Below are 144,179 nucleotides of genomic sequence, written 5' to 3' on the forward strand. Positions count from 1 at the left end.
TAAACTATAACTATAACTACATATTCTTCAACTCCACAAAGATTCCAGAAGGATAAAATATTACCTAAGTTAACAGAAAGTGCTTTGTCAGCAACTTCCAAAACTCTAGAAATGACAGAGACGTCTCATTACCGGGACAATCACCCAAAGTTCTTCTGTAGTGTTGGGGCATTAAGTCCTCAGCCCAAAGGTGCATACTGTCCAGCAGACTAGTTCATGAAGCAGGAAATTTGAAGATCTGTTCTTCCTTACAAAAGTGAAGTGCATCAGTTGCTTTCTTCTGTGTCCTGCAAAATGTCTTACAGACCCTTTCATGGAGCAAGAACCCCAAAGGATCATCTCACCTTTAGGCAAGTTCAGCAGTCATTTCTCTGTGGGTCCTGCATGTCCAGTTCATCAAGCAGTCCAGGCAAGAACAATTTCTTGTTCAAATAGCTAACAGTGTCCTTAAAATTTTTCTTCAATGCCCATCTTACTCCTGAAGTAATTGGTGTTGCCAGGAGCAGATGTGTCTCTTTAAAGACTATACCTTTTAAACGATTTATTTCTTTTTATAACTGTCTATACTATTTTTCTTCTCTCTCCCAAGCCTATGTACATTTTTAAATACATTGTTTCTCATTTAGAGGTCTTTTATGTCTGAATCTGTCCTTATTGCATATCTGTAATACTTTTCTGAGCAGAACAACTTCTGAAAATGTTAAGCACTTCTTAAGAAGGTAAGTGGCAGTTTTTCTAGGAGAAATACAGCCCTGTCTGCTTGCTGTGCCCAGTTATACATGGCAGGGTGAGATCTGTATAGTGTGAGCCATGTTCACAGCCCTATTTTCAGACACATAGTAGTTCTATGTTGCCATTAAGCAAGTTGTAGCACTCTGCCCACAAAACCCATTTAAATGTTCCACAGCCAGACCTCCAGAGTTTGCACTGGCAGCATGGACCAGAAAGGTACAGTTTCAAAACAGTTTGGCTTTTTTTTTTTCTGCTACCACTGAATCAGGAAAAGCTATCCTAAAGGAGCCATGCCTCTGCTTGCTTCTAGCAAACAGAGTTCACTCAAGAAAATGCTGCTACCAAACCAAGCTTAACTCAGTTCTTTTGTGTCTAGGATTCCTTTATTAAGCTTTCTTGGGTTTTACTTGGATTTAGTTGACCGTTTTGGAGCACTAATTTGTAGTAGGAAGCCACTTTTTTGTTTTCCTGGCTGCCCTGACTCCCGAAATAATCACACAGAAACTATATTATTTAAATCACTGCTTGACCAATAACTTAAGTGTATTTCTATCTAGCTCTTACAGCTAGTATTAACCCATTTCCATTATTTTATATTTTACCACAAGGTTCATGGCCTACTGGCAAGGTTCTAGCATATCTGTCACTGGCAACGGCTCCATGGTTTCTCCCTGACTCTTGCCTTCTTCCTCCCAGCATTCAGTTCAGTTGTCTCTTCCTTGCTAAGTGCTGCTCTGCTGTAGATCCAAAGCAGTTTCTTTAACATTATAAGCCAAAAGAACCTAATAGTGATACCGAACATTTCACCCAAACATATAGAAACACCTCCTCTTTGCACCTCCTGGAATTTCTCCAAAATTTTTTATATCCTTGGTAATAACAAAAGAGAATCATAAGGACATACTCTAAGAAAACTGTACTCCACCAAACTGTAAAATCTAAAAGAAAAGAATAGTTTTCTCAATAGATATAACTCACTTAAGTTAAATCATAACTAGATAAACAATATGAATAGACTTATAGCCCTTAGTGATTTAGAAGCAATAATTAAAAGGTTCCCAACAAAGAAAAGCCTAGGGCCATGAAGCTTTCGCATAGAATTCTCCCAGACTTTCATAGAAGAGTTAATGCCAGTTATCCTCAATCATTCCATAAAATAGAAACAGAGGGAATATTGCCCAATTCATTTTAGGTAGTCACAGTTAATCTGATGATCAAACCATGTGAAGACTCAATAAAGAAAGAGAATTACAGACCAATTTTTCTAAGTAATGTAAATGCAAAAATATTCAATAAAATATTTGTAACCAGTTCCAAAAAACACATCAAGTAGATCATCCACCAAGTTTAATTAGACTTCATTCCACAGGTACAGTGATGGCTCAATAAATGAAAATTTGTAAATGTAATCCACCATATAAATAACCTGAAAGAAAAACACACCCATATGATTTTCTTATTAGATACAGAAAAAAAAACATTTGAAAAAAAAGCTTGTTTCTCTTCATGACTTAAGTTCTGAAGAGATTAGGGATACAAGATACATACCTACACATAATAAAGGCAAATTATTGCAAGTCTATAGCCAATATCAAATTAAATGGAGAGAAACTCAAGGCACTTCTACTAAAATTAGGAATATGACAAGGCTTTCTGCCTCTCCATATCAATTCAATATACTATTTGAAAATTTAGCTAGAGCAATAAGTGAACAAGATCAAAGGGATACAAGTTAAAAAGGAGAAGTAAAGGTACTGTTATTTGTAGATGATAATATGGTATATATAAGTGACACTAAAAATAGAACCACCAAACTGCTTCAGCTGATGAACACTTCCAGTGAAATGACTTGATATGAGATCAACTCATAGAAGAAAAAAAAAGAAATCAGTAGCCCTTTTACATACAAGTGACAATGATAAATGAACTGAGAAAGAAATCTGGGATCTAACACTTTTCACAATAGCCGTAATTAATATAAAATATCAAGGGAGTAATCCTAACCAAAGAAGTAAAATGCTTGTATGAAAAACTTTCACATCTTTGGTCATAATCAAGAAGAATCCAGAAGGCAGAAATATCTCCCATGCCCATGAATCACTAGGATTAACATAAATGGTCAGTCTATCAAAATTAATCACCTGATTCAATGCAGCTCCCACTAAAATTTCAACACAAATATTTTATTTATTTATTTTACATATCAACCACAGTTTCCCTTCCATTCTCTCCTCTTGTTCCATTCCCACATCTTCCTTCTACCCCCTTCCACCCTTCCTCCATCTCTATACTGAAAGGGTAAGTCTTCCCAACAAAGCATGGCATATACATTTGAAGCAGGACCAAGCTCCCCCTTTCCCTCTGGCAACAAGGCTGAGCAAAATATCCCTGATCAAATGATCATAAAAAGTCTGAAGTGGAGTTTTCCATCAGGTCCCTGACGTTGTAGCTCAGTGAATCCGCAGGAAAAGGGGGCAAGAAGGTTGTAGGAATCAGAGAGGATGAAGGCCACCAGGAGAACACAGTCCACTAAACTGACTAAGCACCATGCAAATGGGCTCACAGATCATGAAGCACAAGCATGGGACTTACAGAGATCTGCATTATGTGCCCAGTGTACATGTTGTGGTGAGTTGCTTAGTTCTTTTGTGAACTCCTAACTGTGGGAGTGTCTTTGGTTCCTTTGCCTGCTCTTAGAACTCTTTTTCTCCTGTTGTTCCATGTCTATTCTTGACATGAGGGTTTCTGTCTTGTCTTTACTGTACCTTGTCTTGTTGTGTTTGAATATTGTCCATTTCAGGTATACTCTTTTATAAAAGGAGATGGAGGGGGTAGTGGATCTGGGAGAGAGAGAAGGTTGGGGGTCTGGGAAAGATAGATGGAGGGGAAACTGTGCTTGGGATGCATAGTGAGAGAGAAAAATTCATTTTTAATGAAAAGTTATATTCACGTCTTTATACCTTACATATTGGGATTGAAAACACAATGTTTCTATATATAAAACTCTATCACTAAATTAGATTTTGATGTACACTATAAAAATTACATTTTAATAAGAAAAGTTCGATGAAATTATTATATAGTCTACGTTTCTTGGTTATTTCTTATCAACTCAGCTAAAAATTACTTATTCCACAGAAGTTTTTTTCTTAGATTATAAATTTATTTTTTAAAATACTATTTTTCCCATTTTACATATCAATCCTAGTTCCTACTCCTTTCCCACCTCCCATTCCCTACACCTTCCCCCCACTCCACATCTCATCCACTCCTCAGAGCAGGTAAGGCTTCCCATGGGGAACCAGCAAAGTCTAGCACACTGCTTTGAAGTAGGACCAGGGCCCTCCCCACTATGTCTAGACTGAGCAATGTATTCCTCCAAAGAAAATGGGTTACAAAAAGCCAGTACAAATTGGAGGGATACATTCTGGTCTCACTATCAGTGGTCCCACAGACTAACCCAGCCATACACTTCTCACCCACATTCAGAAGGCCTAGTTTGGTCCTATGCTGGTTCCTTCCCTGTCAGGCCTGGGTTGGTGAGCTCCCATTAGCTCAGTTAAGCTGTTTCGGTGGGTGTCTCCATCATGATCTTGACCTTTTTGCTTATATTCTCACTCCTCCCACTCCTTGACTGGACTTGGGGAGCTCAGGCTATTGCTTTACTGTGGAACTTTGCTTCTTAAAAAAAAATCATTATTTTTGAATCAATATTGAAGCCACAAAGAAATGTTCATTTTGGAAAAATTTAAAAACTGATCAGCAATCCAAAAAGTAAACACATTTTCTTTACTTCTACCTTTATCACACATGTAAAACTATGTTGTCTATATATGGTGTTTTCGTGTCTTGAATGCTCTATACAGTTTAGCTTGTGAACAGTGACTATCCCAGGAAAAAAGCATAAGAATTATAATGTTCATGTTTTTTACATTTTGTACAGTTCAATACATCTCACATATTCAAAAAAGAAAAGTGGAAGCTTTCCAAGAAGCTGTGCTTGAAAATGGACCCTTGCAACTTGACTAATAGCAGAATGTATTTTGATGCTTCCTTTGCAGTCAAGCTTCCAAAGAAGACAGACAGGAAAACAAAGCAATGGCTTTCATCAGCATCCACATCAGTACCAAACAAGAGAAATCTTAAGTATTTTAAAGTTTTCAAAGAAATGAAATGTGGTTTTAATCAGGTCAAGACTTTCTTTGTAAAAAACACTTAGGAAAAAGCTACTAAAACACATGCAATTATGTTACACAGCCAAACTTGAAAAGATTTTTACAAGAAATAACAATATATATTTAATGATTTAACCATTAATTCAAAGATCACTCTAAATAATATTCTAAGGTACATTTAATGATAATCAGATAAAAATAATAGTTTGTACAATGTTGGAACATGCAGCCATCCAACAAAAAAAGATAAGACAAAGTAGGATTAAAAAATGCTTACTTAAAGAAAGAAAATTAAAATTAATTTTTAAACAAAGTCTAAAAATTCATCAGTAGTAGATAAATAGGAAATGGAGAAATCAGTGTTTACTGCACAGAAGCAAAGTTAGAAATTAAAAATATTTGGCATTTTTATGTTTACTTATTTAGTTTGTTTTGAAACAGAGTCTCTTTCTGTAGCTGAGTTGCCTTTGAATTAGCCTCAGCCTGCTAGCTGCTGGGATTACAAGTATAAGGTAATATGCCTCACTGATAATAACAAAAATTAAGGAACATTCCAGCTTGGCGATGAGATGGCATAGGTATTCAGTAGATGAGTCATAAAGTGCTCACAAACTCAACAAACACCAAGGAAATGGTAAAGTCAACACATAAGATGACCACAGGGGACCATATATCAGTCATTATTTATGGAGATCATCTTGAGGTCACTGACAGTTTTTGTATGGATCCTATTTTGTACAAAAATGGAAAAAAGCTAATTACATAAAACAATCAAGCTTCACTTTAAGCAGTAATTAATACACATCACGCTAGGAGCATCATGATGACAACAGTATTGAAGTGGCAAAGTGAAACAAAACACAGTATCCTTACAAAGTAATTAAAATAAGACCCTGAGTTGGATGGAATAGACATATGAAGTTCAATGGCAGGTGATCAAATAAGACTGAATGGATTAAAGGAATTAGTAAGAAAATGACAGACAGGGAGACACAGATTATGTATGAAGGATCATTAGTGTATCCAAGTAAGAAACTTAGTGGCTAAAAAGTCTATATTATGCAAATGTGGTCTAGGATGAAATGTTTAAAAGAATGGGCTGATTTAATCTATTAACCTATTTGTCAATAAATGACAAAATACACACCAAAATGAATTGACTACCTGGAGTATTTGAAATGGAATGATGACTTGTGTCATATTTTTATTAAGGAAATTCATATGGAGAATGAAGAGAATGACGTCATGTCTATGTGGAATGTAGATGCTGATAATGAAGAAACAGAGAGTACGATTGTAGAGAGTATGACCAGAAGCTTGAGTGAGTAGGTGGGGGAAGGCAAACTGATGAAAAGAGGTTGTTCAACACACACTGGAATATATTTGCGAGTAGAATCCCACTGGATGTTGTATAAAAGGGAGAGTATAGATGATAGCATATGGTATATTTCAAAACAAAAGAAAGGATTTGCTGTGCATTCATTGTAAATAAATGACGATCCTGTCAAGAAATAAATGTGTTTATCCCGATTGGAACATTAAACATCCTATAAATGTGCAATACTCTCATATGATATGTTTTCAATAGTAATGTTCTATGCCAATGAACATTAAAAATGACAAGCATTTTTAAGTAAATGAAACACAAAAGAAGGTGAGAATTATTCTCATGCACACACAAAAAAATCAGACTAGGCAGGTCTTTTATTTCATCATAGTAGCAATCAATGCCAAAAGACAATGCTGCTACAGCTATCATATTGTAAAATAAAAATGTAATTACAGAGCTCTTATGTAGTCAAATATTTTAAAGAAACTCATTTTAAAGAAACTGGAAATATTTTTACTATTTTATGTTTTAGAAAGATGTTGTGATTTGGCAAGATACAGTGTTCTTAAACTGTTCTTCTTAACACTTCTTATGTAGATTGGATCTATGTAAGGCTTAGTGTCCTTGTTGTTGTCTAAGTTCTCTGGGATTGTGGTTTGTAGGCTGGTTTTCTTTACTTTATGTTTAAAAACCACCTATGTGTGAGTACATGTGATAATTGTCTTTTTGAGTCTAGGTTGCCTCACTCAAAATAATATTTTCTCGCTCCTTCCATTTTCCTGCATAATTCAAGCTATTGTCAGGTTCTGTTTTTAAACTGAGTTTTGAAAACTCACATTGGAATTATTTCAGTAGGAAATAATCCCTGTGATAGAAATGTTGTCTATTGTTACACTTTAGAAGTTTCTTTGGAGTGTGTTAACAAGTGCCTTAACAGATTGTTTAAAAGAAATTGATCATCTTATTTGAATATTTGCCATTGTTTTAATGGTTTATTTAATGTTGTACTGACTGGATAATATCATAAATAATCAATATGCTCTTCTTATGTGTAAAATAAATAAATATTGAAGATCAGTTAATAATTCTAATGCAGAATTTTGTATTATTTTATCTCAATAGCACATTAAAATATGAATGTATAAGTAAATATTAATAATATTCAATATATAATAGCTCTAGAATTTTTTCACATACAGTATAATTGATTAGAATTACTATTTAATTTTTCAGTTCAGTATACTTTAGTTTAAAAAGCTTGCTAATATTCAATAAAACTATATATGATATGACTAAGGAAAATTTCAAATTAGAGAAGATAAGATTTTGAATTATTTTCTGCACTTGCAAATGAATTATATTAGCCAACAGAACATTAAATAAGAAAAGTTATTCAAGTAGTCATTCTCCCAATATCAAGACCTAGAATTGGACTACATTAACCAAGAAATTGTAAAATTCATAGACATATTGGCTTTGGAGTAGAGTAAACAGCTTACAAATCAATCCACAGAAACGAAGTCAGTGATATTGATAATCCTACACAAAAGAGGTACACTTCTCATCTAAATAATAATCCTGGAAAACTAACTATTAATGTGTAAAATGGCTAGTCACTTCTTATAATATTGAAATGTTGCTTCCAAATTTCTTCTACGTGAGGAAAGAGAGTGAGAAACATAATTCTTAGGTAAACATACAGGTGATGATCTGATGAGTGGCACTTCACAGTAAGTTTTCAGATACAAAAAAAGTACAATCTCTGAAGAAAATGACAAGCCCAATTCTATCAAAATTATAAATACTACCTCTCAAATATATATTGCTAACAAAACAAAAGGGAGACACAGAGTGGTATAATATGTTTTCAATGGATATTTATAAAAGATTTATATTTAAAACATATACAAAATTTCTTCATCTTGAACAATTGAAAACATATTATCCAATTTAGCTGGTCAAGCACCTGCAAGACACTTTCTCAAAGAATATTACAAATAAGCACTGCAAAGAAGGTCTAGTGTAATGTGTTACTTAAGTAAATATTAATGAAACAAGAAAGGTGGCTCAGTGGTTATTAGGCTCAGTGAGTCCTAGGCTATATTGCACTTTTAAAGGACCTGGGTTTGATTCCCAGCATCCACCTAGTGGGCTCATAGTTACCTGTAATGCTAGATTTAGGAGGATTTACTGTCTCTGCTGAGCAGACACTCACATATACATACACAAACACAGTTTTAAAAAGTGTAAAAAGTAAGTAAATAAGCATAAAAACACTCTGTATTAGTGAAGATTGGTGGACTAGTCACAAATTATGAGAAAGTATGTGACTTTAGGACATTCTGGTAAAAAGCACAAGGTAAATTCTTAAGGTATCCTTAGGTTAGCTAGCCGAAGGCAATGGGATAGTTTACATTTGCTTTTTGTATAACAGTGCATGTGAGTTCACGGCAGTGCAGATTTCCATTACTATGTGTTCAATCCAATTAATTTAAAGAAAAGGAGCAAGACAGTTTTCTTCATTTTTATAATGAATGAAACTTCAAAAGACACTGTTCAATACGTATATGTAAAGAGGATGCCTGTTTTATACAGTTATGCAGTCTCTGAGTTTTAAACTTTGCCTAAGGAACAATAGACACAGCTTTATGTGCATTTTCAATTTTATGGTCTTTAAGATAGAAAATAAGCTGTGTCTAAAGAGGTCCAAGTGGGATGTTCTGAGGCACTTCTCATCACAGGAGAACCATTCTGTGTGAAATGATAGCAATATATTTTTTACTTAACTTTACAAACTTGCAAGTTTTATTATTATAGATGACAAAATATTGAATCACACAGACTTGTGCTGGGATAATTTTGCATTGGGTAGTGTCAAAGCAATCATTTTGTGGTGTATAATTCATTTCTTTGTAACATAATCAGAATGTTGTATTCATGTCTGAATTGTTTTTGAGAATTTGACTTCAGCTGTAATCATCATTTTTCTCACTCAGACAATATGACCCTTCACATGAGGAAGAACAGATCGTGATTATCTAAATGTTGATTCACATCCTTGATTTGATAATTGATTGTTATTTCATGTCTTCTAAATTATTCTTTTTGCTACCTTAAATAAGGAAAGGATACATCATCCTGTGAAAAGAATGATATAATCAAAAAATCAGTTTTGTCCTATGAATTCCATGTAGACCAGTAACTACGTACATGTCATCTTAGCTGGTTAGATTTTGTCAACATGCACAAAACAGCATTGTCTCGGGAGAGGGAATTTTAGTTGAGAGAATATCTCCACTTGATAAGCATTTAGGCATATCTGTGAAGCTTTTTTTTTTTTTGATTAATCACGGTGTGTGAGGGCTCGGTCCACCATTACCATTGATATTACTGGGCAATGACCTGAGCTATGGGGATCAAGTCAGTGAACAGATTTTTACATATTTTCTACTTCGGTTTCAAAGTCTAGTTTCCTGCTGTGAGTTCCTGCTTTGACGTTCCCCAATTATTACTGTGATCCGGCCATGTAAGCCAAATCATCTCTTTCTTCCCCTACTTGATTTTAGTGATTGTCTTTATCACGGGACAGTGGCAAATTAAGAAAATATCAGAATAAAGTGTAAACAGGGCATCGAATCTCTCTGTCCTGACCAGGCTTTTAAAGAATTATTTAAAATAAGAAAAAATGTGAAACACTTTAAGGAGGGAAGGTCAAGACATTTTGCAGAAAGAAAGTGGTACACAGAATGAAGGGAAAGAAGTCTGATGAATATATTGCAGGAAACTGAGGAATTGCCTCAGAGTGTACAGCTAAATTACTAAATTTGAGAAATGGCAAAAAAAATGAAGAAAATTCAGTATGAAGAATAGCAGAAACTGAAGTGACAGGTTATTGTATAGATTTCTTCAGTGGGTATGGATGATGTATTCATGGTATTGAGCAGGAGAGTGCTATTGAATCAAAATTAAAAACAAAATACCCTACTCACATACCAGGTATGACAGTTTGGTTTGATATACTTTATCTTCAAGGACACAAGGACTAGAAGCTCAGTTGCCAGTAGAGGTGTATTGAGTTGGGAAGTCTTTAAGGAAGAGGGGCCCATTTGGATGTTTCTCTAGCAGAATGAACTGAATCTTGTAGGAGTGAATTGGTACCAAAAAGGGGTTTTATGAGTCAAGTCAACTTAAGTCACAATCTATTTCACATGTGGCTGTTTTTCTTTCCTTCCTCTTCTCTACCATGCTGTTGGAATCAAACCTTCAATTGAATATGAGTTTCCTTTCATGAATACTGTGAGAAAAAAATAAAATGAAACAAATCTCTTTACTTACAAGATCTTCAGTCATTCATTATTATAGTTCAGATACCATGGGAGAAAGGTAGATGCAGAAAGTCCAGTTACTCTCAGTCAGAGGAAGGATTTAGATCTATATCTATGCAATATCCCTAATAGAATAGAGAGAATATAGCAGAAATAGAGAAGCAGAAAGTGTCTCTGAGGGCTGACTAGATGGGGAGTTTGAGTCTTGGGCTTATTATTACCCACTATTTTCTTTGGGATATTTTTCTACCTTTCTTTCCTTTTTAATTTACTAATGTGTCTCAGCTTTTTTGTGTCTTGTCTCTTTACAATTAGGTCTATTTTACTTCTTTCACACCATGATTCCATCATTTCCTTTTCAACTGAATTAGCTGTCTTAACATCAGTTTGAATAATTAATTACATATCAACCTGACAGACTTGATCACCTTGAAAATGACATTATACTGTATAGACAAATTCCAGTGATGGATTCTTTTAAATGACTGCTAAGTAATCAGTCTCCAGAAATTTGTCATCATACATACTAAAATACATTTTTAAACAATTTTTAAAATTTTTATTTCACAAATTTCAATATTGTAATAATTCTCAAAATATATGGTGTAACATGAGGGCCGGGCTCATTGGGGTTTCTGTCCCGCACAGTCCCCCAGGCATTTAGTCCCAAAGAAAATCACACAGAGATCTCCATAAGTTATAAAACTGATTGGCCCATTAGCTCAGGCTACTTATTAGCTCTTGTAGCTTATATTAACCCATTATTCATATCTATGTTAGCCACATGGCTTGGTACCTTTCTTAGCTGAGCAGATTACACCTTGTTTTTCCGTGGTCTGGCAGTACTTGGAGGAATGGGCTTCCTCCTTCCCAGAATACTCCTGTTCTCATCTCCCGTCCCCTACTTCCTGTCTGGTTGACCTGCCTATGCTTCCTGCATGGCCAATAAGTGTTTATTTAAAACATGATTGACAGAATACAGACAATTCTCCCGCACCAACATGTTACAGTTTTAATGAAAGTGTATAAATTTATTATGCATATTCAGGTAACATAATAGCAAAAATAAAAAATTTACTGATGGTTTGAGAAATTATTAGCAAAATTTAAGTGATTTAGTAAATATTTAGCAATTGTTTTAGTAAATTAAAAATTAGTAATAAAATTATTATGAATTTCAGTAATTCTTGATGTTAGTAATTTATTAGGCATACACTTTGCAAATATTTGCTTTCTTATATGGACTGTCTTGCTATGCATTGAGTGTACCCTTTGATGCATTAAAACTTTGGCTGTTAAAATAAGATATTTATCAACTGTTTCTTCTTTTTTGTTCTGTCTTTATAACCAAGATAAAATTTCCAAATCCAATGTCATGAAACTTTAAAATTATATTTTGTTCTAATAGTCTTGCAGCTTACATCTAATTTTAGGTTTTGATCTAGTCATATTAATTCTTCTTATTGTTATTTAAGTGTCATCCCTTAGAGTCTCTGAGATGTGGCAGCAAACAGATCTCATTGTTTATATATTACTCAGGCTAGAAAAACAATTTATCTTCAATTAAGAGTTTTTTACATAAATGATTGATGACTTAACACTAAAAGTCTTGTTAATTAAAAAAGCAATTTATTGTTGCTGACGCTATTCTAAATACTTTAGAAGTATTTAACTGATAACATCTGCAAATGGAAAAACCTCTAATACTGAAGAAATACAAGATGTGACTGATATTACATAAATACTGTCTTTAAAAGTTTAAAATTAATGAGAATAATATATTAAATGATAGAGCAATAAGATTTTATAAATAATAAATTAAATTGAATCATCTGAATATTAGTGGTGGTTCTCATCATTGTCTACCATCAGAATTTCTTAAAAGATCTAACAAAACAGGTTCTTGAAGTACACCTCAGACTTACTGAGGTGTGTCAGACTTCCATGTTTAAGTCATCTTTGTTGACTATTGAGCAGTTGCCTAGTATCTGCCTGAGCACAGCTGCCTAGGAATCACTGAACACTACCAGAACACAGAAATATTTGGGTGGATATGGGAAATGAGCAGTAACACTAGAAATGTGTTCTTGTTGCTGTTGTTATCTATTCAAATTGTCAGTTGCCAATGAACGTTGTTAGCAGTTGTCTAGGGAAGCATCCTTTCGGGATTTGTAAGGCTCAGTTTTCTGAAAATGAAATACATGTCATTATTGTTGTTAGAAGAAAAATGATGTTGAAATAATGTAATCATAAAATTGTGTACTAAGACTTTAGGTAGATGACGGCTTAAAGCAATCTGTGGATATCATAAAGAAAAGGCAACTGAAGGAGTGAAGGAAGACACTTTCCTCCAAGTCACTCCCTTACAGACGGACACATTATGAGTGGAATTTCACTTGTTACTAGTCAAGTGAAGAGATTAATTAAGTCAGCAATTTAAGAATAAATAAATCAGCCCCGCATGTTTGTGCAATGTCACTGAAAAGGGTGACAGTAAATTCTATCAAGTATTATTTTGTTCTATCAAACTTAGCAAAGCTTCTCAAAATTGTAGAAAGGAGAACTTTCTGCTTTCTGTTTCACAAAGATGTGAGATTTACAGCTAAATGCAGTCCTCACCCCCTGTCAAAGAAACTTTTCTGCATCATATGGAAACCATTACAGAAAAAGACCTAATCCAAATGCAGAGTTGTGGAGCTTAGTCCCAGGTGATACATCTACAATACATTTCTAGCATTTGAGGGTTAGAGATCATTTTGGAAGAAAGGGCAGAAATATTGCAAGAGCCAGAGAATCAGGGAGTTTGTTTTCAGACTTTTTTCCTAGGTCTTGTCATTAAGTGTCCCCAAGAAGTCTCACCAACTGGGTTGTCTAAATAGGAGTTGAAGAACAATAGACTGCTAAAGTGAACTAGGAAATCCCATATGAAATGTCAACCCTACCCAAAGAACAAAAAGGAACTAAAGAATGAGAGTGAGAGAAATATTTTTCCCCAGGAAAAAGCACAGCTATCAGTGATTCAATACCAAATAGCCCAGAAAATATGCATATTATTAATATTATACACATTGGCATGTTTTAGTTATGCTTTTAGCAATATATATGTATTTCAAGCAATTAAAAAAACAGGGAGATCAAGATTTTGAAGAGAGCAAGGGGGGATATATGGAAGGGTTTGAATGGAGGAAATAGAAGAGAGAAATTACTTAATTATATTATAACCTCAAGAAATTGAGAGAAAATTGGAAGAAATCTACTTTTATTTCCGTGCTGTTCCTCAGATCCAAGGAGTGGACTCTAGGATGAGAACTTGTGATATGAGATGGGATAAAACTGTATTTCTGAAACAAGTAAAGCCTGGACAATCACAAAAAAAAGTGTTGGAGACAGTAGATCTTAGAATAGGAAGTCAGACTTGTGCACCAAGAGTAGTTTCAGAGACCTCATTTGTGATACATACAATACTTTTCCAATTTCCTTCATTGTGGGAAAAGCTTTCATGTGAGTTTCTTCATTTCTTGCCTCATGGGTTGTGACATATTTTCATCCATCTGTATGTCTTGTATAAATGCAGAACATATTTTAGTGAACAATGCCCAAGTCATGCCAGAAACTTTAGTCACAAATAAGGTAAAACATGTAAAGGTATGTTCTTATTTTTAATCACAGTACACATGTAAACAACGCTCTGAATTAGATGTCACTGCATTTTACACAGAATTCCAATATTTATAGCATTAGTATTAATATACATACTAGAATAAATGTAGTTTATTTTCTATCAATGAATTAATCTTATAAAATATTATTGGTATGTTAAAGACAAGGACAGTGAATATGAAGAACTTCCTTAGTCCTTCATTGTGTTCTTTTTCACTATGAAAGAACAGAATGTTTGTACCCCTCAAAATAAACCTAATGACCTAAAATAGAGCCATTTATATTCCTGTATCTCTTAAAATTCACCTTTAAGTTTCACAAGTTTGGTCAATCTCTTTGGATAATAAAGATGCAAACTCTGCCTTTGAAACAGGCTTGATGAGGGAACAATTCACCAAACTGATTTGCTTTGACATATTTCATCTTTCTTGGAGCCTGATATGCATCTGTTGTCATTTCCATGAAAATGCATCTGATTACTAATCAACTCTTTTTATTAATAACAATTTAAAAGCTCTCCTAATGATTTAACATTTTAATAAAAATGCTAGCTGCATGAATTTGTGTGCTTTCTGCCGGTAGCAAGATTGCTCAGATGAATTGCTGAAATGGTAAAACTAAAGACATAGTGTTACTTCTGATGCTTACTTAAGGAAAGTAATAGTTCTTAATCTTTAACAAATCCTGCATTTTTTAAAGGTACAGTTGACATTACTGCATTGTCAAATAGCTTTACCACAAGTAGGAAGAAACATTTTTAATTGTGTGTTAAGTCAATGAGCCTGGGACCATTCACAGATCTTCATTTAGAATTGCTGCCTCTACTTGACTTCTTATTACCTTGATATTTTTAGAAACTATTTCGGTCTAGTTCTTTACACATTGATTATCCAATTGATACTAGTGCTCTGCATAGAAAGAACTATATAAAGGGACTTTATATCAAAACAACAACAACAAAAACATCGAAAAATAACATGTGGAGCTGTTTAGGAACTAGAGGTGATGGCTTCACCTTGAAAACACAGTGGTACATTTTATCAAGTATAACTTAGATGTTGATCTGGGGAGTATGAAAAATTCCTGTTGTCAATCTCTTTGAGTGAAACAGGGGTATCACTGCCTTTTCTGCCTTTAGGGCTGGGTGGTGCAAAGAACTGGCAAATAAGAAGTAGTAAAAATCTTTCCTGATGTGGTAGGTTGCATCCTGATATCTTATATTACTGGATGAAGCCTAGGAAACTTAAAGCGATAATTCTTTAAATAGACAGGATGCCATTCCAGTGTTTGGGACCTCATTCATGAAATGGTCTAGCATTTTGTCAGTTTAATTTTCAGAAATTCTCTGTAATTAGGAGGTAATTTATTAGACATTGCTTTTCCTGACAAATAAACAAACAAAATAAATTCTTTAGAAAGCTTGTTTGAGAGCTATAGTTTAATGTCCTTTCTAGTCCCCTTTTCGACAGAATACTCATTTCAAAGCTATCTTTTACTATCCGGTGATATACCATTAACAGCCAAAATTATTTTCTCGGACAAAACCATTTTTTTGAGTGCTAACTCACATTGACGATGTTTCTTTTTGAATATCTCAAAAGTGAATCCTTTAACTCAACAGGTCCAAATATGATGTCATCACATTCATCCTATCCTTTTATACCCCTAATATCATTATTTCCCAGTGTTTCATGTACCCGAGAATGGAATGACCAAACTTTTATCTGAACCAGATACAAACCAAATTTAGAAATCTTAGCCATCCTTTCCATTATCTCTGCCACAGCACCTGAAACCATGGATTCCTACATTGATATCTCTTGAATTCGAGCATTACTACTGTCCCCATCCTTGACAAATCCTTGGAAATAGTTTATCTACCTACCTTCACCTACTACTTTTCTTTCCTGCTCAGTTATTGCAGCTTTACCCAAAATAATCCACCATTTTAGATTAGAAACTTGCCTTATCATTCAGCAGTAGTTACAGTTTTCTGTCCATCTTGATGCACTAAAAAGTTTTCAATCATTATCCTATTGTTCTTTGAATTAAGAAACCAACCGCCTCATATACACCACTAGTTTACATTGAGACCTTATATATGTGCCTCACATCTCTTCAGAGAGCCCATATTTATCTTACATGGAAAGTCCTTACCTGGCAGATGAATTCTGGCTTGTTGGTTGTCTATAACATCCTAGGAGTCCAGATAGAACAGAGTGTGGCTGTATTTCTGCATAAATCGAGTTGTTTTTCTTTGGGACATATACCTTCATACATAGTTACCTCTTTTGTCTTCCATTTTCTTTCTGTGGGAAGTCATTCTTAAAAAGAGTTCTATTAACTTACACTTAATTTAATCTTTTATATCATAGATATTGCAGATGACAGCATTAACTGCTTGTGCACTTTCTGATAATGGCACATGAAACACTGGAAAATAATGAAGCTATTGGTAGGAGTGGAAGGGATGCATACTATGACAATAGTTTAAACCTATTGAGATAATGGGTTCATTTCTGATGTATTTAAATTGAAGCAAAATACAGTGATCACTCGAAGAGTGTTCTATACAAACTTCAAAACTAGATAGAGTAATTTTATTAACACCTTTACTTTAAAAAGTCAATTACTATATGACTATTAGTCTAAGCATTAAACATGACTACAAACAAAGTGATATTGCATGTGACAACAATGGCCGTTAATTGGATTTAAACAGTGTTTTCTGAATATTTATAGAAACCAGATTTTGCAACTATTTCCAGTGGCCAGAAATTGAAAATACACTATAACAATTGTGTCACAACACAATTCATTAATTTCCTCCAGGACTACTTTGCTTTGCTACCAACATGTACATACTCACAAACATAAACATGCCCTACTTGAAATGCATTATCTTTCTGATCTTCAAATTAGATCAGTTCTAGAAAAGAGAAGAAATTTCTAGTATCTATCCTTATAATGTGAATAATCAAATGTAATTGTTCTGTCTTACCAAGAAATAAATTCGTTAAAAATATTTTTCCTAGGCATGTCTACTCATTATTCATACTTAAGAATTAATTCCTAGCTCATGAGACACTTATGATTTAAGACGGTAAGATTTTTGAATAATACTAATAAGTCAAGTCACTTCAAAATGCCTAGTAGTCTTTGTATTGCAACTTTGAGGTTAAAATAATATTTTATCTTGCAGTTTCTTTCAAGATACTCTAAGTTCTGAATTCTGAGAAAATTTTATCTTCGATTTATAGAGGCATACTATAGACGAAATAACTCCAGGGTTTCTTATCATATGGTTATCAAATACCCAGAAAATGGATTATGACTAAACATTTCACAGATGCAAAGACAGCTCAGTTGGTAAAATGCTTGGGAAGAAATAATAAGAATATTAATTTGGATTTCTGGAACTCATACAAAGGAATAACATAACAAGTGCTTCACAGTCATGAAGGCCTTAGTTAGATCTCCCCAGTCCATGAAAAATCAGAAAATAATTGTAACACCAGGCCTAGAGGATGGATGATTATCAATGTCAGGGGTTAGGGCGATAGCCAGTCTAACTGAATCAATAATCTCCATTGTTCAGTTAAAGAACCTTTCTAAAAACAAACAAGTAGAGAGTGACTGAGGAAGATGTCAGGATTGACCTCTACCTATCCATAAATATCTGTGTGTACTGGCATACACATATATATAAACCCATATGAAGGCATATCACACACACACACACACACACACACTCACACACACACTCACACCAAAATCAATAATAGAAATAAAACTCAGTTAACACAGGTACAAACATACTTTTATAAGATTACTATATCCTGCAGTAAAACATGAAATAAAATAACAATAGAGTATCTCCAAATTTTCATACAAAGTAGTAAAATTCAATCAAATCAATAATACATTTTAACTTTAGAAAATACAAGCACAAATTCTGAAATCCCAATTTAAAGCGTATAAAATTGCTAAAATGGGGTTGAAGCAATGGATATTTTAAGAACACTTGTAGCTCTTACAGACGACCCAGTTTCAAGTCCCAGTGGTCTTATGGCAGGTAACAACTGTCTGCAACTCCAGTTCTGTTGTCTGAGGTTTCTTTCCTTCCCAGGCCTGTAGTCTGAACGTACCGGACAATGAGGGCTGACCGAGAAGCCAAGGACAGTGGCACTGGGTTTTGATCCTACTGCATATACTGGCTATGTGGGAGTCTAGTCTGTTTGGTTGGTTGCGCACCTTTCTGGACCTGGGTGGAGGGGGTAGGACCTTGGACTTCCCACAGGACAGGGAACCCTGACTGCTCTTTGGACTGGAGAGGGAGGGGGAGGAGAGTGGAGGAGGGGAGTGGGGGAGGGGGAGGGAAATGGGAGGTAGGGAGGAGGAGAAATTTTTTTAATAATAAAAAAGTAAAAATTAAAAAAAATTATCACAACAACAACAACAAAAACACACAAGTGACAGGATAAAAGACCATTGTTCCACAACACAGTTCCTGGATTCTGACACCCCTTCTGGCCTCCACAGGCACCAGGAATGCATATAGTACACAGACAAACCTGCAGACAAAACACCCATACACATTAATTAAACAGATAAATAACATTAAAGCTTTTTTGTTGTTGTTATTTTTGTTTTTGTTTGTTTTTCAAGACAGGGTTTCTCTGTGGGTTTGGAGTTTGTCCTGGAGCTAGCTCTTGTAGACAAGGCTGGCCTCGAACTCACAGAGATACACCTGCCTCTGCTTGGGCAAGAAGAAATCAAATTTCCTACGAAGAAAACAAAGAAATAATCAATCTCATTCACTGACAAAATTTTAAGAAAAGAACTGATTGCTTTTATTTTCCTTCTTGACAATGTCATGATTTTATTTTTCTTAAATGAAAAATAAAGATTTCACATTTATATCACATATAGATTCTATATGTGTAAGGGCATAGAAAATTTTAAAACACTTTGCTTGATCAAGAGCTGGTTAAGACACTGGGTTCAAGAAACTTTGCAACATAAAGAGATAGTTGAAAACAGGAACCTTTGCAAAAATATTCCTAACAGCTAGCCACCTGTCAACACCCAGCTTTGTGGTCTAGACAGAAGCAGGAGTAACTGCTGGGGGCAGGTAGGGCACGGGGCAGGCACAGAAGCAGAAGTAGCCGCTTAAAGAAGGAAAGGCGGATGCAGAAGGAACCCACACCCTTCGTTTAACAATTCCAAGCCCCCTTGACCAAAAATAAACCTGGCTTGTGGTTTTTGCCTATACATGTCAACCCCAAATGAGAAATGGGAGCTCTTCCTACTGCACTGTATTATATGTAGTGGGCAGCTCCCAGCTAGCTGTAAAGAATAAACCTTGCTTTTGCATTCTGGACTTGACTGGATTCCGGAGGTGTCTCTCTGGGGACCTCTACGTGGGCACAACATATGTAAGCCTTGCACATGCTTATGGGTATCAGTTATGTTTGTGTTTGTATATACAGGACTGGAGAGTAGAGGAACATGAGAGGAGGAGGGCTATTCAGAGCTGGAGAAGGAGAAAATCAGAGAGAGTAAGAGAATCTTTATGACATGAAAGCAGCAAGGGAAATTACTAGGAGGGAAGGAGGTGATCAGCTTGTGAACAGCAGAAGCGAAAGGGGAGGACAGTAAGGGGAGGGAAATAAATTGATTAAAGTATAAATTGATTAAAGTATAATTACGTGTATGCATGAAAACGCCACGAGGAAACCTATTACTTTTTATGTTAATTTGAAAAAAATATTTTTCAGGCTTTTTTTTTAAGTTTAAAGACAGAAAAAAAACCTAACATCCTGGTTTCCCTGCTTGATACTCAACCCTGAGAGGTGTGGAGGCTGCTCTCCATCTTCCACCTGTTCCCCGTTCCTCATTTGAGTATGTACACTAGAAAACTCAGTACTCGCTTTAGTACTAACTGAGGGTTCAAACCAGTCAGCTGTTCCCACTTCAGGAACTACTAACACAGTATAGTTCTCAGCTACCATAAAGACCCCGAGAAAGTCCTTCTCCCTGACTCTGGCAGCTTTTCTCAAACTGCTAAGAAACTGTTTTATTCTCCTTACAAGTATCCATGAATTTAATCTTCTTGTGTGACAGATGTGACTTATCTTCACACATGATCCAGATTCTTTTTTTTAATCTTGCAGTTTTATTGATAAATTAGTTCCACATGCAAATTACTAAGATAGGGGAAAAGTTTACAACTTCCATCCTTTACACCAGGAAAATAAATTGTAGTAATAGCTACTTAGATCTGCCTCCTGGCATCGGAGAGATTAGGTGCATCGTATACATATTTTCAATTTGTTTTTAATCTTTACAGAGAAAGTCAAATGTTGTTTTTGCTTCAAACTCTTAGTGAGTTGGTATGGTATATCTTGAGCTCATGTGGTAACTACAAAACACAAGAAAATGTTAACCATTGAAAATGCTCTTATGTTCCACACCTTTTTTAACCATTCTTCTATTGAGGGGCACCTAGGCTGTTTCCAGGTTCTGGCTATTACAAATAGTGCTGCTATGAACATAGTTGAACAAATGCTTTTGTAGTATGATAGGGCATCTCTTGGGTATATTCCCAAGAGTGGAATTGCTGGGTCCTGAGGGACGTTGACTCCCAGTTTCCTGAAGAAGCATGGTTAAAAAAGGTGTGGAACATATACACATTAGAGTTTTACTCAGCGGTAAAAAATAATGACATCTTGAATTTTGCATGCAAATGGATGGACATAGAAAACGCTTTACTGAGTGAGGTAAGCCAGACCCAAAAAGAGGAACACGGTACGTATTCACTCATAAGTGGATTCTAACCATAATTAAAGGTCTTTGAGCCTATTATTCGTGATCCTAGAGAAGCTAAATAAGAAGACGAACCTGATGAAGATTATTTACCTATCCGCCAGGAGGTAGGAAATAGTCAAGAGTCCCAGGTAACCTTGGGTGCATGGGGGGGGGGTGGGAGGGTTGTTGGAAGGGGAGAGGGTTAGAGAGAAGGGAGTAGGGGAGGAATGGAGAAAGCTCGGTTGACCGGGATGGGGGGAAGGGAGGAAGGATGAATGTGGGATCAGGGAAGAATATATTTCAACTAAGGGAGTCATATTAGAGTTTACAGGAAACTTGATTATATATGGGATCCCAGGTCCAAGGAGAGATCCCCAGATTGTTCTCTGGACAGAGGAGGGGGTGCCTGAACCGGCCTTGGCCCGTGACCATACTGATGAATATTTTGCTTATCACCATAGATCCCTCATCTGGCGTTGGATGACGATACAGATGGAGGCCCGCGTTGGAGCACGGAACTGAGCCCCCCAAGATCCAAACGAGGAGCAAAAGGAGGAAGAAAATGACGAAGGACTGCGAGGGATACTATCACCCACTGATACAAGGGGTCGGATCTAATGAGAGTTTATCAATGCCAGATGGACCGTGACTGAACGAGCATGTGATCCAACCTGATTCTCTGAATGTGGCTGGATTTTCTGAATGTGGCTGGCCTGGAGTCTTTCCGAGAAGCCATTGACAATGACACTGGGACTGGTTTCCTCTGCATATACTGGATTTTTGGGATCCAGTCTGTTTGGATGCTCACCTTCCTGGACCTGGATTGAGGGGGGAGGAACTTGGACTTCCCACAGGGCAGGAGACCCTGACTTCCCTTGGGGACAAAGAGGGAGGAGAAGAGGGAGGGGGGGAGTGGGAGGGCGTTGGGAGGAGGGGCGTAAATGGAAACTTTTTATAATTTAATAAAATTACTAAAAAAAAAAAAGAAAATGCTCTTATGAATCTGCCATTCTGATTTACATGGCAGTGTTTCTACCTTCAATTTTTGACCTCATAGGCTCAAAAATAGTCCAGTCCTCTCTGACATAATGTATCCTATTGTCTGCTTTTTGTCTTCATTGTTCCTTTTTCATAACCTGTGTACTTAGTAGTGGGGATTTTTGTTCTTCTGTTTTATTACCCAAGTTGCTCGTATAAACAGAACCCACAACACCTTCTCTTCCAACAGGGAAGAAAGAGGCTCTGTTTCTGACAAGAGAGATTTTCTCCCAGTATCATCATTTCTTTCAGGTTCTCCAGGTTATTCTTCACATTTATATTTCTCTATGTGTGTTTATAAAGTATGTTAAAGATTTTTTCTAGTATCTGAGAGATCTGTAGTGAACTAAAGATACAAAAATTTATGACCTAAAGAAAATGATAAACTTAATTAATTTAAGGAATTTAAATTTAGTGGGATAACTACATAATACCAAAATAAGCCAATGATTTTATAAAGTTTTATGAAATAAGTATTTTAAATGTATAACGGTATGGATGAAAATAGATAATGAGATTGGGTTAGTCAAAGAGGTCTGAGAGCTTCCTTCAACTAAAGAATGGATAAAGAAAATGTAATACATTTGCTCAACGGAGTATTACTCAGCTGTATAAAACAATAACATTATGAAATTTGCAGTCAAATGGATGGAACAAAAAAAACCGCAGACTCAGAAAGACAACTACAGTTATGTACTCACTCTTAACTCAATATTAGATGTAAAGCAAAGGATAACCAGACTATAATACACAGTTTCAGAGAAGCTAAGTAATAAGAAAGATCCTTAGAGGGACACATGGATCGTCCAGTGAAGGGGAATTAGATGAGATCTTCTGGGCAAACTGGAAACAGTGAGGAAATAAAGGGGAGGAGATAGGGATAAGAACATGACGGAACAGGATGGTGGGGAGGAGAGGGATGGAGTGGGAGAGCAATGAAAGTGATACCTTGATAAAGAGAGCCACAATGGGGTTAGGTTAGGAATAAACCAGGTGCTAGGGAAATTCTCAAGAAACTGCATGGATGACCCCCAGATAAAACTCTGAGCTATAGTGGAGAGGAATCCCCAACTAGTCTTGCCTTTAATCAGATTGTTGACTACCCAAACTATCATCATAAAGCCTTTATCCAATAACTAATGGAACCAGATGAAGATCCGCAACTGAACACCAGCCCAGACCCTGGAAATTCAATCGAAAAGAGAGAGGAGATACTATATGAGAGAGAAGTCGAGAACATGATGGAGAAATCTACAGAGAAAGCTGAACCAAACTCTTATAAAATCATGAACTCTAGACTCACAGTTGTGGATTCTCCATGATAACATGGGACCGTATGAAGCCATCCATATGCAGGAGACAGTGGTGAAGCTTAGATTATTTGTGAGGCTCCTGACAGTAGGAGTAGGAAATATCTGTGGTGCATGAGCTAGCTTATTGGAGCCCTTTCCCTATGGTGGGATGCCATGCCCAGAATAATGCAGAGGAGAGGGGTTTGGTCCTGTACCAACTTAATGTGCCTGACTTTGACTTCCCATGGGAGACCTCACCTGTTGTGAGAATTAGATGGGAGTGTTCGGAGGGGGAGGGGATGGTAGGGGCCTGAGGAGGAGTGAGGCAGAGAACTGTGGATGAAATGTATTATAAGCTGAAAAGTAAATAAATTAAGGCCAGGCTGTGGTGATGCCCTCTTTTAATCTTAGTACTCAGGAGGCAGAGGTAGATGAATCTCTGTGAGTCAAGGTCAGATGGGTCTATAAGAGCTAGTTCTAGGACTACTAGAGCTGTTACACAGTAAAAACCCTGTCTCGAAAAAACAAAACAAACAAACAAATAAATAAATAAATAAATGATAGATACACACATTGAATAAATTTATTAACTAAAATAAAATAGAAACAATTACAAAGACTACATGTTCTGTACTAATCTTTGAAAAAAGAAACTAGCAATTAATTATCAGTCAATTAGTGACGAGCTAAAGCTCTTACTATATTAAGTACCCAAGTAAGATCTGGAGCTGTCACTCAGTATTAGGACATGTACATGTCACATAAAAGGCTCTGGGTTTTATCCTCTGCAACATAAGCACAATATAAAAGCTGATTAAGGAGGGGGAGAGGGAAAAGCTATCTAATTCCAGAAAAGAGAGCAAAAGCAGTCAGTCAACATGGAACATTTAGAATTAGCCTCTAAATACAGAATTCCCAATCAAAGCAGCCTAGCAACTTGAATAACTGATTTCAAGCCTTTGTTAATTTTAATACATTAAAAACAAAACAAATAGCAATAAGGTCACTAGATTTAAAGTTCTTTCAATAATTACTATTAGTTAATGTCGAACATTTTTCTTTCTATTCCCCTTTTCTCCCTCAACAGTTTCTGTCTATGGAACCCAGGATGGTCTTGAGTTTGTCTCATCCTTTAGCCCAATAAGTACAGAAATTATACGTTTGTGGCATCATATCTGATATAGCAAGAGAATTTTTTTTCTTGAAACTGAGATTATTATAGCTGAGGGTACAACTCAAGCAAGATGAGTATCTCTGGACTTTACTTCTGAATATTCTGCTACTGATTATATCAAAATGATTTTTATTTTAGAAATGTTTGGCTCATAGTTCCACTTGGTAACTACTAGTTAAAATATAGTTCTAAATCCATGATTGAAAACTAATCAGCATAATGACTTTTAGATGTGTGAGTGGCTATAGCATTTATATTAATGACTGTCATAGGAAGTCTCAAGACAGACATCAGCTGTGTTGCTCCGCTTAGGTTATCTTCACTGCTACAGGATTAATATTGCAAGCGCTTCCTGTTCTCCAAAGAATTATCTCTTCAAAGGCATTCATCACTACCATTCACATTACTTATGTATATTTTATTACTAATGGAAAAGGAAATTTAATATCCCAAATGAAATTTCTATCATTTTAAGGATTTAAGTCTTCAAACAAGGGCATTCAGAGCAAGAACTGCGTTTATAGTCGAAAGGTCCTGATCTGCATATCTGTGGTCCAGAATTTCAATCATAAAATGTTCAATATTTTAGGTGACTTTAGTTTCCTGTCATTCAACACCACAATTCACTATATGTAAAGGGAAGGGGCATTAGTCTTAATATATATAAAATTTTAATTAATAGTTTCACAGTTTAAAGATGATACATTTGGATATGATAGTTATTTGAAGAAAGATGCTAATGTTCATTTTGAATATCTGTACAATTAAATCCCCTTGATTTTGAAAGATAATAAAAGAATACAGAAAATTCCAACAACAATTTGAGCACTATTAAGGGAAGATTTCCACGCTGGCGTCGCATATTCCTCTATATTCTTCAAATAACATGGCAGTTATAAACTCTGAATTTTTTTGAACTTTGTCTTTAGGTGCCTTCACTGACTATCTCAAACTGCAGCTCCTCTTGAGTCTTGTACAGCCATGACTTCTCACCTTTACTTTGGAACTGTGAACTCAAGGAACATAGGGATTTTTCACTAAATTTTATTCTTTGTTATAATTTTATACTCCAAATTAGAAAGAAATACGAATATGGGTGTCTCAGTGATAGCAGATGATGTTATTATTATTATTATTATTAGAAAGTTGATTGTTGAATACCGGTGCTGTTGGTGTGAAAGGAAGCATAGTGTCTTAAGTGACCTACCTGAAATATTCATGCATAGTGTATTTGTTGAATCTTTCTTTATCCTAGTCAAACTTTTGATAGTAAATCCAAAGTGAAGTGACTGCCCAGCCATGGTGTTTACTAACACAAGATATTTGTTTCTCTATTTGGAAGTCAAGCATTTACTTTAGCTCAGTTTCTGATTATGAATATTTAATTGTTTAATCCAAAGTTTATGAATGAAATTCAAAAGGTCTTTCATACAAATAGAAAATCTAGAGAAATAAAAGTCATCACCAGATCCTTTTCCCATTATCATGCTCATTATCAAAGGTTGGTTTTTGTTCTTATTTGGAAATATGGAATTATTCTAGTCTCATTTCTACATCTTTTCTCCTGACTCCTTAAATTTATGGTTAATAAATAATTACCATAATAATAAATAAAGGTCAGTTAGAGTTAGTTACATCCCAAGAGGGCATCATGGTCTATAAGTGTAGCTCAACTAACAGAATTTGCCTAGCATATATGGAGCTCCAGGGGTTTAGTTTCCACTACCATATAAACCAGGCATACTGGTGCATTTCTGCAACCCCAGAACCTGCGAGGTAGGTGTCGGGAGATCAGCAACTCCCCATTATCTGTGGATAAATAGTAAGGTAAGACCAGCATAAGCTACCCACAGATATTGCCAAACAACAACAACAACGACAAAATCCTCAGGCATTGAGAAACACTGATGATACCAATTAAACAAGTTTGTGCCATTGAGTTTCTCAACTTGTAGAATTCCTGACTTATGGACAAGGGGACAGAGCAGACTCTGAATGAGGAAATCAAGGCTCTTATGTTCGTTTTATTGAAATAACTGTATTACAATCTTAATAAATATTTTTCACTGAGTTTGATATTTCATTAGTCAAAAGTATACTATTCTAAAAGCAAATTCTATACAGATTCAGAATATGATCTCTTTTTTCATGCCTACATACAAAGTTCATTAGAAAATTATGAATGATTGTGATCGGGACAGTAAAATTAGCCATGTTAATATAAAATATGATATTTTACTACCTACAACTTCCCATTAAGTTTTATGATTGGTAAATGTTTATCTCTGAAGAAATAATAAAACAGTAATTTTCCATCTATAGCTCTTATTATTGTTTATAATACAGATATAAATTTATCAATCACTTTTATTATATCTGTATATCTTAAAAATATTAACATTTATAGAATTATTACAATGTATGGAACATTAACAAATGTGGCATAGTATTAAAATATCAATATACTGGATTTTTTATTTTTCTGCATTAGGTACTATATATAGGTATGTGGTACCACATGATATGTATATATACCATCTGGCATTCTGGTTGATGAGGTACCATGAAAAACACTCAAATGGCACTCAAGTGCATGGGATTTGACTCAAACCATTTCTGAAGGTCATCTCATCACTGTCCGTTGGCCAAAATACCAGTTGAATGCTAGCATGTAAATGACCTCAATATAGAAAAAAGAGTGGTGGTCATGATGAAAATTATATATGTAAAGAATTATGAGTAAACAAAATATCATTGCTTTATGATACTAAATTTAGAGTAGTCTTTAATGCTAATGAAAGTTGACTAGTTCATAATATACAAAATACTTTGGTCTAATTTCATTAGTTTTGATGATTGATATGCATGTGCTCTATTTAGCAAAAACAGCGTATTCAAATTTTATAACACTATCATTTTTTAGCTCTGAGATGAAATGTATTGAAATAAAAATGTTTTTATTGGTACAATTCCTTTCATTGAAACAAAATAAATTTTGAGATATCAAGTCTATTAAAATTTTGATACTTTATCCAAAAAAGACTAAAATGGCTGAAAATATAGAATTCTATTCTATTCTGTGTTCAAAATAACTTCTTAATTGAATATATGCAAATAAATTAACAGTGATTCTGCTCATGGTTTCTTTTCTAAAGAAAGTTTATTGTGATTTGTTATTCTAAAATACTATATTAAACCAAATAAAGTATGTTGATATTGGAATATTAACTACTGGATCATATCAATTTTTAAAAAGGAAAACAGAAGTTACTGTCACAACACACGAGGTATGTGAAAATTCCTATAAAATTCTATCTTTTCTCAAACCAGCTTTTTGGTACCAATACTGATTTCAATACCTACTAATGGAATGTAAAGATTATAGCCACAATTGTAGGGGTATTTTGTTCACATTTAAAATCATAGTTAACTGCTGCTGCCTACTTAGTGAGCTACACTGATTAAAGAGTCTAACAGGATTGAATTGACCATTTTAGTGTTTATATCAGATTACTTGTATTGAATTCTCTTAATGGTCTATAGCCACAGTCTTCTAGTGTTCTCCTTATTTGCTTCTAAAACTCCTTAGACTAAGAAACAAATGTATTTTTAATTCAAATTCATTCAGCTACCTTCAAAACAGGCCATTGATAACTTAATCAAGTTTCTAAAAATCAATTATATTCTACTCTATTAAGTTCTAACCTCATATTATCGTTAAAGACACAGAAAATGAAATCTGTTCACTTCCCCAGGTCATTTGCCATGAACACCCCATGAAAACTCTCCAGAAAGCTCTGTCAGCAGGCCACACACCACACCAAATGTACTTACCAGTGTTTTATGACATGCACTCTCAGTCATTACAGTTATCATTATGTGTCCTGGGTTATGAGTTTGTCCTATTGAAGAAAATGAAGTATTATCAAATATTGAACCTCTCGAATCTCTTGATAACACTCTGAGGAACTAGTCAGTCCTTATTCATCATTCTTCTATTTTAAAATTCTGTACATTTTCTACAAAGTGTTATCTAGGGTTCTGTAGAGCAGAATCTTAATGTTTCAGATATTTAGTGTGAATGTCAAAGTCTATGATTTTCTTTATAATAAATTTCAATTGACTGGTGTCATTTACTGGAAAGGTTACATGTGATTGAATTTATGACCATTTGCTGCTGAACTCAGCTTATAAATTGTTAATGATTCTGGCAGATGATTCAGTTTCTTATGCCAATGAACTGTTTGAGGTTAATTAAATAGCCTCAATAACCTCTTTTCACTAAAATGCCAATGAACTGCTGAGAAGTTAAATAAATGTACTACTTGGTATCTAGTGGTGCCAAATAAACTCCCTTAAGTATGTGCTTCCCTTGGCCCATTACAATGCTTTTCTGAAGCAGAACATAGGCTGTCAGATCTCTAAAAGTAGAAAATCACTTGATATATAAATGATGTTTTCTAGCACCATTAGTTTAAAATTATCATATCAAGATAAGAACACGATAAATTTAATGATACAGTTAGCAGAAAAATCAGTTTTAAATACTCAGTACTAAAAAATTGGCTTTTTCTTTGATCAAGGGTGTATTTCCACTATCTGAAAAAGCATTCTAATTCTCCTATGATATATTGTTTTATAATAAAAATTTCTCAAGTGTATTTTTCTTTAAAATTGTTTCCTTCTGAATATGAGATAATTATTTTCTTATTCCCCTCTTAATTCCAATTTTCTGCTTTGTATTTTTATTTAAATGAAAAATTCTAGTAAATATTACATTTAGAAATATTTTTCCATCAAAACATTTGCAAGATGTAATAACTTGTGAGAAAGGTTTTCTGATCAGTACTCTAAGACTTATCTGAGACTTAATTGTTTCTACTGTACTTTCTGTCATTTTTATCTTTTATAAACTCTATAACCCTCAATCAGCAGAGAAGATCAAGTAAAAGATGGTGCATAGGAGGGCCCCAAACTCATGATCCCCCTGTTTCATCTTCCTCGGTGTGTCCCTAGCTTTAAGTGTCAACACAGAGACACTTGTACATCATGTTCATTGTTGCTCTACAAAAACAAAACAAAAAGATTGGGGGCTGGAATCAGCGTATATGTCTATCAGCAGATATATAAGTAAGAAAAATGTGCTCAAATAGAGATAATGGACTCTACTCAACAGTGGTGTCAAATAGAATGTACTGGAAAAGGGGTCAGTCTGGAACACTGTCAATGAAATGATCTTGTCATACTCTAGTCTCATAAAGAAAACAACTTTTTGCTGTTTCTCATGTGCATTCTAGTTTATGCATATTTATGTTGGAATGAGAGGGAGAAGAGGCCATGAAACTGTAATATCAGATAAGACCTTTTGCAAAAGAGGAGAGTCAGAGAAATGATCAAACACACATGACACACAAGAGGAAAGGCAAATACTGGGGCAGAAATGTCCAAGGTTGGGGTGGGGAGATGGGGGATAAGAGTAGAGTAGGAGGTTCAAATAAAGCATGCATAAAATTACTATAAAATGTGTTATTCTCTGTGTACTAATTTAAAAGACACATATTTAATAATAACAAATATGTGATGCAATTGAATAGCAACAAAATTATTGCAGCTTGATGGAAAGTCCTTAACCTCATAAACATTGTTGAAAAAAAGGCATAGTAAGGAAAGACAGTAAGTAAATCACAAAATAGACAGTCATCAAGAAGAGTATATAAGAATGCTAAAAGCTTTGTTCTCTTTAAAAATGTGCATGATGAGGATCCCTCTCTGCTGTTGATAGCATCATTGTTTAAGAAAGGTTTTTAATTTTGCCTTGTAAAATGTTAGCATTGTACAGTAAGGAATATGTCATCTTTAAATTTTGTGATATTTTCAGTAAAATGTACTTGACTATACTCTACAATAAACAAAACCAAAGCATGCATATATATATATATATATATATATATATATATATATATATATATATATATAATAGTGATGTACTTAATTGGCAGTTTTACTTTGAATCATTTAACTGATGGGAAAAAGCAAAGGAGTGTGGGAAAATATTTTTTTTCTCTAACAGAAATAAAAGTAAATATGACAAAATTTAATTTAAAAAGAGAAACAGTTGTTATTGTGTTACTGTATTATATGCTATTGGATGGTCATTTTTTTTCTTTCTTCCCATGGAATAACTAGATGTTTATTTAACAATAGGACTAATTTCATTCTCTGCTTAATCCTTTATCAAATGACTAATTCTACTTTCTTGGAAAAAGAAAAAGGTGAAGCTAACTCTCTAAGAAGATTGATTTATCAGATTAAAAATAGCAAAACTCTAAACCATGTCTTCATAGCATTGTATGCTTTTAAGACACTGGTTTTCAACTTGTGGGGTGAGGCTCCTATAGGATGTCAAATGACCCTTTCACAGCGATCTGAAAGGACATGTAAGGGTAAAAAGAAAGTAGGAAAAATATGAAAATAAATTTAAAATTAGCAATAGAAAATAAGATTTGAAAAGGAAAATACACGAGATGACATGATGAGAAAACGGAGCCTTAAAAGATGCCTTTGAGTTGAGTTTGTTTCCAGTATGTTATCTAGGTCTGAGCACGTAGCCTGCTATTAAGAATAATTTATTTTCCCTGTAAAGCTCTCTTGGAGAAAACAAACATTTCAATTGCAAGAAGTGGTTATTAATTGGAAATTTCTTCTCTTTTAGGCAGTTTTTATCCCTCATTATCCTCATTCTTTCTGCTATCTCTCCGATTAAAATTCTGTTTCTCAGAAAGCACCATGCTACTCTGATGCACTCATTTTCATTTTACCCAGTGAGTTTATTTCTAATTCCTTGCATGAGCATGGGTAAGGGTTTGGCTCCTGTCGTTTGACCGACATTGCACAGTCCCTGAGTTAAGGGTTTGAACTCAAGAGTCCCTCACGTTTTTGTAATGAAATAGTGACAGATCTTATATTTTGCTGCTACTCAAAACTGTAGTGAGTTTTTTTTTTAGACCCTGGTCTTTGGAATGGATGATGTAGATGGTTCATACTGGACTGTGTACTCTATAGTTACTTATTATTGGAGTCTGGTAGACAATTAAGAATATTATAATTCTTAGTGTTATAATAGTCTATAATATTTTAGGGGCCTCCTCTGGGGCTTCCCTGACTACTGGCTTATATGGAGGCAACCCATCCCAATTAGTGAAATTTTTGTTTAATAGCATTTCCCTTCTTGAAAGAGAGTTATCCACCTATGTAGTATGTCATTCAAACCTTAACTTTAATTATGTTTATAATAGATTTAAAATAGGAAGCCTGCATATAAGTATTTCATATATTTATTTTTATTGGTTAATGAAAAAAGAACAATTAAATATATGTGGAAAACTGTTATATTTTGAATCATGTTTTATATTGTGTGTTATTTGAGTCAGGTTAAACATATTAACGTATTCAAATATCTCTTATATACTGGAAGCCATCACGATTCTTACTTTTAATGTCTATAGATGTTTTAGTGGCACAAACCTCCTAAATATTCTAAATTCATAATATATTGCTGAAACTGAGGAACCATCTTATGAAAGATCACATTAGAGTGTCTTGCTTTAAGTGTAGCCAAGTAACCATTGCCCAACATTTGCCCATTCTTTCCCTACTCTCACCAAGCTCATAATAACTACTATTCTTAGAATTGTTTTTATAACGGTATCTATTCATTATGTAGCTTTAGTAAACACTGTTATTTGAACATTAAAACAATGCCATTAATCTGTAGTACATTAATGAAATGTCAAGAAATAAACAAAGTGTCAAAGGTTACTAACAGCTCCAGGACCATGCATTTCTATGAGAAAAATGATGGATCTATTTATGCAGCTTATTAACGAGACCAGGAAATTAACTCAGAAAATGATTATGAATGTATTTTATTTTGTATATAGTGAATAACAAACAGTGATATTTTAATAAGTCCCAGTCAGTTTTTTAGCATCATTTATTAAATGTACAAAGAATCCAGAAGTACATTAAAATAAAGTCTGAGTATTATCTGTATTTAAAAATCTTTCAATTAATATTTGGAAATGCTAACACATTTGACATGTTAATAATCCTTGTATAATAATTTTTGAAAATCAACATTCATTCAATATTGCTATCTCTTCCTGAGTCAATAGTGACAGAAAGCAATTTTTTATAACATGATGAAGAGATTTATCTTGCTCAGCCAACCATCGAAAAGTTAGCAAGCGTAAGAATGGGCACTATCCTCACTCTTAACTCTGGAGCTGTGTGCTGCAGTCCAATATGGAAAGAAACAGCAGTAAAACAGGAAAGTAACGAGTCACATTAATCATTTTGCAAACACTGTGACTTTCCTCATAACTGGAAAACACAGTTAAATTAACTGAATAGTACTCCATCTACTAAAGGAAATGGGACTGTTATAGCAACAATTAATGGTGTTAGAAGAAAATGTCTGTATTTCCCATTATAGTATAAACACATAAGTAATTTGACTTATTTTTGTAATGAGCAGCATGTTTTGACTACAAATAAAACACTAGAATACATTGTTTAAGGATAATCATGATGGTTATCTTATCTAAAAAAAAATCGCTATTTACTTGCTTATGATGTTCAGTAAACATTTGTGTGCATATGTATGAAACCAAAATTTATCGACTAAATTCATGGTTCATTTAATGTCTTTCTGATTTTTACAATTTCTTCATGGGTACTCTTCTCTTATAACTCAACTTTCCTCAACTGGTACTGAAAGATAATCACTGTTCACAATTCCTATTTCTTTTTTAATATATTCTGTTTTCATTAGTTCCAAAGTATAGTACAGTATAGTATAGTATAATATGATATAGTTGACAGGCAGGCAGACAGAAAAACAGATAGATAGATAGATAGATAGATAGATAGATAGATAGATAGATAGATAGATAGATAGATAACCCTATCATTTAAGGCCACAAAACCATGAATATGTGAGATCTTAACTATATCATATGAGATGTTCAGTTAACATTTGCTGAACTGAAAATAACAATCAAATTAAATTGCTCTGTACAATTTCTTTCCTTACTTACTGAGTACATCAATGAGTTCCTTCCACATTAGCCAGAAAGGCTTCTCCTTTGTGGAGTGGCTTACATTTATTAAGAAAACCGTGATACAATTTATTTCAAATTTTTTGAATATGAGTATTCTCTATGGTTATAGTGTTTTCATTTTACTATATTGAAAATACCTCTATACTTAAATATTTACATGTTCTATTTTTAGCTTTGACTTGCAATTTAATCCAACACAATCATAGGGATGTGTTTTTAAGAACACAACCCATAATCTTCAAAGTCATAATCTCAAATCCTAAACACAAAACCAAAAAAAAGTCTGTATTTAGGCACTGTCTTTCCTCTTCCAATTCTGATAACAAGAAGAAAGTCAGTCTTCTGCTTAAGACAAGTATTTTCCACAGTGATACTAATCTTGTCCCTTTTCACACTCATTGAAATATGCATTTTATACTTACACTTTTCCAAAAACATCTAATATATTCAGTCTCTCTTAATTTCACATGATTGTTCTGATCATTTTTTAAGCATGTGTTGGTCTTCTGTCATGATGAAAAATGAAGGAAGAAGATGATTCCTCTTGACCCTGTTGCATCTTGAATTATTCTCTGCTCTCCTTTTGGCTGACCTGCCCATCTGATATCCACCAAAAGAATTCAGCCTGAAATTGTTTGTGTCTAGGCTGGGCCTGCTTGTGTCTAGCCGGGGACTGTTTGTGCCTAGCCTGAGCCTGTTTGTGTGGATGGCAGATAGAGTCTATTAGAAGGTTAAACTGTAGTACTCTTAATAAGTGAAACTGAACAATGTCCAAATGGACCATTGTGATCAAAATGAGAAATGGTTAGAGAAATGATTGTATGGATCTATGTATTAAGTAAATCCTTACTATTTATTTATTTATTTTTGGTTTTTTGAGACAAGGTTTCTATGTGTAACAGCCCAAGCTGTCCTGGAACTATCACCTGTAGACAAGGCTGGCCTTGAACTCACAGAGATCCGCCTGCCTCTGTCTCCCAAGTGATGGAATTAAAGGTGTGCACTACTACCGCCTGGCTTAAATCTTTATATTGTTTTTGAGGATGATGGCACCAAGAGCTTTCCAAGCAAATATTATTTTAATTATATTCAAGACTTTCCTCATTGCTGCAAAAATGTCTGACCCACGCAATTTAAGGAAAGGAGTTTGCTTTTGGATGACAGTTTGAAGGGAAGGGCAACATGTTAAGGAAGACAAGGGAGCAGATGTAAAGCTGCTGGTCACATGATATCTTCTACCAGAAGACAGAGTGAGCACTTTTTTTATTCAGTCAAGGATGCTGGTCCATGAAGTAGTATCCCAACAGCCAACTATCTGTGTTGTTACTATCCGTATTAACCAAGTAGTACGTCTTAGGAAAAGGATCCAGCACAGCCCTCAATTTTCAGCTTTTAGTTTTACAGGCTGCTGACTTTGAGGGAAAGGCCCATCTTCAATGACCTGCAATCCTGATAATATCTAACAACCTAAAATCCCATTATTTTTGAGCTTCCAACTCTTATGTCTCCTATCTCTCGCCACAGCCTATATGGACTGTCATCTTTCAATTGATGATATAGGAGCTCAAAAGAGGGAAGGAGGGTAATAATTTGCCATAATAATATTTTAGTCTAGTAATTTAAATGTTAAATTCATCCGGAGATGCAAAAACACAATTGTAACACCCGATTCTGTGTTACCTCCTCGGTACAGGTCCGGCGCCACTGTACCATACGCAAGTCGGGCAAGGGCTTGGAGATTGAAAGAACACACAAGAGACCTGGGTCATTCGAAAGGAGATCAGCCAAATGCTGTTTATTCAACTCTGGGGAAATCCTTATATACCTAGCTGCTGCACAAGGATTTCCACCCAGGCAGGTGGGAAATTACCATACCAAAGATGAAACAATGCCCTACCCCTAATCACCAGGTGAGGCAGAAGGAGCACAGGAACAAACAGGATGTTTTAGCTGGCTGATCAGAAACTGTTCTCAAGATGCACCCCAGGAGCAGGGGCAGACCCGGGCCCTACACACAATCAGAATAATATTTAAGGACAGTCCTCCCACGAGTCCAAGGCATTCGTCTTGCCTGACAGATCTGAGCTTGGATATTGGTTTTCAGCCCTTGGACAGCCACTGAAACATCTGAAACATTTGGACTGCAGTTCACACTTCTGGACCCATGTCTTCACACGTGAACTGCATTGCAAAGGATCTCTAGCTCTCCAGCTGAAGATTTTCTACTGTCATAAATGCATAATTCAATTTGTTGGTAGTCATGCACAGGTACACTAACACATGCCTCTGCATGAATATGGATACTTTAATGAGTTTGTATTTAGAGACACCCTGAGAAATGCCTCTGACCACACTTTTTATTTTATTACTTAAATACTCCTTATTTATATGAAGAGAAACCCGGAAACTTGAATAGAACATTGGTACATTGGTACTTAACTTCATCAATAATAGGATCAAACAAATGTCATTTTATTTTTCATTGTTTCATTGTTTTTATTTTTGTCAAAAATTCATAGGTGCAATAAAATCATGAAATAAGGAATTGGGTAATTCCACTGCATTATAAATTTGCTAAAAATAAGTATTATGAAAGACAAAGGAATTCAATCTATATATAACTAACAATAAATTATGTAAAATATGATTTACAATTCGGTGTTTATTTTTTGAGCTATAGTTTGTGGTGATGGTTACAATAGTCATTGTTACAGTAATTAGTAAAATATGGATAAATGTGAAAATAGATAATTCAGCTATATCAGTGTCAATTTTCCCATAGCTACTTAAGAACATATATCAAAAATTAACCTTATAAACTTAAAAATTAATAATGTGTGTATATATGTATGGCAGCGTTTATGTGAGCATACATACATATATGAATGAAAGTGAGAGAAAAATTAACCATGTCCAGTCAGCTATTGTAACTCTTAACACATCTTGTAATTTATTATAAAAGCTGTTTTTTCCATAATTCATCATTTCTTATAGCTCCTGTTGGTGAGTTGCAAACCTTGGCCCCATAAATGGACTTGGGCTTTAACATGATCATTATATCATTCTGCTGTTAAGTTCTTTGTAAGTTTTTAGTTGCCCGTAATCATTCCTATTTTACTGTCGCTCAAGCTAGAAGTTAATACTTAATACCTTTTCTAGCTGATTCCTCTTAGGTTTGCATCTGTTTCTCTTCTTCTCGGCTCCCATTCTATTTCTCTAATCACTCACTAATTCAGAATATGTTTAAAGGAAGCCACTTATGAGTTCACAGGACTGCTGTCTGCTGTGAAGAAATAGTGTTTTGATGTTTTTTGTTTGTTTATTTTGCATTTAAAAGACAGTCTCTTTAAGATAAATTTTTACATTCAGTGTTAAGAGGCATAATCAAATATACATTAGTGAATAAATATCTATTTTTTATAAAGAACAAAAAGCGATGAAGGACTCTAAATTCAGATTTGTGTATAAAATGAAATTGAGTGGTATGAGAAAAACAGGTAACTCACATGAAGTTTAAGTAGTACTGCCTGGAGAAAGATAACAGGAAAAGATCTTAGACCCAATAAGAAACAAAGGTACACCCTGAAATCTGGAGCAGTGGCAATCTAGCCAACATGAGACAAAGAGAGATGATAACAGTCAGAGAAGTAAGTAGACCTAAGGTCCACTTTATGTCTTACCACCAGAGTTCCATTTTTCATTCTTTGGAAAACTGTACATATTAGGAAGATCTCCATGACTGAATATACAAGACCCTAGTAAGAACTGTTACTCTGTTAGCCCCATGCCTTCCCTTCCTTTCCAATAGACTTGATTCATATGTTTCCCTGTTCTGAGAAGTACTCTGCACAACATACTCACACAGCCTTTCGCTGGAACTTTTAGATCTCTGCTTTCACAATGAATTACTACCCTTTCCTACTCATACAAAATCCAGTTCTCTACACATCATAGATTGTACGTATCATTGTGATAACTTGTTTTCACTGGCTTGTAAAGTCCAAGGTTCCTGAGACCAGTAAACCTGCTTGCTCACTTGTTACTCACAGCAGTACCAATAGCATATGACTGCACAAATTGATACTGACTTAGTGAAATAAATCCAATATTTTAATACTTGCACGTGGAAACAGTCACTATAAATTAGCAAATAAAAATAGTTTAATTATTAAACCACGGTAGGCAGTTTTATAGGCTAAAATTATATGCTTAATAGCTATAGGCTTTTAGAATAACAATTTGCTTTCTAAAAATGTTCATATCCTTTAACTGATGAGATCTGTTTTAAGCTTTATAACTCAATAAATTAGCATCTATTGACTTGTAATAAATGTTGAGTCATTGTAATAGAAAATAACAGTCTGATGAAATAAAGTCATATGCTTACTTCAAAGTGATAGAATGAATATATATATTTATTGAAATTAAAGGAGAAATTTTCTAAGTGAAAAGATAGACTATAAAGCATTACTGGCATTTATAAATATGTAATACACAAATGCTTTCAGGTAGAATGGTATGCACTAAATTGTTACTAATTTTTTATTTGGGAATTGTGCAAAATTTTTATAATTTTTGGTATCTGAATTTTCTAAAAGTGAAAACATACTTCAGATGAGAAACATGATAGGCAAAGCATCCCTTTTCTTCTTCTCATGAGTGTATTAGTCAAGGCTCCCCACAGGAAAAGAACTGATACAATGACTACATATTACAAAGACATATATTAGAGAGAATTTTGTCATATAACCTGAGTGGTCCAGACCCTCAGCATGATGAGGAGGTTCTCTCGGCAAGTTAACCTTAAGGATCAACATTTGAATATTGCCTTATCTTACCGCCTGTGTATCAAAGTTTTCATTTAACTGTGAAAATAATGAATTTTTTTTATTGAGCTCTACATTTTTCTCGCCTCCCCTTCCTGTCTCTCTGTTTCCCTCTTCAACCTTCCCCCCAAGTCCCCAAGCTCCCAATTTACTCAGTAAGTCTTGTCTTATTTTACTTTCCATGTATATTAGATCTTGTATATTAGATCTATGTAAGTCTCTATTAGTGTCCTCATTATTGTCTAAGTTCTCTGAGATTGTGGTGTATAGGCTGATTTTCTTTGCTTTATGTTTAAAAACCACCTATGATGAGTACATGTGATAACTGTCTTATTGTGTCTGGGTTACCTCACTCAAAATAATGTTTTCTAGCTCCATCAATTGTTTTGCTAAATTCAAGATGTTATTTTTTTCTGCTGTGTAGTACTTCATTGTGTAAATGTACCACATTTTCCTTATCCATTCTTTGGTTGAGGGATATTTAGGTTGTTTCCAGGTTCTAGTTATGACAAACAATGCTGCTATGACCATAGTTGAGCACATGTTCTTGTGGCATGATTGAGCATCCTTTGGATATATACCCAAAAGTGGCATTGCTGGATCTTGAAGAAGGTTGTTTCCTAATTTTCTGAGAAATCACCACACTGATATTCAAAGGGATTGTACCAGCTTGCATTCACACCAGCAGTGCAGAAGTGTTCCCTTTTCCTCACAATCTCCCCAGCATAAGTTGTCATCAGTGTTTTTGATCTTTGCCATTCTTACAGGTGTAAGATGAAATCTCAGAGTTGTTTTGATTTGCATTTGTCTGATGACTAAGGATGTTGAACATTTCCTTAAGTGTCTTTCAGTCATTTTAAATTCCTCTGTTGAGAGTTCTCTGTTTAGGTCTGTACTCCATTTTTTTAAATTGGATTATTTGTTCTTTTGATGACCAATTTCTTGAGTTCTTTGTATATTTTGGAGGTCAGATCTCTTACTGTTGCAGTGTTGGTGAAGATCTTTTCCCTTTCTATAGGTTGCTATTTTTGTCTTGTTGACCATGTCCTTTGCTTTACAGAACATTTTCAGTCTCAGGGGGTCCCATTTATTAATTGTCTCTCTCAGTGTCTGTGTTGCTGGGGTTCTATTTAGAAAGTGGTTCCCTGTGCCAATGCATTCAAGTGTACTTCCCACTTTCTCTTCTATAAGAGACTAGCTTCTGTTGAAGTCTTTGATCCATTTGGATTTGAGTTTTGTGCATGGTGATAAATTTAGGTCTATTTTCATTCTTCTACATGTTGACATTCAGTTATGCCAGCACCATGTGTTAAATATGCTTTCTTTTTTTCCATTTGGTACTTTTTGCTTCTTTGTCAAAAACAGGTGTTCAAAAATGTGTGAATTCTAAAAATCATGTCATATTAGATGTCTAATCAATGAGATTTATATTTAAGTTTTTTCAAATAATACCAAGGGAATCTCTGCTTTCCTTTCCCCCCATCATTTTAAAAAAAGATCCATAATGACAGATCCTGTCTTGTTCATGCATACTCAGGAAATACATAGCATGGAAGTGGTATACAATATATGTTTTACAACAAATTAGTAAATGTACAAAAATTGATTATAAAAAATCCTTAGTCAAAACAAATGTGAACAATGAGCTTAAATGTTTGTTTTATGGAGGCATGGAAACATTAGTTGAAATATTCAGGGAGGTATTGGAAGAAGAGTGAGGAGTGGGGGCTGGAGAGATGGCTCAGAGGTTAAGAACATTGCCTACTCTTCCAAAGGTCCTGAGTTCAATTCCCAGCAACCATATGGTGGCTCACAACCATCTGTAATGGGGTCTGGTGCCATCTTCTGGCCTGCGGGCATACACACAAACAGAATATTATATACATAATAAATAAATAAATATTTAAAAAAAGAGTGAGGAGTGAAGAGTGAGATATGAATATGATCAAGATACAGTGTATGAAAATTCCTAACAATAAAATATACTAATCAAAATTGCTAAAGAACTTGCTTCAGTAGCTATCATTGCTTGCCATATTAAGATTAGTCTAATATAGTCTTCTATTAACAAATTAAAGATTTAAAAAGAGAAACAAAATAGCCAAAGATATAAGAACTAAGGCTCAAGTGACAAATTAATGGCAAAGTCTTACAATCAGTGATTAATTTTGAGTTTTAACTATGCTACATTGGAATTCTATAGTAAGATTTATTTAGTTCTTTCTAAGAGACAAATGACCCTAAAAACATCTATACCAAATTCCATAGTGACATTCCATTACCTGAGAATTTTGATCCCACCCATAATGGGCAATCACCTAGTATCAGTATTTTTCAATGATTGAGTGAGATTCTGGTTGTTTGCATGAACATGAGTGCTAGGGCCCACAAATGTGAGTCCTGTTCCACCTTGACTGTAGATCAGAAAATGTGAGTTTATTTTTTCTCTCTCAAAATTGTTGGCATCAAGTGAGGCTACAGAAAAGAGATCATGACCTCGTTAATTAGTACTTTGAGTATAGAAATGGATCCATTTCACCCTGTTAAAAAGTCATTGACAATGGCGCTGGGTCTTGTTTCGTCTGCATGTGCTGGTTTTCTGGGATCCTGGTCTGTTTGGATGCTCACCTTCCTGGACCTGGAAGGAGGGGGAAGGAACTTGGACTTCCAGCGGGGTAGGAGGCCCTGACTGCTCTTGGGACTGGAGAGGGAGGAGGGGAGGGAGTAGGGGGAGTAGGAGGGTATTGGGAGGAGGGGAGGAAGTGAAAATTTTTTATAAATAAATAAATAAATAATAAAAAAGTCCGATAATTAATGTTTATTCCTGCTCCTTCAAAGGAGATTGGCAGAGGGTTTTTAGAGAATTGCTGCATGCAGGATACTTCATCTATTCCTTGTATTATTAATGAACTCTCTTGCCTCCCTTCCTCTTTGGAGTGGAGTATATAAGCATGTGGAAAATAATCACAGGCAATTTCAGTATTCACTGAATTTTCCTCTCAGTGCTGTTCTGTGTTTGTGTCTTTTATTTCTCTTATTTCTCTGTTCCTTTTGTTTAATAATTCTAATGCTCATGTTTCTACCCTAAAATGGGCAAATTCTGTCAAGGCTGGACTCTGCCATATCGGTGTAGGGTTTCTTGCAGGTTCCTGGGCTACATTACTGAAACAAAATGACCCCTCCCCCAGCAGCCACTGACTACCAATAGATACTCAGCTAGCAAGGAGGCCTTGTGATCCTCTTCTTAGCCTGAGTTAGAAGATTGAATATTTCAGTCTTGAGCTGGGAACCAAAGCGTCTGAGAATCATGGTTATACATCAGTCTAATAGCTGGTCAAATTATTAGGCATTAGTCAACTTAAGCTTACATTTTAAAGGTCTAACTCCACAGTAAAAGCATAAAATCTTTCTTTTGCTGAATCTTTGTCTGGTCAAAAATGGATTTACTGTCCAAGAAAAACAACCTACTTAAAATTGTCATTCAAATGGGATTTGAATATTTCTAGCAGTGGAAGTTTAAAAAAGGGTTCCTTTTCTCAGTGGAGAGTTCTCAGAACCTAGTGGAGTGGTTACACATAGTGAAGAAATTGTAAAAATTTTCTGAATGAAAAACTGAACTCAGCATAATTTGAAGCAATTCTTCAATTCTTTTATTTTTAAATAATATACAATATCTGTTAAAAGTATGATATGGTGAAAAAATATAAGATGTAATATCACAGATATCCTTTCCTGTCAATATGTATAGAGCATATGCATCATGCTTAATAGATGCAAGGTGTTTATTTCAAGGATCACACTATAATTTGTCTTAGTTATCTTTTGATGGATGTATTTGTCATGTCATGGTTTGTTGTTAATAATAATCTGATAAATATCCTTGTTCTTACAATGTTTCTTGTCTATATGATTAGCAAAGGACTTAATATAAATTGTTAAGTTGCCCTCTAAAAGTTCATTTTAGTTTAAATTTCTGCTAAAAGATGCATTTGAATACAAATAGTAAACATTATTAGCATTTCAACATTTACAAACTGATATGCAAAAATAGATCAGATTAAGTGTAACAGCTTGGATGGAAACCTGAAACACAGTTAAATAATTTTGTCAAGTATCTTCCTTCTGTTTATTTTATTCTTACCAGAATACTTTAAGTAAATTTACTCTCAGAAATAACAACGTTATATTATCTATTTTATTTCCCATTATACATTTATGCATAATATATATTAAAATATATTTTATGCAGTATATAAAAATAAAATATTGCAACATATTTCCATTTCTTTTCTTTATCTTGTGTTCTAGTTTGGATAAGAAGTGTTCATAAACAAGGGTGGTGTGACCAGTCACTGAGAAATGCATAGAGCAAATCATGGGCCTCTGATTCAAAAAGTAAATCCTCTCTTCCTGATTTCTCTTACATTTTGTCAAAGGAATGAAAAACTGACTAATGAAATTTTACTGTTGTTCCAGGTAGGTAGAAACAAAAGATCTGTGGGATGAGAACTTAAGACATCTGAAGATCAGAGAAGCAGAACATCCAGCCATTAGTTCTTACCTGTATGAAATCCTCAGTCTGAATGCCTTCTCTAGGAAACCTCAGACTCCATCTCTATTTCTATCTTCTCTAGCCTTATATTTCTCTCTCTTCCCAGCCATATCACTCTCTGTCTTCACCTCGCTAGTGCTAGAATTTAAGATGTGAGCTATTACCACTTGGTTTTGTTTCTCTTTTAGACTGATCCAATCTTTTGAACTCACAAATTTTCATCTGCCCTTGTTTTCCAAGTGCTGGGATTAAAGTTGCATCAAAGCCTGGTCTCTATGTCTAACTAGTGGCTAGCTCTGCACTGTGTTCGTCTGTTCATCAGACAAGTTTATTTGTTAAAGCACAAACAAAATATCACCACACACATTACTTCTCTTTCTTTCTTCTTTCCTTTCTTTCTTTCTTTCTTTCTTCCTTTCTTTTTTTTCTTTCATTCATTCACTATTTACTGCGGCTGAAAGTTAAAGGTCAATTTATTAGCAGGTGCACTTGTTCCCACTGACTGTTTTCCAGAGAGGTAGCGATCCACTTGTTTCCTGTATTATTAGGTCATTCTCTCACTCAAAATATCTGCAGTGTATCTTCCCTTTACAGGTTGTAATTAGAGCTATCTTACTTCTCCAAAGGCTGTGCTTTCTAGTGAAGTCTCACCAATGAAAGCCTTATACACTTACAGTTTAAGCACATAAACTATGGAGGAGCAAGAGACCGTCTAGAGCCTATTCCCTTTATATTGCTTCTTCTTTAAGGCTATTTTATTTAAATACTTTAAAGAAAGCTAAACACATGTAAATAAGAGTTCTCAAATCTTCTGTGTAGTTCAAAGAATAATTAGAAAGAAAAAATAAATAGATTTTTATGAGAAATGCTAAAGGCAGGAAATGGAATATGACAGTCACAATAGAAGTTCATTTTTACATCCTTGCTTCTCTTCCTAAATAGAATGCTGCTCCCAAATTAAATAAACTAATTATTGCAACATGCACTTCTCTCATCTTGGATTCCTATTTGTGAAAACTTTAGCTTAATTTATTTATACTATGTTATCCATTACATGGACTAGGATGATTTCGAGGTTTTTAGTCTTTCTAAGCCATTCCTGCAATGCTTGAATTGTTTGCAGAGTATTGAGTTCATGAACTTACCAGTGCTATTGCATGTAATTATGCATTTACATAATTTTACATGCATTTACAGTCATGTAATGAGAATTACATGACTCATTCATGATCATTACGGTTTTTCTCAGCATTTCTTCTCAAATTAAAATCTTCTTCATCAATGTCAGAGTCATTAAACTAATGAGACCAGCAAAATTTATTTTTAACAGACTCATAAAGGTACAAGATGTATACTGGTCACACTGAACACTATCAAACAGTAAAGAACCCCTGGGTGGAGCTGCCTGCAAGGTGGTTAGTGAGCTCTAGCATGCAGCTTTTGTGAAACTGCACCCCAATGTGTACTGACCTTTTCAATTGATGCAACAGCCTTTGATTTGCTAAACTTTTGTAAGTAACATCTCATCTATTCATACACAAATAGCTGCAGTAAACTCATTGGTTTCTATTCTGAACTATTTGCAATAATGCTACTTTAATAGTTCTTATCCATGTACACTTTTTCTTTGTATTACATATGATGTGGGAGAATTGTCTGTATTCTGTCAATCATATTTTAATAAAACGCTGATTAGCCAGGCAGGCAGTATAGGCGGGAAAACCAGACAGGAAGTAGAGGTGATGCAATGAGAACAGGAGAATTCTGGGAAGCAGGGAGGTTCCTCTGCCATTCCTGCGCAAGCCACCCAAGAGGCAACATGTAAGCTGTCACACTGAGAAAGGTACTGAGCCCATGTGGCTAACATAGATAAGGATAATGGGGTAATATATGTTATAAGAGTTAACAAGAAGCCTGACCTAATGGGCCAATCAGTTTATAACCTTATGGAGTCCTATGTGTGATTTTTCTTTGGGGTTTGCCGGTTGTGGGGTACCGGGCGGAACAGAAACCTCAACAAGCCGGCCTTCATATTACATACATACTGTTTTGGATATGTTCTACATATCACTATTGGATCTACCTCAGAAGGATTACTATGACAAAATTATATATCCAATCAAAATCCTAGGATAACAGCTGTATCACAAAGTAGTTGCACAAATTTAAAACTTTATTTACAAAGTGCAAGAATTCTAATGGGCTCTATTCTGTAATAGTATTATCCGTTGGTTTGTTTTTTTGTTTTTGTTTTGTTTTTGTCTTTTGGCTTGGACTGTGCCATTAATGAGAAGTGGCATTTAAGTTTTTAACTTTAAGTACTCAGTATTAATAATGGCTTTAATTTTTATAACTTTGGCCATTTATAAAATAAGTAAGTTTTAAATTTTGACGCACTTACCTACTCTTACTTATGATTCTTAAGCCTACAATCCTAACTGGAATATTCTCCCACTTTAAGATTAGCATTTTAAAATTTTACATGGAATTAACTAGCATCTGAATGATTTAATATTTTATTTTGAAATATTTAAGTGATTTTTATTCATTCTCATGGAACTTTGCAGATAGTAATCAGATATTCATCACCTCAGGCACATTTTATTAGGGTATGTAACTTCACTTACATTGATTTTATTGTTTTATTTCATCCACAGGTGAGATCAGACTTCTCATTTATGTTGATTCCTCTGTGTATAAAACATTTTCAGAAAGCTCTTATGCCATATATGTTTTTATTTAATATTTGAAGATAATTTTCTTGATAAGTCTGCAATGGTAATTTTAAATATTATTTGAACTCTTGTGGTAAAACACAATTCTGAGTATTTCTCTCATAGTTTCTCTGGTAAAAATTTTCACATCAAACATTTTATTTGATGAGGTTGAATGGCCTCAAGTGGCAGTAGCTGGTTCTCAATTGATGGACCATTCTGAGAGAACACAAGAAAGAGCAAGAACTTCTGTTTCAGTTCCTAAATTGAACCCAAGTCTTCAGGCCATTGAACTCTTACTCTGACTCAGCCCATTGACTTCAGTGATCTCCATGTTTGCTGGATTAAACTTGAGTTACACTGCCAGCCCTCAACCTGTCGTGTATAAGAAAACATCTTAAGCTCCATAATATCTATCCCTCTTGATCCAATTGATCACAATAAATCTACTAGTATAACATTCTGTATCCCACAGGTTCTGTGTGCCTAGAGAACCATCATTGATATACTACTATATGTACTGTCATTGTTTTATCATTGTAATCATGAACTAGTCTGATAAAATTCAATATTTCAGTTTGATTCCTCCCTTTACATTTACATTTGGATTATGTCAGATGTCCAGATGCTGTTGCTACAATTTTGCAGAAATCTTTAATATTATTGTTCAGTACCATATATCATTTCTAGTCCCATACTAATATTTGTCTAAACTGTATTTTTCAAAATATAATAATAGGATATAAGTTTCCCTATCTTATACATGGTATTATAAATATATCTAACATTTAGATACCATTCTCTCTCTCTCTCTCTCTCTCTCTCTCTCTCTATTTCCCCCTCTCCCTCTCTATAAATTCTTCTTTTTCTTTCTTTTTTTTTGAGGCAGAATTTCTCTGTTCAACAGCCGTGGCTGTTGTGGAACTCACTTGCAGATGAGGCTGACTTTGAGTTTTTAGAGATTCACCTGCTTCTGCCTCCTGAGTACTGGAATAAAAACTATGTGTTACCATCACCCTGTGAGATACCATTCTCTTAATGAAAGAATATAATATTTATCTAACATTTACCTAGCAAAAATAAAATACCTTTAATTCATTTATTCATTATATTGTATACTGGAAGTCATTATATTTTGAAATCATAGTGGCTAACACATATTAGGCTTGAATACTTTTTGAGTTTAAAATGTTCACATGGAAAATATGCTCATAATATTTATTGAGAAAACCAGTACTCTATTTCATAAATATTCATGTGTTTGGTGTTTATAGGAACTTGAACCTTGAAGAAATTAAAAGGATTAGTGCCAAAATACATAGATGGAGCCAGAGCTGCAATTAGGATGCTTTTGGAACAGAGTCAACATTTTATACATAACACTCAAATAGAACAGCTAGCTAACAATGTGAAAATCAAGAGAAAAAAATCAATGTTATAAAAATTGCATTTATGGATACTTCACCAGAACCCCTTTGACACTAACTCCCATGAGTAACTTGTCAAGGACAAAGTAGTATTCTCAGTTAGGTAAGATTTCTTATTCATAGGAGTCTTTCTCTTTATGCTCTTCTCTATTCATATTGGATCTTGCCATTCCTTTTTTTCTCTCACATTGTCTGCCTTTACTAGCAAAGTTGCTAAATTTGAAATAAGTATAAATTCTTATATAGGTTCTCAACAGGAGTTTGTGATGGGTTATTTTGAATTTTAATGTCTAATTTCTTGAGTCATTTATATATTTTGAAGTTCAGTCCTTTTTCTTATGTGTAGTTATGAAGATCTTTTACCAGTAGGCTACCCTTTTGTCTTATTGACCATGTCCTTTGCTTTACAGAAGTTTCTGCTTCAAGAGGTCCCATTTTTTTTTATTGCTGCACTCAGTGCCTATGCTACTGGGGTTATATTTATGAAGTAGTCCCCCATGCCCATGCACTGAAGACTACTTCCCACTTTCTCTTCTTTCAGGTTTACTGTGGTCAGATTTATATTAAGGCCTTTAATTCATTGGGACTTGAGTTTTGTGCATGGTGATAGGCATAGATCTATTTTAATTCTTCTATATGTTGACATTCAGATATGCCAACACCATTTGTTAAAGATATTTTCTTTTTTCAATTCATTAAAATTCTAAATAACCCATTAAAAATGGGATACAGAATTAAACAGAGAATTCTCAACAGAAGACTTTCAAATGTTCAAAAGATACTTAAGGAAATGTTCAATATTCTTAGCCACCAGAAAAATGCAAATCCAAACAACTCTGAGATATGATCTTACATCTGTCAGAATGGCTAAGATCAAAAACACCAATTATAGGTTATGCAGGAGAGGATGTGGAGTAAGTGGAACACTCATCCATTGCTGGTGGGAATGCAAACTTGTGCAACCACTTTGTAAATCAATATGGCTGTTTCTCACAAAATTGAGAATCAACCTACCTCATGTTCTAGCAATTCCAATCTTGGGCATATACCCAAAAGATGCAAAATAATACTACAAAAGCATTTGTTCAACTATGTTCATAGAGCATTATTTGTTAAAGCCAGAACCTGGAAACAACCTAGATTCACCTCAACTGAAGAATGGATAACGAAAATGTGGCACATTTACACATTAGAGGACTACTCAGTAATAAAAAACAATGACATCATGAATTGCAAATGGATGGAATTTGGGTAACCCAGACCCTAAAAAGATGAATATTGTATGTACTCACATATATGTGGATACTAGCTATAAGCAAAGTTCATTGAGCTTTTAGTTCTTGGTCCTAAAGAAGCTAAGTAATAAGGTGAACCCAAAGAAAAACATATATAGATCCACCTGGACCTGGAAGCAGACAAGATCTCCTTACAAAATTGGAAGGGCTTTTTTGTCTCCTGGGTCCTGGGAAGACCAGCTAGCCCTGTTGCAGTGCTGAGCAGCTCTTCCCAGAGAGGTGAGGGGGTGCTCGCCTGGGCAGCCTGCCTGTCCAGGAAGAGAGCACAGACCCTCCCCCCTCAGCTTCTGCAGCAGGGTCTTTGGTGTTCCATGGGACCCCTCCCTCCCCCCACTGCTGCTGGCCCTTTGTCTCCTGGGTCCTGGGAAGACCAGCTAGCCCGGTTGCACTGCTGAGGAGCTCTTCCCAGAGAGTGCTGAGGAGCTCTATCCAGAGAGTGCTGAGAAATCCTACCCAGAGAGTGTAGAGGAGTTCTATCCAGAAAGTGATGAGGAGTTTCATCCAGAGTGGAGGAGATGGATAGGCGCCAATGCAAGAATTCCTCCAACAACCTGAAAGGTAACATGACATCTCCAGAATCCAGGGAGCTCGAAAATAGAAGAATTGAACACCCTACTCCAGAAGAAATAGAAGAAATCGACTCTAAGCAGATCTTTATGAAAATAATAGAGGAACTTAAACAGGAGGTGAAAACCTGCCGTAAAGAAATGGAAGATAAGTATAACAAAAAGATTGAGGAAATGAGTAAAGAAATGGAAGAGAAATATACCAAAAAGTTTGAAGAAATGAGTAAATCCGTAAATGAAATTCTGGGAAACCAAGAAAAAACAATCAAACAGGTAATAGAAACAGTTCAAGATTTGAAAACTGAAATGGAGTCAATGAAGAAATCACAAACCGTGGACTGGCTGGCTATGGAAAATCTAGGTAAACGAACAGAGACGTCAGAAACAAGCTTAACCAACAGAATACAAGAGATAGAAGAAAGAATCTCAGACTCTGAGAACACCATAGAAAAATTAAACACTCTGACCAAAGAAAACAGCAAATCCAACAAATTCTCATCACAAAACATTCAGGAACTGTGGGACACAATAAAAAAAACCAAATCTAAGAATAATAGGAGTAGAAGAAGGAGAAGAATTGCAGATCAAAGGTCCAGAAAATATACTCAAACAAAATCATAGAAGAAAACTTTCCCATCCTAATGAACGACATTCCTATGAAGGTTCAAGAAGCATACAGAACACCGAATAGACTGGATAAGAAAAAAACATCCCCTCGTCATATAATAATCAAAACACAAAACATTCAGACTAAAGAAAGGATATTGAGAGCTGCAAACGTAAAAGGTCAAGAAACTTATAAAGGTAAACCTATCAGAATTACACCAGACTTTTCAATGGAAACCATGAAAGCAAGAAGGTCCTGGATAGAGATACTGCAGAAACTAAGAGACCATGGATGCAAGCCCAGACTACTATGCCCAGCCAAGCTATTGTTCACTATCAACGGAGAAAACAAAATATCCCAGGATAAAAACAAATTTAAACAATACGTAGCTACTAATCCAACCTTACAGAGAATATTAGACGGAAAATCACAACCCAAGGAATCCAACATTCCCAACACTGCCTACAATAACTCAGACATCTAGCAACCCTTCACAAGCACAATTCAAAGAAGGAAAACGCATACACTCTACTACTCAAAAAAATGGCCAGAGTCATCAATCATTGGTCATTAATATCACTTAATATCAATGGACTCAACTCACCTATAAAGAGGCACAGACTTAGAGATTGGATATGAAAAGAGGATCCAACATTCTGCTGTTTACAAGAAACACACCTCAACCACAAAGACAGACACCTACTCAGAGTAAAGGGTTGGGATAAGGTTTTCCAAGCAAATGGATCTAAGAAACAAGCGGGTGTGGCCATTCTAATATCTAACAAAATCGACTTCAAACTAAAATCAATCAGAAGAGATGGAGATGGACATTTCATACTCATAACAGGAACAATTCATCAGGAAGAAGTCTCAATCTTGAATATCTATGCCCCTAATATAAAGGAACCCACATATGTAAAAGAAACTCTTCTAGAACTCAAGGCAGTCATCAAACCACACACACTAATAGTAGGAGACTTCAACACTCCTCTCTCACCAATGGACAGGTCAATCAGACAGAAACCTAACAGAGAAATAAGAGATTTATTGGAGGTACTGAATCAAATGAACTTAACAGACATCTATAGAACACTCCACCCAAATAGGAAAGAATATACCTTCTTCTCTGCAGCTCATGGAACCTTCTCGAAAATTGACCACATACTGGGTAACAAAGCAAACTTCCAAAGATACAAAAAAATATTAGTAACCACCTGTGTCTTGTCAGATCACCATTGATTAAAATTAGAATTCAACAACAATGGTACCACCAGGAAGCCAACAAACTCATGGAAGTTGAACAGTCAACTACTAAATCACCCCTGTGTCAAGGAAGAAATAAAGAAAGAAGTTAAAGTCTTCCTTGAATTTAATGAAAACAAAGACACAACGTAATCAAAGCTATGGGACACAATGAAAGCAGTGCTAAGAGGAAAGTTCATAGCACTAAGTGCCCAATTAAAGAAAACGGAGAAAGCACACATTGGAGACTTAACAGCACACTTGAAAGCTCTAGAAAAAAAAAAGAAGCTGATACACCCAGGAGGTCTAGAAGACTGGAAATAATCAAACTGAGGACTGAAATCAACAAAATAGAAACACAAAAAACAATCCAAAGAATCAATGAAACAAAAAGCTGGTTTTTGGAGAAAATCAACAAGATTGACAAACCCCTATCCAAACTAATCAAACGGCAGAGAGAGAACTTGCAAATTAATAGGATCAGAAATGAAAAGAGGGAAATAACCACAGACACAGAGGAAATTCAGAGAATCATTAGATCTTACTACGAAAGTTTATATGCCACAAAGTTGGAAAATGTAAAAGAAATCGACATTTTTTTAGATAAGTACCATATACCAAAGTTGAACGAAGAACAGGTGAACAACCTAAATAGACCTGTTAGTCGTGAAGAATTAGAAGCTGTTATCAAAAATCTCCCTACCAAAAAAAGCCCAGGACCAGATGGTTTCAATGCAGAATTCTACCAGAACTTCCAGGAAGAGCTAATACCTATACTCCTTAATGTATTTCACAATATAGAAACAGAAGAATCATTGCCAAACTCTTTTTATGAAGCTACAGTTACCCTGATACCAAAACCACACAAAGACACAACCAGGGAAGAGAATTACAGGCCAATATCACTCATGAACATCGATGCAAAAATTCTCAATAAAATACAGGGAAACCGAATCCACGAACACATTAGAAAAATTATCCATTATGATCAATAGGCTTCATCCCAGAGATGCAGGGATGGTTCAACATACGCAAATCTATCAATGTAATCCATCATATAAATAAACTGAAAGAAAAGAAACATATGATCACTTCATTGGATGCTGAAAAAGCATTTGACAAAATTCAACACCCATTTTTGTTAAAGGTGTTGGAGAGACTGGGGATACAAGGATCATACCTAAATATAATAAAAACAATATACAGCAAGCTGACAGCTAACATCAAATTGAATGGAGAGAAACTCAAAGCCTTTCCACTAAAATCAGGAACATGACAAGGCTGTCCACTCTCTCCATACCTCTTCAATTTAGTGCTTGAAGTTCTAGCAATAGCAATAAGACAACATAAGGAGATCAAGGGATTCGAATTGGAAAGGATGAAGTTAAACTTTCGTTATTTGCTGACGATATGATAGTGTACATAAGAGACCCCAAAAACTCTACCAAAGCACTCCTACAGCTGATAAACACGTTTAGTAACATGGCAGGATACAAGATCAACTCCAAAAAATCAGTGGCCCTCCTATACACAAAGGATAAAGAAGCGGAGAGGGAAATCATAGAAACATCACCTTTCACGATAGCCACAAATAGCATAAAATATTTTTGGGTTACTCTAACCAAGGAAGTGAAAGACCTATTTGACAAGAACTTTAAGCTTTTGAAGAAAGAAATTGAGGAGGATACCAGAAAATGGAAAGACCTCCCCTGCTCTTGGATTGGGAGAAGCAACATAGCAAAAATGGCAATTCTACCAAAAGCAATCTATAGATTCAATGCAATCCCCATCAAAATCCCATCAAACTTCTTCACAGACCTTGAGAGAACAATAATCAAGTTTATATGGCAAAACAAAAAACCCAGGATAGCCAAAACAATCTTATACAATAAAGGAACTTCTGGAGGCATTGCCATCCCTGACTTAAAAATCTATTACAGAGCTACAGTATTGAAAACAGTTTGGTATTGGCATAAGAACAGAGAAATCGACCTTTGGAATCGAATAGAAGACCCGGATACTAACCCACAAACCTATGAACACCTAATTTTCGACAAGGGAGCTAAAGGTATACAATGGAAGAAGGAAAGCATCTTTAACAAATGGTGCTGGCATAACTGGATGTCAACCTGTAGAAGAATGAAAGTAGATCCATATCTATCACCATGCACAAAACTCAAGTCCAAATGGATTAAAGACATCAACATCAATCTGTCCACTTTGAACCTGATAGAAGAGAAAGTGGGAAGTAGTCTACAAGATATAGGCACAGGAGGCCACTTCCTAAGTAGGACCCCAGTAGCACAGACAATAAGAGAAACAATGAATAAATGGGACCTGCTGAAACTGAGAAGCTTCTCTAAAGCAAAGGACACTGTCAGAATAACCAAAAGGCTACCTTTGGACTGGGAGAAGATCTTCACCAACCCCTCATCAGACAAAGGTCTGATCTCCAAAATATACAAAGAACTCAAGATACTAGACACTAAAACTCTAATTAACCCAATTAAAAAATGGGGAACTGATCTGAACAAAGAATTCAAAACAGATGAACTTCGAATGGCCAGAAGACACTTAAGGTCATGCTCAACCTCCTTAGCGATCAGGGAAATGCAAATCAAAACCACTTTGAGATACCATCTTACATCTGTCAGAATAGCTAAAGTCAAAAACACCAATGATAGCCTATGCTGGAGAGGATGTGGAATGAGGGGAACACTCATCCATTGTTGGTGGGAATGCAAACTTGTGCAGCCACTGTGGAAATCAGTGTGGCGGTTTCTCAGGAAACTGGGAGTCAACCTCCCTCAGGACCCAGCAATTCCACTCTTGGGAATATACCCAAGAGATGCCCTATCATACTACAAAAGTATTTGTTCAACTATGTTCATAGCTGCACTATTTGTAATAGCCAGAACCTGGAAACAACCTAGGTGCCCCTCAATAGAAGAATGGTTAAAGAAGGCGTGGAACATATATACATTAGAGTTTTACTCAGTGGTAAAGAACAATGACATCTTGAATTTTGCATGCAATTGGATGGAAATAGAAAACGCTTTACTGAGTGAGGTAACCCAGACCCAAAAAGAGGAATATGGTATGTATTCACTCATAAGTGGATTCTAGCCATAGTTAAAGGTCTTTGAGTCTATAATTTGTGATCCTAGAGAAGCTAGATAAGAAGGAGAACCTGAAGAAAATTTATATAGTTATCCTCCTGGATAACACAACTAGGCAATATTGCCAAGCAAACTGGGGTGCATGGGGGGTGGGGGGTGGATGTAAGGGAAGATGGCTAGGGAGAGGGGAGAGGGCGAGAATTGGGGATGGCTTGGGGGAATGAGAGGGGGGAAGGAGGAAGGATGGTTATGGGAGCAGGGAAGTTTATATAGCAACTAAGAGAGCCATTCTAGGGTTTGCAAGAGACTTGATTCTGGAGGGGTTACCAGTAAAAATTAAATAAAAAAAATAAATAAATAATTAAATAAAAAGAAAAATAAAAAAACCCCGCTTTACTGAGTCAGGTAAGCCAGACACAAAAAGAGGAATAAGGTATGTATTCACTCATAAGTGGATTCTAGCCATAATTAAAGGTCTTTGAGCCTATTATTTGTGATCCTAGAGAAGCTAAATAAGAAGGTGAACCTGACGAAAATGCAGGTAGTTTTCCTCCTGGAGATTGGACATAGACAAGAGTTCCACGTAACCACGAGTGCATGGGTGGGTGGGAGGGAAGTTGGAAGGGGAGAGGGTTAGAGAGAAGGGAGCAGGGGAGGAATGGGAAATGCTCAGGGGACTGAGAGGAGGGGAGGGAGGAAGGATAGATATGGGTTCAGGGAAGAATACATCTCAAGTATGGAAGTCAGTTTAGGGTTTACTAGAGACTTGACTGTAAATGGGATCCCAGGTTTAAGGAGAGATCCCCAGATTGTTCTCTGGACAGAGGAAAGGCCTTGACCCATAACCATACTGATGAATATTTTGCTTATCACCGTAGATCCTTTATCTGTCAATGGATGGAGATAGAGACGGGGACCCACGTTGGAACACTGGACTTAACTCCCTAGGTCCAAGCGAGAAGCAGAAGGAAGAAGAACGTGAGTAGGGAGGGCAAGATCAGAGGGAACCTTCATCCGGAGATGGATGGCGATACAGACGGAGACCCACATTGGAGCACCGGACTGAGCCCCCCAAGGTCCAAAGGAGGAGCAGAAGGAGGAAGAACATGAAAAAGGAAATCAGAACCGCAAGGGGAGCGATCACCCACTGATACAAGGGGACTGATCTAATGAGAGTTCACCAAGGCCAGTTGACTGAGACTGAAGGAGCGCTTGATCCAACCAGATTCTCTGGAGGAGGCGGGATTTCCTGAATGTGGCTGACCCGAAGTCGTTCTAAAAAGCCATTGACAATGACTCTGGGACTTGTTTCCTCTGCATATTCTGGATTTTTGGGGATCCAGTCTGTTTGGATACTCACCTTCCTGGACCCGGAGGGAGCGGGGAGGAACTTGAACTACACACAGGGCAGGAAACACGGACTGCTCTTAGGGATGGAGAGGGAAGAGGAGAGGGAGTGGGGGGAGTGAGAGGGTGTTGGGAGGGGGGGCGAAAATGGAAACTTTTATATTTTAATAAACTTTAAAAAAAAATTGGAAGCATGGGGGTAGGGTGATAAGGGAGGGTAGAAGGAGAAGTGGAGGGGAGAATGGAGGGTTGAGGAGACCTTGAGGGAATGGAATAGTCGAGATGAAAGAAGGACAGAGATGAGAACAAGGAAAGAGATATCACGATGAGGGAGCCATTATAGGTTTAGCAGAAACCAGAATTTAGAGAAATTCCCAGGAACCCATGGAGATGACCCTGGCTAAGACCTGAAGCAGTAGAGGAGAAGGGGCCTGATCATGACTTGCCCTATAGTCAGATTGATGAATATCTTAAATATCACCATAAAGCCTTCATCCAGCAACTGATGGACACAGGAAGAGACACACATCAGAACACTAGACTGAGCTCTGATGTGGGATTCCCCTCTGTATGCTCTGTACCATTGATTAAAAAACAAACAAACAAACAAAAAACTGGCTTGGTTTGATAGGGTAGAATAGAGCTAGGCACGGAAAACTAAGCTGAATGCTGGAAGAAAAAAGGCAGAGTGAGAGAGAAGCCATATAGCCCATCTGGAGACAGCTACCCAAAATGCTATCCTGTAAGGCACAGTCTTGTGGTAACACACAGATTAAGAGAAAAGGGTAAAATTAAGATTTAAGAGTTAGTAGATAAGAAGTTAGAGCTAATGGGCTAAGCAGTGATTTAATATACTTTCTGTGGATTATTTCAGTTCTGAGTGGCTGGGGAAAGCTAGTGGCCTCCATACAGCAAATTAGTGCCCAATATTGTGAATTAAATTCATGTAAAACCTGGAAGGGCTTGGAAAGAAATTGTAGACAATAAAACAAAAAGTTTAGCCACATTTATTTTCCCGAATGGGTGTTGCTTGTTAGCAGCATGCTGCAGCTCCTTTAAGAGAGATCTTACTGATTCAACAATAGCAGAAAAAAAATCCACATTGTTTTTAAATACCAACTTTCTGGGATGTGCTGCCAGCATAACCTCTGGCTCTTTCAGGAGGCTGAGCATTTAAATGAGGTTTTATGAGCAAAGTGCTATAACCTGCTTAATGTCATGAAATAGACCCACTGTATGCATGGAACTGGGGCAGTATACATGACTTGCAGAAGTGGTGAACTGATTTCCACCATGTTGAACTGGGCTAAGCAAGCAAGCAAGGCCATATTTCCACTAGCAATACTGCAGCTTAAGTTTTTAAGAAGCACTTAGCATTTTAAGAAGCATTCCTGACAGTAAGGAATCACAGATATACAATAGGTCAGATTGAGACATAAAAGATCTCTAAATGAGAGACAATGTGTTTTAAAACTGTATGTAGGCTTGGGAGAAAGAGTAAAAAGAATATAGAATGTTATAAAAATAAGGAAATGGTTAATAAAAAGTAAAATAAAATCTTTAAAAAGACAGAGTACAGACAGTCAGATTAAAAGAGTAAAGATAATCAAATAAATATTAAAAAATTATACAATAAGAAAAGCCATGTGAAGATGGAATATACAAAGAGAGTCTGAATTATGTATATTATTGTATTTTCTTTTAATTTTTTACTGTGAAGGACCCAAGTAACCGAAATATATACTTTAAAGTTATCTTGTCTTCAGAATTTGGGCCTAAGAATATGTTGCTTTGGAAAAGAGGTTTTTCTTTTTTTTCCACAGAGGATGAGAACCTGTGGATTGCTTCCAAATTAATAAGGTTTAATGGACCAACAGCCCTTGAAAAGTTTCTGTGAACACCTAAAAAATTACTTTGCCCAACAAAAAGCAAGAAGCAGTTTGAAGAGAATTATGTCCATATTCCAAAATATTGTTTATATGTGTTTGTTTATATTTATATATATGCTATAAAGATGGATATTTTCATTGGTATGGATCTTGGTTTATGCATACAAATTTATGGTCAATTCTGTATATGTATAAACCTGATTTTGGTTAAGGTATTTTGTGTGCAGCTCATTTATAAATGTAATGTATAAAATTAAGAAATATAGGGTTTGAGGCAGCCTGGTCTACAAGAGTTAGTTTAAGTACAGGCACCAAAATCTACAGAGAGACCCTGTCTTGAAATCCAAAAAAAAAGACAGAAATATAGGTTAATAGTGAGTCATCTTAATAGTCAAGCTTGTAGTCATGTTAGATAAGTTTTCTAGATATATAGAGATTTACTTCAGTTAGATAGGTATTCTTCAAATCTCTCAGAGATCTTTGAGCATCAGAGAGGCTCCTTATGGAGTTTGTTTAGCCATTTGGGCAACAAACTGATCTTGCCTGGACTGCTTGATAAACTGGACATGGAGGACCCACAGAGAAATGACTGCTGAACTTGGTTAAAGGTGAAACCATTCTTCAGGATTCCTGCTTCATGAAAGAGTCTGCCAGACATAACTCTTAATACAGAATAAGGTGACTGACAAACTGCCAATATAGGTGGAACTGTCTTTTAAATTTCCTCCTTCATAGAAAAGTTTGCAGGATACTATGGGCCTGTGGGCTGATGATTGGATGCCGGCAACATTACAGAAGAACTTTGGGTGAATGTCCTGACAGTAAGATGTCTCTGTCATTTCTAGTTTTAGAAGTTGATGACATTGAACTTATTGTTTACTTAGGCAATATTATATCCTTTTGCAGTCTTTGATGGAGTTGTAGAGTAGATAGTAATAATATAGTTTTCCTTAGTTATGATAAAAGACAAAGTATATATATAAATATTGTAAGTATAGTTCTTGCTTGATAACTGTCTTGTTACATGTAATTTTACTATGTTAAAGTTAAAACCTTCCTTATTTAAACAGAAAAGTGGAGAAGATGTTGGATTCCCCTATGTATGCTGTGAATACCATTGGTTAATAAAGAAACTGGTTGGCCTGATAGGGTAGAGTAAAGCTAAGTGGGGAAAACTAAAGAGGATCCTGGGAGAAAGGGGGCAGAGTGAGAGAGAAGCCTTGCAGACACACTGGAGAGAGATGTCTGGAAGTTTATCCGGTAAGCCACAGCCCCAAGGATATACACAGATTAAGAGAAAAAGGTGAAGCTAAGATATAAGAGTTAGCCAATAAGAAGTTAGAGCTAATGGGCCAAGTTACTGTATTTTTTTTTTCAGTTCTGTGTGGCTGGGACAAACTAGTGACCTCCTTATGGCAGAGCTCCCAAAGTCCAGTTAAAGAGGGAAATGAATGAAGATATGAACAAAGAATTCAAGACCATGATGGGTTCACCCACTGAAACAGTTTACCTGAGTTAATAGGAGTTCACCAACTCCAGTCGGACTGAGAAGGAACTCCCATAGGACCAAACTAGTTTCTCTGAATGTGGTTGATAGTTGAATTGCTGGGGCATACTGAGGGGCTACTGGCAGTGGTACCAGGATTTATCCCTACTGCATGTACTGGCATTTTGGGATCCTATTCTCTTTGGATGTATACTTGATCAGCATAGATATAGTAGGGATGGCTTTGGACATTCCCCAAAGCAATGTGCCGTACCTTCTCCAAGTATTGGATGGGAGTGGGGTGAGAGGGTATGTGGAGGGAATTGGAGGAGGGGAAGGAGTGAGAACGTGGATTGGTATTTTTTAAAAATCTAATAAAAAAAGAAAAAATTAACTCAGGTAAAAAAATGGAAAAAAAGAAGTTTGTTATGCTAAGAATAAATATTTTCAGAATATTATGATGCTCTCAGAACAATAAAAATGCTTGACACATTATAAATAATCTATCTAGCTCTCTGAATATCTTTCTATTCAAATATCATCTATCTATCTATCTAATATACATATAGTACAGTAGTGTTAAGCAGAAGCTATTCTTAAATTCAAACATGAATGAAATACTCTATGCACAACAGAGTAAACAATTTCATTCTAGTTCATTATGTCCTGATAATTTTATGTGCATGTGTACATGTGTTTGTGTGCATACATGTAAAGGATTGTGTTCACTCCTTTGCATGTTGTGTACATGTATGAGGAGGCCAGGTGTCACCTTTGACAACCTGTTGCTCATCAGAGGTCACCAATCCCTTGTTTTATAGAAATAAAGTCTCATTGACCTGGAGATTCCTTAGTGTCCTAGGCAGGCTGATCATGCAGTTCAATAAATTTGCCTATCTTACTTCTCTGACAATGGGATCACAACTAACCACCATGCCTGTGTTTTTATATGAATATTCTTATGCTGACCCAGTACGGAATTTATTGACTAAGCCCTAATCCATTAAAATACTATTGATAGGAGTGTTATTTTTGGCTTTCTTTTTGGGCTTTATCTGAAAACCAGTGTTAGTAGTAGTATAATAAATCAATACTAAAACGTACAGTGGTGTAGAATGATCAATATTTATTCTTTCAATTCTAGAGGCCAGAATTTCAAAAACAAGATCACGAGTCCTCAAAGTGTCCTCAGAGTTAATTCAGCTTATCTTTATCATCACCCTGTTATTCCACTCCTATCCTCTCTCTAGATGAAATATTTCACAGCTTTTTCCTATTAGAACATTTGTCATTTAATTAATGAATGACCTAAAGAATTGAGGAAAAGTCATATTATATTTCCAAACATTTATGATAAGGAAATATTCACAAGTTCTAGGGACTTGAATTTGGCTATGTGTGTTCCTGAGCATGATTCCACCCATTACAGGGAGATTGTGTTTACTAATTTCATTTATAAAAGACAGATATCTGTAAAAATTGCTTTCTAAAATGTGACAGTTGAGGAATAAAAGTTAAGATTTGAATTTAACAAACTAGACAATGTGCAGTTTAATGTTTGACCAATTCATTGAACTAGTTCTTCAACACCCATTATGTTGACTATTATGCTTCCAAAGTGCTCTGGAGACATGCTCAGACACTGGAATACAGTATATACTGATCATAATACCATCAGTTCATAGAGTACATGCCCACTTAGCTGTTTTGATCACCATCGACTCACCATAGCTCATCTAACTCCTCTCCACCACCTCTTTGTTGGCTTCAATCTACTACCCATGCTGTGAAGTCTCGCAGAAAACTTTCCTTTCTATCATCTGTACATGCATCTTACCTTTCATCATTGTAAACATTGTATTCTATCTTCAATTATGTCTATTATTTCATTTCAGAACTGTGATAACAGACTTGGGCACAAAATCTGCATAAAATTCCCTGACTGTATGTCCACAAGTTACTTTTACATTTTAGTAGAAACATGGCCATACTCTTATTTATCTGATGATATTGGAAAACACTTTTCAGTAGATATACATCTTCTTTCCAACATTCATTATTTTAAAAAGTATTTGAGTTTTGTATTTGTTTTTGATGCAGAGACATGGTTTATAGCCCTGGTCAGCATGTTACTCACTGCAGATTCAAGGCTGCCCTTGAGCTTTAACAGTCTTTTAGTATCAGTCTCTTTAGAGACTACTGAGATCATCAGCATGCACCAACACACCTAGCACTCAAAATGTATTGTAATAAAATACCTATGTTATAATCCTTATTTTATTCTTTCCACATGTACAACTCAATGGTATTAACTATACTCTTGAAGACATGCAAAGACATTTAAGAACCATCTTCCTTCGAAATTTTGAACAATATCATATATATGCACCAAATTCTACCTGCACACTACACAACCACAGTTGCTAAGAATCCTTCTCTGGTGAGGTTTCTATAAATGATGCTGTATGAATGTAACTATATAAATGTGTACTCAAAACTCATTTTCAATTAAAACAATAACTATATGAGCAGTTGAATTTCTGGATAATGTTTAATTGTAGCTTCAGGTTATTGAGAAATTGCCAATTTTCATAGTCACTAAGTCATTTTGCATTTCATTTAATAATGAGAAAATTTCCAAAGTTCCCCTTTGTTCAAAAATACTTATAAATTCTTATAGCAGTCAACTTAATTGAAGAAATGAAATTTCACTGTACTTTTGATTGGCATATTACTAACAATGTGTGTGTTTCAGAGGGTTGATATTTTCCTTGTGTATTTATGATTGTCATGTCTACACTGGAAACATGTCTATTGAAATCCTTTGGTCTTTTTTTTAGTTAGGTTTGGGGCTATTAGGTTTTAGGAATATTGTATATTTATACCTGAAAAATCTCTTATCTTGTATTTCTTAATATTTTTGTCCATTAGAATGCTTTTTCTTCTATGTTGTCTTTTGATCTACAATTTAAAAATATTATAAAGTCCAATTTATCTATTTTTTTCACTGATTTTACCATTTTTCCCAGACAAAAGAAAGTAATCACCAAATCTAGTCGTAAAAACCGTGACTTCTGCAAAATATGTTAGCCCCTTAAAATGAGAGTTATAAGCTTTCTTTTTAAGACAGAGGGGTAATTTTATTTGTGATAGGTAATAATGTAAAATCACAAACACATATCTAAACACACACATAAATATATATGTGTGTATTATACGTACTGGTTTTATTTTCAAATCCTGAGCTCTACGACTGTAACATTCAGTCTTTCTCAGCGATTCGCCAATGGAGATTCCAAATTTCAGTACTTCCTTTTAAATATTCGGTGTAGTTGTTTTACTGAGGTTTTTCGACATATGGCTTCACATAACTCCTTTGCCTTTTATTCTCAGCTATGTTGCTAAGAATTTCTTGTTAGATAAATGAAGCAGTCTAAAGTTACTAGGTTCTGTCTAAATGTATCTTAATTATTTGAAAAGTAAAATATTGCACATTGAAGAACATGAGAAGAAAATAATTTCTTTTATTTTTTTCATTTTTTTATTTTTCCATTTAAAAATTTACACTTCTTCCCCTTCTCCCATTCCTCTCTCGTTCCCCCACTTAGCTTTTTCCCTCCCTCCCCCTCTCTCAGTAAGAGAGGGCAGGGTATGCCTTCCAGAGCACTGGCTATTTGATTGACCTCAGAAGTGATTTTTGAGAAATCTGTTGATAAGTTCACTTAAATCCCCCTGTACGTGGCAAGTCTCGGTAATCCTAGCTTCTGTGATTTATTTTTTTTAAGATAAAATCCTTCCGTATGGATTCATCTCTCTCCCTCTCTTTTTCCCCCTCCTGTGTGTGGGGCAGGGGTGTGCATGGGTGTGTGGGGTAACTGTTTGTGTGTAGAGAAGAGGGGAGGGAAGGAGTTTAAGGAAGGGCAATTTCCATAAAATGAAAAGAATTTAGCTATTGTATCTTCATGGAGTTTCTCTGCCCATTAATCCCTCTCATGTACTTCTTGGCTTTCTAAAATGTATGTATTGTTTGTTTGGTGCTCTGAAGGCTTTGCTCAGTTAGTTTGCTCTTTTATTTAAGCCTTAGATGGCCTCAATTTCAAAATCCCCCTGCTTCAGCTTTCTCAGTACAAGGATTTCAGATATGAACTATCATGTTTGAGTCAGTTCAGTTTTATATCTTATTTCCACACTCTGTAATTTCTTGTCTTCACAATTTTTCAATAGTGAGCTATATATTTTTATTGAGCTATATATTTTTCTCCACTTCCGTCCATTCCCTTCCCCTCCCCATCTATCTTTTCCCATGATTCTCATGCTTCCAATTTACTCAGGAGATCTTGTCTTCTTATACGTCCCATGTAGATTAGATTAATATATGTCTCTCTTAGAGTACTTTTGCTGTCTATGTTCTCCAGGATTGTGTATAGTAGGTGTATTTTCCTTTGTTTTATGTTTAAAATCTACTTATGAGTGAGTACATATTATATTTGTCTTTCTGGGTCTGGGATACCTCACTCAATAAGGTGTTTTCTAGATCCATCCACTGGTCCTCAAATTTCAAGATATCATTTTTTTTCACTGTGTAGTACTCCATTGTGTAAGTGTATCATATCTTCTTTATCCATTCTTTGTTCAAGGGGCATTTAGGTTCTTTCCAGATTCTGGCTATAACAAATAATGCTTTGAACATAGTTGAGCACATTCCCTTGTAGTGTGATCGCGTATCCTTTGCATAAAGACTCAAAAGTGGTATTGCTGGGTCTTGAGGTAAGTTGCTTCTGAGAAATAACCATATTGATTTCCTAAAAAGATGTACTAGTTTACACTCCCACCAATGGAGAAGTGTTCCCTTTACCCCACATCTTCTCCAGCATAAGCTATTATCAGTGTTTTTGATTTTGGTCATTCTTACAGTTATAAATTGGCATCTCAAAGCTGTTTTGATTTGCATATCTCTGATGGGTAAGGATGTTGAGCATTTGCTTAAGTGTCTTTCAGCCATTTTAGATTAATCTGTTGAGGTTCTCTTTTTAGCAGCAATAAAAAAATAACCCATTTTTTAATTGGGTTATTCATTCTTTTGATGACTAGTTTCTTGAGTTCTTTGTATATTTTGGAGATCAACCTTCCGTCTAATGTGGGGTTGGTGACTATCTTTTCCCTTTCTAAAGGCTGCTGTTTTGCCTTGTTGACTATGTCCTTTGTTTTACAGAAGCTTCTCAGTTTCAGAAAGTCCCATTTGTTAATTGTTGCTCTCAGTGTCCATGCTACTATGGTTATATTTAGAAAGTGGTCTCCTGTGCCAATGTATTCAAGTGCACTTCACACTTTCTCTTCTATGAGGTTCAGTGAGGTTGATTTTATGTTGAGGTCTTTGATCCATTTTGACTTGTGTTTTGTGCGTGGCAATAAATATGTATCTATTTTCATTCTTCTACATGCTGATATCCAGAAATACCAGCATCATTTGGTGAATATACTTCCTTTTTTCAATTTTATATTTTTTTTGCTTCTTTGTCAAAAATCAATTATTTGTAAGTATGTGGATTGATATCTGGGTCTTCGATTTGTTCCCATTGGTTCTCCTTTCTGTTTTTATGTCAATATCAGTCTGTTTTCAGTATTGTTGCTCTGTAATAGTGTTTGAAATCGGGGATTTCAATACCTCTAGAAGTTACTTTATTGTACTGAATTGTTTTGGCTCTCCTGGGTTTTTGCTTTTCTGTATGAAGTTGAGTATTATTATTTCGAGGTCTGTGAAGAATTTTGCTGGGATTTGTCTTCATTACTTTTTATTGTATCCTTCTGTCTACTCATATTAGTCTTTAAATTCTACCAGAAAATTTTTTATTTCAGTACTGTATTTTGTCAGTTTTAGAAATAATTGCTTTATATTCACTTTAGCTTTATGTGTGTGTGTGTATAATGTATATATCTATCCGTGTACGTGTTTGTGTGTGTTTATTTTATCTTCATCTTTGAATTTTGCTTTTCCCCATGTTCCATTAGCCTTCTGAATATCTTTAAATGGACTAAAGATTGTGTATCAGATCTATAAATGCATCTTTTCAAGGACCATTTAACATATGGCTGAATTGTTTATCTTTAAATTAATCATATTTTCAAATTTTTGGGTATGCCTTGTGAATTTTTTTTAAGAAGTGGACTAATATACGTGCTAATGTAATATTAGAGATTACACTGCCCATTCTCTTTGCATTTTCTCCGTTTGTTTATTATGTCTCATTTTTGTATTCTGAATTTTGTAGGTTATCCATGCACAAATTAGCCTGATGCCTTTTCTGTTTTTTGTAGCTTTTCAAAGGTCTGTGTGTTTACTTTGTGATTTTGAATGCCTTTTCATCTTCTGAACTAAACCTCAGCAGATAAGAAAACACTTAGAACAAGATGATTCTATATGATCTTTTCAGCATCGCTGCTTCTTTCCTAGTCTCTCTGAGATTAGACATGGCATTCAGAAAAACCTAGATTTCTGACATTTATAAAAATACTTTTTTTTATATTTTGGCTTCTGCAAATTATATGCAAACTATTCCAGGAACAAGTGCACATCTTGCTGTACCAAACTGGGGTGGAAAATGGATAGTAACCATTTAGTAAGAAGGCTTAAAGTACACCAAAATTAACTGAAAATTTCCCCCTAAGGGCTACATTTAAATAATTATAGAATTTGACATAGTTACATCAAACAGACTCTAACAGAATAATTGTTGTCTAGGTTGAGTACTCTAGAAGCCTCATGCTCAGTTACCCTTTTCTTTGAATTTACTGAAAATATATTTTAAAAATCTTTCTAAATGTTCTTAATTACAAAAAGGCAAGAGAGTTGCTATTTCATGTAAGCTTCTTCCATTTAAAAGGCTGACCCTTGACATGCCATAATTGATTTAGAAACAATCTGAAACTTATTAAAATATATCTGAGTTCCTTTATGGTTAACAATTATGCCTTCGTATCTACTCATAAGAAATCAATGAGAAAATGTAATGTGGATATGATAATTTCAGTTATTTTCTTAGTTCTTACCCTGCGTCAGCAATATTGTTCAGAGTTTCTTGTATTATTTTTTATCTCTGCCAGATTACATGAAGTTAACAATAAGTGTCTTATTTTGCTGAAACCCATACTCAAAAACGTGATATATCTCAAGTTGAATAAAACAAGATGTTTTGCTTCCTAATGTCTTTACAGAAACAAGTCAGACTATTTCTAAAATGTATTTTAAACAAGATCAACACAGGAAGAATTAAATGAATTTTAGATCCGTAGTCATTCACAACAGCTAACGCCATAGTGGAAGTTGAATGGTGTGGGCACCTCTGTGTGAAGCCTGGTTTTGACACCAATTTGAGATTTTTTTTTCTGAATACGAGTTTTCTCTGTCCCATAAGACATTTATAGTATAGCAGTAATTCTTGTTCACAGTTTTATTATTATTATTTGGGGAATTGTGATGTAAATGAGCAAGTGAACATGTAATGTCATTCACGTGAGACTCAGAAGACAACGTTGCATAGTGAATTCTTTCCTTTCACCTTTATGTAGGTTCTGGGGACTGAATTGAGGTCTCTAGACTACACAAGTGACTTTACCAGCTGAGTCATCTTAATGGCCTTATGGGCTTTATAATTGTGAAATACACCAAAGTTCTATAAAATTAAATAAAAATATTCTCTGAAAATTCATAGTACAAATAGACACACACATACAAATGCTATTCAGTGATTATAAGTCCATATGAGTTAAGACAGTATGTGGTATTTATGTTTCAGTCTGATGTGTAATATCTGTGAACACCGTGAAAAAAAACTGCCCTAGAATCTTGGCTTCCTTCTAGATTATTGCCAAGTGCTTTCATTTTAATTATTTCCTGGGTCAATTTGCTTCCAGTATCAAAGGCAAACTGACATTTTTTTTTCCTTTGGAGGATTTTTTGTGTGTTTTGTTGTAACAATTGATATAAGTAGTGAACCTTGAATTTTGTACCAATTAGTGGTGATTTAGTCTTAATAAGCTATATTATGCATCTAAGAACCTCCTGACATTAATAGTAATGCTGTGCCTTTAACTTTATATGTAAAAAATTTGCCTTTTGAAATCAGAATAAACTGAGAACAAAAATCTGAATTCAAAGAAATATACCAAGTTTTAAAAATGTTTATTTTCAAAATATTTGACAGGTTATACTATTAACAGTGTCTTGGTAGAATTAAAATTTAAGCTTTAGCATTTTCATTAAATTTTTAAGATTAAGTACAGAAAATAGCTATGTAACATTTTGTGTTTGACTACTTTATTTTTGCAATAGGGTCCATAAGATTTATGCACATATGTGAAAACACTTTTCAACCTATTCTCAAATTTTGCCTGGAGTCAAAACCCTTTAGAGCTTCCAAAAAGTTAGATCAAAATTCCATTTTCACTCTTTTTTTTCTGTTGATCCCTCAGTGCTTTCAGATAATAAGTAGAGCGGGAGCTCAGAATGTCGACATACTGTCAAGCGGGTTTTCTCATTGAATTTCCAATCTAAGCAGAAATCTCATGAAGAAACTACTTTTACCATAGCTCAAAAGTACAGAAAGTTTAAGTAGAACACCAAAGTTTGAATTATTATTTAAAACAATCCTGAAGTCAACTCAAGTTATCTCTATTTCTCCTGCTCTCATCACCAATAGGAAACTTTTCTCTTCATCAGGCATGAACATACTTACTTACAATCCTACTGATTTGGGGAACTGAAGCAGGTTAGCACCCATGAGCTCAGGACTAGGTGGGTGTATTACAGGCTGCCCTCTGTGACCGTGATTCTGTGTGTTTGTGGTTTGGCATCCCTTTAAAAAAAATGAAACAAAACATAAGCCTTTTTTCATAAGCCTTTTCATATGAATTTTTCATAATATTAACTTCATCCTTTATCAGAAATAATTAGTTCAATTTATCCTAGCATTGTGGCACTTGGTTTTAGTCCCAGCACTAAGAAGAAAGTGTCAGGAAGATATCTGAGTTCAAAGCTAGCCTGTTCTACAGAGCAAGTTCTAGGAGAGTTAGGGGCTACACAGATAGATAGATAGATAGATAGATAGATAGATAGATAGATAGATAGATAGATAGATAGATAGGAACAGAATTATAAGTTTCAGATGAAATGATAAAGTGGTTATTTCTTTTCTTCATAGTGCTGAAGAAATATTAATGAAAATTGGAGAGAATTTGAACGCACACAGGAAAGAGAAGGAGTGTCATGGGTTTGCCATAGCTGTGTATGTTGACTTGTAGAAATGGAGGATAGACAGGAGGATGGGAACAACGAAGTAGCATTGAGACTGGAGATGCTCTGAAACAAGGCAGAGTGAAAGTAGTTTGCTCTCAGAATGCGGGCAAACCAACTCACTCATAATTGGGAGGAAGCTGCTGCAAAATTACAACCTGTGCCGGGAGCACCTGTTCCAGGTGTCTACTGACTGCAGGGTGCTTCTCTAGCACTGTTTCCTGCCTTGATCTGCAGTGTATGTAACTCACAGAAGAGTCTCTCTCTGGCAGAGGGCAGCACAACAATATTTGCTATTATATCAGTGAGGAGCTGGGTCATTGATATTACCAATGCTACTACAGAACCCCAGCAATTCTAGAACACAGGACCATCTAGCACACAGTCATATAGCCCAAAGAAGAATTTAAGTGCTTGTCCATACAAATGGAGTTTCTAGTAAGTTTTCTCTCAAGTGAAGGAAGATAAGTGAGTTTTAGAGAAAGAAAAAAAAATCTTCCCAACAATTGGAGAAAAAAGATAAGTTGCTAATATGAACCAATTTGGTAATTTTAAAATGTGACTGGGAAGTTTTTTCAAAGGTCACTAGCATTGGTTATCCACATCTATAATCCTTTACCCTGCTTTCATATCTATTACCCCACTTAATCATCTCTGCACCATTATTTCTCTTTTCCTTTTCATACTACCTGCCTTTTTACTATCTCCTCACCTCATACCCTGCCCCACCTTAAACTACTTTTCTAATTGGCACCTTTCTAGTTCCTTGGCCTCTATGGGTAGTTCAAGTTACATCTACAAATCTGAAGGTTCAAAACTAGAATCCGTATATGAGTACATGAAGTTTTTGTCATCTTGGATATGCCACTAGGAATTATTATTTCCATGGCCATCTATTTGTGTTCAAATTCTATTATTTCATTTTCTTTATAGCTGAATACAATCATTGTGTATTTTTGTTATACACTTACAAGTTGATGCACATTTAGGGTATTTACATTTCTGTAATTATTGTGAATAGAGCAGTAAAAAACATGAGGAAAAATCTCTGTAATAGAATATAGTCATTGGGCATGCACCCACGAGTGAGCAAGAATCTCTGTAATAGAATATTGTAGTCATTGGGTTTGCACCCACGAGTTATAAAGCTCTAGTTTTAGTTTTGGGGAAACTCTCAAACCTAGATGAGGAGCTACTGGCAATTGGTGGCTTCTGAAGGGTGGAGAGTCAGTTTTCCTTATATGAGTTTCATGATTTATGACCCATGTTCCAGTGGGTAGTCTTAGATCCACACAGATACTGGTAGTGTTTAGTCAACTCTGTGGGCTTAAAAAGTATATGAATCAGGGGTATAAAAGCAGTGGGGAGAATACAGAAGGAGCTGGAGAACAGGGAGTAGTGGTAGATTTGAACTTACTATATTATAAGCTTGTAAAAGATTCTAAAACAATAAATAAAAACTAAAATGAAAACTGGAATTAAAATACAGCAATATTAAAATTAAAATGGAATTAAAATATTTGGCAATATGACAGCTAAAGGAAGAATGAAATAATATCAAACAGGACTTTGAAAAAAAAGAACTCAGAACATAAAGTAATGCACAAAAAACTTCACCAGTGTCATCTAAAGGTGAATATATATGAAATATAGAATTTTGGATCATATTTGCATTTTATACAGTTAATTGTTTGTGAAGGAAGATCAAAAGAAACTGGTATTTTGTTTGTGCTATAAGAAGTAAGGCTTGCCTGAAGGTCAGAGTGAGTAAGTCACTAGAAAGCCACAGAGGGAAGGCAGTGATATAACACACCTTCAGTTGCAGCATTTGGGAAGTAGAGGTAGATGGATCTCTGTGAGTTCAAGGATACTAGAACTATACTAGATTGGTCCAGTCTCAAAGACAAAGAGAACCAGTCAGTAGTGGATCAAATTTTTAATCCCAGTAATTGGGAGTCACGAGCCTTTAATTCCATCACTAGGGAGGTGGAGACAGGAAGGGATATGGCTGGGTGGAGAGGAATATAAGGCAGGAGGAGACTGGAGCTCAAGCCATTCTGTCTGAGCAATCCTGGTGTCAGGATCTTGGTCTGTTCAGTCTGAAGATTCTGCAGAGATAAAAAGTCTCTCTAGTGGCTGGGTTCTTTATTTCTCTGATCTTTCAGCATTTACCCCAATATCTAATTTCAGATTTTTGTAATTAAGAGCAAATAGAATTTGTACTATAAGAAAATTTATTTAAAATTAGAATATATCATTAAAATACTGTTAATAGAAAATATGAGAATAAAATCAAGAAAATTTCCAGAACTAGAGAATTAAAGAGGTATGTTGTCTGAGGTTTTCTGTCCTGCCCAGTTTCTGCAATCCTTAAATCCCAAAGAAATCACACAGAGGTCTATATTAGTTATAAACTGAGTGGTCCATTAGCTCAGGCTTCATGTTAACTTTTATAACTTTTATTAACCCATTATTTTTATTTATGTGAGCACATGGCTTGGTACCTTTTTTAAGTGAGGCAGTAACATCTTTCTTCTTCTGTGGCTGGGTAATGACTGCAGAGGAATGCACTTTCCTCTTCCCAGAATTCTATTCTCATTGACCCACCTCTACCTCCTGTCTGGTTGCCCTGCCTATACTTCCTGCCTGCCTACTGGCCAAGCATTTATTTAAAATATAATTGACAGAATATATCCCCCAGTAGATAAACTCTAAAACATCAAAGAGGAAGAGAAAAAAAATAAAGTGACAGTTCTGATTAATTTAAAATCCAGTCATAAATTCCAAAGAATTAGGAAGAAACTAAAATATGTATTTAAAAATTAGAATGACAATATCAAAAATTAACATAGACTAAAATTTTTGATAATTCCAAGGAATTAAGAAGAAACTAAAATATGTTTTAAAAAATTAGAATGACAATATCAAAAATTAACATAGACTAAAATTTTTGATAAGTAAATATATAATTCAAATGCAAAAATTTTTAAATTACAAATAAAATAAACAAAAAATTGATTATACAACCCTCAATAACCTTTGAGGGGCAAACAAAACTTACAGAAACAATTACTATTCAGAATAATTTTATGGATAAATGGCAGCTACCAAAATCTCCATAGATGTAGCAGGTGGACACAATTAATTTTCACGTAGATTAGATCCATGCATGTCTTTCTTAGGGTTCTTTTTCTTGCCTTGGTTCTCTGAGACGGGAATTGTAGGATGATTTATCTTTGCTTTATGTCTAAAGTCACTTCTGAGTGAATACATATTGTATTTGTCATTCTGGATCTGGGATACCTCACTCAATATAATGTTTTCTGGATCCATTCATTTGCCCACTAATTTCAAGATCTAGAAAACATTAGGATGTTGAACACTTCCTTAAGTTTATTTCAGTCATTTTAGATTCATCTGTTGAGAGTTCTCTGTTTAGGTCTGCACCCCATTTTTTATTGGATTATTTGTTCTTTTGATAACCAACTTCTTGAGTTCTTTGTATATTTTGGAGATCAGCCCACTGTCCAATGCAGGATTGGTGAAAATCTTTCCCCATTCTATAGAATTCTACTTTCTCTTGTTGACTATATTCTTTGCTTTACAGAAGCTTCTTAATTTTAGGAGGTCCCATTTATTATTTGTTGCTCATAGTGTCTGTGCTACTAGAGTTATATTTAGGAAGTTTTCTCCTCGCCAAGGCATTCAAGTGTATTTCCCACTTTCTCTTCTATGAGGTTCAGTTTGGTTGGTTTTGTGTTGAAGTCTTTGATCCATTCTGACTTGAGTTTTGTGCATTGTTCTAGGGATTGTTCTATTTTCATTCTTCTACATGTTGATATCCAGTTATGCCAGCACCATTTGTTGAATATTTTTTCTGTTTTCCATCTTATATTTTGGCTTCTTTATCAAAAATCAGTTATTTGTAGGTGTGGGGATTGATATTCAGGTCTTCGATTTGTTTCCATTGATCCTCCTTTCTGTTTTTTATGCCAAACCAGGCTGTTTTCAGTACCATTGCTCTGTAGTAGAGTTTGAAGTCAGGGATTTTGATGTTTCCAGAAGTTCCTTTGTTGTACAGAATTGTTTTGGCTTTCCTGGGTTTTTTTGCTTTCCATATGAATTTGAGTATTGTTCTTTTGAGTTCTGTGAAAAAGTTTGTTGTGATTATGATGGGCATAGCAATTAATCTGTAGATTGCTTTTGGTAAACTTGCCATTTTTATTATGTTATTCCTAAGTACCCAAGAACACAGGAGACCTCTCCATTTTCTGATGTCTTCTTCAATTTCTTTCTTCAAAGATTTAAAGTCCTTGTCATATAGGTCTTCCACTCATTTCATTAGAGCTACTCCAAGATATTTTATTTTATTTCTGACTCTGGTGAAGGGTAATCTTTCTTTGATTTCCTTCTCAGCCCATTTATCATCTGTATCAATGAGGGCTGATTAATCTTGATTAACTCCTTTGAGTTAATCTTGTATTCTGCCACATTACTGAATGTATTTATGAGTTGTAGAAATTTCTGGGTAGAATTTTTGGGTAACCTATGTAAACAATCCTATTATCAGCGAATAGTGAGAATTTGATTTCTTATTTTTTGATATGTAACCCCTGATCTTCTTTTGTAATCTTATTCCCCTTCAAATTAAAATTGCCCTGCAAAAAATTAGATGATAATTAAAGAGAAACAATAACCTCCTAGCAAATATAATAGAAAAAAGAAGCAATATAAATGAGTAAAAGAAAATCTACACTAACAGCAAATTGTGCAGTCAGTCTCTAGAGCAAATATTTTATGCTTTACCAGAAAAATGTCATGCCCTAACAAGGATGTCCTTTTACAAATTATGGATTATGTGCAATAAGCAGTTTAATTAAAAGTAGCTATGCAAGGATGAAATAATGGTAGATGCTTAGGGAAAGACAGAGGAATTAGAATCCCAGAAAAAAACTTTAAAATTGTTCAATGAAATACAAAGTCTTTTAAAAGTTAGGGTTACCTGACCTGACCTAGTTGGAGCTCAAGAACTGTGGTCTGACATATGCGAAAATTGGTGGGGACCAAACTAGACCCTCTGAATGCGGGTGACAGTTTTGTGGCTTGAACTTTTGCAGAGGGGGGGGAGGGTAGGGACTGGCAGTTGCATCAAAACCTATCCCAGGTGCATGAACTGGCTTTGTGTAGCCCATTTCCTATCTTGGGATACCTTGTTCTGGCTTAATATGGGTGGAAGAGCCTGGCCTTGCTTCAAGTTAGTAACTCAGACCTTTTGATTTCCAAGGAGGCCTTATCCCCTTTGAGGAGTGGATGTGGGATGAAAAGGGGAAATGTGGGACAGAAGAAAGGAGAGGGGCTACAGGGTTTGGTATGTAAAGCAAAAAAAGATTTAAATAAAAAATATGAAAAAAGTTAGAATTCTTCTGTATCTTGTTATACAAGGCATCTATCTTCTCCTTATGGTATATAAGATAAGTGTCAAAGCAGGTAGAAGGTCACTTTCTCCTAAGCAGATACAGCTTACTCAGTTGTAAAATTAAACTTCTTTCATAAATTTAATGTACTAAATGCCATCTATTCATCTTTTAATTTAAGTATAGATACAAAATTGAATTGCAGTTGGACTATTATTACAGAAAAGGAATCAGGAGAGTTTAACTTGCTGAATTTTTGTCTTATATATTGGAAAGCTAGCTCTAAAATTCACCTGACTAACCACCAAAAGATTAGGTGAAGAATAAAAAATTATAAGATTTTTAATTGACATACAATGATTACAAAAACAGTTGGAAGATGAAAGAAACTATGTTAGAGGAATGCAAATACAAACAAGCTAAATCTCTACATTTCTAAGTAGAAACTTAATATTTCCTATATAAACCTGATTAACAAAGATAGCATATACTATTTATGCTCTACAAACAATGACTCCAGTATTAAAAAGAGAGAAACTGTTTGCCTTGCGGCAAAGATGATTTTTCTTAAACTTTAATTTTGTGTTTTCTTGAACTGAATGATATTTTATTATTTTAACCAATTGTTTAATGCCTGCTTTAAATGTACAGTTATTTTAGAAACAGAAATAGGCATGGTTAACTAAAAAAGGGAAGATACCCTTTGGAATGGAATTTGACTAGATAGCAGAGAAATGCATCTACACAAAAACCCTAAAACTATACATTTCTTACATTTAACTAATTAATTAATTTACTGAGAGCGTGCTTTTGTGTGTGTATGCATTTGACACAGAATATTTTAGATATCTATTGTCTCCTTTTATCTTGTGATCCCCAGTGTTCAAATCCAGGTTAAGAGTCTGTGTAAAAAGTATCTGTACCTTTACTGCACAAGCCACCTAAAGCTGATTTTACTAAAGAAGATTGTCTCACATATAGATAGATGCCTATCTGTAGGTAGATTATTTCTACATATATTGTTCCTAATTTCCCTTTTTAAATTGAGTATTTGAAGAATGTTTAATGTCCATAAAAAGGCCCAGCATCTTTTGTCTTAAAGATTTATTTATTTTTTGTTTTGTTTTAATTCATGTGTCTCTCTGTGTGGGCTTCTGCATAAGAATATAGGCATCTTCGTAGTTTATAATAGGAATTTGGATTATCTTATTTTGGAGTTAGAGATGATTACAAGCACACAGTCATTGCTGCTGGGAACAGAGCTTGAATTCTTAGAGAAATCAGCATGTGCTTTTAATCAGTGAGCCATTTCTTTAGTGTCCTAACATCCATGTTTAATAGCAGAATGACTTAATATCATACTTGATAAAATATTTTTCTCTCTATTGAGAATATGGATAATCCTCAATTATTTAACTATATAAATATATGAAATGAGCATTTATGTTTATTTATTATTGTACACACTGAAAATTACAGGCAAATGAATTCATGAGTAGCAAATATTTTGATATGATTTATTTATTTCCATTTGACTTTCCATACTACTTAAACAAGTACAATTACTTCTGAATGGTGTGCCAGTATGTGGTCAATTCCCATTCTGATGTGTCATGTATTGTGCTTCACAATTAAGTAGGCCGATTATTAAATATCAATATTTGGAACTAGTCTATCAACAACATGTCTTATTTTGCACTTACAATTTATTTTTGTAAAATTAAGCATGAGAATTTTGCATTGCTGGCAAATTTCCAAGTGATTCTAACACCACACTTTGCTTTGACCCAGCTTGCTAGGTAGCAGAAAATATGTCCTTAACCAGATACAGTCTACAAGTTTTTATTATGCCATTTACCACTTCATTCAAATGTAACCATTCTGTACCAATACGGTTAACTCATCATGCATTATTTTTATTATGAACATCAATAACCTTATAAAAGAATTTAAGGAAATGAGTATGTTTATGTTTATCACTGAAGTGGTCTCTTGTTTCTTCCCACCCTCTAGAACTAGTTCACTTTATTATATTATCTTCCTGATCACTCTTTCTGTAGTAAGTTTCTAAGCAAGGAATCCTCTTTGTTAATATTTAATTGAAACTTTCAATTTTTTAATCTTAATATTTTCAATATTTTGGGAAGATATATGTCTCAGATGACAGTTTTCAGTGGTTTTTATTCATCAATTTTTAAGATTTCAAGTCCTACTATCAAGTCTTGTTTCAGTTTACCCGTGCTTTGACTTGATCATAACATCATCCTCTTGTTGACATCAATTTTAGCTAATATCTCCATCATGATTTATTTTATATTTTGCATATACAGTTAGTTCTTACTGAATTCTATTGTAGGAGGCTACTTTTTCATTTCTTGGCTGCCCAGTCTCCAAAAATAACCACACAGAAACTATACTAATTAAATCCCTGCTTGACCATTAGCTCTAGCTTACTATTAACTAGCTTTTATATATTAATTTAACCCATTTCCATTATTTTATATTTTATCATGAGACTCATGGCCTACCAGCAAGACTGGTAGTATGGGCTGCTAACCTAAACCAGCATGTATATTATAAAGCTATCATGACTTCCAAATTTGGATCTGAGGATTTGCTGTTTTGGAAAAGAGATTCTGCTTTTGTTTCCACAGAAAATGAGAACCTGTGGAATCATTCCAGACTAATGTGGTTTGATAGATCAAGATCCCCTGAAAGGTCACCATGAATAACCCCTCCCCCAAAATTATTTCACCCAACAAAAAGCAGGAAGCAGTTTGGAAAACACTACACCCATATTCCCAAATATTGTTTGTAAATGCTTCTTTACATTTAAAGGAAATATGCAATAGGCATTTGTAATGGATCTTGGTTTATTGATGCACATTTAAGGTCAATTTTGTTATACTGTATACACACACACACACACACACATACATATATAAAACCTGCTCTTGATTAACATATTGTGTTTGTGTAGCACATTTAAAATGCAATGTATAATTAATAAATATAAGTTAAGAGATAATCATCTATGATAGTCAAGTTTGTTGTTATCTTAGTTAGATTATTTAGATGGACAGATATATATTTGAGATGAACAGGCATTCTTCAAATCTTTCAAAGTCTCCAGAATATGGCATTTCAAATATGTTAAGGGTTTAGGACTTTTCATGACAGTGAGACACATCTGCTCCAGGCAGCTTCAAGCTACTTCAAGAGGAAGAAGGGCACCAAAGAGGCTCCTTATGACATTGGTTAGCCATTTGGGTAAGAAACTGTTCTTGCTTGGACTGCTTGATGCTATGCTGTATGAATTGAACAAGCAGGACCTACAGAAAAATGGCTGCTGAACTTGCCTAAAGGTGAGATGTTCCTTCAAGGTTTCTGCTTCATGAAACAGTCTGGCAGAATTTCTGCAGGACACAGAAGAAAGTATTTGACAAGCTGCAAATACAGGCAGAACTGTCCTTGGAATTTCCTGCTTTGTGGAAAAGTCTGGGATATTATGGGCCTGTAGGCTGAAGTTGGATGATCCAATGATACGGAAGAACTTTGGGTGACTGTCCAGGCAGTGAGATGTCTCTGTCAATTCGAGAATTTTGGAAGCTGTTTGCGATGCACTTGCTTTTTACTTAGGTAATATTATATTCTTCTGGAGTCTTTGATGGAGTTGAAGAATAAATAGCTATAGTTGTTTTCCTTAGATATGATAAAAATAAAATAGATATAAACATTATAACTGTAATTCTTTCTTGATACTTGTTTTGTTGTATATAATTTTTCTATGTTAAAGTTAAAACCTTTCTTATTTAAACAGATAAGAGGAGGTGATGTGGGATTCCCCTCTATGCTGTAAATAACATTGTTTAATAAAGAAACAGTTTAGGCTTGTGATAGGGTAGAGTAGAGCTAGACGGGAAAAACTAAACTGAATTCTGGAAGAAAGGAGGTAGAGTCAGGGAGAAGCCATGGAGCCACTGCCAGAGAAAGACATGCTGAAACTTGGCTGGTAAGCCACTGGCACATGGCGCTACATAGAATAAATGATATGGGTTAAATTAATATGTAGAAGTTAGCCAATAAGAAGCTAGAGCTAATGAGCCAAGCAGTAATTTAATTAATACAGTTTCCGTGTGGTTATTTCAGGAGTCTGGGTAGCTTAGAAATGAACAAAGGGCATCCTACAAAAGAACTCTTTGCTCATTATTCAAATAATAGGGTCTTGGATTGTCTACTGATATACAAATGTCCAGTTTATCAAATTTATTCCAAGACTGCATCTTTAAAAAAAATCATTTTTGTTCCTTAAATTCTGAACTTTTGGGAACTCTGCATACTTCCCCTGACCCTACATAAAATCCTCACCATGTCTTGTCTCTATCTTTAATTTCCAATATGCTTACTGTGTAAATATCATAAATATATCTCATTCAAAATAGAGCAAAAACTACAACTAGTGTAATATGTATATTATCGGTAACAATACTAATAAATCCTATGCCTTTTATTAAATTTCAAACTACCTGCAGATATTTTCTGAATCATTTTCTTTTCCTTTTAACTGGAGACAGTTGACATGACTGATTTGTTGCATATGGCAAGAGCAATTATGGCTGGTATTGTGCTGTCCAGATTACCTTTTCACAAACGACCTACTTCCATACCTTATAGAGCACTGCTGCTAAGATACCTTCAGATACAAATCCCTACCAGTGTTGTAACTTCAGAGAGTCACTGTACTTAAGCCCATGGACTGAGGTATTTCTCATTCATCAGCAACAACCACTAAGATCAAGTACAGCTCCTTCCTTGAAATATGGATAAATTTCCACACATATCCAGAGAAGTCTTCAATGGAGACTTTACTCCTACCTCTTTCTTCTCACCTGTGCGGGACCTTCCATTAAATATTTAGTTGAATATTCACTGCATTGACTGTTAACTGGGGAAACCAACTCAACTGAACAAGACGAAGCTTGATTCAATACCAATGTTTACCTATTAAGTGGTCATTGTTTTGTTAAAAGTGTGCTTTAAAGGACTCATTTCCTTTTCATGTTCCTAATCACCTAGCATGTAAAACACAAAAACAAAATACATTGTTTGTCTCACAATAACTACAAAGGTAAATTTATTCTTGAAATCTCAATCTAAAGTCGCACTGAGCTATTCTGATTTTTCACGTTTATACACCTATGTCCCATGGATGTTTTCTGAGCTTATACAAACAAGAGCACAACAAATAGATAAAATATATTAATTCCCCTTAATAGCTAGATATTATAGAAACAACCCCAATGAGTGGTTCATAATAGTGTGTATTCATGGATTCTGACACTGCCCTTATAAGATATTTGCAGGGAGCCTGACATTGCAGTTTCAAGAAAGATAAACTCAAGATATTTATAGAACTAGTCATAAAACCATTTTCTAAAAACTGTTCACTTCCTCACCTGCTGACTGAAACAATATCTGATCATCATGGTTCAGAGGAGAAATCGATCATACCTTTTTTCACTAGGATACAAATAAAAACAAATTCAGAATAAATGAGAAAAACTGTTTCTGTTCCACTTAATGTCTATGTAAACTGCTTACATCCTGGATTTTAAATTTAAGCTCAGCCCTTCCGATTTCTGTTTCTTTGAAAGGTGTGGAAAAACTACTCTCTGATTCAATAAAGGACACAAAATACAAACAGCAGTTTTGTGTATACTGACTTTCTATAATATTGAAGAAAAGGGATTTCTCATGATGCTCAATTTTCTTTCTGTTTTTGATTTCTAAGTGTTTTGTTGTAAATGAGAGGTGTAAAAGAGAGAGACAAAACAGCCAAATTTGCAAGTTAGAGCAAAGAAGAGAGGATGACAAATGCATTAAATAATGAAACAGTTGTTATTTTGGGGGTGTAGTAATGAGTACGAACATCAGTATTTTCATTACAAAGTTACTTAACCTATGACAAGAATGAGTTCAAGAAAAGTGCCCCCATGTGGTGTGACTGAACATCATGTCGTCAGAGCAGAGCCTGTACAAAAAACAGATCCTTCACTTCTTGCTTGATTGTGCACATCATCTGGAAGTAAATACTTCTCAAAAAACTCAATTTCAGTTAAAGCTTTATTTGTTTAAACCTTACTGTATTCTTTTGTATATATGGAATGAAAGACTTTCAAAGGTCATTTACCTATGCTGAAAGAGCATTTTGTCTAATTAGACAAGTATGATAAAAGTTACATGTTTTTTTAAATTTAATATGTTATAATACTAAAGTGGCTCTTGTGACATTGAGCTTACTTCCTAGTTTGCCTTTGAGTTTTGTTAAGCTATTTTTATTTTAAGTTGGCACATTGTAATTATAAACTTTTGTTGAATAAAATATGCCATCTGTAACCTATTTACACTGTGAAATTATATAAAGCATTAAAAATATTTATTATTTAATTCTGTTAGAAACATTGAGTATCTTTTGCAACTCTGATTAGGAGATATAACATAATTGGCCAACCAATTATAACCAAGAGAGAGGTTATTCTGCGGTACCAATCCATTAGTAATCGCACTTTGTCTAGCTGCCCTGCAGAAGAGGGAACAAAGTACAAGGATATATTTATGATCATGTTATAAAGAAATCTGCTACATGTATGCTTATTTAAAAGATAAAAATATGTTACTCTAAAAATATTTTAAAACGCAATTTTTTTTCATCTAATTGTATAACACTTCAGTTTGGTTCATTTTTCTTTTTTTCTTTTTCTTTTTGATGTCTTTAAATTCAATATGTAACTAAGCATAGCCTAGAACTTCTGATCCTCCTGCCTCTGCCTCCTACATATTGGAAACGCAGTTGTGAGCCACCATTCCCTGCTTCATTATGCAGCAATAAGCCATTTACTCTCTACTTTTTCCTGAAAATAGTAATTTGAATATGTATTTAGACAAAGATAAGGATTTAAGGAGAAAAATATCTTCCAACAAACTAGGCAAAAAATAAATAAGTAAACATCATCTTGTGATATATTTTGTTTTATTTTTTTCTCTTTTTCAAAGGCAATAGAAAGAAACTCACTGTAGAAGCAAACTATGTAAACCTGATGAAGAAAATGATTTAAACAAAAGGAGATGGGGCATGAGGGAAGGGTACAGGGACAGGGATCGGAATATGGATATAGAGAAGGATATGGAGATGGAGAGGGCGAGGGAAAAGAATAGGGAGAGTGGGGGAGGAGTGAGAGATATTTGAAGTTCTCTTATTTTTTTCTCAGAGCATCAAAGAACCCACAGAGAACTGGAGAGGTGCGTTCAGTTGTTCAGGAGTGGTATTTGCTAAGAAGCTCCCAGAGAAAAGCTGGTGTGTACTTCACACTCACAGCAGATCTCAGATGTAAATGCCGGCCTTAGTTAGGTTTCCAATGCTATAAAGAGACACCATGACCATGGCAGCTCTTATAAAGAAAACATTTAATTGGGGCACTCACAGTGTCTGAGGTTCAGTCCATTATAATCATGACAGGGATCAGGGAAGCATGCAGGCAGATGTGGTGCTGAAGCTGAAAGTGCAACATCTTGAAGACACACTGAGCGGTATTCTGAGCACAGAAAACATTAAAGCCTGTCCCCACAGTGACACACTTCCTCCAACAAGGCCATACCCATTCAAACAAAATCTCACCTCCTTACAGTGCCACTCCCTATGAGATTATGGGGGCCAATTTCACTCAGACTACCACAACAATATTATTTCTAAATAAAGTATGTGCATAAATCAATGCATGTTTATTTCTTCTAAGAATGCATTTTCCAAATATTTTATTTCATTCAGTGTAATGTAGTAAATACATCTCATTTCTATTCCTGTTGATAAATGTTCACCATTTTTCTATATAGCTTGAGTCTCAGAAAGTGGAATGGGCCAGACTCTCATAATCTCTCGAAGGCCCTGGCTATGAGAGCTATTCATCTTACGGAAAGCATACTGACATAATTGATGCCAATATCACTTCCTCCCATTTCATAGGCTGGAAGAAGTTTTCAATAGTTTATTGTAAAACAGCAAGCACTCCTCTGTCTAGTAATGAATGTACTGATTCTATTCCATTCTCCCTATCCCTTTATCCTATTTCTGAAAGTTTACTCCTAGGCCTTCAAGTTTCCTTAACAAGTGTATTCTACAAAAAAATTTTCAACCTGAGACACAGTCTTTCCACTCACTTTATACATGAACTATGTTTTACCTGTATAGTCTCTGATAGTCATTCATTTTATGCATATTAACTATGAACTAAGCAGCATCCTCAGATATGTGTTAGGTAGAAAACAAAAATAAAACAAACCATCTATGCTACTGATTGTTACAACTTGAACATTTTATTAATGTTATTTATTCATATGGAACATGAATATTTGTTTCTAGATAATTTGCTGAGAGTAGATTTTGCAAAGTTATTGAAAATAAGAAGGGATGATGGAGACTTCTGCCAGCCTGCATCATGGTCTAGGTTTAGAATAAAAATGTAAAAATGGTTTTATGTGGCATGGTTATAAAGAATCATAAAACAAAGAACTATTCAGGAGAGATTTGTTTATCCAAGTCAGCTTTAAATTCCTTTGTGCAATTATTCCCTTCAGGAAGAAAATATTTTGTTAGTATTAGAGAAAAGTAATATAGATTCTAAAGCAATATTTCAAGATTTTATTTTCAATTTTGGAAGCTCAGTTTCAAAATATATAACTTTTTTCCCAAAGTAGAATTCTGCTTTTTCAAAGAGACACTTAGATAGGATGCTGGCTTGGGTATTGAACACTAAACAGTCAAGCTGGCTTCGAGTCTCATGCTGCCCACCAACACATTTGTTTTCTCAGACTCTATTTAGCCCAGCAGGTGATGTTATGATGGTACTAAGAGTCAAGCTGCTTCCCAGAAATCTAGGATGCTTGCCACTACTTCCTTAATTACCTCAGTAGTGCATACGGCAGAGCATTTACTATGTCTTACAAAGCTGTGACATATACACATTAGAATCAGACTAGACCTTCATTATACACACAGAGAACTAGGTAAAGAGATGATAGAGGAGAAAAATAGAAGAACATTCATTTTAAAGGTAAATATTAGTCACCAATAGATGTGAGGAAAGTATGAAATGTATATAGACAATATACCTACATTGATTGTGTAGCACTGCATATTATTCATTTACTTACTCTTGATTTACTCATCAGTATATTAATTTTGAAACAAGTCTCATATGTAGCCTAATCAGGCATTGAAATGTGATATATGTCAATCTGTCTTGAACTCTCAAGCCTTAGTTTTTTGGTGCTGGAATTACAGAGAGTCACTTCTACTCCCAGTAGCTATGTCCTTTGATCATATGCAAAAAAAAACTCCATCTCCCAAGAGTTGTATTCTCACCCCTCTATCTTTTTCACTTCTAGTTAGAAGGGTGTGTGAACAAGTCTACTTCCTAGCCTCCATTGTGTCACAAACTAGATGAGTAACTAGTTCTTAAAAACGAGCTCTAAACAGAATCAATAAGTAAAGGTTGCAATCTTGCCCTTATAAGGAAGTCCTTTGCAATTTATTCTTTCTCCCTCTTTTTCTCATAGTGTGACTTATGGTGAAGGAGGGATAGGATGTTTTTTCCATTTAGAGTAATCAAGGATAATATCCTGGAGGATTGTGGCACAAATGGAGGCATTTGCATATTTATACATCTGTGCTTATCTCTATATGTGTACAAGCAGGATGCAATGCCTATTATTTACAGATTGTTGCATTAGTTATATTCTCTACAGATATTAAAATATGCATGTTCTTTATGAAAAAACAATTCTCTTAGTTAATACTTTATGAACTTTTTAATTTTGTAAGCAAAAATAGCTATTAAACATCCTGTCCTGATGAAGTATACTTTCAAAATAATGTCTGTAATCATTTAGTAATGCCTTTTATTCAGATCCTGTTTCCTCTGACAAATTGTGATATTGGCTTTCTTAAATTTGTGTTCAAATTTGAAATATTAACATCTGGGGATATCAATTACATTTCAGGATATACCCCATGCCCAAGAGTAATTGTGCCACACAAAACGGGCTACATGTTTGTTGTTTATGGGCTTTTGGGTTCATTTTGATATTTTTTGGTTTTATTGTTTCAATTTTGTGTTGCCTTTTGAAAAAGAGAGGGAGAAAGATGGGCGCAGTACTAGAGGAGTTGAGATGGGAAAATATCAAAATATATTCTATGAAAAGATTTATTAAATAATTAAATTAAAAATTTTTAAGATTTCCCTTTATGTCTAAACAGTACTTCTTTCTTTCTGCCTGATAACAAAAACTGACTTTTTCTTCATTTTTCTATTCATAGAATGTTGGAAATTTGTTATTCTTTGTGTTTTAATTACTTGAAAACAGTTAAATAGTTTCTCCTCAAACATTAAAACCTTATATTTCTGGTGAGCAAAATTTCACATGCAAGGGCCATTACAGTAGCTTTTTATAACACATTTCTTTCCTAGATACATATATGTCAGTCACAATGAATGACAGACAGAAGTGTACAAATTCAATTTCCAATCTCCTCCAGATAGTCACCTACCAGTGTAGAAATATTTTTCTTTACGGATATGTGCTAATTCAACTTAAATTTGAACAATTAAGCCAAGTAAAATAAAAATTGAGTTCTTCAGTTTCCCTGGCCAACTCCTCAAAGTTATCCTCTGACTACAACATATGCACCTTGACATGAGTTCATCCACATTCCTTTTCACATTATTCATGAACATATGCAAAAATATAATAACAATAAGTGATATTGCCATTGTAAGATTATTTTAAAGTTAAAATAATTTTATTCCATTATCATGCCAATATGGATAATAAACAATATTCATCCAGTGTATACAAAATTATATCAACATGGCGCAGCAATGGGTGAGACTTGCTTGGAAGAAACATCTGTGCTCTCAGCAACGTGAATCAGTTTTTAGCTTGCTTTCTGTTTAGACTCAGAGTCCATCCTAAAACAGACAGCTGTCAACCCCTTCCTTTTTGGACAGATACCATCAATAAATCAGTAATGTTATAGAGAGCAGATATTCTATCCAATATAAGAGTATGAACACAATAGAAGTCAAAAGAGATGACTCCAGACATCTACAATGAGAGGATGATAGAAGGCAATGAAGTGATTTAGTATGGACAGTACAAACCATGGCATGTAAGTCATAGAAACATTACATACCATAACAATGAAACATGAATGGGGACATTTTGCTTCTGAAGGAAACAGCATTCTGTTTGTACAGCATACTTGAACTGTGAAAATTCAAGTTTTCTTCTTAGTTATAAGGGATAATAATGAAATGAGTTTACATGAGAATTTTGCATCAAGCATTGACACTGTATAAAGGAGAAATTGGTTGGTTTAATCTTTTGATGGGTTCCTGTTGAGGAAAGAAAAGTTCTAATAAACAGTGTACTGTACAGAAGTTAACTGAAATCCTGTATCTGTTTGTCCTCTATGGAAACACACATTTCAAAAAAACTTAATATGCTTCAAATTGATATGCCTTTTTTTGTTTTCATTTATTGATTGAAAATTTTATACACACAAGCATACACACACATGTTTTGATCCAGTTTGTCTTCATTTTCTTTTTCACTTCAAAACTTGCCCTTTCGTCCTCTACCACATTTGCTTACCAATTTCATGTACTCTTGAAAACAAGCAAATTAAAAATCTGATTGTACTCAGTACTGCGTGGATGTATGGGGCTGTGGGACCATCTTTGGGCAAATGGGTAGTGTCTCAGTTTCTGAATTCCTGAAATCACTGATTATTGCCGGTCTAATAACTGTTGATTGATAGTAGCTCCTCAGATAGGGGTGGGGCTTCTAGAGCCACTCCTGAATATACACTCTATATTTTGTCGCTCTAGTGAGCTCAAGTGTACAATACCATAGATATGCACAATGACATCGGTGTATCTAACAAACAGCATTTTTTTCTGACTGTTTAGCACCTCTTGCTTTTTGAATTAATGAAAGAAAAAGTTTAAATTAAAAAAAGCAACAACATAATTTTCAAGATATCTGTACAAAGATCTTTTGTGTTGTTATTGATGCTGTTTGCTATTATTTTGCTAAAACAAAAAGTCGTTAGTGACCTTGGGCCATTTTCTTGAAATGCTGTCACTGAAGAAATTAGAGCCTCCTTCTTTTCGTCACTGTGGGGAAAGAGGGGTCCTTTTCCTTTCTGATTCTTCCTTGATGCAAGCTGTAAAACAATCCCTTCATGTATTGTAGGTGAAGTCAGTTAATACATAGACAACTTGAGATATATGCATACTGGTAAGTAAAATCTTTCCATGTTTTTGGATTCACAGAGTTATATGTGTATACTTACAGATAATTATACTTGCTCTCATATCTATTTGTAGCAGTGATAAAATAATAATAGCAATTTATAATTTGTAATCTTGCCCCAATGAGCCTTCATTAACAATATAGAGCTGACACAGTATGTTTGGTTTTGATGACAAAACATTCTGGCAGTTTTCAGTCTAGACACTGAAATATTGACCTCTTAATATTCTTCCACTTTTTCTTTCTTTGATTTTCAGATATTCAAACTCTTATTCCTCTAAGCTCAGTGTTGTAAGGTTAAGCGATATCCTATATATTTTTCTATATTTCTATTACAACCTTCTCTCAAATATTAGTTAAGGAAGACACAATTTTTGTGAGCTTTCTTTTTTCCATATCATAGCTTCAGATACAAATTTAACCACTGCTCTATGTCTGCCTCCATCTGAGGTTACCTATTTATCTACTTTTCTTTACATTCTTCATACGGTTGATTTCTTCCTTCATGTTCACCTAAGTACTTCTGTTTTCTTTAATAACTATTTCAATTTTTTATCTTTTTACAAATGGATCTTGAAGTCTGGGAGAGTGGCCTGCACTAGCAATCCCAGCACTCAGGGAGCTGATGTAAGAGGAGATCAAGCTAGACGTGAGCCTGGTTGGATGCAGTTGGAAAATTCAGAAACAACAAGAAAATGAAATAGACAGTAAAAAAAGGAAGAAAAAGAAAGAGAGATAAACAGACTTTGGCACTTAGACTTTATGTGGTAGGAAAACTCTGTCTATAGGAACAGAAACACCACAAGAGTGGTTCCTTCACATCGCATTTGGTTTTATGATTTGCATATCTGTGTAACTTCACTCAAATCTTTTCTTAGCCTGTCAATCACTGCATCACTCACTCTTGCTTCTGTAGCTGATAGTTAAGTTCTGTACATATTCTGTTTGCTACAGAGCTCTTTGTCAGGGAACAAAGTGTGTTTCGCTTTGGATAATGTTTGAATGTGTCCCTTAAAGGTCCATGCATTGAAAAGTAATACTTATTGTGAAAGGAAAGTGGAAACTTAATTCACATCTAGTGTTAAAGGTTTGGGCTTTGGGTGGTGATTAAGATTTGACATAGCAATCATTGGTTGAAAACTCCATGACTGCATCCTGGTAAACTAAGAAACAGAGAGAGAAATTAGAGGGCACAGATGTGTTGCCTATTCATCACTAGCTGTATGATGCTTTGCATTGCCCGAAGACAGCACTATCAAAAAGGTATTGCAGATATGTAGCCCTAACTACCAGATGTGGGAGCTATATAAAGTTCCTTGAAATGTACCAAGTCCATGGCCTTACATTATCAGCTACGGAAAAGAGAATGATATACTAATTTTCTTTGGAGATCTACACATAGTTTTACAAATAGGATTCATATAGCTGTGGAAAATTCTGTTAGTGCTTGCTGTCATTTCTGCTAGCAGAAGGAGATGATTTGCTACAACAAGTACATTTAATGCTGTTGTGTGGACCAGTACACAAAAAGACCAGACTAAATATTTGGGCAATTTATGATGACCCTTGTAGACCTTGAAATGTGTGTTGTACTCCAACTTCATCCATCTAGGCTCCTAGTTTCTGTGTATTTTCTGAAACAATTGTCATTTCTGGTAAAGACCTCTATTGGAGTTGACTGGTGAGTCCTATCCAGTGTCCTTATAGTTTCATACGATTATCATCTTAGATGATAGCATATTGTATAATATAAAAAATGAAAACAAGGTAAAAATCAGCTTTATTCATTGAATTTTTGTTTAGGTTCTTTTGATTATGAGTTTCCAGCTTTGCTTTTGGCTTAAAAGGAGGTTGAGAAGGAAGACAGAAAGGAAATGGACATCAAAAGAATGAAAGATTCAGAAGAAAAAAGTAAAAAGAAAGCCCTTTGTCAACTTCATTTATAGTTGGCCCTGTTGCTAGCAAAGCCAAGGTATTTTCACACTATGCTGTCTTTTATTTAATGAGAATTGAAACTATGAGAACCTTTTCAAAGCTATGTATGAGCAACAAATAAAACAGAGACATTGTCCAACAGTGATTACCAAACACTTTGTTTCTAGCTTTATTCAAGGAATGCTGCTTTTCCAGGGGCAGCTGTAGCCCCATATTATTTTCTGTGACTCTTAGGTAAAGATTCCCAAACATCAAAATGTATTTATGGTTTGGCAATAACCAATACAGAGAACATGCCTACCCCATTTCAACTACCATCCATATGAAGTTTTAAAACATGGATCTCTTATTCCCCAGGATTTCAAATGCCTACAGATTTTATCAGGTATGACATCTTAGATGGTTCCATTGCTGCACAAGAATGGATAAACCTAACTATGTTTCCATCTGAGATACACTTTTTAGTGGATCTTAGCTTTATGTGGACCAAGTACTACTCTATTACAGAACTTGAGGCAGAATGTTAACTCATTTGTTTTTGGTCACTTGACTAGTTGGGGACCAAAAACCATAAGCACAGGGAGTCTGGCTCATACACTCGTATTCTCACATGTACTCATATGAGTAGCCAAGTCAAAGACTATCTAATAAAAGGAAAAGTATATCGATTGAAAAAAAGGTAGTCAAGAATATCTATTGGAAAAAATAAGTGGTCAAACTAAAGAATATCTATTGAAGCTGCCACTAAGGAAACTAAGAAGCCAAATAGCATGACAAAGTTTACTAAAAAAAGATGCAAAAAATACCTGGTAACTTCTACAAACCTGGGTTTAGAAGAGTTCAGTCATTTGTCTAAATATTTATGATCATGGATCTTATTCAAGGATTTACAATTCCTCTTATTGCCTGAGGTCTTAACATACCTATAAAAGTAAAAAAAAGTTGCTTTTACTATGATATGAGTACACTTTATCTTTCTATTCCTTTGCTCTCTTATGTTCATGAGAATGTTATTTATAGACAAATTGTTTGGCTCTAACTTAGTAAAAGAAGAGAAGGTACAAATTGAAATAAAAGGCTGGCAAAAATGAATCTGAGTAATGTCAAGTCAGTTTGTGGGAACTACAGAGAGTTACTGTGTGCTCAGGAGAAATCTGCAAAGCAACTGACAAGAAATATTTAATCTTCATTTTTATTATGAATTTCCCACTCTGCCTTATTGCTTTTCTGCTTTGTGAATTCTCTTCCTTGCAACTTCTTAAAATATGTGATGATTATTTTCTAGAATAAACCTCTTTCTTTTGTGAAGCATACAATATATAGTATGCCATACTTATGGTCATACTATTGATTAAAAATGAAAGGTAATTACAGTTATGCTATGGAATGCATATTTGCTTTTAAGTATTTTTTTCTTTGTACAAATTATAGCTCTTTGATTTATTTTTGTGGTCCTACAGGCATGACAATTAGTGATCTGAACTACCAAATTTGCTGAAAATAATGGAGCTTATATAGTCTTGTGTTATAATTGCTTTTCTGGGCACCTCCCCTTCCCTACTTCCCCCTCATCACTTATCCACATTTAATCTTGTTTAAATAGCAACATGCCAAACATGTCTGCTAATCAGCTGGCTTAGTATCCCATGGAGATTTCTGCAGTTTTAAGCACTACATTTCACTATGTAAGGATTTTTTTCCAAATATTGACTTTTGGTTTTCAAGGTTACTGATGATGTGTTCCAGCACATTAATCATTCTAACCACCTCAACAAAGAAGCTCATTAAAAAGACAAATACATTTATCAAGCAAATCATCAAGAAGATTATATACTTTCCACCCATAACAGATTATAGCTGAGTAAATGACTTGGGCATTTTATAATTAAACATGCAGAACACTTAATATGTTAATATTCAGATCTTTCATTGAGGAATAGGATGGTATGGGCTTTATAACACATAATTAATATAGCACAATTTAGTTGCAATTATGTGAGTTAAAATAGGAATAGTGCTGTGAGTATACAGTATTATTTAATATTGTGATCAAGTCTAAATAAAAGGACAATAGAACCTGTAATGACTTGAAGTTTGAGATTTCTGTAGAGCAATAGTAGGGAGTTTTGGTATCTAACAAATATACAGTTTCTGGCGTTGAAATAAAGCTTCAGATAGAAGAGATGCAGCTAACCATCCTTTGCCCTCAGGCTTCACTGAAGCTGGAATGACTATTTCTTTTGTCAGCCAAAATAATACTTTAAAGGTTCTGGAAATGCCTAAGGGGTCAGTTTCTTCCTAGGGTTCAATCTTGTCTCTTGTTCTTTCTCTCACCCACCTACCTCACACAGACTTCTGCTCAGGAAAGTTCGCATTCCTGTCTCTAGGTCTCCAAATCAATGGTCAAAGATAGCCTTGAATTGCAGCCCTCCCTCAGGCAGGAATGATCTCTCAGCAATTTTGTATTTCATTAAATATCTTATTTTAGGCACAAATTAAGTAAAGTGCTTCTTAGTAGAACATTACTAAAGCATGCACAAAATAGTTAACATGTTCAATTATGAAAAATAAACAAACAAACAAACAAACCATTGCTGTCAAATCTCCCAGCGCTCCTCTACCAAATCCAAAGGTTAATAGGCTACAGATTCAATAAAATTTGTGTTACCATCTAACAAACTTGCTGACTTCAGTGAGAGGTGTCAAAGTAAAAATTGAACAAAAAAATGGAAAAGGAAGAGTTTATTTAATGTTCTTGCAATGCAGAAAAGAAAGTAGATCTAAGGTGAACATTTTTAAGGCAAATCAGATATGGGGGGGTGATTTTAAGAATTGGTAGTGGAGGGTGGAAGTTGGGTGTCACAGTTGTCTGTGTATGATAGTGTGATAGCTGGCCTTACCTAAGGGAAGAGTACTCTATCTGCATGCTAAGGGTTCCTGAGCTTTGAGATCAGTTGTGTTCTGCTCTAAGTTATACCATATTGTGTAAAACAGTGATTGTTTTTGCCATGTCTTATCCTGAGTGAGTTTATTTTTCAAACAGTGTTCAACACTGTTTTGAAGATAGTGTGTCTCTGGGCACTGAAGAGGACATGTGAATGTCGTCATCTGTCTTTCACCACCCCTACAACACAGACTGATACATGATTTATTTCTGAGAGCATGGTTCTATAAATATATTGAGGTGAATTGGGAATCTAGGGCTTTTTGGATGAGACTGTAAACTTTATATTAGGAAAACCATGTCCAAGAATTTATTGGACATACTGGAACAGAAAGAAATTTAGATCTCTCGCTTAGACATGATAAAGATATAGATAACTAACCTTCCCATGGTGATGGACCTTACCAGTTTTGTCATGTGTGTGTCAAGGAACCCTGATTGTCCCAGGGCCTTCAGCTTGTTCCCCATTGTTGAAGTTGCATAGTCCTCTGCTGTCAGCCAGTCGATCCTGGGTGTCCATCTGAAGCTACTGTTCATACTTCCATCTGCTCCTATATCCTTACCAGGACATGCACTTCACCATCCAAGTTGCTTCATGTTTAGAGATTTGCTCTCAAATCTATTGCATAAGCAACTACATTCTCCAGTTTCTACCCTGAAGCTTGCCTTAGTTCCCTGTCTTCCAAATACACATTCTATATACACTTGTATTGCCCACTTCTCAACCTTCTTTAACTTTGCTGATACCACTTAACATTTTTAGAAGCAAAGAGTATGTACTCTGTGAAGTGGTCTGAGATCTAATAAGGGATTAAGTTTAGAGTGAAAGAATTTGTGTTTTCCTCAGTCAAGATGACCAAAGAAAGTGGAATCATCTGTCAAACAACTCCCATTGAAACCTTCATACATAGTTAATTTGTTGTTCTTTAATATATTCTGACATTGTGAAAAGACACAAACTCTTTTGTCTAGGTTTCTTTATCATTCCTCCTACAGAAACTGAGAGGTAAGAGGATTATCTTATTTAAGCCTATGTTTGGAAGGAATCAATCTCATGTTCTTGAGAAAGATATTCTTGGTTTCTAAAGCTGGATGGAAACATGAAAATACCTCATATCAAAAGTTCAGAGGAAGAATTTTCAAGTTTTTGAGAAAGGATCTTTCTCTGGGGTCTGGACTTCTACAATTAGACTATACTCACTTGTTAACAAGCCCCAGACACCTATCTGTCTTCACTTCCTCAACACCTGAATTATAAAATGCCATCATATTTGGCATTTTAAGAGTGTGTATGTGTAGGGGGTCAATTCTAGTCCTTAGCCATTCAATGCAACTATTTGATCTAATATGGTATTTTCCCAGCCCATAATTGATTGATTCAACAATCCATATTGGTCTCGAATTCATGGATAAGCATAGTATGGCCTTACACATGGTGATCATTTAGCCTTAGCACCCCAAGTGTTAGAACTGTAGGCTTAAGGCATCACACCCAGCCTAAGTTGGTTTAATCAGTGAATTGATTAAAAGATTTTAATCAATGAATTGATTAAAAGATCTAAAGGCATTACTGACTAAAGCTTCTGTAGATAGGCTAAATTTTAGATTTAGTGAAGGAGGAGTAAACAACCTATTCTGTTTGAATTCTCCATGATAGGATGGCTGAAAAAATAGCAAACTGTTTATATGTTCACAGCCCAGGGAAAGACTTGAGTTAGTACCTTCTTACACTTTTAAATAAAGTACTTAAGCTTTATTCTGATGGGCCTGTACATGAATCAAAGCACGTGGTCAGAGATTTCCATATACAGATTTATTCTCAACTTAGTGGCTGTGGTAATAATAGAAAAAGGCACCCGAGAAGATAAATAGCACCCGAGCAAGATGTAGGCTTAGTTCTTCCAACTTCTTGATTCTGGCAGGAAACATCACATTTCCTGAGATATCTCTGGGTCTGAGGGTTGCTGGATTGTATACTTACTTTTGCTATTGTCCTTGTAAATCTTGAACAGCACTAAAGACCTAATACCTGCCAATAAAAATAATTTTGGTCTGGTAGCATGTTACTATTGTGAATGTAAATTTACCCAAAATAAAGTCAATCTAACTCACTTTCCTCCTAAGTGTAACATTTTTAATAGGGTCACTGAAGTACATTTTAAAATTAAGTTCTATCAATTACTATATACTTGAATGAGAGTGAATAGTTATATTCACTTCCCATATTACTTTTTTTTTGTTTTTGTGTTTGTTTTTGAGATGAGATTTTATGAAGTCCAGGCTGACCAGGAACTTACTGTGCAGCTGAAGATGATCTTAAATTTATTAGTCATCTACCTCTAAACTGCTAGGAATACAGGCATGTGCCTCTGTGCCGGCCTTACTCTATTTCTAAGATAGAACTTAACATATCTCTTCAGTATAATGCCAGGAGAATTAAAAGCATAATCATTTTAATGTGCCTGGCACTGCCTGGGCTCATCGAAGATAGCCTTTCAAAATCACTATGCTTCCTGCTTTTCATTGTCTGTCTCAGTGGATAAAGCTTCTTTGTCAAGAATTTCAAAACCTTCATCATCATAATCACCTATTCACTTATCACTTCTTTAGTGAGATAAACAGAATTTGTTCCTGACCACTAGCACATGCCATGTTTTCTCTTAAGCTTTTTCCTGCTCTTTACCACTTTGTAAAGTTCCTCCCTCCTCACCTTGTGCCCTTAGAAGTCCAAAGTGCTTTCATAGATTATAATTCACATTCTCTGAGGATGAAAGTGCAGCAATTAGTGGTTTAATTAATAGGGTCATACAAGCTTTAACTAGGCTTGAACTGGTTCTTTCCCTAACAATCTGTCTAAGTTATGCAAATCCCTATGTATCTGATTTTGCCTTTAATATATTAATATATTAATCTCATGGGCTATGGTCAACTTTTAAAAAGATATCATAGGTTTCAGACAGCTACTAATCTATAAGAAATGCAGTAATTGCTGCTGCTGTACTGCCATTATATACCCTTTAACCCCTTTAACTGTTTTTAAATGGACAAACAACCAAAAGAGATGTAACCTTTCTACTTCTTTTTCTAATGTATTCTTTGTTCCTCCCCACCCCTGCCCTGCCACCTTCTTTTGCACATTTCCTTGCAAAATCCTCTGGGAATATTTTGTCAATGAAGAGAAATACTATAAAAATTTAATAAATTCTCTTGAAAAAGTTCTTAAATTAGATGATTGTGAATAAAGTGGATAAAAGGTCTCTCATTGATGCTTTTCAAAGAGCAAATCATTCTACTTGAAATGTTGAAAAATAGAAATTCAATAAAATACTGTAATGCTTGCTGGAAATTAATTCTTAAGTTCATTAAGTTGAGAGTTTCACAGGGCTGCTTTCTAAAATAATGACACAAATCCTTGTGTTAGTTCACAACAATTTGAGAAATAAAAGCAGAATAGGTGGAAAACATACTCATAATTTTCTTTACTATTGATTAGAGGACACGAGCTCCAGCAATATTAGCTAATTGGCTGTCCTGATAAGAACATTTAAATGAGGCTGACTAACTTTTTCCTAAAATAGAAGTGACACCAGGGAAGGACAGGATTTCCCTTAAAGGTAGAAACCATTTGAAGGTAGTGACAAAGCAGTGCCTTTACTCTCCTTTTGTTATTGTCTCTCTTTCCCATGGGAGCAAAGGTGTAGTCTATAAGAGAATATCTTTTCCCCAAAAAAGAGGCAAAAACAATAGCATATGCGATGAGGTTACTCCTACAAACTCCCACTGTGTCATGTTCCTGAAATGTTGGGCAGGAGAGAGGCTAAAATATGTTTAGTAAAATCTTCCCCTTACTAAAAATCCACTCATAATAGGACCACAATACATCTTCTCTTTTACCACAGCTTCCCAATGAGATGTGCAAACATGTCACCTTCCCAGAAAGAGATACATGTGAGGTCCAATTCTCAAATCTGGCTAATATACACAAAATAACTTTAATCTTGAAAGAGAATTTCTCGTGAGCCTTAAATTAAAAGGATGTCAAGGTAAATTGTCCTTATTTATATTTTGTTTATTTAAAATTTTATAGTTCATTTTATTTTTGATTAAATGTGTCTCTTTTCGTTTTATTCACTGTAATAGATTCTATTCATGATTTTATAAGCTTTCTGATAATTTTAGTAATTGAATTTTTTATTTCAGTTAAGTAAAATAATGAGTTAATTTTCTAGCTTTATTAGATTGATTATGTTAATGACTAGATACAAATATGGGAATAATTATGATTTCAGGACAATTAAAGAACCTAAAGATAAAGAGCACTAGGCACTTCAGTGTGGAGAGTAACATCATATCTCTTCCACTGGAGTATTAACCAATGACAGCCAAACACATTTGATAGTTACAACTGAGTTGTTGATATTCTTTTATGGATGTCCTTTTTCCCATGAATAAACTAATGCCAAAGCAAAGGGAAGCAGATTTGGAAGACTTGAGCCATGCCAGCCAGAGCCACCTCTGCTATCAGATTCTCCTGTTCTGCTCTGTGCTTTTCTGTGAAAGTGCTATAAAACTGATGAGCGTTCTTGGGAAAGATCCACCATCAGGTGGTGGCAGATGTTACAGCAGCTGCACTCATGCTTTCAAGTGCACCCTCTGCAGTCCAACCTGATGCCATGGAAGCAGCATTCGTAGTGGAGGGAGGGTACCACAGCTGAGGCTACAGAGTCCTTCCAGGAATAGAGGCTGCTGAAGAGGCTAAATGGCTCCAAAAGACTGTAAAGCTGGGCTGATGAAAATTCAGTCATAATCTGCTTTCTCCTCTGTGCCAGGTGGGAAAAAAGAGGAGGGAAGGAGAGATGCCAGCAACTGCTCTTGGGGTTAGGATGAATTTGATTCTGCAGTGAATATTCTCGGCACTATTTTTCTCCAAAACTCTCATCAGCTTCCTGTACCTGCTTATACAAAGGCAAAACTCTAAAGTCAACATTCACCCAATCAGCTAATATTCACAGGGCTTCTGCTGTAACGAGAATGTTTAAGTCCTAGGGACTCAGCAATAAATAGGAGTATACTTTCCCTCCCAAGGAGTTTAATGCTACCGATACAAAAAATAACACACACAGGTAAAAGACCTTGCTTCATCATTCATGGCTCATATATGTTAAACAATGAATACTCAAAAGTCAGACTGCTTATATATTGGAAGAATATGAAAGATATATCTATCTATATGCAAAGACTGATTGGGCTTTTCTTCTAAGACAAAATGGAAACTAAAAAGAGTTTAAGTACAGGAAAGGGCCATATCATTTATAGACAGGTAATAATGAAAGCAAACATATCTCCCAATTTATATGAAAATGACTCTTCCCCACACATTCAGCGATAGTGTGCGGTTCCTTTGAGATATACAGTCTAGAGATCAGTACTGATGACAAAATATAGGTCTTCCATGGGTAGTAGAAAATGACAAGATCTCCTTGGTAAATTGGGAGCATGGGGACCATGGGAGAGGGTAAAAGGAAAAGGAAGAGCAAGAGAAGTGAGCAGAGAAAAATGTAGAGCTCAATAAAATTAATAAAGTGAAACATACGGGTGGGCAAAAAATATTGGTGAAGTTGGCAGTTTTGAGTTCCATAGCTCTTTAGAGCTACTTGTGACCATTCTGTTTATGGTCAGTCCCCATTGCTCACCCACCCATTCAGGGTACATTCTGTTTGTTTTCCTTAAAATCTGTCCTTTCTGTGAGTGAGAGAATCATGATTTTCTTGTTGTTGTTATGAGACAGGATGCAATGGCTATATCATTTGAAGAAGCAGTACAGATCTAGAGGGGAAAAACCCAACTAATTTCACAGTGAGCCATTTCTAGCCTTTCTTTTCACCTCTCTGCAACTATTTCTTCTCAGCATCCCACATCGTCAGAGTCAGGGCTGGTTCATGGCTTTGCATACATCAGTCTCACTACTCCAGAGGTGGTGTTCACACCGCCTTGGAACTTTAAACAACTTTTTGTTTCAGTCTGCCTTGGGTGGGACAATTGAGCATGTATTAAGGAACCTGAGCCTCTGCTGAAATGTGGCATTTTCTCCTACTAAGTCTTTACTTCTCAGAATAGTATCTCAATTACCCACTTCCCGAGGCTACTCATTGACTATTGCCACTAATCACATTCTAGGAGGCTTAGGCTGGGATTTCAGCAGGGCCAACCTTTGGTCTCACACTGTAGTCACAATGGGACCATGGTAGCAGGGAAGGACTGCCCACATCTTGGAGGTTTATATTCACTTGAGGAGATATCAAACAACTGCCATACATCCCTGCAAGAAATAAAACATACAGATACAGGTAAATAGCTTCTGTTTCACTTTCTGAATAAAGGATTCTGCATTTTAGCTTGGCTCTTGCATACCTCTAATTAAGTAGATGCATTAAGCTTTACAGAGAGCTAAAGAAGAGATCATGTCTTGGAGTAAGCTGAGTGATTGCAAATTTGATAGAATCTTTCTCCATTGGCTCCTGCATTGAGATGGAAGGGTAGAATGATTGCCTTTATTTCTCCTGGTCTCTCGGTTTTTGGAAATTTTATTTCAACTTTCAGTGATGTTTTCTTGAAAACAATTTGCTAGGAATATTTCAGAGAGAGCTACAGTAGAGAGAAATAATAAAGACTATTAAAAAGCAGTCTTTAGTTGTATGATCCGTCAGGCTTTAGTATATGTTACATCTCTGAGTCCTGAGCAAAAGAGATGTACAACAGAAAACCATGGTTCTTAATTTCTGAATTAGAGTGTACAATGGGGTTATGATCTTCTTTTAGCCATCTAATCTCTTTTATGTTACCTGCATATGTGGTATTGCTTTATGCAGAGTCACCAAATTACACTACACCATGACACAGCAATTAACACAATTGAATTAAGGAAAATAGTTTTAAAAATCAATTTGCACCTTTTAATTATTTTTAAATCACCTTCAGTTTTGCAAATTATGTATCTGAGATACTTGTGGAATATTTTAGAGATGGAATCAAAACGATTGTTCATGAGACAAAGATACATGTAGACAAAGCTATAAGTAATGATTAACTGCAATTATTATAAACACGTCAGTTGCCAGGATTATACAGAAAGTCTGCTTGTGTTTTATCATTGGTTGACTCCGTGTGAAGAAGTCACTGCAGAGGCAATGTAATGAGTTGTCTTCAGATGTGAAATTCAGAAGCAGGAGTGGGTTACAGCCTGTAAACAGAGCAAGCGGATGATTAGAAATAACACATAAATGGAGTCTAGATATAATAAAAGAAAAAATTTAATTTGAAATAATATTTTATAGCACTGAGAAAAACTCAATTAGCAAGAGGAATGATTGAATCAATTTGGTTTTTCATGATATGAAAAGTAGATCTTCTGTCTTATTTTAAAATAGCTGTATTGAGTCAAATATCCACTGAATTTATTTGAACTTATAACAATTTTATAACACATTGTTAATTTCTCTAGAATATAAATTGGCAACTATTTCACCATTTTCACAGCAATGCTTTGTTTACATTTTATTAGTAAGAAACTTATACAAGTTAATCAGCTGACCAGCACAAGAAAATCATAAATAGCTTCTTTCTTTTCTATTTTTTGTTTCTTTTTTTTCTTTGAACTATTTCCAGTAGGCTTCAGGGATGGTGTAAGCTCCAGGAAAGCCTTTAATAAAGTCATGAAATTATCTGCTGTTATCAGTACAGGTGCATTCTGCTCTTAGAGCAGTACAGATGGAAAGCAGTAGCAGTAGTGGTTCTAGGCTTAAATCTCCAGGGAACACATTGCCAAGGTTAGTTCTGGACCCAGCGCTGCTGCCAAGTTCAAAAGACTGTCTTGTTCCTTTGGAACTGTGTTACTGTATCCATGAACTTTCTCAAAATTGAGTGATAAGTACTGTCTATCTTAGGATATAAATAATGCAGTGTTGTGACTTACAATCTTTATGATCTTGATAACCGTTTTTAAGTAGTTATTAAATGCCAGGCCCAGCAAAATAATATGAATAGAAGAATGACAGACACTGGCCTCTGAACAGGATTATGGTGATGGCATGGATTCAAAAACAGAAAAAAAAACTTACAGGACACTATAATCATTATGTTGGAACAAAAGTAGCTAAGATAATACTGAGAAACAAGGAGATATAGGGAGAGGGTTCTCCTCTTAGAAGAGCAGAGATTACAGGAAGAAACTTAAAAATTATGATGAAACTATAAATAAAAATATGTACATCCCTATTTGCTAGAAGATATATAGAGAAAGCAGTTTGTATTTGGTTTATAAAATAGAAGAATAGTAGACCTTATTGAAACTATGTAAATATACATATTTACATATATATTCATAAGTATATACTTATACATTGCTAAATATATATGATATGTACAATTTCAAGTTATATTAGAAAATATTGTGAAAAGTTGTGATTTTAATGAGATCTTTGAAGATATAATGCTAATCAATCCTGTTAAATCTCCTGAGTGCCTACTATGTTTGCATTATGACTTTTGGCATGAGGGAAATGACAGAGAAAATCTAAATGCGACTGTTCTATAACACCACGCAGAGAAATGATGTGTATTTTTATTAATACATAAGAAATTATTTTGTATCTTTGAGAATCTGTAGATACTCATTTCAATGTTACTTTTTGAAATAATCTAAATTATAGGTCATGCTTTATTTTCTCATGACTATTTATAATGACTTGTAAAAGAGAATTTGAATGCTGGTTTACCTTTCCTACAGTGCAATGGGCTTTATGGGCTTTATGAAGTAAATCCACTTAGTGAATGAACTGAATAAGTTTATAAGGTGGAAAACATTTCTTAATTTACAGGGTCCCAAGTTAAAGTGTGTCCCTATCCACTTCCCTTAAGCACTGATGGGCTGACAAATGATTGTAAATGGCTTATTTTAATAAAATGCAAGATTATCAACCAAAGTTAGTTCTGCCTTTCATTTTCTAATATACCAAATATTATTTTTATTAAATTTACCTTTAGGCTTTCCATGTTATTTTAATGTATAAACTGTAAGTCATATTTTCCATTTGAAATATTTCTTATCCCCCAGGACAAAATCAATACATCAAAATTAAATTTCAAGATTTCATTAGCACATCTTTGAGGCCAGATATTCTAATAGTCTCTGGGTAGAAACTAAATTATAGAGTTATTTTATGTAGACAATATAATTCTTTTAATACTTTTACTTTATAGGATGCAACAACAAAAAGATTAGATCCAGTATAAAAATTTAATTAGAAAATAAAAACATTTTCTCCATTTTCTGGTAGCACCACTCTACTTAATTTTTACATCAATATTATTGTTAACTTTCAAAATCTAAATTAAATGCAAATGTTTTAAGATTAAATTCTTTTAAAGTACCTAAATATAAACAACAATTTATTAAATTTCAACAATTGACCTCTCTAGCAGCAACATCAAAGTATTAATTAACTGATTTGGAGATCTGAAAAAAAAATTTCCAAATTAGTGAATACAATTATATTTACTTTTGTGAAAATTAGAGCCTTGATAGTAAAGTAATGGTTCTCAATTTTCTCTCATATTAACTACATTCACGTGATCTATCTGCAGTTAATCCATTGAGACATTTGAACATTTTGTTTCCTATTTGTCCTCCAAAATCAAGAACCGACATTTGATACATTTCTTGGTGCATATTTGTGTGGTTATGGATTCTCAGAGAAGGATGGTAGATATGTGTTCAGGGTAGAGATACTGTCATGATATCATTGTCAGAACCAAACAAATTTTCTGCACCTTAAAATAAAAAGTCATGATCTTGACCCAGGTAAAATCTTTTGTCAGGGAGACTATTAAGCCATATTGAAGCTAGAGGTTTTTTTTTCTTTCTTAATATCTATCAGAGACTACAAAATAGATGACTAGTGTCTGTTAACCTTTATTAATTCAAAGGCTTCCTTACACTCATCAGAATCAAGTACACTTAAGTAGAGATTACACTTGTCAATCTACCAACTCAGTAGTTTTGTCCATGTAATTTGCATTTGTACATTAGAATCTGAATGCTGGGGGAGTGCATCTTACAAGTTTAGAAATAAGCGTTGCTTCCTTTTTTCTCCTTACTGCTGACTATTTTGTGAACTCACTAAGAGTAAATGAATTCTAACCAAGAATGGAAATACTTGCACTTCTATGATGATGGATAACAAAACAAGCCAGGCACATTGGGCCAGAGCTAAAGTTTCAGCACCCAGAAGACTGAAGCAGTAAGATCTTTGAGGGTTTGAGGTCATCCTGGGATACACACTGAGTTACAGACTACCCGGATCTACAGAATAAGATTTTCATTTTAACCTATCACAGTACATTTGTTGTCTCAGAATAGCATCATTTCAGAGAAAGTATTCCTATTCTAGCTTTAGAAGTGGGGAAATAGAAGATTACAGACACTAGTAATGTTCCTCAAATCAGATAGTTAATAGCAGGCTTATCTATTGGGATCTAGAGGCCATCCCATTAATACCTGACAGCATATTATTTTTATAGTACATCAACACCAAGTAATTCTGAAATTCTTTCTCTCTGTAATATGAGGATTGAGAATGGAGAAAATCTCAAATGCTGACAATGGTGGACTTTGCCCTTTATTTTACTATGAGGCAACAACAGATGCTTGTTGTTCTTTCTACTACACCTCAACACAAGCAAATTAAATTTTTAGAAAAGACCATGACAAATAACTGAATGTGATCTGGATCAATAAAGCAGGCTGCTATAAAGCAGCTGTATACTCCAGAATTTCTTCTACTCTATCAGCATTGAACGTCAGGCTGTTATTTGAAGGATGAAAGTCAGAATGATATCCAGAAAGTAATTTTCTTTTTTATATTTCAGTGATTGAATTTTGTCAGTTTTCCAAATACTTTAATATGAAAAAACAAAGTGCAATTACTCATATTTCTGATAAAGTCCTTACTATAATTCTAAGAATGTCTCAAAGGGAAAACAGAAGCAAGCAAAAATCACATATTTATATACTAGAGAAATGTCAACACTGATTATACCTAAACATTTAGCAGTTTATACTTTAGATGTGCATATATGCATTTATATGCACATATGCATATGCATGCAGATATCATATATCTACATATTAATCCCTTTGGATACTACATTAGAAGATAAAAGGACCATTAAGAGTGTTTCAGTATCTGAAAGCATTAAAGGCAATTTTTAAAGGTAGAATTGTAGTGACTTAAAAACCTGAAAGGACAGCTTGAGTAAGTTTGCTCCCAGGAAGAAGCAGCACATAAACATGATAAAGGGAGTTGGATTCTCAACTGCTGCATCCTTGTGCTTCCTAACAGTAAGGGATTACCAGATTGCTTAATTCCTCCTACAGAAAGGAGTTTTCTCATGCCTTAGGGCATTTTACTTTCTAAGTGTTATGAGACTTCTTCTGGTTATATTTTTATTTCATTCTATGTGTACTGTCAAAAGAGATGCTTCAGGCATTGTTCAGTCAACAAATTAGAAATTATATCAGTTAATTTTTGTAAAAAAATTTGTAAAAATTAATAATTACACAAGCTTTTCTCATTGTAACTGTCGGTACTCTTGGTATGGTAGCAATGGCGGTCTTGAACATTGAGAAAATCATTTTCCAGAGCACAGGAGTCAGCACTTCACATTTAAGGTTCTAGTTGTACCAGACCTTTTTGGGGGTGTCCCAAATCATGATATGGAGACTTATTAGTAATGAATGCTTAGCCTTATCTTATGTTTGTCTTACTCTATAATGTAACCTGGTCTTTTCATCTCTGTTTTGCCTTTTTTTTTTTTAACCTTTCTCTCTTTCTTTTTCCATTGCTGGCTTGCTGATTGGCTGACAGCTAACTGACTTTTCTACCTGGGCATGTCCTTTTCTCCCTTGTTCTCTCTTCCTTCTCTCTGTCTTCTCTCTCATTTCTAGATTTATCCTTCTAATTATTCTCTCTCTCTCTCTCTCTCTCTCTCTCTCTCTCTCTCTCTTTCTCTCCTGACACTGCATTCCCCCTTGCTGTCTATATACTGACCATTCAGATTGTTATTAAACAATCAGATACCTTAGGCAGGCAAGGTGAGGCAATGCAATGCATGTTTTCATAATCAAGCAAATGTGGAACAATGAAATGTAACACATCTTTACATACTTAAGAAAGGCAGCAGAAACAAATGTAACACACCTTCACATAGGTAAAGTAATTTTCTGTATCATAAACAAATAAAACACACATTTATATAGTTATAATATTCTAAAACACTACAGAAAATATCTAAAACATCAATCTGACATTACATATTCAAACCTGTTATGGGACAATTCTGTATTCTGTCAATTATGTTTTAAATAAATGCTGATTGGACAGTGGTCAGGCAGGAAGTATAGGCAGGACAACAGGACAGGAAGTAGAGATGGGGTAATGAGAACAGGACTATTTTGGGAAGAAGGAAGCTCACTTCCCAGCCCTGTCCAGACACCGAAGAAGCAGGATGTGACCTGCTCTGCTGAAAAAGGTACTGAGCCATGTGGCTAACATAGATAAGAATAATGGGTTAATATACATTATAAGAGTTAACAAGAAGCTTAAGCTAATGGGCCAATCAGGTTATAACCTAATGTAGACTCTCTGTGTGAATTTCTCTGAGACAAATGGCTGGGGGACAGAGCAGGACAGAAACACCAACATACAGGCACTCATGTTACAGAATTGCACCCAGGTGGACAACTGCATCCACATAAAGCCTGAGACTGCTTGGGAAGTAATTCTGGATGCAAAATAACAGCATTACACATGGTTTCATGGTAGAAGAAATTTCCTGGGTCTGTTCTACTTGTTAGAGGCAAGCAAGCACTCTCATCTAAGAGAGCTTCCTGACTCAGCTTTAGCTGTAAAGCCTTGCAGCTCTTTTAAAAGGTCTTGCCACAAAACACTTAAATAGTGCTGAAAAAAAGGTGACAGCATGCTTTTCAGTTTTCAGTCATAACAGGAAAAAAGCTGCACCATTTTAAAATGTCAGCTTTCTGGGCCATTTTATCAGGGCAAACTCTGACTCTTTCAGGCAGGCTGTCCGACTATGAAACATTTGACTGTGATTTGTGAGCACACTGCTGCACCTTGCTTGTTGGTAGGGACCTTGAAATGCCATAGAGTTGTGGCAATAAACATGGCTCCTGCCAGTACCTTTGCCATGAGCATGAAATCTCACAAAGCTAAGGAATGGGCTGGATCCAGCCATCAAAACCACAGCTTTAATCCTATGCATATTGCTTAGCAAATTAAAGACTCATGAGGTAAGAAAAATAGAGAGTAAAGAGAGATTCAAAGATGAAGAAAACTTCTAAATGGTTTACAGTATGTTAAAAATATATGCAAGTTTGGAAAGGTAAAGAAAAAGGTAAAAGACCTTAAAGTAAAAAAGAGAGAGTAGTTGGGTTTGGTGGCACATGCCTTTAATCCTAATGTCTGAGAGGCAGAAGCAGACAGATTGTTGTGATTTCAAGGTGTGGTAGCACACACCTTTAATCCCAGCACTTGGGAGGCAGAGACGAATGGATCTCTGTGAGTTCAAAGACAACCTGGTCTGCAGAGTGAGTTCAAGGACAAAGATTCATAGAGAACCTGTCTCAAAAAACCAAAAAGTAAAAATAAAAGAAATAGAGGTTAAAATAAAGCAATGAAAAGATGAAAAATATACAGAGAATCTTGATACTGTATGTTATTATGCTCTCTTTAAATTGCTTGAATGCTGAGGAAGGAGCAACAGCTGCCAAAAGATATTTGCTTATAAATACTGCAGAATTAATCCAAATAGGTATTTCAAAAATATCTTGACTTCAAAATTGAAGTCAAAAGATATGTTACTTTGGAGAATATGTTTTGCTTTTGATTCCACAGAAAATGAAAAGCTATAGATTTATTCTGAGTTAAGAAAAATCAGCTTTGACCAAGGAAGACCACCTGAGAAATCTCTGGTAGGAACAGATGACCCAGATGTCTGAGTTCTACATCCAGAACAGGTTCAAGACTGCTGCCTGAGATGATCAAGACTCACAGATACTCCAATTAGAACTTGATTATAATTAAAAATTTTCTTTAGGTCCCCATGAGATTATCAGCACCCTCTGCCAACAGGGAGGAGTCTGGAATACTATGCCCACATTCCTAGAAAGTGGACTATAGATATTTTCCTTTGTTTAAAAAAAATAGGGGGAAGTGGTGTGGGACAATTCTGTATTCTGTCAATTATGTTTTAAATAAATGCTGATTGGCCAGTAGCCAGGCATGAAGTATAGGCAGGACAATCAGACAGGAAGTAGATGTGGGGCAATAAGAACAGGAGTATTCTGGGAAGAAGGAAGCTCACTCCCCAGTCCTGTCCAGACACCAAAGAAGCAGGATGTTACCTGCCCCACTGAAAAAGGTACTGAGCCATGTGGCTAACATAGATAACATGAATTAATAAATGTACAAGAGTTAATAAGAAGCTTGAGCTAATGGGCCAATCAGTTTATATCTAATATATACTCTCTGTGTACTTTTCTTTGGGACTTACCAGTTATGGGAACTGGGCAGGACAGAAACTCCAACAAGCAGCCCCTCATGTTACACAAACCTTAGGATCTTGAAAGAAAGAAAGGATGACTTTTGTTAAAAGAATAGAATGACCAAGCTCACACTTATCAAGCACGACTTTATTTGGCATGAAAATTATAATAAATATAAATGACTAAACATATTGAATTTTATTTTTTTATTTTTTTTTTAGTAATTTTATTAAATTATAAAAAGTTTCCATTTACGCCCCTCCTCCCAACGCCCTCCCACTCCCCCCTCCCTCTCCTCCTCCCTCTTTGTCCCCAAGGGCAGTCAGAGTCTCCTGCCCTGTGGGAAGTCCAAGTTCCTCCCCCCTCACTCCAGGTCCAGGAAGGTGAGCATCCAAACAGACTGGATCCCAAAAATCCAGTATATGCAGAGGAAACCAGTCCCAGTGTCATTGTCAATGGCTTCTCGGAAAGACTGCAGGCCAGCCACATTCAGAAAATCCGGCCACATTCAGAGAATCTGGTTGGATCACATGCTCGTTCAGTCACGGTCCATCTGGTCTTGGTAAACTCTCATTAGATATGACCCCTTGTATCAGTGGGTGATAGTATCCCTCGCAGTCCTTGGTCATTTTCTTCCTCCTTCTGCTCCTCGTTTGGATCTTGGGGGGCTCAGTTCGGTGCTCCAACGCGGGCCTCCATCTGTATCGTCATCCAACGCCAGATGAGGGATCTATGGTGATAAGCAAAATATTCATCAGTATGGTCACGGGCCAAGGCCGGTTCAGGCACCCCCTCCTCTGTCCAGAGAACAATCTGGGGATCTCTCCTTGGACCTGGGATCCCATATATAATCAAGTTTCCTGTAAACTCTAATATGACTCCCTTAGTTGAAATATATTCTTCCCTGATCCCACATTCATCCTTCCTCCCTTCCCCCCATCCCGGTCAACCGAGCTTTCTCCATTCCTCCCCTACTCCCTTCTCTCTAACCCTCTCCCCTTCCAACAACCCTCCCACCCCCCCCATGCACCCAAGATTACCTGGGACTCTTGACTATTTCCTACCTCCTGGCGGATAGGTAAATAATCTTCATCAGGTTCGTCTTCTTATTTAGCTTCTCTAGGATCACGAATAATAGGTTCAAAGACCTTTAATTATGGTTAGAATCCACTTATGAGGGAATACATACCGTGTTCCTCTTTTTGGGTCTGGCTTACCTCACTCAGTAAAGCGTTTTCTATGTCGATCCATTTGCATGCAAAATTCAAGATGTCATTATTTTTTACCGCTGAGTAAAACTCTAATGTGTATATGTTCCACACCTTTTTTAACCATTCTTCTATTGAGGGGCACCTAGGCTGTTTCCAGGTTCTGGCTATTACAAATAGTGCTGCTATAAACATAGTTGAACAGACGCTTTTGTAGTATGTTTGGGCATCTCTAGGGTATATTCCCAAGAGAGGAATTGCTGGGTCCTGAGGGAGGTTGACTCCCAGTTTCCTGAGAAACCGCCACACTGATTTCCAAAGTGGCTGCACAAGTTTGCATTCCCACCAACAATGGATGAGTGTTCCCCTCATTCCACATCCCCTCCAGCATAGGCTATCATTGGTGTTTTTAATTTTAGCTATTCTGACAGGTGTAAGATGGTATCTCAAAGTGGTTTTGATTTGCATTTCCCTGATCGCTAAGGAGGTTGAGCATGACCTTAAGTGTCTTCTGGCCATTCGAAGTTCATCTGTTGTGAATTCTCTGTTCAGATCAGTACCCCATTTTTTAATTGGGTTAATTAGAGTTTTAGTGTCTAGTTTCTTGAGTTCTTTGTATATTCTGGAGATCAGACCTTTGTCTGATGAGGGGTTGGTGAAGATCTTCTCCCAGTCAGAAGGCAGCCTTTTTGTCTTACTGACAGTGTCCTTTGCTTTACAGAAGCTTCTCAGTTTCAGCAGGTCCCATTTATTCATTGTTTCTCTTATTGTCTGTGCTGCTGGGGTCCTACTTAGGAAGTGGTCTCCTGTGCCTATATCTTGTAGAATACTTCCCACTTTCTCTTCTATCAGGTTCAAAGTGGACAGATTGATGTTGATGTCTTTAATCCATTTGGACTTGAGTTTTGTGCATGGTGATAGATATGAATCTATTTTCATTCTTCTACAGGTTGACATCCAGTTATGCCAGCACCATTTGTTAAAGATGCTTTCCTTCTTCCATTGTATACCTTTAGCTCCCTTGTCAAAAATTAGGTGTTCGTAGGTTTGAGGGTTAGTATCTGGGTCTTCTATTCGATTCCATAGGTCGACTTCTCTGTTCTTATGCCAATACCAAGCTGTTTTCAATACTGTAGCTCTGTAATAGACTTTGAAGTCAGGGATAGTAATGCCTCCAGAAGTTCCTTTATTGTATAAGATTGTTTTGGCTATCCTGGGTTTTTTGTTTTGCCATATAAACTTGATTATTGTTCTCTCAAGGTCTGTGAAGAAGTTTGATGGGATTTTGATGGGGATTGCATTGAATCTGTAGATTGCTTTTGGTAGAATTGCCATTTTTACTATGTTGATTCTCGCAATCCAAGAGCAGGGGAGGTCTTTCCATTTTCTGGTATCCTCCTCAATTTCTCTTTTCAAAGGCTTAAAGTTCTTGTCAAATAGGTCTTTCACATCCTTGGTTAGAGTAACCCCAAGATATTTTATGGTGTTTGTGGCTATCGTGAAAGGTGATGTTTCTCTGATTTCCCTCTCCGTTTCTTTATCCTTTGTGTATAGGAGTGCCACTGATTTTTTGGAGTTGATCTTGTATCCTGCCACGTTACTAAAGGTGTTTATCAGCTGTAGGAGTTCTTTGGTAGAGTTTTTGGGGTCGCTTATGTACACTATCATATCGTCTGCAAATAACGAAAGTTTGACTTCATCCTTTCCAATTCGAATCCCCTTGATCCCCTTATGTTGTCTTATTGCTATTGCTAGAACTTCAAGCACAATATTGAAGAGGTATGGAGAGAGTGGACAGCCTTGTCGTGTTCCTGATTTTAGTGGAAAGGCTTTGAGTTTCTCTCCATTCAATTTGATGTTAGCTGTCGGCTTGCTGTATATTGCTTTTATTATATTTAGGTATGATCCTTGTATCCCCAGTCTCTCCAACACCTTTATCATAAAAGGGTGTTGAATTTTGTCAAACGCTTTTTCAGCATCCAATGAAATGACCATATGATTTTTTTCTTTCCGTTTATTTATATGATGGATTACATTGATAGATTTGCGTATGTTGAACCATCCCTGCATCTCTGGGATGAAGCCTACTTGATCATAATGGATGATTTTTCTTATGTGTTCTTGGATTTGGTTTGCCAGTATTTTATTGAGAATTTTCGCATCGATGTTCATGAGTGAGATTGGCCAGTAATTCTCTTTCTTGGTTTTGTCTTTGTGTGGTTTTGGTATTAGGGTGACTGTAGCTTCATAAAAGGAGTTTGGCAGTGACTTTTCTTTTTCTATATTGTGGAATACATTAAGGAGTATAGGTATTAGCTCTTCCTGGAAGTTCTGGTAGAATTCTGCATTGAAACCATCTGGTCCTGGGCTTTTTTTGGTAGGGAGATTTTTGATAACAGCTTCTAGTTCTTCACGACTAACAGGTCTATTTAGATTGTTCACCTGGTCTTGGTTCAACTTTGGTATATGGCACTTATCTAAAAAAATGTCCATTTCATTTACATTTTCCAACTTTGTGGCATAAAAACTTTCGTAGTAAGATCTAATGATTCTCTGTATTTCCTCTGTGTCTGTGGTTATGTCCCCCTTTTCATTTCTGTTCCTATTAATTTGCAAGTTCTCTCTCTGCCGTTTGATTAGTTTGGATAGGGGTTTGTCAATCTTGTTAATTTTCTCCAAGAACCAGCTTTTTGCTTCATTGATTCTTTGAATTGTTTTCTGTATTTCTATTTTGTTGATTTCAGCCCTCAGTTTGATTATTTCCAGTCTTCTACTCCTCCTGGGTAAATCAGCTTCTTTTTTTTCTAGAGCTTTCAAGTGTGTTGTTAAGTCTCCAATGTGTGCTTTCTCTTTTTTCTTTAGGTGGGCACTTAGTGCTATGAACTTTCCTCTTAGCACTGCTTTCATTGTGTCCCATAGGTTTGAATACGTTGTGTCTTTGTTTTCATTATATTCAAGGAAGACTTTAATTTCTTTCTTTATTTCTTCCTTGACCCTGGGGTGATTTAGTAGTTGACTGTTCAACTTCCATGAGTTTGTTGGCTTCATGGGGGTACCATTGTTGTTGAATTCTAATTTTAATCCATGGTGATCTGACAAGACACAGGTGGTCACTAATATTTTTTTGTATCTGTGGAAGTTTGCTTTGTTACCAAGTATGTGGTCAATTTTCGAGAAGGTTCCATGAGCTGCAGAGAAGAAGGTATACTCTTTCCTATTTGGGTGGAGTGTTCTATAGATGTCTGTTAAGTCCATTTGATTCAGTACCTCCAGTAAATCTCTTATTTCTCTGTTAGGTTTATGTCTGATTGACCTGTCCATTGGTGAGAGAGGAGTGTTGAAGTCTCCTACTATTAGTGTGTGTGGTTTGATGACTGCCTTGAGTTCTAGAAGAGTTTCTTTTACATATGTGGGTGCCTTTATATTAGGGGCATAGATATTCAAGATTGAGACTTCTTCCTGATGAATTGTTCCTGTTATGAGTATGAAATGTCCATCTCCATCTCTTCTGATTGATTTTAGTTTGAAGTCGATTTTGTTAGATATTAGAATGGCCACACCCGCTTGTTTCTTAGGTCCATTTGCTTGGAAAACCTTTTCCCAACCCTTTACTCTGAGTAGGTGTCTGTCTTTGTGGTTGAGGTGTGTTTCTTGTAGACAGCAGAATGTTGGATCCTGTTTTCGTATCCAATCTCTAAGTCTGTGCCTCTTTATAGGTGAGTTGAGACCATTGATATTAAGTGATATTAATGACCAGTGATCGATGACTCCGGTCATTTTTTTGGGTAGTAGCGTGTATGTGTTTTCCTTCTTTGAGTTGTGCTTGTGGAGGGTCGCTAGATGTCTGAGTTAATGTAGGCAGTGTTGGGAATGTTGGATTCCTTGGGTTGTGATTTTCCTTCTAGTATTCTCTGTAAGGCTGGATTAGTAGCTACATATTGTTTAAACTTGTTTTTATCCTGGAATATTTTGTTTTCTCCGTTGATAGTGAACAATAGCTTGGCTGGGTAAAGTAGTCTGGGTTTGCATCCATTGTCTCTTAGTTTCTGCAGTACCTCTATCCAGGACCTTCTGGCTTTCATGGTTTCCATAGAGAAGTCTGGTGTAAGTCTGATAGGTTTACCTTTATAAGTTACTTGACCTTTTTCCTTTGCAGCTTTCAATATCCTTTCTTTAGTCTGAATGCTTTGTGTTTTGATTATTATATGACGAGGGGATGTTTTTTTCTGATCCAGTCTATTCGGTGTTCTGTATGCTTCTTGAACCTTCATAGGAATATCGTTCTTTAGGATGGGAAAGTTTTCTTCTATAATTTTGTTGAGTATATTTTCTGGACCTTTGAAATGCAATTCTTCTCCTTCTTCTACTCCTATTATTCTTAGATTTGGTTTTTTATTGTGTCCCACAGTTCCTGAATGTTTTGTGATGAGAATTTGTTGGATTTGCTGTTTTCTTTGGACAGAGTGTTTAATTTCTCTATGGTGTCCTCAGAGTCTGAGATTCTTTCTTCTATCTCTTGTATTCTATTGGTTAAGCTTGTTTCTGAAGTCTCTGTTCGTTTACCCAGATTTTCCATAGCCAGCCGGCCCTCGGTTTGTGATTTCTTCATTGACTCCATTTCAGTTTTCAAATCTTGAACTGTTTCTATTACCTGTTTGATTGTTTTTTCTTGGTTTCCCAGAATTTCATTTACGGATTTACTCATTTCTTCAAACTTTTTGGTATATTTCTCTTCCATTTCTTTACTCATTTCCTCAATTTTTTTGTTATACTTATCTTCCATTTCTTTACGGCAGATTTTCACCTCTTGTTTAAGTTCCTCTATTATTTTCATAAAGAAGCGCTTAGAGTCAATTTCTTCTATTTCTTCTGGCGTAGGGTGTTCAATTCTTCTAGTTTTGAGCTCCCTGGATTCTGGCGATGTCATGTTGCCTTTCAGGTTGTTGGAGGAATTCTTGCATTGGCGCCTGCCCATCTCCTCCACTCTGGATGAAACTCCTCAGCACTTTCTGGATAGAACTCCTCAGCACTCTCTGGGTAGGACTTCACAGCACTCTCTGGATAGAGCTCCTCAGCCCTCTCTGGGAAGAACTGCTCAGCAGGGCAACAGGGCTAGCTGGTCTTCCCAGGACTCAGGAGACAAAGGGCCCCGCAGCAGTGGGGGGAGGGGTCCCTTGGAACACCAAAGACCCTGCTGCAGATGCTTGGGGGGGGGGCTGTGCTCTCTTCCTGGTCAGTGGTGAGCACCCACTCACCTCTCTGGGAAGAACTGCTCAGCAGGGCAACGGGGCTAGCTGGTCTTCCCAGGACTCAGGAGACAAAGGGTCCGCAGCAGTGGGGGGAGGGGAGGGGTCCCTTGGAACACCTTATACCCTGCCGCAGAAGCTGAGGGGGGGAGGGCTGTGCTCCCTTCCCGGACAGGCAGGCAGGCTGCCCAGGCTAGCACCCACTCACCTCTCTGGGAAGAACTGCTCAGCAGGGCAACAGGGCTAGCTGGTCTTCCCAGGACTCAGGAGACAAAGGGCCCGCAGCAGTGGGGGGAGGGGTCCCTTGGAACACCAAAGACCCTGCTGCAGATGCTTGGGGGGGGGGCTGTGCTCTCTTCCTGGTCAGTGGTGAGCACCCACTCACCTCTCTGGGAAGAACTGCTCAGCAGGGCAACGGGGCTAGCTGGTCTTCCCAGGACTCAGGAGACAAAGGGTCCGCAGCAGTGGGGGGAGGGGAGGGGTCCCTTGGAACACCTTATACCCTGCCGCAGAAGCTGAGGGGGGGAGGGCTGTGCTCCCTTCCCGGACAGGCAGGCAGGCTGCCCAGGCTAGCACCCACTCACCTCTCTGGGAAGAACTGCTCAGCAGGGCAACAGGGCTAGCTGGTCTTCCCAGGACTCAGGAGACAAAGGGTCCGCAGCAGTGGGGGGAGGGGAGGGGTCGCTTGGAACACCGAAGACCCTGCTGCAGATGCTGGGGGGGGGCTGTGCTCTCTTCCTGGGCAGTGGTGAGCACCCACTCACCTCTCTGGGAAGAACTGCTCAGCAGGGCAACAGGGCTAGCTGGTCTTCCCAGGACTCAGGAGACAAAGGGCCCGCAGCAGTGGGGGGAGGGGAGGGGTCCTTTGGAACACCGAAGACCCTGCCGCAGAAGCTGGGGGGGGGGGGGAAGGGCTGTACTCCTTTCCCGGACCGGCAGACAGGCTGCCCAGGCTAGCACCCACTCACCTCTCTGGGAAGAACTGCTCAGCAGGGCAACAGGGCTAGCTGGTCTTCCCAGGACTCAGGAGACAAAGGGTCCGCAGCAGTGGGGGGAGGGGAGGGGTCGCTTGGAACACCGAAGACCCTGCTGCAGATGCTGGGGGGGGGCTGTGCTCTCTTCCTGGGCAGTGGTGAGCACCCACTCACCTCTCTGGGAAGAACTGCTCAGCAGGGCAACAGGGCTAGCTGGTCTTCCCAGGACTCAGGAGACAAAGGGCCAGCAGCAGTGGGGGGAGGGGAGGGGTCCCTTGGAACACCTTAGACCCTGCTGCAGAAGCTGAGGGGGGGAGGGCTGTGCTCCCTTCCCGGACAGGCAGGCAGGCTGCCCAGGCTAGCACCCACTCACATATTGAATTTTAAACCTCCATAACTTCTTTATGATTCTCATATAAGTGAGTAAACTGAAGCAAAGGAGTAAATTCACTGGAGAGCATTGGAAATAGGAATGGTACCTTTTTCCTACCAACTGGTCTTCATCGAACCCAAATTCTTCTAGCTGAGAATCTTTCTTTCCAGATGGAATCCAGAGAAAATACTTGAAAAACTAAAGACACTAGGCAATAACTGTTTTCTTTAGTTTATATAACCAAATCAATAGGAATCGTAATGGATGAAACCATCAGGTTAGAAGATTGAGGGGTAATTTAAATTAATCAAGACTAAACAGAACTAAGAAACCTAAAATGATAGTCTTAAAATTAAGGGAAAGAAAAAGGATACTGGAAAGAAATAACTGATGTAGTAAAGAGATTGTCCTAGGACTACATTTTGGATCATAGTATTATGAATCTTTATAAGTGAAAGTCAACATGTCTGATTTTAATATCTACATCATATGACAAAAGTAAAACAAACCACATAAGGTTAATTTTTATGTTTTTATTATCACATTATTTAATATCAAATAACCAACTGATCATTTTTATTAGTCTGATTTGCCTTTTAAAAAGTAATTCCTCTGTATCCCATTAGGTTCGCTATTATTGCTCACAGTATGTCACTCTTATTGGTCATGGTATTGGGAAACTGATTATACAGACTCAGACAAGATATCACAACTTCCTGTATGACATTGGCATATTTTCTTGGTAGCTCCTTAAATATACACATTTGCTCACCTTTCCTGATATTGAGATGTGTATCTTGAAGAATGTCAAACAAACTATGCTTCATGTACATAATACTATTTTCATTGGTGTGTTCTGAGTCCACTCTAGGAGTTTCTTCATGTCCAACGCAGAGATTACATCTCCAATACAGAGACCACATTATATTTTTGGGCAACTATAACTGAACGATGACTTCTCCTTTTCTTTTTTTTCCTTTTAACTTCCTTTTTTGCTTGAACCTATTTTTGTTTGTAAAATGCTGTGTGGTTATAAATTTTAATTTCTATTAACTTTGTTACTCTTGTAAGAAAATCTACACATTGCTTAAATCCATTTCACTTTTACTTGAATTTTTTTTTCCAGCTCTCTGTGGCATCATGGAGAAGCAGAGAAGGATTCCACGGGACATATTATAAATGTTCAGCACCTGGACTCTAGCAATCCTTCTGTAAAGCTGCTGGCTATGTCCAGTCTTAGATCCTCTGCTTGCTGAAACAACCATAGCTACTATAATGGTCCTAATTTGAAACTTCAGCCAAAGATCAGCTTAAGGGATGAGATAGTGAGAGGTTCCAGGAACAACATCATGTCCGCACAACCAATGTGGACTGAATCATGGAAAAAGTAGGAAGGAAGATCTCACATTTAGAGAAGTGCAGCTTTGTAGTGAATAAAACGTTTTGTTTTGTTTCTCCTGTTCCTTGGATGTCTTTGAGGTTCATTCCTGCTGTCTGAAGTTAAGCCTGCTTTTCTATACAAAGGAAGACAGCCCATGTGAATTTGAAAATTCCTCTGGGAGGTCACACTTTTAGACTTGACAACCATAAAAAAGGGCAGCAAGTTCTGTTTCCAGAAACTGTAGTACCATTCCTCCTTAGTGTAAGCTTCTCTGCTTCTTCCACAAGAACAGACTAAGTCCTTCTCATGGTGTAGATGTTCTTGCATCATCATAATACATTGCAACAAGGCCAAAACATGTACTCAAATGCCCCACCTAGGACATTTGCCTCAACTGGATGAATTAGCCCATGAGTAGGAATACCAGGCGAAGTCTTCAGATCTTCCTACACACACACACACCCCACAACTTCCCAAATTCTTCTGGGTTTTTAGGAGATCCTAAAGGTAGAATAGTAGATATAGTGGCAGCCTAAAGAAGTCAATCCCACTTTATCTCCTATCTCTTTAGCTGCAGCCATATCTCCAGAAAAATTATTCCCTTCTGTCCTTTCAAGTTTCTTCAGCTTGCAATAATTTTGACGTTTAAGAAGTCAGGCTATTTTATCGCTTCAATTGTTGTTGCTAACTTTTCCATAACACACAGAACACTTTCTTTACCAGCAGTTTTACTGGGAAGCCAAAGAAGATATTCTTATTTTAGGTATGCTCTGAATTGTAAGCTATTAAAATGATTTCTCCTAAGTATGAGCTATGTACATGATATATATCAATCAAATATAAAGCATGCCAGGTCAAATTGAGTCTACACAAATGATGATTTTGATTCCAGAATAAATTTGGTTAAGCAATGCTTTATTGTAGAATTGCTAGAGCTTGCACTTGATGAGACAAATGTTGGATGGGTTTGCTAATTTGACTCTGAAGATTAATCGGGTACTTTGTGAAAGACTAATAAATATGTAAAAAGAAAATAAGAAGTTAACTCTGAAAGTAAAGACTCCACCATTTTAGCTGGGATAAATCTGTCTTCATCAGTGGCAATCACTGAGATAAATATTAATTATAATCAATACACTGAAGACAGATTACTTCTGTCCATTTATTTTACTCTGTCATTTATTCAAATACCATCACAGATCTGAAAAGGGAAAACTATTCCCTGTAAGAGAATTGTTCACCCATGTGAGGTAAATTAACTCTTCCAGACACTAGGGTATTATTTGGTAAATGGTGTCTCTTTGTGCTTGAATTGATAACCTCATGTCCTTTAAATGTTCAATCATTTCCATGGTATTAAACATGAGTAGTGCCATCTCTCTTTACTTTCTTATGCAATAGAATATCATCATTTAAGAAAGTGTTTCTGTTTTTCATGATCCTAGGCATGCGGGCAAACGTGTGAGTGTGTGTGTGTGTGTGTGTGTGTGTGTGTGTGTGTTTGTTTGTTACCGGAATTTGAGCCTGGGGTCTCACATATGCACAGCTTCCTCAACTGAGCTGTATTTTCAAACCTGAACCTTTGTTCTTAAAATAAAACTGAAACACGGATATTTATTTCATGCAATACTTGAAGCCAACCAAATAACTGTATTTTTGATATTTAAAATTTAGTAGGTAAATATCTAAAAGAAAAAACTAAGAATAACAAAACAATACACATTTTCAATACAGGAAATAAAAGTGAATTTTTGTTTTTATTTTTAATACATATCAGATGTGCACATTTTGAGTCTGATACTGAGATTAATGAAAGAAGTTATGACAAGATATGATGGATACTCAAGTCCTTTTCACAGAGCTGGGCTTCTATATTTTGAGTTGATAATAATATAGGCTCTGTCCCTTGAACCACATAGGTCCTATGAAATACATTTAACAATCCAGTCAGTCAAGGATTATTATGTATGTGGTTCAAGGTAGAGATACAATATGACTCACTAGGCTCTGGGTCTAACTCCCAGTAGCATCAGTTCCCCATTCAAAGTACATTGTGGTGGTTTGAATAGAAATATACCCCTTAAGGTCACATAATTGAATACCTTGGTCATTAGGAAGTAGTACTATTTGAAGGGATTAGAAGGTGTGACTTTGGTGGAGGAAGCATGTCACTGGAAATGAACTTTGGTATGTCAAAAGTTCAAGCTAGGTCCAATGATTTTCTCTTCCTTCTGCCTTTGGATCCAGATGTAGAACTCTTAGCTACCTTGTCTGCCTAAGTGCCACCATGTTTCCTGTCATCAAGATAAGGAATTAAATCTCTGTAAGCAAGCCTCAGTTAAATGCTTTCATTTTATAAAAGTTGTCATTGTCTTGGTGTCTCCTCACAGCAGTAGAACCTTAGCTGAGTCATGCAAATAATTTATTCTTATGTAACATATAAAATATTATATAATATACATGTATCTCTTGTACTGAAGATTGGGATCAATGGTTAACAAAAGCTGGTGTCAGAAAGACTTGTGTATAGCAAGTGCTTTGAAATCATTCAATATAGTTCAATTTCTCTTACTGTATTTCTTTGTTCATCAAGCATGGGATGTGCATTTTATATTCATTTTTTAAATTTGAGCCCTATGAAGGCTGTTGCCCCTTCCTACAACACCACCGCACTCTCATTTCCCCCAAATGTACTGTCCATTTTGTACATTTTAAGTTGTATATCTTCAAGAAAGAAAACAAACTTCAGCAATCTCCTGTCCTACATGTATATAAATGATGTATTTGGGCACAATTACATTGCGCACTTAGTACTTATAATTCTAGAACCTCCAGCAGAGGATAGTGTCCATGATACTCAGAACATTCTCTTGCATTCTCTTTTATTCCAACATTCTCTAAAATATATTACGGCCATTAGACATGAAAATATTGGCATGACTATTACATATTTTAATATGTTGTATAAATTATATTTGACACAATCTATAATAGACATCTGATATCTTTATAATTAGACACATTTTATAGAAGACAGCAATTTCTTCCTAGAAAGCTCAATGTAGCACAGAATTCACAGAGAAGAAGCTCAGGCTGACCTCAGTCTTGGGGTCTTTCAGCTTCAGCATCTACCTCTGGCTTATATACATGTACCACCATGCTCTTTTCTTTTACTACGGTTAAGTGTTGAAAAATGCTACCAAGGTCCTAAGGATAAAGAATAATAAGCTATAGGATGTGGTGGTGATCTGAGGTTATTTTACTCTCCTGTGTCCTTATCTTTTCTTTGAAGATTCTCAATGAGGGTAAAACATGCATTTTTTTTGAAACTGACATCCATTTGTTCAAACCAAACTAGCTCTTACATATCTTTCCCAACTAGTAACAATTCAGCTCTTCACAACTTCTATACCTTTAACTTGGGTACACACTTGTTCCTAGGTAGAATTCTAAGGTCAAACTGGGAAGGAAACTTGCTCAGTGAAGAACACTCAGCTCACATCTCCAATTCTGTGAGAATTATTTGTTCTTCAGAAAGGTCTCCAAGTTTTCCATGTATATCCTTATAAGACATGGCTTCCAACTTCCATCTTCTTGTTATCCTTGAAAGATATTCTAATTCTCATAGTCCTAATTTACATTGAAATTCTTTTTTAAAGACAGATTTCATATAGACAATAAATTCTTTCTATATTCCTTTTTTAATAACTGTCCTTATCTACTTGATATTTATGGTTTATTGTAAGCATGGAAAAATTAAATGATAGAAGTCACTATTAGGAAGAAATCTTACACTTTCATATTAAAATTTTCATTGAAATTATTAGTGAAATTGGTGAAAACAATGTTTTTCTGAGAGGAAAATATATAGCTACTGTCCAAGAAAGTAGTGTACATAAGAGAAAATTCATTTGGTGTGATTCGGACTGTAGGCTATAAAAAGGGCTGGAGACAATGTGGTGATATTGACTTCAGACTTGGAAATTTGACTGAAGAAAATGTGGTGCCTGTACTTTAATAGCTTAGTAAAATATCTCAAAGAGAATGGATATTTTTTTTCCCCCTAGGCTCAGCATGTCTTCAGTTTAAGTTAGAGGCCCTTCAGTTCTTTCAGATTTGGGAAACTCAAAACATTCCTTACAGAACACATAGAACATAGTGTTCTGACACCATTCTGGGGCAACCCCTGTGCTTTTTAATTTTCGTTAAGTGCACTATAAAATTAAAAGGAAAATTTAGGACTCCAGTTGTGCTTTAGCAATGAATCTATAGTCTATTATGGTTTAAGCTCTCAAACTTCTCCTTTCTTTCTTCTTTAACATTGAGAATATGGGATACAATAAATTATAGGTATTAGATTTCTGGTAAAATGTAGTTTAGGACACTGCAGGCTTAGCACAAAGTACAAAAAATCAATCTTTTCTGCTGTCATAAAGCTTATTGAAAACTTCTCTTGTGCCATTAAAATTAATGTAATTGCCTTTCTCTCTCTTTCTTAGTCACATTGCCCTTTGCCCAACTCCTTTAGGTCATCTCCTCCTGAAGACAATGAGTACTTCTTAGTTCTTCCATCTAAATTAAACCTTGAAACTAATGCTGCCAAACAATGCCCTCCTAATTCATGTTTTACACAAAAAGATTTAATTTTCTCACAAGATTGCAGAATTTCCATTTGGATATTTCCCATACTCTTTATATCATTTAAAACCCACAGCTATAGAAATGTGGAGGAAAATGAGTTCCTCTTTTTGAAATATGATTGAGAAAAGCATTAAATCAGAAATAATTACAGCAACTTTTTGATTTAAGACAAAACTTTAGGGGTTTTATTAGGCTTTGGTGCCAGGTTTAGCAGTAATTTATAGGATATTAATATTTAAATGTGGGGAATTGCATATACTATGCAATTTCTATTTTAACTTAAAATGTAGTTTCAATATATTCAATATTAATTTAAACATTTGCTTAAGAAAAAGTAGTTCCATACTAAAAATTAAATTTCATTAAATTTTATTGTATGAATGTCCACCTGTGAGTTTACTTTATTTGCCTTAACACAGGGAAGTTTGGGCTCCACTCACCTCTTCAAGGAGGCCACAGCCATACATTAGCTGGTGTAGACAAGGCGTTAGAACAGGGGGCACCTGCTGCTGTTCATTGCAGAGACTCTCTTCATCTCTATCCTTCCTTCTTCCCCTTCACATCAGGGAAAAAGTATTACCTATTTTAAAAAACAATCAAGTCTTCCAGGATTCATCACTGATATTTGTCAGAATGTAATGGAAATCACTTTTATGGAAATGCAAGGCTAAGGATAAAGTAAAATCATTCAAAGAGAACAACTCATAGATATCTGGTTAATTTATTTAAGTCTTTCCCAGAATTCTTTCTCATTGTTGCTTATTGATATAGTATCCCCCCCCCATTTTCTTACTACAGGCAGAGACTCTGCTCTTACTCTTTGATTATTAGTATCAAATTGTCATCCAGGAAAACATACATACAAGCAACAATATACGGACTAAAAATGCCCTCTGTGCATTTGACCTGGGTTTCTTCTCCTTCTTCTATTTCTATTATTCATGGATTTACTCTTTCTATTGTGTACCTAGATTTCCTGGATATTTTGTACCTGGAGGTTTTTTTTTCATATTTAACTTTTCTTGCTGAGGCATCTATTTCTTCTATTTTACCTTCAGTGACTGAGATTCTCTTTCTGATCTCTTGTTTTCTGTTGGCGAGGCTTGCCTCGCAGGTTCCTGTTCAAGTTCTTAAAGTTTTCATTTCCAGATTTCCCTCACTTTGGGTTTTCTGCTATGATTTTATCCTCACTTTCATGTCTTGAATTGTTTTAGTTTATTTGATTGTTTTATTGCTTTTTATTTCTTCTACTGTTTGTGTTTCCATAGATTTCCTTAAGGGATTTATTCATTTTCTTTGAAGGACCTCTCTCATATTCCTAATGGATATTTTGAGGTCCTTGTCTTGTGTTACAGCTATATTGCATTTCTCATGGCCTGCTATGGTAGGGTTTCTAGACTACAGTAGAGACAATTTGTCCAGGCTGTTATTGATTGTGTTTATTTCCCTGACAACTAGGCATTTGTGTTTGGGATGATTATAATTATTGTGCTATTATCTGGTTTTACCTCTGTTGGGTGAGTGTTTTGTTCTTTGGTTTCTGTTACACATTCTGGTCTATAGCAGAGTGTGATAGCTGTGTATTATCTAGTAAGGAATCTTCTCCTATCCCACCAGATATGGCCAGTAGGTTTTTCATGTATAATGTATTTTTAGGTGTTGATAGCTGACAGTTAGGAATGGGAATGTTTTAGAAGGGCAGGGAGCCAGCTTCCATCCAGAGGGCCATCGGAGGGGTGAGTTTGCTTCGGGCCCATGAGAGGGGCCCGGCGAGGAGGAGCTCAGACTTCCCCCGACCCCATACACTCCCAGGTCACTCTGCACTGCTGGCTCCACCCTGCTAGCTCCCCCGCCATCCATCCCAGCTTCCAGCCAGAGGGCCATCGGAGGGGTGAGTTTGCTTCAGGCCCATGGCAGGGGCTCGGCGAGGAGGAACTCAGACTTTCCCAGACCCCATAGATTTCAGGTCACCCTGCAGTGCTGGTTCCACCCTGCTAAGCTCTCCCGCCTGCATTCCCAGCTTCCATCCAGGTACAAATTCCTATATTTCTCCCTTCCCATTGGGTCCATAAAATTTCCCCAGCTCAGCTGCCTTGCACGCTGGGCCTGCTCTGTAGGCACATCCTGAAAAGAGGGAGTGCCTGTGCTTCAATAGCCTGACTGAGGAAAGGTAGGCATTCTATCAGTGAATTCCCTGCCCAACAAGGGAACCTGACACGCTACCAGAGGTTCCAATAGAGAGCATTTGAACGAAGAGATGGGCAGACGCCAAGGCAAGACCTCCTCCAACAATCTGAAAAACAACATGAAAACACCAGATCCCAACGACCCTACAACAGAAGGACTTGAACACTCTAACCCAGAAGAAGTGGAAAAAAGTGCCATTATGAAAGCAATAGAGTCCCTTAAACAGGATATGAATAACTCCCTTAAAGAATTGGATGAGAAGTATAACAAAAAGTTTGAAGAAATGAGTATAGAAATGGATGAGAAATATAACAAAAAGTTTGAAGAAATAAGTAAATCCGTGAATGATACCCTGAGAAACCAAGAAAAACGATTAAACAAGTAAAGGAAACAGTCCAAGAATTGAAAACTGAAATGGAGGCAATGAAGAAAACACAAACTGAGAACAGACTGGATATGGAAAACCTAGGTAAACAAACAGAGACTACAGAATCAAGCATAACCAATAGAATAGAAGAGATAGAAGAACGAATCTCAGATTCTGAAGATACCATAGAGAAAATAAATGCTCTGGTCAAAGAAAACGGCAAATCCAATAAATTCTCTTCAAAAAACATTCAGGAAATCTGGGACACAATAAAAAAAACAAATCTAAGAGTAATAGGGATTGAAGAAGGAGAAGAACTGCAGATCAAAGGCCCAGAAAATATATTTAACAAAATTATAGAAGAAAACTTTCCCAATCTAAAGAACGATATTCCTATGAAGGTTCAAGAAGCATTCACAGAACGCTGAATAGACTGGATCAAAAAAAAAAAAGTCCCCTCGCCATATAATAATCAAAACACAAAACATTCAGATTAAAGAAAGAATATTAAGAGCTGCAAAGGAAAAAGGTCAAGTGACTTATAAAGGTAAACCTATCAGGCTTACACCAGACTTCTCTATGGAAACCATGAAAGCCAGATGATCCTGGATAGAGGTACTGCAGAAACTAAGAGACCATGGATGCAAACCCAGACTACTATACCCAGCCAAGCTATCATTTACTATCAACGGAGAAAACAAAATATTCCAGGATAAAAATAAATTTAAAGAATTCGTAGCCACAAATCCAGCCTTAGAGAAAGTAATAGAAGGAAAATCGCAACCCAAGGAATCCAACATTGCCATCACTGCCTACAATAACCCAGACATCTAGCGACCCTTCACAACCACAACTCAAGAGAAACACACAAACTCTACTACACACACACACACACACACACACACACACACAAATAATAAACGAAATCAACAACCACTGGTCATTAATATCACTTAATATTAATGGACTCAACTCACCTATAAAAAGGCACAGACTTAGAGACTGGATAAGAAAACAGGATCCATCATTCTGCTGTTTACAAGAAACACACCTCAACCACAAAGATAGACATCTACTCAGAGTAAAGGGGTGGGAAAAGGTTTTCCAAGCAAACGGACCTAAGAAACAAGCTGGTGTGGCCATTCAAATATCTAACAAAATTGACTTCAAACTAAAATCAATCAGAAGAGATGGAGATGGACATTTCATACTCATAACAGGAACAATTAATCAGGAGGAAGTCTCAATCCTGAATATCTACGCCCCTAATATAAAAGCACCCACTTGTGTAAAAGAAAAACTTTTAGAACTCAAGGCAGTCATCAAACCACACACATTAATAGTAGGAGACTTCAACACACCTCTCTCACCAATGGACAGATCAATCAAACAGAAACTAAACAGAGAAATAAGAGAATTGCTAGAGGTAATGAATTAAATGGACTTAACAGATATCTATAGAACATTCAACACAAAAAGGAAAGAATATACCTTCTTCTCTGCAGCTCATGGAACCTTCTCGAAATTTGACCACATACTCAATAACAAAGCAAACTTCCACAGATACAAAAAAATATTAGTAATCACCTGTCTCTTGTTAGATCACCACGGAATAAAGTTAGAATTCAATAACAATTCGAATACCAGAAAGCCTACAAACACGTGGAAGTTGAACAGTCAACTACTGAATCATCCTTGGGTCAAGGAAGAAATAAAGAAAGAAATTAAAGTCTTCCTTGAATTTAATGAAAATAAAGACACATCCTACTCAAACCTATGGGACACAATGAAAGGAGTTCTAAGAGGAAAGTTCATAGCACTAAGTGCCCGATTAAAGAAAACGGAGAAAGCATATATTGGAGACTTAACAGCACACCTAAAAGCTCTGGAAAAAAAAAGAACCAGACTTTCCCAGGGGGAGTAGAAGATTGGAAATAATCAAACTGAGGACTGAAATCAACAAAATAGAAACACAGAAAACAATTCAAAAAATCAACGAAACAAAAAGTTGGTTCTTAGAGAAAATCAACAAGATTGACAAACCCCTAGCCAAAGTAATCAAACGGCAGAGAGAGAACACTCAAATTAATAAGATCAGAAATGAAAAGGGTGACATAACAACAGGCACAGAGGAAATTCAGAGAATCATTAGATCTTACTACTAGAGTTTATATGCCACAAAGTTGGAAAATGTACAAGAAATGGATTGGTTTTTAGATAAATACCATTTACCAAAGTTAAATCAAGACCAAGTGAACAATCTAAATAGACCTGTTAGTCGCGACGAATTAGAGGCTGTTATCAAAAACCACCCCACCAAAAAAAAGCCCAGGACCAGATGGTTTCAATGCAGAAATCTACCAGAACTTCCAGGAAGAGCTAATACCTATACTCCTTAATGTATTTCACAATATAGAAACAGAAGAATCATTGTCAAACTCTTTTTATGAAGCTACAGTTACCCTGATACCAAAACCACACAAAGACAAAACCAAGAAAGAGAATTACTGGCCAATCTCACTCATGAACATTGACGCAAAAATACTCAATAAAATACTGGCAAACAGAATCCAAGAATACATTAGAAAAATTATCCATTATGATCAAGTGGGCTTCATCCCAGAGATGCAGGGATGGTTCATCATACGCAAATTTATCAATGTAATCCATCATATAAATAAACTGAAAGAAAAAAAACCATATGATCATTTCATTGGATGCTGAAAAAGCATTTGACAAAATTCAACACCCATTTTTGTTAAAGGTGTTGGAGAGATTGGGTATACGAGGATCATACCTAAATATAATAAAAGCAATATATAGTAAGCCGACAGCTAACATCAAATTGAATGGAGAGAAACTCAAAGCCATTCCACTAAAATCAGGAACACGACAAGGCTGTCCACTCTCTCCATACCTCTTCAATATAGTGCTTGAAGTTCTAGCAATAGCAATAAGACAACATAAGGGGATCAAGGAGATTCGAATTGGAAAGGATGAAGTTAAACTTTCGTTATTTGCAGACGATATGATAGTGTACATAAGAGACCCCAAAAACTCTACCAAAGAACTTCTACAATTGATAAACACCTTTAGTAATGTGGCAGGATACAAGATCAACTCCAAAAAATCGGTTGCCCTCCTATACACAAAGGATAAAGAAGCAGAGAGGGAAATCAGAGAAACATCACCTTTCATGATAGACACAAATAGCATAAAATATCTTGGGGTAAATCTAACCAAGGAAGTGAAAGACCTTTTTGACAAGAACTTTAAGTCCTTGAAGAAATAAATTGAGGAGGATACCAGAAAATGGAAAGGCCTCCCCTGCTCTTGGATTGGGAGAATCAACATAGTAAAAATGACAATTCTACCAAAAGCAATCTATAGATTCAACGCAATTCCCATCAAAATTCCATCAAACTTCTTCACAGACCTTGAGAGAACAATAATCAAGTTTATATGGCAAAACAAAAAAATCCAGGATAGCCAAAACAATCTTATACAATAAAGGAACTTCTGGAGGCATTACCATCCCTGACTTCAAACTCTATTACAGAGCAACAGTGTTGAAAACAGCTTGGTATTGGCATAACAATAGAGAAGTCGACCTATGGAATCGAATAGAAGACCTGGGTATTAACCCACAAATGTATGAACACCTGATATTTGACAAGGGAGCTAAAGGTATACAATGGAAGAAGGAAAGCGTCTTTAACAAATGGTGCTGGCATAACTGGATGTCAACCTGTAGAAGAATGAAAATAGATCTATATCTATCACCATGCACAAAACTCAGGTCCAAATGGATAAAAGACATCAACATAAATCCGACCACCTTGAACCTGATAGAATAGAAAGTGGGAAGTAGTCTACAAGATATAGGCACAGGAGACCATTTCCTAAGCAGAACCCCAGGAGTGCAGACAATAAGAGAAGCAATGAATAAATGGGACCTACTGAAACTGAGAAGCTTCTGTAAAGCAAAGGACACTGTCAGTAAGACCAAAAGGCTACCTTCCGACTGGGAGAAGATCTTCACAAACCCCTCATCAGACAAAGGTCTGATCTCCAAAACATACAAAGAACTCAAGAAACTAGACACTAAAACTCTAATTAACCCAATTAATAAATGGGGTACTGAACTGAACAGAGAATTCACAACAGATGAACTCGGAATGGCCAAAAGGCACTTGAGGTCATGCTCAACCTCCTTAGAGATCAGGGAAATGCAAATCAGAACAACTTTGAGATATCATCTTACACCTGTCAGAATAGCCAAACTCAAAAACACCGATGATAGCCTATGCTGGAGAGGATGTGGAATGACGGGAACACTCATCCATTGTTGGTGGGAATGCAAACTTGTGCAGCCACTGTGGAAATCAGTGTGGCGGTTTCTCAGGAAACTGGGAGTCAACCTCCCTCAGGACCCAGCAATTCCACTCTTGGGAATATACCCAAGAGATGCCCTACCATACTACAAAAGCATTTGTTCAACTATGTTCATAGCAGCACTATTTGTAATAGCCAGAACCTGGAAACAACCTAGGTGCCCCTCAATAGAAGAATGGTTAATAAAGGTGTGGAACATATACACATTAGAGTTCTACTCAGCGGTAAAAAACAATGACATCTTGAATTTTGCATGCAAATGGATGGAAATAGAAAACGCTTTACTGAGTGAGGTAAGCCAGACCCAAAAAGAGGAATATGGTATGTATTCACTCATAAGTGGATTCTAACCATAATTAAAGGTCTTTGAGCCTATTACTCGTGATCATAGAGAAGCTAAATAAGAAGGTGAACCTGTTGAAAATCATGTAGATATCTGCCTGGAGATTGGAAATAGACAAGAGTCCCAGGAAACCTCGGGTGCATTGGGGGGGGTGGGAGGGTTGTTGGAAGGGGAGAGGGATAGAGAGAAGGGAGTAGGGGAGGAATGGGGAAATCTAGGTGGACTGGGATGGGGGGAGGGAGGAAGGATGGATATGAGATCAGGGAAGAATATATTTCAACTAAGGGAGTCATTTTAGGGTTTACAGGAGACTTGATTATAAATGAGATCCAAGGTCCAAGGAGAGATTCCCAGACTGTTCTCTAGACAGAGGAGAGGGTGCCTGAACCGACCTTGGCCTATAACCATACTGATGAAGATTTTGCTTATCACCATAGATCCTTCATCTGACAATGGATGGCGATACAGACGGAGACCCACATTGGAGCACCGGACTGAGTCCCCCATGGTCCAAATGAGGGGCAGAAGGAGGAAGAACATGAAAAAAACTCAGGACCGCGAGGGGTGCGATCACCCACTGATACAAGGGGACTGATCTAATGAGAGTTCACCAAGGCCAGGTGGACTGGGACTGAACGAGCATGTGATCCAACCAGATTTTCTGAATGTGGCCAGATTCTCTGAATGTGGCTGGCCCGGAGTCTTTCTGAAAAGCCACTGACAATGACGCTGGGACTTGTTTCCTCTGCATATACTGGATTTTTGGGATCCAGTCTGTTCGGATACTCACCTTCCTGGACCTGGAAGGAGGGGGGGGAGGAACTTGAACTTCCCACAGGGCTGGAAGCCCTGACTGCTCTTAGGGATGGAGAGGGAGGGGGGGAGTGGGAGGGTGTTGGGAGGAGAGGCGGAAAAGGAAACTTTCATAATTTAATAAACTTTGAAAAAAAAAAGAAGGGCAGAGAAACTGATGTATCCACAGGAAGGATGTTCTACCAGAATCTGTTTAATCTGCTAGGAATGGAGATAAAGAGTGAGCACAGGCCATAGCAGATAGTCTGCCATAAAACTGGGGATGAGACTAGGGGATTGGATTTGGAGGAGTTGTGGGAACGATTAAGATCTGCTGCTACTCTATCTGATTCCCTGACTGGCAGGAAAACTGCCTTCTCTAAAAGTTAAAAAAAATATTCACACATCTGAAATTAATGACTGCCTTCCTTAAGGTCCTGCTGTGAGATAGGTGGCATTTTAAAATAATGGCATAAATTGTGTAAAAAAGAAAAAAACAACTATGAAGAGCTTTGAATTCCAATTTACTGTCAGTGATTGCTTTGGCTGTGGGTCAAATGCACAGATGCATTCAGAGATCAGTGATTTTGGAGAGGGGCAAAGGAGACCATAGTAGAGTCTTGAGATGCTCCTCAATAGCCTTGAAGGGCATCCATTTAACTTTAGGCATGTTGGAAATTTACTTAAGCAACACACCACATTTCTCAGAGCTCTGAAGAGTTTGTAATCATTTACAAGCAATGCTTGTATTGGACTATTTCCTGATTTTTCCAGCCTTCAGTTTCTTATTTTTAACCTCTCTAATTATATTTACATGACAAACTGAAAAATAAAATATTTTAAACAGTTTAAACTTTTGGGAAGAGCAAAGGATGCTGACAGTAGCCAAATTCTTATGCATCAGCTGTACAATGCAACTAAATATTTTATCTTCTATTAACTGAAGTACATTATGCAGCATTTGATAAATAAAGTCTTGATATTCATTCATCTTGATTTTATAAAAAATCCTATATGATCATTTTTATATTACACATAAGAAAAAAGAACTTTGAACTGGTTATCTTTGCAAAACATTGAATGAATAATTGGTATAGAAAATATAAAGAAGATGCAGCTTTTTTCAATTTATGCTTTTTCTCTTTTGCTTCTTCTCTATGTCTCTCTCTCTCTCTTTCTCTCTCTCTCTCTCTCTCTCTCTCTCTCTCTCTCTCTGTGTGTGTGTGTGTGTGTGTATGTGTGTGTGTCTGTCTGTCTGTCTGTGTTTGACAGATTCTTGGTATGTAGCACAGGCTGACTTAAAATTCATGATCCTCGTGCCTCAGTGTTGTAATTGTTGGGTTTTTTTTGTATGCACAATCATGCCACAGCTTGATCAGTGCTCTTTAATAAATAAATATAGCCTTAGTAGAAAAAAATAGAATAACCATGTTTTCCTTGTGCTTTGTGTATCGATGGAGCTGTGCCCTTATTTTCCTTCAGCCTTCTCATTTCATCCTCTGTATCACTGGGTGAGTTTCAATACAGAAGATACATATCTCAGTTTCCCTTCTCCATTTCTGAAAGCTGGTCTCCCGAATGAAAGGATATGCTCTGGCTGATTCTCTTCAAGACACCATGGTCAATGCTGAATTTTGTCATGCTATCTAAACCCAAAAGCCATTTAGCCCAGTTTAGCCACTGGCAGCAGAGCTGACATTTTGATTATCATTTGCTGACTCCCGTGGTCCTTCAGTGAGTACTGGCCTTTAGAGTTGTTGGAGAGAAAGACAGAGATTTATTAGCCCTCTAAATACCAACATAGTACCAAGAGATAAATGCTACTTCAGAGTTATTGAACGGAGTATCAAAATGTTACAGAACCTAAATCAGGTAGTCACCTCCTTGCCATCAGATTAGAGGCAGGCTTCACAAAGGAGGTCAAGGTCTGCTTCAAGTCAATATGGAAGGAAGAATAATGATTTTCCAGGAAAACCTATGAAGATAAAACTTTAGGTTTATGAAATGTACAGTATATGTTCAGTCACCTACACATCATTTTAATTTTTAAAAATGTATTATTTATTTTATTGTATAGGTGTTTATCTGTATGTATGTATGTAACAACTGTGTGTGCCTTGACATTGCAGAAGTCAGAAGAGAACATAGGTCTCCAGGGACCAGAGTAACACATCCTTATGAACTAACAAGTGGTTCTGGGTATTTAACACTGGTCCGTTGGAAGAACAGCCAGTATTCTTAACTGCTGAGTCATATCTTTGTTTGCTTTTTTATACTTCATAAAACTCCTACTTGATAATTCTTACTTTACATTTAGGAAACTGTGATTTTTATCAGTGTATCTTCCAAAATCTAGCATGTTCAGAGAACATGAGCTTCGCTTTAAGTAACATTTTAGTTGGCTGGCAGCAGACTCAATAAAGTTATCTCTTGTAGATAACTGATATATTTTAAGAGGATAAAAGAGGAAATATAGAGATCCTAGCTGGGGAAGCTAGAAAATCAGTCTCTTAGAGCATCAGATGACATTATGAGTGGTCTATATGGCTCAGTGAGTGAAGAGATCTGATGCTCAAACCTAACATCCTGAGTTTTATTCTTAGGTTCCATTGTAGAAGGAGAGAGCTGGGTGTTGTCCTCTGTGGTGTTTTGAATAAGAATGTCCCCCAGTTGGAAGACTGTTGGGAAGAATTAGGAGCCATGGTCTCTTAGGACAAGGTGTATTGCTTAGGGTGGGCTTTGAGCTTTCAAATGTCCCCATCGTGCCAACTGTCTCTCATACTCTCTTTGCCTGCAGCCTGTGGATCAGAATGCAAAGATCTCAGTTGCTGTTCCCGCACAATGTTTGCTTACATACTTTCATATCATGCCTGTTACATGCTGCCATGTTCCCCACTCTGTTGATAAGCAACTAATATTCTCAAATTGTAATCAAGCTCTCAAATAAATACTTTCTTTTGCAAGAGTTCCTTGGTCATAGTGTCTTTTAAAAGCAACACAAACCCTAAGACATTATCTGACCTCTATATGTACCTAACATTCTCTTTCTCTCATTCTCTCTCTTTTTCTCTTTCTCTCTCAAATTCATATGTCACTAACATTAATTGTTTGCTGATTGTCAAATGAATTTCTAAATTTGTGGCAGAGCAATTTTAGCATATTGTCATCATGAAACATGGACAATAATTAGAACAGCTTTTTTTTTCTTTGTAAAGCAAGAAGCTAGAAAATATATATGTCACACTTTTATTCCTTCTCTCCTTCTCATCCCATGGGCCTCTTTTTTATTATTATTGTTATACATATATATGCACAAATATATCAGTTACTTCCAGTTGAGTACCTTTTGTTGCTTATGTGTGTATGATTTCAGGGCTGAACACTTTGTATTAGATAACCAATTAGGGAGCTCATCTCTGGATAGGGCTAATTTTCTACTTTCTCAGTAATTTTTTTTATAAGGAACAGACTGTGGTTCTTACCTTCCATGTTAGCATATCTAATATTAATAATAGATTTATATATATATGTATATATATATATATATCATATAAATATATATTATTGTCAGGCCAAAATTATCTCAGGGCCTGTACCTTAAGGCCTGTAGAATAGAGTACCTGACTCGAGTTTGAAGGATAGTCTCAAAGCTACTGAGTGAGGATGAGACAGCAAAATCTAGATAGATGCTCCTCCAGCCAGAGGGAAGGCCTGGCTATCTCACACTGACTGGAGGTACCCGCACATCACATGATGTCACTTAACCTATATAAGCTGATGCTCATAGTAATAAACTGAGTTCCTGCTTTGACTTGACTCCTTATCAAGTCTGATTGTCCTGCATCATGGGGCTGCAGAAAAAGGGTAGATATGTACTTAGCACATATGGCTAAGGAGGCCTGGCAACTAGTGACAACTAAGGGACATGATTGGTCCCAGGGCTGAACAGTTGGTCAAGGTGAGTGGGACCCCACGATGGGTAATACAACTTCACTTAAAAATGACACAGCACTTAAGGCACTGAGATATATGCTACTATCCTGAGGCCTGGAATTGTCATACCACAATGTGATTCAGGCATTGGAGGATATAATTACCCTGGCCCCCAGAATTCAGTTTAGTTTTCCCCACCTAGTTAAGTTCTCCTCTACTATAGCTCCATAGCAGTTACTTTATTCATTAATGGTAATCACAACATACAGATGGGAATCCCACATCACCTCCCCTTTTCTGTTTAAATAAAAAAGAAGGTTTTAACAAAACTAATGGCAAATCAATCCCACACCAGTTATGCTTTAAGGGGTTATTTATTTTGGGGGGTAAAACTTACATACACCATAAACCGTCAGGAATGGAGCCTAGTCGCTGGAGCAGGAACCGGGACCAAGCGCCAGAACCAAGAAGCCCGAGCTGAGATCTGTGGCTCTTTTTAAAAGAGAAATATACCACACCCCAGTGGGCTGGTATTTCAGTGGCTATAGGCTGACGGAGCGGAAGGCCCTCCCACAGCACTGTGGGCTCGTGCTTCAGCGACTATTTGCTGAAGCAGCGGAAGATACTCCCGCAGCACCTCCCTCTTTTGTTTAAAAGAGTTCTAAGCCTACTACGAAATTATATACAGTAAGTACAAACCTACACAATTATATACAATAAGTACAAACATCCTATTCTAACTAGCTAAAGTCTTGTATAATAAATAACTTGGCCAAGTCATGAGAGGAAAGTAGCTACATTTATCTAGTCTTCAACCCCATAGAAGATCCGAGAAGGGAAATAATGTTACCTGAGTAATTAGGAAGTGCCATCAAAGAACTTCCAAAACATGCAACAAATCACAGAGACAACTGGCTACCTGGGCAATCACCAAAGACCTGTTTGCAGCGTTGAAGCAACCAACTTTGACTTAGGCCTAGAATAACTGACAGATTATTTTTAACAGGCAAGAGATTTTTCAAAACCATCTTACCCTGTCTTGACAAGATTTAACAGTTCTGTTTATCCATTTCCGGATTTTATCCATTTCCGGATTTTAACAGGCAAGAGATTTTTCAAAACCGTCTTACCCTGGCTTGGCAAGATTTGACAGTTCTGTTTATCCATTTCCAGATACCGTGTATTTGTCAGTAGTTGAGGTATGGGTAGCTCCTTACCCAGAGGCCAATTTTGTCAAGAAGACAAGCTCCAAGTGGAGTGTCTTTGGTGCTTAACAATCTCTCGGGAATAGGTCGGTATTGCCAGGAGTGATTGTGTCTCAATACACAGAACATTAAGATTAAATTAAATGCCATTTTCTACAGCTCTTCGAAGAGGTTGAAGACTATTTATATATAATCTCTATGTATCTAAAGAACCTGATTTGTATAACCATAAATATGACAGACATAGATGACTATTGATCTACAATTCTTAACATGTATCTAACTTAAAGACTAAGAGAATAAACAACTATGCAATAAATGAGGACAATGACCTCCAAATGTAAACAATAACTATCAATACATAAACAATATATGAGTATCTTAATCAGAGGTAGAAATGTACACTGCAATATGGTATACATATATCAATACAATATATATCAATACATAAAAATGTTTTAAACAGATATAAGCATGCATACATACAATATTCAATATATGCCAATGTAATTATCTGTAAACAATAACTCACAAATACCATTATTATCTATCCAATTATCCCCCCCTTTTTTCCCCAAAAGATCCCTGAGCTTATAAAATTCCTTTCCCAACTCTCAACCTTATACTAATTATAATCAATCCCTAATTATTGTTCCTAAACCTGAGGACAAACTTTGCTGAGAGAGGGGACATCGTCCTCTAGAATTATTTCCAGCTGTCATGGGGGTATGGTTCTTTCTGGAGGATCCTGTGAAACTAAAATGATGGTTAAATTTCAAGGTCAATGTCTTTTAAAATTGCAAACAGTCTCTGAGTATTTGGTGGAGGTCTGGCCAGAATGTTGTACAAGATGTGCACCATTTCAGCTAACCAAGTTGGAATCATCTGTGCAGCTGATACCCGAAACAGGACTTGTAGTAGCACTATCAGTATCATGATGTCATATCAACCGAGTGGAGTTGTTGTTATGTTGCTATGGGGGTCTCATCTTCTTCCTGGAAACTTCAAATGTCAGTGCAGAAAGAACTCATTGTTCATTGTGGAAAACTTCAACATTAATTATATAGACATATACAAACATATATTCAATGAAAGGTATGATAGACATATTCAATGAAAAGTATGATAGATATGAAGAAAAGTAAAGACGTTTTCTAAACTCATATTTCTTTCTGTCTCATATCATGGCTCTTGACATAAGACAGAAACTCCAGAAACTCTGGGTTTTTCTCCTAACAACAGGCTTGGAATTAGAGAGGGATCGAGCCATGAGTCCAACTCCAAAACCAGCTCTATAAATTCAGAAATATGATTTAGTATATTCCAGAGCTTCATACTCACAGAACCTATTCAGTTTTCTTGATAATCCATATTGGGTAGTTATTTGTCCATCTGTCAGTATTCAAACATCCAGGGTACTTTGAATTTTTCAAAGACGAGTGTTTTCCTGTGGAGACAAGAACAGAACCCTGCCCCCATTTTATGTTTTTCTTACCACCTGTATGGTCATCATCATTGTAGATGCTGTCATTTCTCCGTTCCAAGAGGTTTCTTCTCTTCAGATCTAACCTTTATTAATTTTGATGGTATCCACAATTTTTCTTCTCCTGTGGAAACAAGAGCAAAACCCCTTCCCCAACGCAGCACATCTCCTGGCTTCCACTGTGAGGTCAGCACATCCTTGAAATAAATTGGTTGATTTAATCCAGCAGACTTTTCCAATATCCAATGTCTTTCTGCAGCCGTTGTCCCCTTCTCATTAGCACTGAGAAAATTCAAGGTTAATAAAGCATTATGTAACCTATTCCTGGGGGTATTTTCCACCCCTTTCTGTTTGTTCAACATATCTTTTATAGTTCGATTTGATCTTTCTATAACTGCTTGACCTGTGGGATTGTATGGTATACCTGTAACATGCTTAATATTATAATAAGCAAAAAATCGTGTCATTTTCCTAGAAACATAAGCTGGACCATTATCTGTCTTTATCTGTGTAGGTATACCCATGATGGCCATAACTTCTAATAAATGAGTGATTACTGAATCAGCTTTTTCTGAGCTTAAAGCAGTTGCCCATTGGAAACCTGAGTACGTGTCAATGGTGTGATGTACATATTTTAATTTGCCAAATTCTGGAAAGTGAAACACATCCAACTGCCAGATTTCATTCCTTTTAATACCCTTTGGATTAGTCCCTGCAGGCAATTGTGTTTGGTTATAAAAAGAGCAAGTAGGGCATTTCTTTACAATCTCCTTAGCTTGTTGAAATGTAATAGAAAACTCGTTTTTCAAGCCTTTGCTATTGACATGATGTTTTTCATGAAATTCAGATGCCTGCAGTACACTACCAATCAATAATTGATCAATATCTGCATTACCTTGTGCTAGAGGACCTGGCAGACCCGTTTGGGATTGGATATGTGTTATATACATAGGGCAGAGCCTGTTTCTGATCATGTCTTGTACCTGGATAAACAATGAGGTCAGTTCTGTATCATCAGGTATAAATTCAGCAGTTTCAATATGCAAAATAACTCTTTCTGCATATTGTGAGTCAGTAATTATATTAAGAGGTTCTTTAAAATCCCTGAACACCATAAGGATGGCATATAATTCTGCCTTCTGGACAGAATCATAAGGACTTTGTTCCACTTTACTCAATTCTTCTGATTTGTAACCTGCTTTCCCTGATTTATTAGCATCGGTATAAAATGTATGGGCTCCGATTATTGGAGCATCACGGACAATTTGAGGGAGGATCCAAGAAGTTCTCTTTATAAAGTTAAGTCTCTTGCTTTTTGGGTAATTGTTATTGATTTCTCCCAAAAAATTAGCACAAGCTCTTTGCCGTGGTTCATTGTCTTCCCACAACTTTTTTATCTCATCAGCAGTGAAAGGCACTATAATTTCTGCTGGGTCTATACCTGCTAATTGACGAAGTCTCAATTTTCCTTTTATAATCAATTCAGAGACTTTTTCCACATAAGTTTTTAATTTTTTACTTGGTTTGTGTGGTAAAAAGATCCACTCTAAAATAGTATCTTCCCTCTGCATTAAAATTCCCATAGGAGAAATTCTGGAAGGCAATATGACTAGAATGCAACTAAGATTTGAATCCACCCTATCTACATGTGCCTCCTGTAATTTTTCCTCAACCACCGTCAGTTCCTTTTCTGCTTCAGCTGTTAACTCTCTGGGACTATTCAAATCTTTGTCACCATCTAAGGTTTTGTTTAAATGAATTATTAGATCAGGTGTTATCCCAACAGCTGGTCGTAGACTGGAAATGTCTCCTAATAATCCTTGAAAGTCATTAAGAGTTCGTAACCGGTCTCTCCTGATTTGTGCCTTTTGAGTCTTAATTCTTTGTAAACCTATTTTATAACCTAAATAATTAACAGAATCTCCTCTCTGAATTTTTTCAGGAACAATTTGCAATCCCCATTTAGGTAATAATATTTTTACTTCTTCAAACAGCCTTTCTAAGGTGTCTTTGTTTTGATCAGATATCAGGATATCATCCATATAGTGGTATATTATGGACTTAGGAAATTGTTTGTGTATAATTTTCAATGGTTGGCTTACAAAATATTGGCACAGGGTGGGAGAGTTTAACATTCCCTGTGGGAGGATGGTCCACTGGTACCTCCTTGCAGGCTGAGAGTTATTATAGGTAGGCACTGTGAAGGCAATCTTTTCTTTATCTTTTTCTTGTAATGGTATAGTGAAGAAACAATCTTTCAGATCAATAACTATAAGAGGCCATCCCTTTGGTAACAGGGAGGGCAGAGGAATTCCAGATTGCAGGGGGCCCATAGGTTGAATAACCTTGTTGATAGCTCTAAGATCTGTCACCATTCTCCATTTACCAGATTTTTTCTTAACAACAAATACAGGAGAGTTCCAAGGGCTGGTAGATTCTTCTATATGTCCAGCATCTAATTGCTCTTGTACCAGCTGTTCTAAAGCCTGTAACTTTTCCTCAGCTAAAGGCCACTGTTTAGTCCATATTGGTTTCTCAGTCAACCATTGTAGAGGCATGGCTGTTGGTACCTCTGAAGGGCCATCAATTGTGCTGTGCTCTTTTTTTTAAGTAATTTTATTAAATTATAAGTTTCCATTTCCGCCCCACCTCCCAACACCCTCCCACTCCCCTCACTCCCTCTCCTCCTCCCTCTTCTTTCCTCTGCATATACTGGATTTTGGGGATCCAGTCTGTTTGGATTCTCACCTTCCTGTGCTGTGTTCTTGTATAGCTCTAATGGCTGGTGTCTGCCATCTGTAATATCTTGTAATATTGTCCTTAGAAATATAGGCTCTGGAAGCAGCAAGAATGTTAATTTGGGTATTCCATTGCTGCAATAGGTCACGGCCCCATAAATTCACTACAATATTAGCTACATATGGCCTTAGTTTTCCTATTTGTCCGTCTGGACCTATACAATTGACCCATCTTGTGCTTTGTCTTACTCGAGATAGGGTTCCAATTCCTAAGAACTGAATATCTACCTCCTGAAGAGGCTAATGTGGATGCCAAGATTCTGGAGTAATGATACTTACATCCACACCTGTGTACAGTAAGCCAGTAATAAATTTGCCATTTACACACACTCTTAGCTGTGGTCTTTGTTCATTTATAGAAGTCTGCCAGATTATTTGTTTACTTTGTCCTCTTAGATTTCTTGATTCATTCACTACATTTAACTCATCCTTCAGGCCGTTATTGCTTTTAACAGCAGGTATGGGGCATTCTAATTTCCCTGAAGAGGCATGTTCTCTGCAGCGATCGGAAATGACTGGACCACATTTGCCATGGGGGCCTTCAAGAGGCCCCCTATTGAGTTTCCCGGTGACAACGGGTTGCCCTGTTTATCTCTTGTTGACATACACTCATTTGTCCAATGCCTGCCCTTTCCACATCTCCTACATTAACCTGAAGGCTGAGTCCTCCTATTCCTGTTATTCCTAGAAGAGGCATTATTCCTGGAATTCCATTGTCTGCAGTCCCTTTTTATGTGTCCCATTTTGCCACAATGAAAGCATTTTGCAATCTGATGTCTCCTTTTACCTTTGGAAATTGCTTCTTGCAGCCATGTTTCATTGCCATAATCAAATGTATCAACATTCATTGTATGTAAAACCCATTCATCCAAAGGCGCTGATCTGAGCTTTAAAGGCCCCGGGATCCTTTTGTATTCTACATTGGCATTCTCATAAGTCAAAGACTCAATTACTATATTTCTTGCTTCTGGATCAGGTATCCCTGTTTGTACAGCCTTAGTTAGTCATTGTAAAAAGTCACTAAAGGATTCTCTCTGACCCTGTTTGACCCTGATATATGATTCTACTCTCTGACCTGAGTCTTGAACCCTGTCCCAGGCCCTTAGAGCTGCTGTAGCACATATGGATAAAATGTTTTCATCATAAAAAGCTTGTTCCTGAGGATCAGAGTAAAGTCCTTCCCCTAGAATTTGATCTAGAGAAACCTCAATTCCTTTCGCTAATTCTTGTTGTTGTAAAAGTCTGGCCTCTTGTTTGAATAGGCATTTGAAATTAATCTATCATACCCTTTTGATAAAGTCCGATTTTCACATTCAATGGTTATAATCCTCTCAGCTAATGTTTCAGCACTTACAGTCATGGACTGGAGGTTACGAGTCATTTTGGTTGTCCCCTCCTCCAGACCAGTGAAGCTCCCTTCTAAAGAAGCAATATCAGACTGTACCTTCTTGATATTTTGGTCAGTCGACCAAGTCATATCAGACAAAGAACTAGTCTCCTCCTTGAGAACTTCAAGCTCTTTTTTGAGGAGGTTGGTATCAGTCTGAATTGTTCTTAAGGTTTTAATCTCTGCCCTCAGCATTGTAGATTCAGTCTGTAAGGACTGTATCTTTCTTATAAAATAGCCAAACACCAGAAAAGCGACAGATCCCAGGAATAACAAAGTAAGAGGAATATCAGAGACATCCTTCAGAATATCCTCCATAGCGCAATTTAAAAAACCATTGAACTTTTGAATAGTAATATTTTCTGACATTTTCAATCAAAAGAAATTGTACTTGTATGTATGTATGTATGTATTTATTTTCAACCGAAAAGAAAAATCTTACCTGTAATGACCGTTGCCTTCCAGTAGGAGGTGGGGCACACCTGAATCCATGTGGCAATGGCATCGAATCAGGAAGTAAACTCTAGAATATATACACTCAAATCCAGAGGTTAAATTCACAGATCACAAAAGGTCAGAGAGCTTCTAGTGGCCAATAAACAAGGCAGCCTGGCCTACCCTGGCAGGGCTCTCCTGCCCTGCCGCTCTGTTCAACCCGATGCAGAGGGTCGTGACACAGCCACTGCACTGTTGCTAAAGAGGCCTAGTGCTTTGGGCCCCATGTCCCTGTGCTGGGATTAACAGTCAAGCTGCTTGCAGCACTGCCAATCAGTTATGGCGGATGGCAGGGGTTTCAAACAGCTTGCTGGAACTTCAAAGGGAGCTTGCGCTGTGAACTCTTTGACTCGCGTTGCAAGGAAAAATTTAACAATCCATGTAGAACAGGGCAAAGTAGGCCGGCAGAAACTGTCCGGATCTGTGTATCCTGGGAGGCGTGAAGGTTATGGCTGAGGGAGGACACCTGCCAAGCCCAGCTGGCCAAGCCAAGCTGGCGGCAGGTAGCCAAGCCAGAGGCCGAGCTGGGGGTGGGGGGTGGGGGGTGGGTGGGTTGTTTCTTAAACCAAACGCTGGGTGCCAAATAACGGCGAATTAATCCCACACCAGTTATGCTTTAAGGGGTTATTTATTTTGGGGGGTAAAACTTACATACACCATAAACCGTCAAGAAGGGAGCCTAGTCGCTGGAGCAAGAGCTGGGAGCAGGAGCCGGGACCAAGCGCCGGAACCAAGAGGCCTGAGCCGAGATCCTTGGCTCTTTTTAAAAGAGAAATATACCACACCCCAGTGGGCTGGTATTTCAGCAGCTATTGGCTGACGGAGCGGAAGGCCCTCCCACAGCACTGTGGGCTCGTGCTTCAGCGACTATTTGCTGAAGCAGCAGAAGATACTCCCGCAGCACAAAACAACTATCAAGCAAGAATTGCTTTCTATCTTTCTATCTATTCTTTAAACAACTATCAAGCAAGAATTGCTTTCTATCTTTCTATCTATTCTTTAACTCCATCAAAGACTCCCAAAAGATATAAAATTACCTAAGTAAGCATGAAGTACATTATAAGCAACTTCCAAACTTATAAAATTGACAAAGACATCTTGATGCCTGAATCACCTATAGGTGGCACGATGCAAAAACCAGGGAATCTGCTTCTGGACTTTGTTGTCTGTGTGCAGACCAGCCTCGAGAGGAACTGCCCCCTGGTGGGCTTAGAGACTAATTTACTAAGCTCCTAGTCTGGAAATGTATGAACCTAGATACTAGGATGGCTTATGCAGGCCTTGGATAAGGGTCCATGAGTCAATGGGTTCTGGCATCACAGAATGTCAAGACCCAGTCACTTATGGTTACTAGACTCTTATGGTGACCCTTCAGAACAAGACCCAAACTCTAGCCTCTTCTATTACTCAAGCCCTAGTTAACCTCACTGTAATCAATCTAAAGGACTGCTTCTTCTCAGTTCCTCTTCAAGAGGAGAATTGCGAAAAGTTTGCCTTTTCCATTACTAGAGTTAATGTCTCTCGAACTGATGAGAGATATGAATGGGCTGTTCTTCTACAGGGGATGGCCAAAATTCTTTACTTTTGCCAACAATATTTATATAGTATCTTCTCTCCTTATTTTGACATATACGTATATGTATATATGGATGATCTAATTATTGGGCATTTGGAGAAGTAAGGGCTAGCTCCTTAGGTGATCGCTATGGTTGATATCCTCCAACAACATGGATTTAAAAGAGCCTCAAATAGAACAGGAAAGGTACCCCCATACAATATTGGAATCCTAAATAGCACTCACTCAAGCAAAATGAATGGACCTCAATTAATTCTGCCAGAGCTTCTCACTTTATTGGGGTTACAAAAGATACTGGGGGAAATGAACTGGGTAAGGCCCTGGTTGCCTGTAAAGACTGGGAGACTAGATGTGTTATATGATCTTTTAAAAGGGGAGCAATCTTATGAGATCATTGTCTTATCCCCTGAGAGTTGTCTGGCAGTCACTGAATTTATCAATGAGCTCCATCAGGCTTCTTTGGTGAGATAAAATCCTAACATTCTCAGTCCAAGGCTGAATATTACTAGGAAAAAGACTATGCTGGCTGTCATTGTTCAGCAGTCACAACCACTGAAACGGGTACATACCACCCTGGGGTGCACTCTCAGAGTGTACTCTCGAGATGATCAAATAGTTAATATGATCATAAAATGCAGGAACACATTCCTCTGACACTATGGGAAAGATCCATCTAAATTAATAATTCCATTCAAAATTAAGGATTTAGAATGGGCAGCTAGACAATGTTCCCAACTAAGCCTAGCCCTGGAAGGATTTCTGGGGACCCTGAACACTCACTTTGGAGTCCTGGTTAGTGAAGCTATATCAAGAACTACACTGAAGAGTACCATAGTCTTTCTTGTAGGCCTCTGCCACAAGCATTCATTGTTTGCACAGATGGTGTGAAGAATGGGGCTGCCTTTGTAGTTTTCTCTGCAGGGGAGACCAAGACAAAGATTACCAAAATTCTCCCTTGTGGGGGATCTACTCAACATAAAGAAATGATGGTTATATATACTGCCCTACAAGAGGTCTCAGAACCCTGCATCCTCTATTCATACAGCTCTTATATGATAAACCTACTGCCATACTTATCCACTACCTATATCACATTGGATGCTAATCCTAGTTATGCCTTGATGATACAATTCAGATTGCTCTTAGAAGGTAGAAAAAAACATATATATTCAGCATCCCAGAGGACACCAAAATCTCCCTGACCTCATTTCCCAAGAGAATGCTGCTGTAGATGCTGCAGCTTCAGAGGCCTGTCTTATAGAGGTCTCAACTCTGCCCATACAAAATGCTACCCAAATACATGTCTTAACTCATGTCAACAGGAGAGGACTCAAATACCTATACCCACAGATCCCTGCAACAGAGTTAAAGAGAATTGTTTATACATGAAAGACTTGCCAAAAGTTTCTCTGCACCCCCTCCCTTTACAAGTGTTGGGGGTGAACCCAGGAAGGTTAGGACCAGTATCATCTGGGAAACAGATGTAACACATTACCCTCAATTTGACAAATTAAAATATATGTTTGTGACCATACACATGTATTCTAATGTATGCTGGGCTACTGGCCACTCAGGGGAAAAGGTAACCCATGCCAAAAGCCACTTCTTACAATGTTTTGCTAGGTTGGGACTACCATAACAGGTCAAGACTGACAACAGCCTCTGTTTCATAAGTAAAACATTAAACAAATTCTTTCAGAGATAGAATATATCCTATACCAGTAGGATCTCATACAACCCTCAGGGTCAATCAATTGTTGGAAGACAATCAAAGAGGTCTTTATAAAACATAAAAGGGGGACTGATAATGACTTTCAAAGATTGTTAGGAGATATTTTCAGTTCACAAGCAACTGTTGGAATAACACTTGATCTGATAATTCATTTAAACAAAACAATAGATGGAGACAAAGACTTAAGTTAGTGTGAACTTATTCACACTAATAACAATAGTGTGCTGCCTCTTCTGCCTCCCAAGTGCTGGGATTAAAGGTGTGTGCCACCACACCCAACTACTCTCTTTCTTTCTTTTTTATTTTAAGGACTTTAAATGTTTTCTTTTCTCTTCCAAGCCTGTATATATTTTTAAGCACACTGTAAACCATTTAAGGTCTTTTTTCCATCTGAATCTATCTTTATTGTATATCTCTCTTTTTCAGACCACATGAGTCTTTAATTTGCTAAGTCATATGGCTAGGATTAAAGTTGTAGCTTTGACGGCTCAATTCGGCCCATTCCTTAGCTTTTTTCTGAGAATCTAGCCTCATAGCAGAGGTATTGGCTGGAGCCATGTTTGTTGTCACAACTCTATGGCATTTCAAGGTCCCTGCCATCACGAAAAGGTATACAGTCAGCTTTTTATAAGCAGCATTTAAGTGTTTCATGACAGAACCTTTTGATATGGCTTTAAGATTTTACAGCTAAAGCTAAATCAGAAAGCCTCTCTTAAATGAGAACGCTTGCCTCTACTAAACAGAGCAAACCTGAGAAAGTGCTTCTTTCTCCAGACAGAAAGTCTAGATTATGTATATTATTGTGTTATCTTTGAATCTTTTGACTGTGAATGAGCTAAGTACAGAGAGATAATTTATTGTATGGACTGCTAAAGTAAACCAGCATGTATATTATAAAGGTATCATAACTTCCGAATTTGGATCTAAGGATATGTTGCTTTGTAAAAGAGGTTCTTCTCTTGTTTCCACAGAGGATGAAAACCTGTGGATTGCTTCCAGACTATTGTGGTTTGATAGAACAAGTTTCCCTGAAAGGTCACCTTGAGCACCCCTCAAATATTGCTTTGCCCAATAAATAGCAGAAGTTGAGAGAAAAACTATGCCCATATTACCAAATGTTATTTGTAAATGTTTCTTTACATTTAAAGGGGGTATGATATAGATTTGAATAATTTGCATTGGTATGGATCTTGGTTTATTAATACAAATTTAAGGTCAATTTTGTTATGTGTATATGTATATTTCTACATTGATTAAGGTATTATGGTTGTGCAGTTCATTTAAAAATGTAATGAGTAATTAAGAAATATAGGTAAATAGAGAGTCATCTATAATAGTCAAGATTTTTGTCATGTTAGTTAGGTTTTTTAAATATATAAAGATATATTTCAGTTAGTTATATATTCTTTAAATCTCTCAGAGACCGTCAGAATAGGGCATTTAAATGTTTTAAAAATTTAGGACTTTTAATGACAGTGAGACACATCTGCTCCTGACACCACCAATCTACTTTAAGAGAAAGATGGAGATTGAAGAGGCTCCTAATGGAGTTTGTTAGATGAACTGGACATACAGAATCCACAGAGATATTACTGCTGAACTTGTTTAAAGGTGAAACAATCCTTTGGGGTTCTTGCTTCATGAATGAGTCTGTGAGAAATTCTGAAGAATACAAAAGAAAGTGATTGGCAAACTGCCAATATAGGTGTAACTGTCTTTGAAATTTCCTGCTTTATGGAAAAGTTTGCTGGATACTATGATCTGTAGGATGGAGATGGATGCCCCAATGCTACGTAAGAACTTTGGGGACTGTCCAGACAGTGAGATGTCAATGCTAGAATTTTGAAAGTTGCTTAAAATGCACTTCCTGTTTGCTTAGGTAGTATTGTATCTTTCTGAAGTCTTTGATGGAGTTGAGGGCTAGATAGTTATAGTGAGAATTTTCTTACTTACGGTAAAAGAGAGTAGGTATAAATATTGTAACTGTAATTCTTGCTTGATAACTGCTGTATTATAAATACTTTTACTACGTTAAAGTTAAAGCCTTCCTTTTTTTAAACAGAAAAGGGGAAATGGTGTGGGAGGTTCTTTTGTCTATGTGTTACTTTTATTTTATGGCTAGAATCCACTTATGAGTGAGTACATACCATATTCCTCTTTTTGGGTCTGGGTTACCTCACTCAGTAAAGCGTTTTCTATTTCCATCCATTTGCATGCAAAATTCAAGATGTCATTGTTTTTTACCGCTGAGTAAAACTCTAATGTATATATGTTCCACACCCTTTTTAACCATTCTTCTATTGAGGGGCACCTAGGTTGTTTCCAGGTTCTCGCTATTACAAATAGTGCTGCTATGAACTG

The sequence above is a fragment of the Myodes glareolus genome, chromosome 5 (genome assembly GCF_982192425.1).
Source record: "Myodes glareolus chromosome 5, mMyoGla1.1, whole genome shotgun sequence".
NCBI lineage: Eukaryota > Metazoa > Chordata > Mammalia > Rodentia > Cricetidae > Myodes > Myodes glareolus.